Below are 144,179 nucleotides of genomic sequence, written 5' to 3'. Positions count from 1 at the left end.
TAAAACTGTTTGAATGGTGTCTTTGAGTATAACAGAACTCATATGGCAGGCAAAAACCTGAGAAGATTTCATGCAGGAAGTGGCCTGTCTGACAAGGTGTTGTTCTTCTTGCCTCTGTTTATTGAAGACTGAGGATCTTTGCTGTAACGTGACACTTCCTACGGCTCCCATAGGCTCTCAGAGCCCGGGAAAAATCTGAACAATGTCGAGGCAGCCTCTGGCTGAAACACATTATCGCTTTTGACAAGTGGCCGATCAGAGGACAATGGACTTAGGCGCGTGCCCGAGTCGACCCCATGCTTTATTTTCTTTGGTCTGTTTACCTATTTGCAGATTCCCGGTCGGAATATTATCGCTTTTTTACGAGAAAAATGGCATAAAAATTGATTTTAAACAGCGGTTGACATGCTTCAAAGTACGGTAATGAAATTTTTTGAAATCTTTTGTCACGAAATGCGCCATGCTCTTAACCCTTATTTACCATTCGGATAGTGTCTTGAACGCAAGAACAAAACGCCGCTGTTTGAACATAACTAGGGATTATTTGGGACCAAACCAACATTTGTTATTGAAGTAGAAGACCTGGGAGTGCATTCTGACGAAGAACAGGAAAGGTAATCAAACTTTTCTAATAGTAAATCGGAGTTTGGTGAAGGCTAAACTTGCTGGGTGTCTAAATAGCTAGCCCTGTGATGCCGGGCTATCTACTTAGAATATTGCAAAATGTGTTTTCACCAAAAAGCTATTTTAAAATCGGACATATCGAGTGCATAGAGGAGTTCTGTATCTATAATTCTTAAAATAATTGTTATGCTTTTGTGAACGTTTATCGTGAGTAATTTAGTAAATTGTTAGTAAAGTTTGCCGGAAGTTTGCGGTGGGTATGCTAGTTCTGAACGTCACATGCTAATGTAAAAAGCTGGTTTTTGATATAAATATGAACTTCATTGAACAAAACATGCATGTATTGTATAACATAATGTCCTAGGTGTGTCATCTGATGAAGATCATCAAAGGTTAGTGCTGCATTTAGCTGTCTTCTGGGTTTTTGTGACATTATATGCTAGCTTGAAAAATGGGTGTCTGATTATTTCTGGCTGGGTACTCTGCTGACATAATCTAATGTTTTGCTTTCGTTGTAAAGCCTTTTTGAAATCGGACAGTGTGGTTAGATTAACAAGAGTCTTGTCTTTAAAATGCTGTAAAATAGTCATATGTTTGAGAAATTGAAGTAATAGCATTTCTAAGGTATTTGAATAACGCACCACAGGATTCCACTGGCTGTTACGTAGGTGGGACGATTTGGTGCCACCTACCCTAGAGGTTAAGACAATCAGAAATACTATCAGACATCCCCAAATGGGCACATTTTATAGGCCTACATTTGCACACAGGCCAGGAAGACTAGTCCTACTTCTATATGCGTAATTAGGTGTGCGTACTTACTCAACATTGACAGGAGTGTTTCAAACAAAAGACAATTAATTGACAAAACTGGCACATCTTGCGGGGTAAGGTCTGGGTGGTCTGCCAGGGGCCGTTTCATTTAGTATCTGTTTGGGTCGGCATTGAGAATGATTGTATTGTCCCATAGTACCGAAGTTGACCGACTAAAAGGGAGTATAACTTTATGACTATTGTTGGATTCTAAACTTTGAACATATTAAAGACATGATAGATCAGACACAGAGTATATAAAGGAGTGAGATCTGTAGAAAGACAGAGTGGCTGTGGAATGTGCTGGGTGGACGGGAGGAGATCACAGGATTGCTTTAGGGGAAGCGGATGGACATCTGTGGATTAGGCGAGGGAGGGGTTGAGGTCAGGTCAGATCCCCTGAAGGGAGTAATAAGGGTTTAGTATCCTGTTACCCTCTTCCTGTTGAACCAGAAGATGTAAGGATTGGAGAGAAGGAGTGTACAAAGTGGGGAATATATACTTGTGATGGTGAGAACATGTTTTTGTCTGAATTACAGTTGTAACGACCCTTTGGGAAGAATTAAACTTGGTTAAGCTTCTCTAGTGTCCGTGAGTTATTTACTCTGAAAAATTAGAACCTAACACTATAATTACTGTTCCCTGAAGGAGGGAAACGAGGTGCAACACCTGTTTGGCCCCACCCCTTCCTGGGTCGATGAAGAGCGGTATTAAATTTAAGGAATAAATCCGAGCCTCACGCTCATCACCTGTAGAAGGCGGGGCTTCCAGCGACGGGTGAATGAAAATGCACTCGACCTACGTATCATTTAGTGGCTCCTTATGTTACGCTGGAAAAACAGTTTGTGGACACAGAAATACTAAATCATTTCAGAGTTTGCTGTATCCAATGTTTTTTAACTGAGTCATCTTTTAATCCAAGATGGCGTAGCAGTATGACGTGATTGTTGTTGTAAATGTTGTTTTGTTGTCGTCTTTTTTTGTATATATTGCAAAATATTTCAATCTCTTTTTCCATGTTTAAATTAAATTTACCTTCCAGCAATCCGCCTCACCCAATGTGATACGGATCTGCTATTTTTTAGACCTTATAGCTAGAACCTCCATCAGAACCTAACCAGCTAATTAGCTACCAGCTATTTAGTCATTGTTAGCCACTGCTAGCTGCCTTTACCTTTGGCTCAGACACCAGCGGCTTTTAGCCTGGATAATACCTGCCAGTCTGCACAGCGCGATATCAATCCTGAGCATATCGGACTGTTTTTCTCCACTACATCACCGTATTCCTGCCGTAAGCTCTGGACCATTACACCGGATAATCGCAGCTAGCTAGCTGCTACCGAGTGACCCAGCTTCGAAGCTAGCCTTGAGCCAGGCCCATCTCCCGGCCTGCTCAGTGGACCCTATGATCACTCAGCTACACAGCTGATGCCTCCCAGACTATTCACTAAGACGAATAGAAGCCACTACATCACCGGATTCCTGCCGTAAGCTCTGGACCTTTGCACCGGAGTGGCTATAGTGGCTAACGCTCTTGTCCTGAAGCTAGCACCAGTTAGCCTCGAGCCAGGTGCATCTCCCGGCTAGCAAACAAAATTACTCCAGCTACAATACCTCTTTTGCCAATTGGCCTGGACCCTTTGTCGACACGGAGCCCCGCCGATCCATCACGACTGGTCTGCTGACGTAATTCCGTCCGATGTGCCCTCAACTGGCCTTTGCAGGATGTCGGTGATGCCCTTGTCCCGAAGCTAGCACCAGTTAGCCTCGAGCCAGGCGCATCTCCCAGCTAGTGTAGTAACGACTACCTAACTGCTTCCCTGTTTCATATATTCCTGGTCACTGGACCCTATGATCACTTGGCTACATAGCTGATGCCTGCTGGATTTTTCATTAATCACGGGTCTCCATTTTGTTTGTCTGTTGGCCACAGCCTCGAACTCAGGCCCCGTATGTAGTTAACTGACCCTCTCTGCCCATTCATCGCCATTTTACCTGTTATTGTCTTAGCTGATTAACTGTTGTTGTCTTACCCGTTGTTGTCTTAGCTAGCTATCCCAATCAACACCTGTGATTGCTTTATGCCTCGCTTTATGTCTCTCAACTGTAAATATTCCTTGTATACTGTTTCTTAGGGTAGTTATCATTGTTTTATTTTACTGCAGAGCCCCTAGTCCCACTCAACATGCCTCAGAGAACTCTTTTGTCCCACCTCCCACACATGCGGTGACCTCACCTAGCATAACCGGTGCCTCCGGAGATGCAACCTCTCTTATCGTCACTCAATGCCTAGGTTTATCTCCACTGTACCCGCACCCTACCATACCCCTGTCTGTACATTATGCCTTGAATCTATCCTACCACGCCCAGAAATCTGCTCCTTTTATTCTCTGTTCCCAACGCAGTATTCGACCAATTCTGATAGCCTTTAGCCGTACCCTCATCCTACTCCTCTGTTCCTCGGGTGATGTAGAGGTTAACCCAGGCCCTGTGTGATGTCCTGGCTGTGTCTGAATCCTGGCTTAGGAAGGAAACCAGAAAATCTACTGCAGAGATGTCCTGCAAAGTTCTGTCATACTTCCCAAGTCCATACCCAAACAGTTCGAGCTTCTAATTTTAAAAATGAATCTCTCCAGAAATAAGTCTCTCACTGTTGCCGCCTGTTATAGACCCCCCTCAGCTCCCAACTGTGCCCTGGACACCATATGTGAATTGATTGCCCCCTATCTATCTTCAGATTTGGTTCTATTAGGTGACCTAACCTGGGATATGCTTAACACCCCGGCCGTCCTACAATCCAAGCTAGATGCCCTCAATCTCACACAAATTATCAAGGAACCCATCAGGTACAACCCTAAATCCCTAAACATGGGCACCCTCATAGATATTATCCTGACCAACTTGCCCTCCAAATACACCTCTGCTGTTTTCAATCAGGATCTCAGCGATCGTTGCCTGCATCCGTTATGGGTCCGCGGTCAAACGACCACCCCTCATCACCGTCAAACGCTCCCTAAAACACTTCTGCAAGCAGGCCTTTCTAATCGACCTGGCCCTGGTCTCCTGGAAGGATTTTTACCTCATCCAGTCAGTAGAGGATGCCTGGTTGTTCTTTAAAAGTAATTTCCTCACCACCTTAAATAAGCATGCCCCTTTCAAAAAATGTATAACTAAGGACAGATATAGCCCTTGGTTCACTCCAGACCTGACTGCCCTCGACCAGCACAAAAACATCCTATGGCGTACTGCACTAGCATCGAATAGTCCCCGCGATATGCAACTTTTCAGAGAAGTCAGGAACCAATACACACAGTCAGTTAGGAAACCAAAGGCTAGCTTTTTCAAACAGAAATTTGCATCCCGTAGCTCTAACTCCAAAAAGTTTTGGGACACTGTAAAGTCCATGGAGACTAAGAGCACCTCATCCCAGCTGCCCACTGCACTGAGGCTAGGAAACACTGTCACCACCGATAACTCCACGATAATCGAGAATTTCAATAAGCATTTCTCTACGGCTGGGCATGCTTCCTCCTGGCTACCCCAACCCCGGCCAACAGCTCCCCACAGCTACTTCCCTAAGCCTCCCCATCTTCTCCTTCACCCAAATCCAGATAGCTGATGTTCTGAAAGAGTTGCAAAACCTGGACCCGTACAAATCAGCTGGTCTTGACAATCTGGACCCTCTCTTTCTATAATTATCCGCTGCCATTGTGGCAACCCCTATTACTAGTCTGTTCAACCTCTTTCGTATCGTCTGAGATTCCTAAAGATTGGAACGCTTCCGTGGTCATCCCCCTCTTCAAAGGAGGTGACACTCTAGACCCAAACTGTTACAGACCTATATCCATCCTGCCCTGCCATTCTAAAGTCTTCGAAAGTCAAGTTAACAAACAGATCACTGATCATTTTGAATCCCACCGTAAACCTTCTCCGCTGTGCAATCCAGTTTCCGAGCTGGTCACGGGTGCACCTCAGCCACGCTCAAGGTACTAAATGACATCATAACCACCAGCGATAAAAGACAGTACTGTGCAGCCGTCTTCATCGACCTGGCCAAGGCTTTCGACTCTGTCAATCACCGTATTCTTATCGGCAGACTCATCAGCCAAAAAGAACAACCGATCAATCAACAACCGATCGCTGCCTACACCCGCCCGACTAGCATCACTCCTCTGGACGGTTCTGACTTAGAATATGTGGACAGCTACAATACCTAGGTGTCTGGTTAGACTATAAACTCTCCTTCCAGACTAATATTAAAATATTAAGCATCTCCAATCCAAAATAAATCTAGAACCGGCTTCCTATTTCGCAACAAAGCCTCCTTCACTCACGCTGCCAAACATACCCTCGTAAAACTGACTATCCTACCGATCCTTAACTTCGGCGATGTCATTTACAAAATAGCCTCCAACACTCTACTCAGCAAACTGGATGCAGTCTATCACAGTGCCATCCGTTTTGTCACTAAAGCCCCATATACCACCCACCACTGCGACCTGTATGCTCTTGTCGGCTGGCCCTCGCTACATATTCGTCGCCAAACCCGCTGGCTCCAGGTCATCTATAAGTCTTTGCTAGGTAAAGCTCCGCCTTAACTCAGCTCACTGGTCACCATAGCAACACCCACCCGTAGCACGCGCTCCAGGAGGTATATCTCACTGGTCATCCCCAAAGCCAACACCTCCTTTGGCTGCCTTTCCCTCCAGTTGTCTGCTGCCAATGACTGGAACGAATTGCAACAATCGCTGAAGTTGGAGACATATATCTCCCTCACTAACTTTAAGCATCAGCTATCTGAGCAGCTTACCGATCGCTGCAGCTGTACATAGCCCATCTGTAAATAGCACATCCAACTGCCTACCTCATCCCCATGTTTTTATTTACTTTTTCTGCTCTTTTGCACACCAGTCTTTCTACTTGTACATCATCATCTGCACATCTATCTCTCCAGTGTTCATTTGCTAAATTGTAATTACTTCGCTACTATGGCCTATTTATTGCCTTACCTCCATTCTCCATTTGCACACACTGTATATAGATTTTTCTATTGTGTTATTGACTGTTCGTTTGTTTATCCAACGTGTAACTGTTGTTTTTGTCGCACTGCTTTGCTTTATCTTGGCCAGGTTGCAGTTGTAAATGAGAACTTGTTCTTAACTGGCCTACCTGGTTAAATAAAGGTAAAATATATATATATATATAATATATATATATATATATATATATATATATATATATATATATATATATATATATATATATATATATATATATATATATATATATAGTAACTTTATTGACAACACCCAAATGGATACTGTCATTAATGTGGTTCTTCAATATTTACACATAATTCTTAATACTGTAGCTGTTTAGTTCCAGTCACATGTTCAACTATCATCAGCTGATACAGGAAATCATTTTCTGAATGACAGTCACATGACAAACATCACGACATGCAACAACAACCAAAGTGCTTCTTCATTCATTACTCTGGTAAAGACAGTTATGCCGTGCTCCACGTTGGATCCAACATTCCTACTTTGGTCATAATGTGTAGAGAACTGTTCCTTGATGGATAGGCTATTGTACAACACACAGAGCTATTTTCCTATATTTGTTGTTAGGTGACGTTATGGGCCAATTTGGCAAACAAGCAGTGTACAAACCCTCATTGTCAGGCTGATGGAAAAGCCAAAGAGCATTTTACTGGTTGAAGTGTTTTTTAAGTATAAAGTGGTTGATTTGCAACAATAACACAAACATATTAAGCAGGACATTCAAACGAGCCTTACAATTATAATCCAAAGTAGTGTGAAATGCACTCATAAGCAACCTGGTAATGGAGGTTACTCCCCTGAGTTTAACCCCATTCACATTCAGAATACATTGTGAAAAACTAAAATCTTTTCTCACCATTTTGGCTCCAGGCAGATATACTACATCCATAACTAGTGGTTTCCTCATTAGTGGGGAGGAGTTTCTACAACCAAATTGCATGTGCATCACCCTCGTGCCGCAATTTTAGCAAACATAGAAAGGGGCCTATATTGGAGACCAAAAGTTGTCTGGCACACTGCTTAGAGTTTCAACAACATGAATAACTTATTTCTAGCCTACAATCATCGATGTTACTACTAATGTGAAAACAAGACAAAATATGACTATTCTTGCTCATTTTAAGACAAATGTCAAGTAATCATTACATTCATTACAGACGTCAATTGTTGTACAACATCATGGCTACGCTGTTGGCATCACCTTTTACAGTGGATTTTTGCTGTTGTGGGCCATTAACCATCTGTTTGACTTTGTTGTTCACACAGGAGAGAGACGTGACTATCGTGGATCCTCTGGGGAGCCTCAACAACCTCATGATGCTGACAGGGCAGAGAAGAATCTCTCCACATCAGAACACCTCAAGAAACGCCAGCGGAGAACCACAGGGATAAGATCTCACCGCTGCTTTGACTGTGGGAAAAGATGCACCTCATTAGGCATTAAACTACACCGGAGAATTCACACAAGTGATCATTCTCACTGCTGCTCTGATTGTGGGAAATTGTTTAAATCTTCATCAGAACTCAAAATACACCTGAGAAATCACACAAAAGAGAAACCTTACTTCTGCTCTGACTGTGGGAAGAGTTTTCCTCTGTCAACCAGCCTGATATCACACCAGAGAACACACACAAGAGAGAGAACTTACAGTTGTGATCAATGTGGGAAGAGTTTTGCTTCACCTGGCGGCCTGACTCTACACCAGAGAACACACACAGGAGAGAAATCTTTTGGCTGTAATCAATGTGGGAAGAGTTTTACTCTGCTAAGCAGCCTGATATACCACCAGAAAACACACACAGGAGAGAAACCTTATAGCTGTGATCAATGTGGGAAGAGTTTTACTAGATCTGACCATCTGACTTTACACCAGAGAATACACACAGGAAAGAAACCGTATAGCTGTGATGAATGTGGGAAGAGATTTACTAGATCTGACCATCTGACTAGACACCAAAGAACACACACAGGAGAGAAACCTTATAGCTGTAATCAATGTAGGAAGAGATACTCTAGTAAAAGATCTCTGATTAAACATCAGAAAATACATGGAGTTATTTCATGATATCAATGAATTAATGTCACAATGTAGAATGTTTAAACATTGTAGTAGGAGTATTTTAATGATGTCACAATGTAGAACCCTAAACGTTTGTCCCCTGTTCTATTGATTTCAACATGATATGGATATTAACCTCAGGGGGAAAATCCAGGCTCTGAAATGGAAGAGTACTATTTATGTGATTTAACAAAAAGTGAGTAACAAAAAAAGAGTTCTGTTACACTTACTACGTTGGCGACCCACTGGAATCAAAATGCAACGCTTCAAAATGTAGCGAGCTGTTTTCTACAAATTGTCCTCTAACCAGTGATGTACACATTATTCCCAGATTCCGTGTGGTTTTTGAGCTGTTAGTTTTAAAAGGACGTGCAATCTCATCTCCCTCCTCTCACACAATGACAAATAAGTGTTGCATTCCTTTGTTTAGCGACCCCTAAATTTAAATGCATCATTCCAAAATATAGCTGACTGTCTTCTGCAGGTTGTCCTCTAACCAGTGAGGTAAAATATATCTCCCATTTCCATGTGTTTTTTTATTTGTGTTAGTTTCAACAACAGTACAACCTGATTTCCCCCCTGACTATATCAGTGATTTATTGCTACTTGTCAAAAAAATACAAGTAATATGATTATTGTGCCAGATGTTTGTGTATATAGCACATTTTATGTTTAGTTTTTCAATATATCACAAACTGTTTTTGCGTATTTGTTATTGAAAACTGTGTTTTGACATTGGGGCTATCCCATCTAGCAAAATGTCTTTGAAAAGAAGTAGTTGCTGTTACGAGACCGTCATTGTCGATAAGAATTTGTTCATTAAATAAATGAAAAGTGGACGAGAGTTCTAGAAGCTAGTGAGTTTTAGGATTCTATAAAGAATAAAATGAAAAAATAATACGATTGTATATTATTATTTAGTAATACGTGTTTTTTTTCTTGTATTTAATTGTTGACAGCCAGTAGACCCCATGTTTATATTTGTGAAGGTGAAGCATTGTAGTTGATTATAATGTGAAATGGAAGTTGTTTTCTGTTGGTGGTGAGCAAACTTGTCCAACAAAAATATAGGATATATTTGTTGTCTTAAGGGGGAAGGTGTTACAGGCTTTGGTTTTTCCATTTATGTTTTGAGGTTGGACTTTAGCACGTGTAGCTCATTAGCACGTGTAGCTCATTAGCACGTGTAGCTCGTTAGCACGTGTAGCTCGTTAGCACGTCTAGCTCGTTAGCACGTCTAGCTCGTTAGCACGTAGGACGCACTGATTAGTGTCACCTCGTTAGTCAGTATGTGTTACACCTGTGCTGGCTTGTCCATCTCGTTAGTGGGAAGGTGTTTCACCTGAGCTGCTCCAGGTTCTATTTAAGCGTGTCTGGCCCAGTGCTCCAGTTGTCTTGATACATGTGGAGAGTCAACACCTTTAGTTGCTCCACCTTTTTGGTTTACTTCCTGTCTTTAAGTTTGGTGTGGGTTTTTCTTTTATTTGTCTCTTCTTGGGCAGATTTAGTGGGTCTCATGGTGGGTGTCTTTTATGTCCCAGTTGTTGTTACTAGTCAACTTTCAGTGGACACTGAGAGCAAAATTGCAACATTATGTTATAATACTTTTATTGCATCAAATGGTTTGTTTCATTAACAGAATAGAGAGTTCTTAGAACTATTCTGTCTGTGTGTTCTACTGAGGATGGGCCTCTGGGATAAAACACTGACAGGAGATTTACAATGTCTTTTGGGTGATAAAACCTAAAGAGACCACATTCCAGAGCATGAGTTAATGTTTCTGTTCTATATGGTACCAGGGAGAGATGACCCCAGGGCCAGACCCTGGTCTCTACACAAAGAGTACTGTTTTTACAGCAGATACTGTCTGCTGAGAATTATAAGTATCTTTCATACAAATCTTAACCTTGTGACCCGTTCTATACATCTGTTGTTGGTCATGTAGGTTGAAAAGGGTGTATCTTGGCTGTAAAATACCTTTGTACTTTTGTCTCGTTGCTCTCAACGAATCATCTGGGGGTGATTCATCTCTCAACGAATCATCTGGGGGTGATTCGTCGACCAGCCATCATTTATCGTAGAGCACTCAATTGATTCACTTTATATGTGTACGTTGTATTGACCTGCTCCCCTATAAGTGAATAAAGATTGATTTTAAGAATAACTCTGACTTGTGTCATAAGTTTGTCTCCTCATTTGATATTAAAGAAATTAAGAACCACATTTGGCGATGGGAATGTGAATCTTGACTTGGTGACCGCTCCTGACGACCTGGGTAAATGGTGCACGAGGGATCCCTCTAACTTGGGATCTCAGGGAGACCACACTCCTGATGACCTGGGTAAGTGGTGCACGAGGGATCCCTCTAACTTGGTAGACCACACTTCGGGAACGGCGCAGATGGACCCACCTTTGATCTGAGTGGATACCACATCTCGAACGTAGTTTTTAAAAAAGAATGAGGTGAGCGAAACAAAGTGTCGTTTCTAGAAAAGCCTTGTAGGCTCTCAGTGTGTTTTCCTGTGTGAGGGGGGGACCTTGGAGGTGTAAACAGGGCCGAGGCAGTAGGCTCTGAGGCTGAGTCAGCTATCTGTGTGAACTGGATGAAAACTAGAATCTGTGTTTACTAGTTAAGACCATTTATGATATAGTGTAAGGTGCACCTGTAATTGCTTGAAACCTGTAATTGTTTTAAAACTGGACCCCATTTTAGAAGTATTGAAATATGTACATGTATGAGTTACATTATCCTAGGAACTAACCATGAGATAGAAATGTGAAGATATTCCTGCAGGTTAAAATATTGTTGAAAAACAACTAATTGATTAGGTATGTTTGTGAATAGCATTGTGTGACTGTGATATAAGAGTTGTGTGACTGTGATGAGAGTTGTGTGACTGAGTCTTAATCTGATGTTTGGATAGTAAAGTTCCTCCTAGAGATCTATAGTTCCTCCTAGAGATCTATAGTTCCTCACAGAGATCTATAGTTCCTCACAGAGATCTATAGTTCCTCCTAGAGATCTATAGTTCCTCCTAGAGATCTATAGTTTCTCCTAGAGATCTATAGTTCCTCACAGAGATCTATAGTTCCTCACAGAGATCTATAGTTCCTCACATCACAGAGATCTATAGTTCCTCTCAGAGATCTATAGTTCCTCCTAGAGATCTATAGTTCCTCCTAGAGATCTATAGTTCCTCCTAGAGATCTATAGTTCCTCCTGGAGATCTATAGTTCCTCACAGAGATCTATAGTTCCTCCTAGAGATCTATAGTTCCTCCTAGAGATCTATAGTTCCTCTCAGAGATCTGTAGTTCCTCTCAGAGATCTGTAGTTCCTCTCAGAGATCTGTAGTTCCTCTCAGAGATCTATAGTTCCTCTCAGAGATCTATAGAAACTTCCGGGTTTGGAGCGAGTAGTCGTGCTGCACTTCGCTCCGCAGGTAATATTACATTTCACTACATTACAACGGTTTGATTTGTTTGATCTGAGCAATTTTAGCTAGCTACATAGCTGTCCTTGCTGTCTTTGTATCAAAGATAGTGGTGTAGTTTAGAGAAATTATCGAGGTTAGCTAGCCAGCTATTGTCATCCGCCGCGACGCCGTTTTCCAAACCTAGTCATCACCACAGCCACTGCTAGCTAGCCTACTTTACCAATAGCAGCACTGTAGCACTGTAGAAACTAAATACATCACAACGGAACGATTTGATTATTGTAGTGTTAGCTAGCTACATAGTTGTCTTTGCTGTCTTTGTATCAAAGATAATTCTGTAGTTTACCGCCAACTTTAGAGAAATTATCGAGGTTAGCTAGCCAGCTCGCAGCGGCGCCGTTTTCCTAACAGTCAACTCCACAGCCGCCGCTAGTTAGCCAACTTTACCAATAGCAGCACTGTAGCACTGCAGAAACTAATACATTACAACGGAACGATTTGATTAGTGTAGTGTTAGCTAGCTACATAGTTGTCTTTTCTGTCTTTGTGTACTTTAGAGTAATTTTCGAGGTTAGCTAGCCAGCTATTTTCGTCCGCCGCGACGCTGTTTTCTAAACCTAGTCAAACTTAGTCAACACCACTGCTAGCTAGCCAACTTTACCGACTAGCAGCACTGTAGAAACTCAATACATTACAAAGGAACGTCTTGATTAGTGTTATGTTAGCTAGCTACATAGTTGCCTTTGTATCATGATAAAGGTGTAGTACAGATAAACTATCGAGGTTACCTAGCCAACTACACTTTCAAACAAAGTCAACGCAGCCACTGCTAGCTACCCAACTTTACCAGCTAGCAGTACTGTATCATTTTAGTCAATAAGATTTTTTGCAACGTAAGCTTAACTTTCTGAACATTCGAGACGTGTAGTCCACTTGTCATTCCAATCTCCTTTGCATTAGCGTAGCCTCTTCTGTAGCCTGTCTACTATGCGTCTGTCTATCCCTGTTCTCTCCCCTCTGCACAGACCATACAAACGCTTCACACCGCGTGGCTGCTGCCACTCTAACCTGGTGGTCCCTTTGCGCACAACCCACATGGAGTTCCAGGTCTCCGGCAGCCTCTGGAACTGCCGGTCTGCGGCCAACAAGGCAGAGTTCAACTCAGCCTATGCTACCCTCCAGTCCCCCGACTTCTTGGCGCTGACGGAAACATGGATTACCACAGAAAACACTGCTACTCCTACTGCTCTCTCCTCGTCTGACCACGTGTTCTCGCATACCCCGAGAGCATCTGGCCAGCGGGGGGGTGGCACTGGAATCCTCATCTCTCCCAAGTGGACATTCTCTCTTTCTCCCCTGACCCATCTGTCCATCTCCTCCTTTGAATTCCATGCTGTCACAGTTACTAGCCCATTCAAGCTTAACATCCTTATCATTTATCGCCCTCCAGGTTCCCTTGGAGAGTTCATCAATGAGCTTGACGCCTTGATAAGTTCCTTTCCTGAGGATGGCTCACCTCTCACAGTTATGGGTGACTTTAACCTCCCCATGTCTACCTTTGACTCATTCCTCTCTGCCTCCTTCTTTCCACTCCTCTCTTCTTTTGACCTCACCCTCTCACCCTCTCACCCTCCCCCCCTACTCACAAGGCAGGCAATACACTTGACCTCATCTTTACTAGATGCTGTTCTTCCACTAATCTCATTGCAACACCCCTCCAAGTCTCCGACCACTACCTTGTATCCCTTTCCCTCTCGCTCTCCTCCAACACTTCTCACTCTGCCCCTACTCGGGTGGTATTGCGCCGTCGCAACCTTCGCTCTCTCTCTCCCGCTACTCTCTCCTCTTCCATCCTATCATCTCTTCCCTCTGCTCAATCCTTCTCCAACCTATCTCCTGATTCTGCCTCCTCAACCCTCCTATCCTCCCTTTCTGCATCCTTTGACTCTCTATTTCCCCAATCCTCCCGGCCGGCTCGGTCCTCCCCTCCTGCTCCGTGGCTCGACGACTCACTGCGAGCTCACAGAACAGGGCTCCGGGCAGCCGAGCGGAAATGGAGGAAAACTAGCCTCCCTGCGGACCTGGCATCCTTTCACTCCCTCCTCTCTACATTTTCTTCCTCTGTTTCTGCTGCTAAAGCCACTTTCTACCACTCTAAATTCCAAGCATCTGCCTCTAACCCTAGGAAGCTCTTTGCTACCTTCTCCTCCCTCCTGAATCCTCCTCCCCCCTCCCCCCCTCCCTCTCTGCGGATGACTTCGTCAACCATTTTGAAAAGAAGGTTGACGACATCCGCTCCTCGTTTGTTAAGTCAAACGACACCGCTGGTCCTGCTCACATTGCCCTACCCTATGCTTTGACCTCTTTCTCCCCTCTCTCTCCAGATGAAATCTTGCGACTTGTGACGGCCGGCCGCCCAACAACCTGCCCGTTTGACCCTATCCCCCCTCTCTCCTCCAGACCATTCCCGGAGACCTTCTCCCTTACCTCACCTCGTTCATCAACTCATCCTTGACCACTGGATATGTCCCTTCCGTCCTCAAGAGAGCGAGAGTTGCACCCCTTCTCAAAAAACCTACACTCGATCCCTCCGATGTCAACAACTACAGACCAGCATCCCTTCTTTCTTTTCTCTCCAAAACTCTTGAGCGTGCCGTCCTTGGCCAGCTGTCTTGCTATTGCTCTCAGAATGACCTTCTTGATCCAAATCAGTCAACTGAGACTGCTCTTCTCTGTGTCATGGAGGCTCTCCGCACTGCTAAAGCTAACTCTCTCTCCTCTGCTCTCATCCTTTTAGACCTATCTGCTGCCTTTGATACTGTGAACCACCAGATCCTCCTCTCCACCCTCTCCGAGTTGGGCATCTCCGGCGCGGCCCACGCTTGGATTGCGTCCTACCTGACAGGTCGCTCCTACCAGGTGGCGTGGCGAGAATCTGTCTCCGCACCACGTGCTCTCACCACTGGTGTCCCCCAGGGCTCTATTCTAGGCCCTCTCCTATTCTCGCTATACACCAAGTCACTTGGCTCTGTCATATCCTCACATGGTCTCTCCTATCATTGCTATGCAGACGACACACAATTAATCTTCTCCTTTCCCCCTTCTGATAACCAGGTGGCGAATCGCATCTCTGCATGTCTGGCAGACATATCAGTGTGGATGACGGATCACCACCTCAAGCTGAACCTCAGCAAGACGGAGCTGCTCTTCCTCCCGGGGAAGGACTGCCCGTTCCATGATCTCGCCATCACGGTTGACAACTCCATTGTGTCCTCCTCCCAGAGTGCTAAGAACCTTGGCGTGACCCTGGACAACACCCTGTCGTTCTCCGCTAATATCAAGGCGGTGACCCGATCCTGTAGGTTCATGCTCTACAACATTCGCAGAGTACGACCCTGCCTCACACAGGAAGCGGCGCAGGTCCTAATCCGGGCACTTGTCATCTCCCGTCTGGATTACTGCAACTCGCTGTTGGCTGGGCTCCCTGCCTGTGCCATTAAACCCTTACAACTCATCCAGAACGCCGCAGCCCGTCTGGTGTTCAACCTCCCCAAGTTCTCTCACGTCACCCCGCTCCGCCGCTCACTCCACTGGCTTCCAGTTGAAGTTCGCATCCACTACAAAACCATGGTGCTTGCCTACGGAGCTGTGAGGGGAACGGCACCTCCGTACCTTAAGGGTCTGATCAGTCCCTACACCCAAACGAGGGCACTGCGTTCATCCACCTCTGTCCTGCTCGCCTCCCTACCTCTGAGGAAGCACAGTTCCCGCTCAGCCCAGTCAAAACTGTTCGCTGCTCTGGCACCCCAATGGTGGAACAAGCTCCCTCACGACGCCAGGACAGCGGAGTCAATCACCACATTCCGGAGACACCTGAAACCCCACCTCTTTAAGGAATACCTAGGATAGGATAAAGTAATCCTTCTAACCCCCCCCCCCAAAAAAAGATTTAGATGTTCTATTGTAAAGTGGTTGTTCCACTGGATATCATAAGGTGATATCCAGTGGCCTTCCCTGTAGCTGAGTTGGTAGAGCATGGTGTTTGCAACGCCAGGGTTGTGGGTTCGATTCCCATGGGGGGCCAGCACAGAAAAAAAATGTATGAAATTGTATGAAATGTATGCATTCACTACTGTAAGTCGCTCTGGATAAGAGCATCTGCTAAATGACTTAAATGTAAATGTATAGTTCCTCTCAGAGATCTATAGTTCCTCACAGAGATCTGTATCAAATCAAGTCAAATGTATTTATATAGCCCTTCTTACATCAGCTGATATCTCAAAGTGCTGTACAGAAACCCAGCCTAAAACCCCAAACAGCAAGCAATGCAGGTGTAGAAGCACGGTGGCTAGGAAAAACTCCCTAGAAAGGCCAAAATCCAGGAAGAAACCTAGAGAGGAACCAGGCTATGAGGGGTGGCCAGTCCTCTTCTGGCTGTGCCGGGGTGGACATTATAACAGAACATGGCCAAGATGTTCATAAATGACCAGCATGGTCAAATAATAATAATCATAGTAGTTGTCAAGGGTGCAACAAGTCAGCAACTCAAGAGTAAGAGTAAGTGTTATATATTATATGCAACATTTTGCTGCGTGGCAATACTGTGTTGGGATTCTGAAGGGCATTTATACAAAAGAGGTAGTCTAGACACTGTATTAATACCATTATGCATTTGAATCCCATCTACATCTACCATCTAAGATATTAATTTCCCTCCACAAGGGGGCGGACATGTAACGTTTCCAAAATGGGATAGTATTGTACATGTAACGTTTCCAAAATGGGATAGTATTGTACATGTAACGTTTACTAAATGGGATAGTATTGTCCATGTAACGTTTCCAAAATGGGATAGTATTGTACATGTAACGTTATGCCCCCTTGTGAGTTAATAGTATTGCATGCTGTAGCAGGCTATATAAAGAGGAAGACCTCTATTGATGATTCAGTTCGTTGTAACATCTCGTCTGGACAGGTCACCATCCTTAGTTAGTTAGTTAGTTAACGAAGCTAACGTTAACTAGTTCATTATCACAAAAGTGAGAACTGCTTTAGATTGGAAACTTACATTAATGAGTGTAAAGCCATGTTGGCTTTATGAAAACGATATACAATATATGGGAAAGAATATAGTTGAGGAAATAATCCAAACCTAGTTGTGCCTAGTTAGGACATAACGTTAGCTAGCTAGCTAACGGTACTGTACTGTAGCTCATACAACGCCGACGGTCAAACCCGGCTTTCTAATATTTACGTTCATTAACTATAGTAACGTTATGGAAGATATTCACAGAAAACCATCATTGTCTTTGTTATTCATTATTAGTATGTTATATTATTAGAATAAATTATTTCGAGACATATTCAGAGTCAAACATCAACCCAACTTAACCTTTTTAACTGTTGTCGCATCCAAACTTGTCACCATCGTTTTCAGTTGTAATTGCGAAGTTCCCGGAAGAAGTCCAGCAACAACGGAGGTTCCTCGATGAACCCACCTTCTAACAAGTTCTTTGAAGAACCTTTTGGGGCTGTTTTTCATTGACCAAGAACCCTACGGTTCTTAGGGGATCTGAGAACAACTCCGGTTGAACCCTTCATTTCTAGAGTGTAGTCGGCTCTATTTACTCTCAGATTCAAACATGATGATTAGTATCAACGATCAAGTCAGCTGCTGCTGCTCCAATACAGTATGAGGTGAGACGGTGAACTGATGTTAAACGGGGCAGTCAGCTGCTGCTGCTCCAATACAGTATGAGGTGAGACGGTGAACTGATGTTGAACCGGGCAGTCAGCTGCTGCTGCTCCAATACAGTATGAGGTGAGACGGTGAACTGATGTTGAACCGGGCAGTCAGCTGCTGCTGCTCCAATACAGTATGAGGTGAGACGGTGAACTGATGTTGAACCGGGCAGTCAGCTGCTGCTGCTCCAATACAGTATGAGGTGAGACGGTGAACTGATGTTGAACCGGGCAGTCAGCTGCTGCTGCTCCAATACAGTATGAGGTGAGATGGTGAACTGATGTTGAACTGGGCAGTCAGCTGCTGCTGCTCCAATACAGTATGAGGTGAGATGGTAAACTGATGTTGAACCGGGCAGTCAGCTGCTGCTGCTCAAATACAGTATGAGGTGAGACGGTGAACTGATGTTGAATTACACCTCTGTTGCTAGGCAGAACTTTAGTCACATGAGTTCTTCCTCACTTCACTTGACCTGACCTCAGCCTAAATTCCTCACTCCTCCCCACCTCACGGCTGTCCTGTTGACTTGTACCAGACTGTGGCCCTTCTCCTCCCCACCTCACAGCTGTCCTGTTGACTTGTTCCAGACTGTGGCCCTTCTCCTTCCATAGGATCCCTGATGTTTAACAATAACACATTCTGACAGAATGTAAACGTTCTACATTCCCCTCAAACAGTGACATGAATAAGGATATTTCATATTTTCAAGTTCAGAACCCATCACCTGCTATGTAAAAGAGACAGAAGAATGCACAATGGTCAATGCTATCTGGGATCCTTGGAACATCCCTACCCTAAACCCTAACCTTAAACCCTGACCTTAACCATTTTAAAAGTCAACTTCAACGGGCTAGGGACGTCCCAAGGATGTATCTCTACCTGAAATTACATGATCTAAGTGATTGATAGTTGGTATTCAGCAGTCATAAAGCCTTATTTACTTTAATGAACTACTAAAATAGTGATTTTGTCACAGCAGCTCCACACTTTATTGACTGACTGATCCATTCATCCTTCCATCCCTCCTCTGAAGACCCAGTGAGGGTGGAGCTCAGTCAGAGAGCTGTTGAGGAACTGGTTAGGAAGAACACTTCTACAGCCAGAGAGGTGAGAGGTCACACATGGTTTAGATGGTAAATATGTTTGTCCCCTTAGCGGTTCATCACGTAAGCAAAAGGTAATATGTTCCATCCTCCATGTTTATTTACATTAGTGCAAATTGTCCACTGATATTGGTGTAATTTCTCACCCCTTTTGGCTGTATGAAAGTTAATTTCCCCTCAGGCACACACATTTGTTCTTTGATATTATGAAGGTAATTTGTGTAAATGTATTCATTCACCCCATCTCTTTACATTGCTGATGCATATTCGGTGGCCAGACTCAAATTCCGAACACAATGCCCATCCTGGCAGATCTAAACCTAATGCAGCACATTGTGACTTTTGTGCATCCAGACCTAATGCAGCTTAGAGTGATCAGATGACAGAAGTCACATTTAGGTGCCAGGTGTAACTGAGGCCATAGATGCTCCATATCCATTACTTTGAGTGTTTTATTTAACATGATTAAATGTGTTTATTTCTGTGTTGCAGGGGCAGTCAAGAAATGGAACAGCAAGACCACAGAACATGACATAAGCAGAGCTGTGGGAGACCACCTCAAGCCCCTGGTAGAGCCGGGGGTGGTGTTTACCACTCCACCACGCCTTCAGCAGGCTGGAAAAGTGATCGTTTTTCATACTAAGATGGACCAAGAAATGTGTTGCTTTTGCACATATTTGTAAATTGGTTTGGCAAGAGTCTTCTTTTGTCAGTCATTGGGTTCATTTGTTTTACATTATGTTCAAATCAAATCAAGATTTAATTATACAGCACATTTCAGACATGGATGCAAAGCAATGGCTTCACAGGAAAAAAACTATGAAAATAAACAGAAATATTTAGTACACAACAAACATGAGGATAAAAAAACAGAAGACTAACAACTGAAAGACTAATGAGCATTCTAAGGAAAATATTAACAATTGGATTCAACATCCAACCCAAAATATAAGCTTGTTTTACTACATTGTTTGTTGTTACGTTCAAGAAAAATCTAAATTGCTCAAACAGAAGAGGGAACAAACAAAGAGTCACTGACAACAACCACAACTAAACAGGTGGGGTTTTAGGAGGGCCTCTGAAAGTTGAATAGTAACAACAACTCTGACCTAAAAGTCACCCACCATGAGACCCAATAAATCTGCTCAAGAAGAGACAAACAAAAGAAAAACCCACACCAAACTTAAAGACAGGAAGCAAACCACTGTGGAGCTTCTCTCTCTTTTCAGGGTTCACTAGATAGGCATGTTGTTGGAACGGGGCCCAGTCCCCAATGTCATGCTCTAGTACATTTGGGTTGGCACATCTGAGAATGAACCCTGATATTCTAAAAGCAGGGCAACAATGTCAGTTTGTGATATATTGAAAACCTAAACATAAAATGTGCTATGTACACAAACATCTGCCACAATACTCATATTACTTGGATATTTTAAAACAAGCACCTTATAAACTGCACAAGCACCAGAAACACTGTTGTTTTGACAAGTAGCAATAAATCACTGATATCGATTAGGGGGGAAATCAGGTTGTACGTGCTGTTGAAACTAAAAAAAAACACATGGAAATGGGAGATATATTTTATCTCACTGATTAGAGGACAACCAGCAGAAGACAGTCAGCTACATTTTGGAGTGATGCATTTAAATGTAGGGGTCGCTAAACAAAGGAACACAACACTTATTTGTCATCACTCATTGATATCATGTTGAAATCAATTGCGCGAAAAAGGGGGAGATGAGGTTGCACGTCCTGTTAAACTAACAGCTCAAAAACCACACGAAATCTGGGAATAATGTGTACATCACTGGTTAGAGGACAATTTGTAGAAAACAGCTCGCTACATTTTGAAGTGTTGCATTTTGATTCAATTGGGTTGCCAATGCGGTAAGTGTAACACAACTATTTTTCTGTTTGTCACTTTTTGTTAAATCTCATAAATAGTAACTCTTCCAATTCAGAGCCTGGATTTTCCCCCTGAGGCTAATATCCATATCATGTTGAAATCAATAGAACAGGGGACAAACGTTTAGGATTCTACATTGTGACATCATTAAATTACTCCTACAATAAATATTAAAACATTCTACATTGTGAGATCATTAAATACTCCTTCTACAATGTTAAAACATTTGACATTAATTCATTGAGGTATTTTATCAGATTATCTCTGGTCACACTGATCACAGCTGAGGTTTCTCCTGTATGTGTTATATGGTGTGTAGTCCGCTTGCTAGACGTAGTAAAACTCTTCCCACATTGATTACAGCTAAAAGGCTTCTCTCCTGTGTGTTTTCTCTGGTGTTTAGTCAGACAGCTAGACTCAGTAAAGCTCTTCCCACATTGAGCACAGCTATACAGCTTCTCTCCTGTGTGTGTTCTACGGTGTTTAGTCAGACTGTTAGATGTAACAAAACTCTTCCCACATTCATCACAGCTATAAGGTTTCTCTCCTGTGTGTGTTCTCTGGTGTGATATCAGGCCAGTTGACCTAGTAAAACTCTTCCCACATTGAGCACAGTTAAAAGGTTTCTCTCCTGTGTGGTTTCTCTGGTGTGATATCAGGCTGGGTGATTGAGTAAAACTCTTCCCACATTGAGTACAGCTATAAGGTTTCTCTCCTGTGTGTATTCTCTGGTGAAGAGTCAGATTACGCAATGTTGTAAAACTATTCCCACATTCATCACAGCTATAAGGTTTCTCTCCTGTGTGTGTTCTCTGGTGTGATATCAGGCTGTTTGAATGACTAAAGCTCTTCCCACATTGAGTACAGCTATACGGTTTCTCTCCTGTGTGTGTTCTTTGGTGTACAGTAAGATGGCTAGATGTATCAAAACTCTTCCCACATTGACCACAGCTATAAGGTTTCTCTCCTGTGTGGATTCTCTGATGAATTTTCATGCCTGATGAGGTGGTGAATCTTTTCCCACAGTCAGAGCAGCAGTGAGGTTTCTTCCCTGTGGATCTCTGCTGGTGTTTCTTGAGGTGTGCTAATGTGGAGAGACTCTTCTCTGCCTTGTCAGCATCATGAGGTTGTTGAGGCTCCCCAGAGGACCCACGGTAGTCCCGTCTCACTCCTGTGTGAACAACAAAGTCAGACAGATGGTTAAAAGCCAACAACAGCGGTAATCCACTGTAAAAGGTGATGCCAACAGCGTAGCCATGATGTTCTACAACAATTGACGTCTGTAATGAATGTAATGATTATTTGACATTTGTCTTAAAATGAGCAAGAACAGTCATATTTTGTCTTGTTTTCACATTAGTAGTAACATCTAAGACGATAAATAAGTTACTCATGTTGTTGAAACTATAAGCAGTGTGCCAGACGACCTTTGGTCTCCAATATAGGCCCCTTTCTGTGTTTAATAAAATTGCGGCACGAGGGCAATGCACATGCAATTTGGTTGTAGAAACTCCTCCCTGCTAATGAGGAAACCGATAGTTATGGATGTAGTATATCTGCCAGGAGCAAAAATGGTGAGAAAAGATTTTAGTTTTTCACAATGTATTCTGAATGTGAATGGGGGAAAACTCAGGGGAGTAACCTCCATTTCCAGGTTGCTTATGAGTGCATTTCACACTACTTTAGATTATAATTGTAAGGCTCGTTTGAATGTCCTGCTTAATATAATGTTAGTGTCATCATTGCAAATCAACCTCTTTGTATTTAAAAAACACTTCAACCAGTAAAATGCTCTTTGGCTTTTCCATCAGCCTGACAATGAGGGTTTGTACACTGTTTGCCAAATTGGCCCATAACTTCACCTAACAACAAATATACCTATGTAATGAACGAAGAAGCACTTTGGTTGTTGTTGCATGACATACATAGTGTCCTCTAGGATCCATAACAATAACATAAACCTACTGTAGGACCCATAACAATAACATAGACCTACTGTAGGACCCATAACTTCACCTAACAACAACATAGACCTACTGTAGGACCCATAACTTCACCTAACAATAACATAGCCCTACTGTAGGACCCATAACTTCACCTAACAATAACATAGCCCTACTGTAGGACCCATAACTTCACCTAACAACAACATAGACCTACTGTAGGACCTATAACTTCACCTAACAACAACATAGACATACTGTAGGACCCATAACTTCACCTAACAACAAATAAAGGAAAATAGCTCTGTGTGTTGTACAATAGCCTGTCCATCAAGGAACACACTGAACTCTGTCTGAGAAGCAGTTGGTGAACCAGGCGAGTCAGTCATTTGAGAAACCAAGGCTGTTGAGTCTGCCGATAAGAATACGGTGATTGACAGAGTCGAAAGCCTTGGCCAGGTTGATGAAAACGGCTGCACAGTACTGTCTTTTATCGATGGCGGTTATGATATCGTTTAGTACCTTGAGCGTGGCTGAGGTGCACCCGTGATCAGCTCGGAAACCGGATTGCACAGCGGAGAAGATACGGTGGGATTCAAAATGGTCAGTGATCTGTTTGTTAACTTGGCTTTCGAAGACTTTAGAAAGGCAGGACAGGATGGATATAGGTCTGAAACAGTTTGGGTCTAGAGTGTCACCCCCTTTGAAGAGGGGGATGACCGCGGAAGCTTTCCAATCTTTAGGAATCTCGGACAATACGAAAGAGAGGTTGAACAGACTAGTAATACGGGTTGCCACTGGCGGCGGATAACTTTAGAAAGAGAGTGTCCAGATTGTTTAGCCCAGCTGATTTGTAGGGGTCCAGGTTTTGCAACTCATTCAGAACATCAGCTATCTGGATTTGGGTGAAGGAGAAGCTGGGGAGGCTTGGGCAAGTAGCTATGGGGGGTGGGGAGCTGTTGGCCGGGGTTGGGGTAGCCAGGAGGAAAGCATCTCCAGCCGTAGAGAAAAGCTTATTGAAATTCTCCATTATCGTGGATTTATCGGTGGTGACAGTGTTTCCTAGCCTCAGTACAGTGGGCAGCTGGGAGGAGGTGCTCTTATTCTCCATGGTCTTTACAGTGTCCCAAAACGTTTTGGAGTTAGAGCTACAGGATGCAAATTTCTGTTTGAAAAAGCTAGCCTTTGCTTTCCTAACTGACTGTGTGTATTGGTTCCCGACTTATCTGAAAAATTGCATATCGCGGGGACTATTCGATGCTAGTGCAGTACGCCAGAGGATGTTTTTGTAATGGTCGAGGGCAGTCAGGTCTGGAGTGAACCAAGGGCTATATCTGTTCTTAGTTCTACATTTTTTTAAAGGGGCATGCTAATTTAAAAAAATGCTTAGTTAGGAAATTACTTTTAAAGAACAACCAGGCATCCTATACTGATGGGATGAGGTCAATGTCCTTCCAGGATACCCGGGCCAGGTCGATTAGAAAGGCCTGCTCGCAGGAGTGTTTAACAGTGATGAGGGGTGGTCGTTTGACCACGAACACATAACAAATGCAGGCAATGAGGCAGTGATCGCTTAGATCCTGATTGAAAACAGCAGAGGTGTATTTGGAGGGCAAGTTGGTCAGGATAATATCTATGAGGATGCCCATGTTAACGGATTTAGGGTTGTACCTGGTGGGTTCCTTGATAATTTGTGTGAGATTGAGGGCATCTAGCTTGGATTGTAGGACGGCAGGGGTGTTAAGCATATCCCAGTTTAGGTCACCTAACAGAACGAACTCTGAAGATAGATGGGGGGCAATCGATTCACATATGGTGTCCAGGGCACAGCTGGGAGCTGAGGTGGGTCTATAACAGCCGGCAACAGTGAGAGACTTGTTTCTGGAGAGATTCATTTTTAAAATTAGAAGCTCGAACTGTTTGGGCATAGACCTGGAAAGTATGACAGAACTTTGCAAGCTATCTCTGCAGTAGATTGCAACTCCTCCCCCTTTGGCAGTTCTATCTTGACGGAAAATGTTGTAGTTGGGGATGGAAATTTCAGAATTTTTGGTGGCCTTCCAAAGCCAGGATTCAGACACGGCAAGGACATCAAGGTTGGCGGAGTGTGCTAAAGCAGTGAGTCAAACAAACTTAGGGAGGAGGCTTCTGATGTTAACATGCATGAAACCAAGGCTTTTACGGTTACAGAAGTCAACAAATGAGAGCGCCTGGGGACACACAGGGCCTGGGTTAACCTCCACATCACCCAAGGAACAGAGGAGTAGGATGAGGGTATGGCTAAAGGCTATCAGAACTGCTCGTCTAGTGCGTTGTGAACAGAGAATAAAAGGAGCAGATTTCTGGGCGTGGTAGGATAGATTCAAGGCCTAATGTACAGACAGGGGTATGGTAGGGTGCGGGTACAGTGGAGGTAAACCTAGGCGTTGAGTGACGATAAAAGAGGTTGCATCTCTGGAGGCACCAGTTATGCTAGGTGAGGTCACCGCATGTGTGGGAGGTGGGACAAAAGAGTTCTCTGAGGCATGTTGAGTGGGACTAGGGGCTCCGCAGTAAAATAAAACAATGATAACTACCCTAAACAACAGTATACAAGGCATATTGCCATTAGAGAGACATAAAGCGAGGCATAAAGCAATCACAGGTGTTGATTGGGAGAGCTAGCTAAGACAACGGCTAAGACAACAGTTAATCAGCTAAGACAATAACAGGTAAAATGGCGATGAATGGGCAGAAAGGGTCAGTTAACTACACACAGGGCCTGAGTTCGAGGCTGTGGCCGACAGATAAACAAAATAAACAAAATGGAGACCCGTGATTAATGAACAATCCGGCAGGCATCAGCTATGTAGCCAAGTGATCATAGGGTCCAGTGAACAGGAATATACGAAACAGGGAAGCCGGTAGATAGTCGTTACTACGCTAGCTGGGAGATGCGCCTGGCTCGAAGCTAACTGGTGCTAACTTCGGCACAAGGGCGTCACCGACGTCTGGCAAAGGCCGGTGGAGGGCACATCGGACGGAATTACGTCGGCAGACCAGTCGTGATGGATCGGCCGGGAGAAGCACCTGGCTCGAGGCTAACTGGTGCTAGCTTCGGGACAAGGGAATTATCCACTATAGCCAATCTGGTGCAAAGGTCCAGAGCTTACGGCAGGAATCCGGTGATGTAGTGGCTTCTAGTCGTCTTAGTGAAGAGTCTGGGAGGCATCAGCTGTGTAGCTGAGTGATCATAGGGTCCACTGAGCAGGCCGGGAGATGGGCCTGGCTCAAGGCTAGCTTCGAGGCTGGGCCACTCGGTAGCAGCTAGCTAGCTGTGATTATCCAGTGTAATGGTCGGCTTGTCACCAAAAACACTCACAAACTTTTACAGATGCACAATCGAGAGCATCCTGTCGGGCTGTATCAAACGCCTGGTATGGCAGCTGCTCTGCCCATAACCGAAAAAGGCTCTCCAGAGGGCACAACGCATCACCATCACCAGAAACTATAGGAGCATAACATCAGAATTTACGAAGGCAAGCAGCAGCGGGAGGAGTAGGCTAAGGAAGAGGTTTTTTTCTGATGGTTAGGCTCTTGTATCTGAGGGGTGTCATCAATAGCCCATAATGACATAATGACAAAGTTAAAACAAGTAAAAAACAAAAATACCTTATTTACTTAAGTATTCAGACCCTTTGCTATGAGACTCAAAATTGCTTTCATGTGCATCTTGTTTCCATTAATCATCCTTGAGATGTATCTACAACTTGTTCGGAGTCCACCTGTGGTAAATTCAATTGATTGGATATGATTTGGAAAGGCACACACCTGTCTATATAAGGTCCCACAGTTGACAGTGCATGTTAGAGCAAAAACCAAGCCATGAGGTCGAAGGAATTGTCCGTAGAGCTCCGAGACAGGATTGTGTCGAGGCACAGATCTGGGGATGGGTACCAAAAATAATTCTGCAGCATTGAAGGTCCCCAAGAACACAGTGGCCTCCATCATTCATAAATGGAATACTCTTCCTAGAGCTGGTCACCCGGCCAAACTGAGCAATTGGGGGAGAAGGGCCTTGGTCAGGGAGGTGACCAAAAACCTGATGGTCACTCTGACAGAGCTCCAGAGTTCCTCTGTGGAGATGGGAGAACCATCCAGAAGGACAACCATCTCTGCAGCAGTCCACCAATCAGACCTTTATGGTAGAGTGGCCAGACAGAAGCCACTCCTCAGTATAAAGCATATGACAGCCCTCTTGGAGTTTGACAAAAGGCACCTTAAGACTCTAAGACCATGAGAAACAAGATTCTCTGACTTGATGAAACCAAGATTGAACTCATTGGCCTGACTGCCAAGAGTCACATCTGGAGGAAACCTGGCACTATCCCTACGGTGAAGCATGGTGGTGGCAGCATCATGCTGTGGGGATGTTTTTCAGCAGCAGGGGACTGGGAGACTAGTCCGGAAAGTATTATGTGAAATTATTTTGATGTGATATTTAAATATTGTGTGAAATTACTCTGAATTGATATGAAAGTACAGCGATTTATGCTTCTAGAAACGTATCGCAATTGAGAATCGATGGAATATTTGACTATTTTACCTGAACAGAGCCAGTCTACCTCTGAAAATAACATACAGTACTTGGACCTTGAGGAGTAACGGGGGCAGCAATCAGCAGTAGAAACAATAACAAAGCGTACTCCCTGCCCGTTTCGGTAAAAAGCTGAGGGATGGGGCTGGAGAAATGCAACCATCCATGATAATCAACATTCTAGTTTTAACCATGTTTTGAGGATATACAGTGTTTGTTTATATTTACTGACAAACATTGGAGTAAAAGAAGCTTATATTTTGGGTTCTGATGGGGGTTCGACAGTTCAACTAAGCTCATGAGGCATTTATAAGTGATTTATTCAAGAAACAGATGGGTACATATCATTAATGTATAAGTCCCCAAATGGATGTAACAACTGCTGATTGCCCCTTTAAGAGAACATCTTGGGCTAATCTAATCGGAGATATTGAGGACTACAGTATTTCAGGCATTGTCATTGGATGCATTTGATCAATTGTTAACGTTTTGTTGATGGTCCACTCTTGATGTTCTACACGTTACAGTGTAGCTTCAGCCATTCCTACAGAACAACATTAAAGTGTAGAACCCCTTTACTGCATATTGGTTCAACAACTGCAGAGACGGTACTTACTGGTGTTAAACAGATCTCCAACCTCCTCTTCTTCCTCTAATGTGACAGTCATCTCCCCCTCCTCCTCTTTCACTCCAAAAACTGCATCCTCCTCTTTCTCTTCCTCCTCTTCTTTTACTGTAACATCCTCCTCCTCTTTCACTCTGAACGAGTCTTCCTCTTCTTTCACTTTAACGTCTTTCTCTTCTTCTTTCACGGTAACAGCCTCACCCTCTACTTGTTTTTGTATTGTAACATTCTTCTCTTCTTTCACTAGAGCGTCTTTCTCCGTCCAGCAGACCTCCTCTTCTTTAGCAGGAGAGTAGCTTAGTGAAGTCATGGTCGGGGATGTTAGCTAGCTAGCATTAGCGACTAGCTTAGTTCTAAGCTAACTTAGCAAACCAGCTAGCTGACAAACAACGTAAATATATAATTAAATGGGCCAACAAGTACATACGACAGAAGTGTGTTTAATACACAGCGACTAATATACACCAAAACAGTGTAAAGAGCGTGAATGTTGTAGCTATGTTTGCTAGAAAGCTACCGAGGTGTCTGACTAGCTGTTGTTGTTGAAGGAGCGTCCCGTCCACTAGATTATACGTCACACTGGCAGCATCGCCTGAACCTAAAAGACGCACATCGCCATCTGCTGACTGGAGTGGGCAACGCAGTTGAGGAACCAAACGTTTATTTTTCATTTATTTCAGAAAAGTTGATTATTATATTAAATCGGTCAAAGAGAAGCATGTGTTGTTTGATTCGTTTTTAATGAGTGAGAATTTAATACAAACTTTACACCCACTACATATTTTCATTGAACCATACTTCTGACATGGATCATTTTGACCCCAGAGGCATATCTTTGATCATAGCCAAAATGTGGTTCATTCAATTATTCCAATTTTTAATGACTTTGTCAAACAACTTGTTTTTAATATATATAAATCATGGTTTAGTGTTTCTTTATCAAAATTGACTTTTAATTCAAATCCTTTGGAGTCATTTTGACTCCAGCCAAAAGCACCTTTGTTAAATAGGACGTTTATTTCAAATCAAATCACATTTTATTGGTCACATACACATGTTTAGCAGATATTATTGTGGGTGTAGAGAAATGCTTGTGTTTCTAGCTGCGACAGTGCAGTAATATCTATCAAGTAATATCTAACTATTTCACAACATATACCCAATAAACAAACATCTAAGTATTTGAATCTAGGTTTCTCTGTAGACATGATCCATCCCACCAGAGGGTGGAGGGGCTCCTGTATCAGTGGTTTTGACAGATAGACACCTGCAGACACACTGTATAGTGCGTGTACTCTCCATGTACTCTCCTAAGATTGGACTTTTCTATACCACGTATCACATGACTGTGTACAAAACTGCCAGCGGTAGAAAACACTCCCAGCGGTAGAAAACACTGCCAGAGGTAGAAAGCCCTGCCAGTGATATACAGAGCATTCGTTAAGTATTCCGACCCCTTCACTTTTTCAACATTTTGTTACGTTACAGCCTTATTCTAAAATTGTATAATTTTCCCCCCTCATCAATCTACACAAAATACCCCATAATGACAAACCAAAAACAGTTTGACATTTTTGCAAATTGATTAACTTAAGTATTCAGATCCTTTGCAATGAGACTCAAAATTGAGCTCAGATGCATCCTGATTCCATTGATCATCCTTGAGATGTTTCTACAACTTGATTGGAGTCGACTTGTGGTAAATTCAATTGATTAGACATGATTTGGAAAGGCACACACCTGTCTATATAAGGTCCCACAGTTTACAGTGCATGTCAGAGCAAAAACCAAGCCATGAGGTCAAAGGAATTGTCCATAGAGATCTGAGACAGGATAGTGTCGAGGCACAGATCTGGGGAAAGGTAGCAAAAAATGTCTGCAGCATTGAAGGTCCCCAAGAACACAGTGGCCTCCATCATTCTTAAATGGAAGAAGTTTGGAACCACCAAGACTCTTCCTAGAGCTGGCCGCCTGGACAAACTAAGAAATCGGGGGAGAAGGGCCTTGGTCAGGAGGTAAACAAGAACCCGATGTTCACTCTGACAGAGCTCCAGAGTTACTCTCTGGAGAAGGGAGAACCTTTGAGAAGGACAACCATCTCTACAGCACTCCACCAATCAGGCCTTAATGTAGCAATGATTAAATTGTCAAAATGTATTTCAATGGACAATTCAGTGAACTGTTCTGTGAAAGGTGTTGGCTAGAGATGACATGCAGGAGCTTGCAGGGATTTGTTGTCTTGCATGTCATCTACTTTGATGCTAATTAGCATTTTAGAATCAAAGAGTAAAGAGACACAAATATATTGATAAAGTATTTGAATTTATTATGGATCCCCATTAGTTCCTGCCAAGGCAGCAGCTACTCTTCATGGGGTTTATTATGGATCCCCATTAGTTCCTGCCAAGGCAGCAGCTACTCTTCCTGGGGTTTATTATGGATCCCCATTAGTTCCTGCCGAGTATGGTCAGGGAGCGGGCCAGCCTGCCTGAACCACCCCTGAATTAACAGGTATAAATGATGGGTTATGAACTAACAGGTATAAATGATGGGTTATGAACTAACAGGTATAAATGATGGGTTATGAACTAATAGGTATAAATGATGGGTTATGAACTAACAGGTATAAATGATGGGTTATGAATTAACAGGTATAAATGATGGGTTATGAACTAACAGGTATAAATGATGGGTTATGAACTAACAGGTATAAATGATGGGTTATGAACTAACAGGTATAAATGATGGGTTATGAATTAACAGGTATAAATGATGGGTTATGAACTAACAGGTATAAATGATGGGTTATGAATTAACAGGTATAAATGATGGGTTATGAACTAACAGGTATAAATGATGGGTTATGAACTAACAGGTATAAATGATGGGTTATGAACTAACAGGTATAAATGATGGGTTATGAATTAACAGGTATAAATGATGGGTTATGAATTAACAGGTATAAATAATGGGTTATGAACTAACAGGTATAAATGATGGGTTATGAACTAACAGGTATAAATGATGGGTTATGAACTAACAGGTATAAATGATGGGTTATGAATTAACAGGTATAAATGATGGGTTATGAATTAACAGGTATAAATGATGGGTTATGAATTAACAGGTATAAATGATGGGTTATGAACTAACACATCCCCTGCGAGCCCAGACATTTCAATACATTCAGGATTTCTTAGGGTCCATGTGCAATGTATATGGTTATCTCTGTCTCTCTCTCTATCTCTTCTTTAACAAGCAGCCATGTTGTTGTCATTCCACTAGGGACCTGTTTTCAGCATTTTAAGTCTCCAGTCAATAACCGGTGCACTGGAATTATCCCTCAACACCCTTTACACATGTACTGCACTGGAATTATCCTTTTACACATGTACTGCACTGGAATTATCCCTCTACACATGTACTGCACTGGAATTATCCCTCTACACCATTTACACATGTACTGCACTGGAATTATCCTTTTACACATGTACTGTACTGGAATTATCCCTCAACACCCTTTACACATGTACTGTACTGGAATTATCCTTTTACACATGTACTGTAATGGAATTATCCTTCTACACATGTACTGTACTGGAATTATCACATTGGCTGGCAGAAACTTACTGTTTTTTTTATTGGGCCATCAAAGCTGTCTCAGTGAGAGACTAGTTGATTATGGACTAACAGTCTAACAGCTTAAAGGTCGCAACTCCTGTTATTCTGGTTAAACAGTGAGAGACTAGTTGATTATGGACTAACAGTCTAACAGCTTAAAGGACACAACTCCTGTTATTCTGGTTAAACAGAGAGAGACCAGTTGATTAAGGAGTGGGGATTTTTTGACAATTATGAAATAATATGTCATGTTTTACTCGTACCTCAGCCAGCATTGTGAATGGTTAGGAAATAATATGTCATGTTTTACTCGTACCTCAGCCAGCATTGTGAATGGTTAGGAAATAATATGTCATGTTTTACTCGTACCTCAGCCAGCATTGTGAATGGTTAGGAAATAATATGTCATGTTTTACTCATATTCTTCTTCATATTCATTCTACACACCCAGAACAGTTAGAACATCATGGGTTCATTCTACACACCCTGAACAGTTAGAACATCATGGGTTCATTCTACACACCCAGAACAGTTAGAACATCATGGGTTCATTCTACACACCCAGAACAGTTAGAACATCATGGGTTCATTCTACACACCCAGAACAGTGAGAACATCATGGGTTCATTCTACACACCCAGAACAGTTAGAACATCATGGGTTCATTCTACACACCCAGAACAGTTAGAACATCATGGGTTCATTCTACACACCCAGAACAGTGAGAACATCATGGGTTCATTCTACACACCCAGAACAGTTAGAACAGGCCTCTATCAACACACTTTTCTATGTTATAGGAGTTAGGTTCTTGAACAATCTCAAGCCCAATGCCTCGGCTTAAAGAATTATATTTGACTACACCAGCATGAGTAAGGTTTAATAGAAATTTCCCTCACAGTGCTAACGAGCTATACGTGCTAACGAGCTAGACGTGCTAACGAGCTAGACGTGCTAACGAGCTAGACGTGCTAAAGTCCAACCTCACAACATAAATGGAAAAACCAAAGCCTGTAACACCTTCCCCCTTAAGACAACAAATATATCCTATATTTTTGTGAGACAAGTTTGCTCACCACCAACAGAAAACAACTTCCATTTCATATTAAAATCAACTAAAATGCTTCACCTCCTGTCAACAATTAAAAACAAGAAAAACACACTTATTTCAAAATAATAATATACAATTGAAATATTTTTTTTCTCATTTTTCTCTTACTATAGAATGCTAAAACTCACTAGCTTCTAGAACTCTTGTCCCCTTGGAACGAGCCCAAACAAAACTCATCTCTAATACATGCAGTCAAAATAAATTGTGATCCATGGTAACGCACTGGCTAAACACTAAACACATCTTTTTGACTGCCCACCCTTGAGACAATCAGCAACCAAGTTGTCCTTATCATGGACATGTCTGATTTCAAGAGGAAACTCCTGCAATATCCGTAGTAACTTTCCACCTCACTGCAGAGCTTCTCTCTCTTTTCAGGGTTCACTAGATAGGCATGTTGTTGGATCGGGGCCCAGTCCCCAATGTCATGCTCTAGTACATTTGGGTAGGCACATCTGAGAATGAACCCTGATATTCTAAAAGCAGGGCAACAATGTCAATATAATTGTACCCAAAAATTGTCAGTTGGTTGCATAAATAATTATGATTACTAAATGTTACATGAAATGTAAATATGAAATATTTGGTTGCATAGTCCTTTTTTCAAAGTATTTTCAATTAAATGTTGCTAGGTGTGATAGCCAAATGTTAAAACACAGTTTTAACGTGTACAAATCAATAACCAATATGCAGAAACAGTTTTGGATATATTGAAAACCTAAACATAAAATGGGTCATACTATATACACAAACATCTGCCACAATAATCATATTACTTGTATTTTTTTTAAACAAGCACCTTATAAACTGCACAAGCACCAGAAACGCTGTTGTTTTGACAAGTAGCAATAAATCACTGATATCGATTAGGGGGGAAATCAGGCTGTACATGCTGTTGAAACTAACACAACAAAAAAAAACACATGGAAATGGGAGATATATTTTACCTCACTGGTTAGAGGACAACCTGCAGAAGAGTCAGCTACATTTTGGAGTGATGCATTTAAATGTAGGGGTCGCTAAACAAAGGAACACAACACTTATTTGTCATCACTCATCGATATCATGCTAAAATCATTTGTGCGAGAGGAGGGAGATGAGGTTGCACGTCCTGTTAAAACTAACAACTCAAAAACCACACGGAATCTGGGAATAATGTGTACATCACTGGTTAGAGGACAATTTGTAGAAAACAGCTAGCTACATTTTGAAGTGTTGCATTTTGATTCAAGTGTACGTTGGTAAGTGTTACACAACTCTTTTTTTGTTAGTCACTTTTTGTTAAATCACATAAATAGTAACTCTTCCATTTCAGAGCCTGGATTTTCCCCCTGAAGCTAATATCCATATCATGTTGAAATCAATAGAACAGGGGACACACGTTTAGGATTCTACATTGTGACATCACTAAAATACTCCAACTACAATGTTTAAACATTCTACATTGTGACATTAATTCATTGATTGAGGTATTTTATCAGATTATCTCTGGTCACACTGATCACAGCTGAGGTTTCTCCTGTATGTGTTATATGGTGTGTAGTCCGCTTGCTAGACGTAGTAAAACTCTTCCCACATTGATTACAGCTAAAAGGCTTCTCTCCTGTGTGTGTTCTCTGGTGTTTAGTCAGACAGCTAGACTCAGTAAAGCTCTTCCCACATTGAGCACAGCTATAATATTTTTCTCCTGTGTGTGTTCTACGGTGTGATTTCAGACTGTTAGATGTAACATAACTCTTCCCACATTGATTACAGCTAAAAGGCTTCTCTCCTGTGTGTTTTCTCTGGTGTTTAGTCAGACAGCTAGACTCAGTAAAGCTCTTCCCACATTGATTACAGCTAAAAGGCTTCTCTCCTGTGTGTTTTCTCTGGTGTTTAGTCAGACAGCTAGACTCAGTAAAACTCTTCCCACATTGATTACAGCTAAAAGGCTTCTCTCCTGTGTGTTTTCTCTGGTGTTTAGTCAGACAGCTAGACTCAGTAAAGCTCTTCCCACATTGAGCACAGCTATAATATTTTTCTCCTGTGTGTGTTCTACGGTGTGATTTCAGACTGTTAGATGTAACATAACTCTTCCCACATTCATCACAGTTATAAGGTTTCTCCTGTGTGTGTTCTCTGGTGTGATATCAGGCTGGTTGATTGAGTAAAACTCTTCCCACATTGAGTACAGCTAAAACGTTTCTCTCATGTGTGGATTCTCTGATGAATTTTAATGCCTGCTGAAGAAACAAAACTCTTCCCACAGTCAGAGCAGTGGTGAGTTCTCTTCCCTGTGGATCTCTGCTGGTGTTTCTTGAGGTGTTCTGATGTGGAGAGACTCTTCTCTGCCTCGTCAGCATCATGAGGTTTTTGAGGCTCCCCAGAGGACCCACGGTAGTCACGTCTCTCTCCTGCGTGAACAACAAAGTCAGACAGATGGTTAAAGGCCCACAAAATGAACAAGAATAGTCATTTTGTCTTGTTTTCACATTAGTAGTAACATCGATGATTGAGTTATTCAAGTTGTTGAAACCCTAAGCAGTGTGCCAGACAACTTTTGGTCTCCAATATAGGACAATTTCTGTGTTTGCTAAAATTGCGGCACAAGGGCGATGCACACTGTTCGGTCAGTTGTAGAAACTCCTCCCTGCTAATGAGGAAACCGCTAGTTATGGATGTAGTATATCTGCCTGGAGCAAAAATGGTGAGCAAAGATTTTAGTTTTTCACAATGTATTCTGAATGTGAATGGGGGAAAACTCAGGGGAGTAACCTCCATTTCCAGGTTGCTTATAAGAGCATTTCACACTACTTTGGATTATAATTGTAAGGCTCGTTTGAATGTCCTGCTTAATTTAATTTTTCTGTCATCATCGCAAATCAACCGCTTTGTACTTAAAAAACACTTCAACCAGTAAAATGCTCTTTGGCACACAACTTTACCTAACAATAACATAGACCTACTGTAGGACCCATAACTTCACCTAACAACAAATATACCCATGTCGTGATGTTTGCCATTTGACTGTCATTCAGAAAATGATTTCCTGGATCAGCTGATGATAGTTGAACATGTGACTGTAACTAAACAGCTACAGTATTAAGAATTATGTGTAATTATTTAAGAACTGCGTTAATGACAGTATCCATTTGGGTGTTGTCTGTAAAGTTAAGATGACTGTTATTTGTTGTTTTAGGTATTATTATCATCATCATCATCACAGGAGAGGCAGACTGAGCGGCCTACTGGTCAGACTCAGAAGGAGAGCACATCATCCACCGCTTCCGATCAAATTACTCGCCAATGTCCAATCGCTAGACAACAAGGTGGACGAAATTGCTACCAGACAAATTAAACATCTTCTTTGCTCGCTTTGAGGACAATATAGTGCCACCGACACAGCCCGCTACCAAAGACTGTGGGCTTTCCTCCGTGGCCGACGTGAGTAAAACATTTACACATGTTAACCCTCGCAAGGCTGACGGCCCAGACGGCATCCCTCGCCGCGTCCTCATAGCATTCGCAGACCAGCTGGCTGGTGTGTTTACGGACATATTCAATCAATCCCTATCCCCGTCTGCTGTGCCCACATGCTTCAAGAGGGCCGTCATTGTTCCTGTTCCCAAGAAAGCTAAGGTAACTGAACTAAATTACTATCGCCCCATTTCACTCACTTCTGTCATCATGAAGTGCTTTGAGAAACTAGTCAAGAATCATATCACCTCCACGCTACCTGATACCCTAGACCCACTTCAATTTGCTTACTGCCCCAATAGGGCCACAATGCAAATCTCATCTGGACAAAAGGAACACCTATTTAAGAATGCTGTTCATTGACTACAGCTCAGCAATTAACACCATAGTGCCCTCCAAACTCGTCATTAAGCTCGAGACCCCGCCCTGTGCAACTGGGTCCTGGACTTTATGATGGGTCACCTCCAGGCGGTAAAGGTAGGAAATAATATCTCCACCCCGCTGATCCTCAACACTGGGGCCCCGCAAGGGTGCGTTCTCAGCCCTCTCCTGTACTCCCTGTTCACCCATGACTGGGTGGCCATGCACACTTCCAACTGCAGACGACACTACAGTAGTCGGCTTGATTACCAACATCAACGAGACGGGCTACAGGGAAGAGGTGAGGGCCCTCGGAGTGTGGTGTCAGGAAAATAACCTCTCACTCAACATCAACAAAACAAAGGAGATGATCGTGGACTTCAGGAAACAGCAGAGGGAGCACCTCCTATCCACATTGACGGGACAGTAGTGGAGAAGGTGGAACGTTTTAAGTTCCTCGGCATACACATCACGGACAAACTGAAATGGTCCACCCACACAGACAGCGTGGTGAAATAGGCGCAACAGTGCCTCTTCAACCTCAGGAAGTTGAAGAAATTTGGCTTGTCACCGAAAATACTCAAACTTTTACAGATGCACAATCGAGAGTATCCTGTCAGGCTGTATCACCGCCTGGTATGGCAACTGCACCGCCCTCAACCGCAAGGCTCTCCAGAGGGTAGTGAGGTCTACTCAACGCATCAATGGGGGCAAACTACCTGCCCTCCAGGACACCTACAACACCCGATGTCACAGGAAGGCCAAAAAGATCATCAAGGATAACAACCACCCGAGCCACTGCCTGTTCACCCCACTATCATCCAGAAGGTGAGGTCAGTACAGGTGCATCAAAGCTGGGACCGAGAGACTGAAAAACAGCTTCTGTCTCAAGGCCATCAGACTGTTAAACAGCCATCACTAACATTGAGTGGCTGCTGCCATCATACTGACTCAAATCTCTAGCCACTTTAATGATAAAAAATTGGATGTGATAAATGTATCACTAGTCACTTTAAACAATGCCACTTTATATAATGTTTACATATCCTACATTACTCATCTCATATGTATATACTGTACTCTATACCATCTACTGCATCTTGCCTATGCCGTTCGGCCATCGCTCATCCATATATTTATATGTACATATTCGTATTCATTCCTTTACACTTGTGTATATTAGGTAGTTGTTGTAAAATTGTTAGATTACTTGTTAGATATTACTGCATGGTCGGAACTAGAAGCCCAATCATGTCTCTACACTCGCATTAACATCTGCTAACCATGTGTATGTGACCAATAACATTTTATTTGGTACAACTCAGACGAGTGCTCTGAAATCAGAGTAGATAGCCGGAGTCAATTTATAAAAACACCCGAATGTCCATTGAGAAAACACAACGACTGTACCATTTAGCTAAGCTAAGAATGACGGGAATAATCAAGTCAATAAACGTTGGGTAGTTAGTTAAATAGAATATAGAGAATATACTGGCAAGTTTGATGTATAAGTAGCCAACTAACGTTAGGTAGCTAGTTAACACACCGGTACATACTGCTGTAATAACATGCTAGCAAATTGTCAGCCAAAATATCGTGTAAGGTAACTTATTTGAAAAGTAATTATTTTATTACATTGCTCAACATTTTCTTAACATTTGTCATAATTAGTTAAAACAATGAATTTGTATCGGCTCTCGTTGGACTTCGGCTGCATATTTTCCGCCATTTTCTTCAAATCTGAAAACACTGTGAAGCCACGCCCATTTCCTGAAGAATTGCATTATGGGCCCTAACATACTGCGTGTTTACGTCATATTATGGCGAATTTAGTACGGCATCCGGGAACTTTTGGCATACTAACTACATCATACTATGACCAATAAGCATACTATATACTCAGTTAACATCACAAATAGTAGGGTTAGTATGAGTATTCTAACACAGCTAATGACTTATCAACAGCTCTAACAATTTGACCCCCACAGGAAATCTACACTGGCAGTTATAGACAGACCCATTTACTATATAACCATTGATTCTTGAAGAATATAACTTATAAATGCCCCAAATGTTTCAACTTTATTACCCCACCAGAAACCAAAACATAAGCTTGTATAACGCCACTGTTTGTAAACAAGCACTGTATAGCCTTAATCTTGTTTAAAACTATCATTTTGACCTTATGGCCAGCCAGTCCTTGTATTCATAGTGTAGTGAATTCAGGGGGTAGTCCTGAGCTGACCTCAAACCTGGGTCCAGCGACTGTCAAGCCAACACCTTATAACTGTTACGCCAAGATGTCTGAACTTCTTAACGAGGTTGCTATGTGTTGGGTTACGGTTGCTACAATAGCTTTCTCCATGAATTTGAGAGTAGTTACATTTCTCCAGCCCCCATCCCTCAGCTGTTTACCAAACCAAGTCTCTGGGCAGCCATTTTGTTTCTGTTTAAATCCTAGGTTACCCCTATAAAATAGCCGCACATCTATCAACCAATCTGCAGTTCATACAATAACAAAGCTGTCATTCCACCACTAGTTTGGTTATAAGATGATGATGGGGCTGGAGAAATGTAACTACTCTCAAATGCATAGACGGACCTACGGATGCAAGGACTGACCATCCATGACATCAACATTATAGTTTTAACCATGTTGAGTGTTTACAGTGTTTGTTTATCATTTAAATTGTTTCTAAACATTGGAATAAAAAAGCTTATTTGGGGTTCTGATGGGGTACAACAGTTGAACTAAGCTCATGAGGCATGTGTTATATTCTTCAAGAATCAATGGCTATAAATAAATAATTTAAAAAGTCACAATATGGATGTAGCTATTTCATATTTCCCCTTTAACACCAAACATCAGTTAAACAACTGCAGAGTTTGTGCCTCTGTTTTTAAGACAGTACTTACTAGTGTTAATCAGGGTCCGTTTATCGTTAGAACCATTGGATGCCTTAACATGCCTTTGGGAAACCGAGCCCAGATATCCAGTTTCATCCTCCTCCTCCTCCTCTTTCACTCTTTGCGAATATTCCTCTTCTTTAACTGAAACGTCTCTCTTCTTCTTCACGGTAACAGCCTCACCCCTTACTTGTTTTTGTATTGTGACATCCTCTTCCTCCTCTTTCACGACAACGTTCAGCCACAGACCCTCTTCCTCCGTCCAGCAGACCTCTTCTTTAGCAGGAGGAGAGTAGCTTAGTGAACTCATGGTCGGGAATGTTAGCTAGCTAGGCTAATGCTAACTTAACCAGCCCGCTAGCTGACTAATAACAACAACACCGTAAATATGAAATTAAATCGGATAACTAACTAGACGAAAGAAGTGGTTTTAAAACACAGTGGCTAATATACACTAAAGCGTCTAAAGAGCTTTATTGGTTCGGCTATTTTGTCTAGCAAGCTACCGAGGTGGCTGAGTAACTGTTGCTGCTGTTGAAAGAAGCGTTCCGTCCACTAGATTATACGTCACACCAACAGCATCGCCTTAAAGCTCCACATGATGTATTGTTACACCATGTAGGAGCAGTATAGACCTAGTCTGTTCATTATATACATCTACATGATGTATTGTTACACCATGTAGGAGCAGTATAGACCTAGTCTGTTCATTATATACATCTACATGATGTATTGTTACACCATGTAGGAGCAGTATAGACCTAGTCTGTTCATTATATACATCTACATGATGTATTGTTACACCATGCAGCAGCAGTATAGACCTAGTCTGTTCATTATATACATCTACATGATGTATTGTTACACCATGTAGGAGCAGTATAGACCTAGTCTGTTCATTATATACATCTACATGATGTATTGTTACACCATGTAGGAGCAGTATAGACCTAGTCTGTTCATTATATACATCTACATGATGTATTGTTACACCATGTAGGAGCAGTATAGACCTAGTCTGTTCATTATATACATCTACATGATGTATTGTCACACCATGTAGGAGCAGTATAGACCTAGTCTGTTCATTATATACATCTACATGATGTATTGTTACACCATGTAGGAGCAGTATAGACCTAGTCTGTTCATTATATACATCTACATGATGTATTGTTACACCATGTAGGAGCAGTATAGACCTAGTCTGTTCATTATATACATCTACATGATGTATTGTTACACCATGTAGGAGCAGTATAGACCTACAGTAGCTAATTGCTAATTTAGATGTTGTTTGACTTAATGATGGTAGGTTTGGTCGATGTGTTGATGGTATTTGTGGTAGGTAGGTTTGGTAGGTAGGTAGGTTTGGTGGGTGTGGTGATGGTAGGTGTGGTGAGGGTAGGTGTGATAGGTGTGGTGATGGTTGGTGTGGTGAAGGTAGGTAGGTATGGTAGGTTTGGTGATGGTAGGTGTGATGGTAGTTGTGGTAGGTAAGTTTGGTAGGTGTGGTAATGAAATATACAGTAGGAACATGGTGATGGTAGGTGTGGTAGTTGTGGTTTGTAGGTTTGGTGATGGTAGGTTTGGTCGATGTGTTGATGGTAGTTGTGGTAGGTCGGTGTGGTAGGTATGGTAGTTGTGGTAGGTGTGGTAGTTGTGGTAGATAGGGGTGGTAGTTGTGGTATGTAGGTGTGGTAGTTGTGGTAGGTAGGTTTGGTGATGGTTGGTTTTGTAGTTGTGGTGGTGGTGGGTGTGGTGATGGTAGGTGTGGTAGTTGTGGTAGGTAGGTTGGTGTAGTAGTTGTGATAGGTAGGTGTGGTAATTGTGGTAGTTGTGATAGGTAGGTGTGGTAGTTGTGGTAGATAGGGGTGGTAGTTGTGGTACATAGTTGTGGTAGGTGTGGTGATTAGGCTTGGGCTGTATCCAGATTTTCATATAGTCATACCGTCCTTCTCTCATACCAGGATTTAAAGTACTACCAGCATAGCACATAAGGGGATGCTAAAAACACAAGAAAAGCCTATGGGCATCTATTTCCAGAATGCTAACAAATTAGCACAAACTGTTAGCAAATTCACATAGACGCTGTTAGCTAAATGCTAACAACTGAAAACAAACAAACTAATTGCAAAGCAGTGGAGGCTTCCGAGGGGAGGACAGCTCATAATAATTTCTGGAATGAAGTCAATTGAGTGGTATCAAACACATGGAAACCACATCTTTGATGGGTTGATACCACTCCATTGACTCCATTCCAACCATTATTATGAGCTGTCTTCTCCTCAGCAGCTTCCACTGTTGCAAAGAAAGGCAAATCCAGCTCATAAAGTTATGTCAGGGATAATCATTGAGGGACTATGTGTTCTATGGTATATAATGAACACTGTGGAACTGACTTTCCATGGATTTGCATTATTTTCCAGAGAACCATAAAGCCCTGAGTTGATTATCCCTTTTATACCATGGCTATAATTTAACACATTTGCCGGTGGAAATGAGTTCAACATCCACTGAAGTAGCTAGCAAGTTTACTAGATAGCTACAATAGTTGCCTTGGTAACCAAACAAACCTACTTGCTAGTTTAGATAACCAAACCATCAGTCCTAGCTTGCTATTCTAAAAACCTAATTCAACAATACCAATACTGTTTTCAATTTGACTTAATTTGTAATTTCCAAAAGTCCAAACATAATTGCAGTTGATTGAAGGCATGACGTCCCTGAACCAATAACAGTTGGTTGTATTCATGAAAGTCTTATGGGGTGGAAGATATTGACGGTTTTTTAAAGTATTTTTTATGTAAAGTGATTTATTTTACATTTTGTAGATTTTATAGAAGTACATTTTTTTTTAAACTAATTGTATTCGAGAGAAGAGGTCTCTTTACAGTGTCAAATTTATTTTGATCTCTATGCAATGTAGTTGAGAAGGTATTGATATTTTTCATTTACAGGCAATTGTTTGCGTTGCAGTTTTAAGACGGTTCCTTAAATATGCTGTGGTAAACATTTTTTATTCGCACTAATCAATCAGCACATTCAGGTCTTTGTATGTCTCAATATAATAGTATTATTTAATTAAATCCATGTAAAATAATCTTTGTCTGAAAATAAAATCTGATCCTCAACTGCGTTTCCCTCCAGTCAGCAGACGGCGCTGTGCGTCTTTCAGGCGATGCTGCAGCGTGACGTATAATCTAGTGGACGGTTCTTCATAAACAGCTCGTCAACCACCTCGGTAGCTTGCTAGCCAACATAGCCGAAAGATTCAAGCTATTTATACGCTTTCGGTCTATATTAGCTACTGTGTTTTAGACACACTTCTGTCGTATCTACTTGTTAACCTATTTAATTTAATATTACGTTATTGTGTATTAGTCAGCTATAGTAGCTGGCTGGTTAAGTTAGCATTAGCCTAGTCGCTAATGATAGCTAGCTAGCTAACATCCCCGAACATGAGCTCCCTAAACTACTCCCCTCCTGTTAAAGAAGAGGAGGTCTGCTGGACGGAGAAAGAAGCTCTGGGGCTGAACATTGTCGTGAAAGAGGAGAAGGAAGAGGAGGATGTTACAGTTAAACAAGAAGTAGAAGGTGAGGCTGTTACCGTGAAAGAAGAAGAGAAAGACGTTACAGAGAAAGAAGAGGAAGACGCGTTCAGAGTGAAAGAGGAGGAGGATGTTACAGTAAAAGAAGAGGAGGAAGAGAAAGAGGAGGATGCAGTTATTGGAGTGAAGAAGGAAGGAGAGATTACTGTCACATTGGAAGATGAAGAGGAGGAGATAGGAGATCTGATTAACACCAGTAAGTACCGCCTTCAATTAGTTTTTAACTTTGGATATTCGGAGTTGGCTCGTCAATACCTCTTCAACGGAGGGCCCTGGGATGATGACTGATATGTCTAGAATCAGACGACGTAGAGAGCAAGCTACCCCTTGTTTTCTCCGTTCCGTTTCCAAAAAGTGACTTAACATATATATTTGAGAAGGGTCTATCTGCTGACCGCAGACTGGGGGTCACGGCATGTAGTGATTTTAATGTAGTGATGTTTTACTACACACCGTGTCCCCCAATAGAGCCATGTGAGAGTTGGGTTGGCTACACCAAAGATTATGGATATACTGACAAGATGTCTCTCCGTCCTGACAAGGGGAGTCGTTGTCCACAAAGCTGCACTGTGGGTTGTCTATCTCCCACCTATCCTGTCTTTGGATTGGTGGATACATCTTATTATTGTAATCTATTGTTTATATTCTATGAGGGTTGTTGTCGTCAACCGCCTGTATTCAATGGAGAGAGATGCTAAGCTACTAGCATGAAAATGCATAGCGATCTGGAGACAACTCCAATAGTGTTTTTATCAAAGTTGTCGGTATGTCACGTGTCCACATAACAACTTAATCATTACGAAACTTCTGTTAGATCAAGTAAACCTCACGTAGCAAATAAGCCATTCATTTTGTTGTTGACCAAATTCAACACTTTGGGTTGATAATTGTTTCCACTTGGATACAACCTACTGTAACCTACTGGCATGACCTAGAGAGTTACAACCTACTGTAACCTACTGGCATGACCTAGAGAGATACAACCTACTGTAGCCTACTGGCATGACCTAGAGAGATACAAACTACTGTAACCTACTGGCATGACCTAGAGAGATACAAACTACTGTAACCTACTGGCATGACCTAGAGAGGTACAACCTACTGTAGCCTACTGGCATGATCTAGAGAGATACAACCTACTGTAGCCTACTGGCATGACCTAGAGAGATACAACCTACTGTAACCTACTGGCATGACCTAGAGAGATAAAACCTACTGTAACCTACTGGCATGACCTAGAGAGATACAACCTACTGTAACCTACTGGCATGACCTAGAGAGATACAACCTACTGTAACCTACTGGCATGACGTAGAGAGATACAACCTACTGTAACCTACTGGCATGACCTAGAGAGTTACAACCTACTGTAGCCTACTGGCATGACCTAGACAGATACAACCTACTGGCATGACCTAGAGAGATACAACCTACTATAACCTACTGGCATGACCTAGAGAGATACAACCTACTGTAACCTACTGGCATGACCTAGAGAGATACAACCTACTGTAACCTACTGGCATGACCTAGAGAGATACAACCTGCTGTAACCTACTGGCATGACCTAGAGAGATACAACCTACTGGCATGACCTAGAGAGTTACAACCTGCTGTAACCTACTGGCATGACCTAGAGAGATACAACCTACTGTAACCTACTGGCATGACCTAGAGTTACAACCTACTGTAACCTACTGGCATGACCTAGAGACACAACCTACTGGCATGACCTAGAGAGTTACAACCTGCTGTAACCTACTGGCATGACCTAGAGTTACAACCTACTGTAACCTACTGGCATGACCTAGAGAGTTACAACCTACTGTAACCTACTGGCATGACCTAGAGAGATTTAACCTACTGTAGCCTACTGGCATGACCTAGAGAGATGTAGCCTACTGGCATGACCTAGAGAGATACAACCTACTGTAACCTACTGGCATGACCTAGAGAGATACAACCTACTGTAACCTACTGGCATGACCTAGAGAGTTACAACCTACTGTAACCTACTGGCATGACCTAGAGAGATACAACCTGCTGTAGCCTACTGGCATGACCTAGATAGATACAACCTACTGTAGTCTACTGGTATGACCTAGACGAGTACAACCTACTGTAGCCTACTGGTATGACCTAGAGAGATACAACCTACTGTAACCTACTGGCATGACCTAGAGGGATAAAACCTACTGTAACCTACTGGCATGACCTAGAGAGATACAACCTACTGTAACCTACTGGCATGACCTAGAGAGATACAACCTACTGTAACCTACTGGCATGACGTAGTGAGATACAACCTACTGTAACCTACTGGCATGACCTAGAGAGTTACAACCTACTGTAGCCTACTGGCATGACCTAGAGAGATACAACCTACTGTAACCTACTGGCATGACCTAGAGAGATACAACCTACTGTAACCTACTGGCATGACCTTGAGAGATACAACCTACTGGCATGACCTAGAGAGATACAGCCTACTGTAGCCTACTGGCATGACCTAGAGAGTTACAACCTACTGTAACCTACTGGCATGACCTAGAGAGTTACCACCTACTGTAGCCTACTGGCATGACCTAGAGAGATACAACCTACTGTAGCCAACTGGCATGACCTAGAGAGATACAACCTACTGTAGCCTACTGCCATGACCTAGAGAGATACAATCTACTGTAATCTACTGGCATGACCTAGAGAGATACAACCTACTGTAACCTACTGGCATGACCTAGAGAGATACAACCTACTGTAACCTACTGGCATGACCTAGAGAGATACAACCTACTGTAACCTACTGGCATGACCTAGAGAGATAAAACCTACTGTAACCTACTGGCATGACCTAGAGAGATACAACCTACTGTAACCTACTGGCATGACCTAGAGAGATACAACCTACTGTAACCTACTGGCATGACCTAGAGAGATACAACCTACTGTAACCTACTGGCATGACCTAGAGAGTTACAGCCTACTGTAGCCTACTGGCATGACCTAGAGAGATACAACCTACTGTAACCTACTGGCATGACCTAGAGAGATACAACCTACTGTAACCTACTAGCATGACCTAGAGAGATACAACCTACTGGCATGACCTAGAGAGTTACCACCTACTGTAGCCTACTGGCATGACCTAGAGAGATACAACCTACTGTAGCCAACTGGCATGACCTAGAGAGATACCACCTACTGTAGCCTACTGGCATGACCTAGAGAGTTACAACCTACTGTACCCTACTGGCATGACCTAGACAGATACAACCTACTGGCATGACCTAGAGAGATACAACCTACTATAACCTACTGGCATGACCTAGAGAGATACAACCTACTGTAACCTACTGGCATGACCTAGAGAGTTACAACCTGCTGTAACCTACTGGCATGACCTAGAGAGATACAACCTACTGTAACCTACTGGCATGACCTAGAGTTACAACCTACTGTAACCTACTGGCATGACCTAGAGAGTTACAACCTACTGTAACCTACTGGCATGACCTAGAGAGATTTAACCTACTGTAGCCTACTGGCATGACCTAGAGAGATGTAGCCTACTGGCATGACCTAGAGAGATACAACCTACTGTAACCTACTGGCATGACCTAGAGAGATACAACCTACTGTAACCTACTGGCATGACCTAGAGAGTTACAACCTACTGTAACCTACTGGCATGACCTAGAGAGATACAACCTGCTGTAGCCTACTGGCATGACCTAGATAGATACAACCTACTGTAGTCTACTGGTATGACCTAGACGAGTACAACCTACTGTAGCCTACTGGTATGACCTAGAGAGATACAACCTACTGTAACCTACTGGCATGACCTAGAGAGATAAAACCTACTGTAACCTACTGGCATGACCTAGAGAGATACATCCTACTGTAACCTACTGGCATGACCTAGAGAGATACAACCTTCTGTAACCTACTGGCATGACGTAGAGAGATACAACCTACTGTAACCTACTGGCATGACCTAGAGAGTTACAACCTACTGGCATGACCTAGAGAGATACAACCTACTGTAACCTACTGGCATGACCTAGAGAGATACAACCTACTGTAACCTACTGGCATGACCTAGAGAGATACAACCTACTGGCATGACCTAGAGAGATACAGCCTACTGTAGCCTACTGGCATGACCTAGAGAGTTACAACCTACTGTAACCTACTGGCATGACCTAGAGAGTTACCACCTACTGTAGCCTACTGGCATGACCTAGAGAGATACAACCTACTATAACCTACTGGCATGACCTAGAGAGATACAACCTACTGTAACCTACTGGCATGACCTAGAGAGATACAACCTACTGTAACCTACTGGCATGACCTAGAGAGATACAACCTGCTTTAACCTACTGGCATGACCTAGAGAGTTACAACCTGCTGTAACCTACTGGCATGACCTAGAGAGTTACAACCTGCTGTAACCTACTGGCATGACCTAGAGAGTTACAACCTACTGTAACCTACTGGCATGACCTAGAGAGATACAACCTACTGGCATGATCTAGAGAGTTACAACCTACTGTAACCTACTGGCATGACCTAGAGAGATACAACCTACTGGCATGACCTAGAGAGATACAACCTACTGTAACCTACTGGCATGACCTAGAGAGTTACAACCTGCTGTAACCTACTGGCATGACCTAGAGAGATACAACCTACTGTAACCTACTGCCATGACCTAGAGTTACAACCTACTGTAACCTACTGGCATGACCTAGAGAGTTACAACCTACTGTAACCTACTGGCATGACCTAGAGAGATTTAACCTACTGTAGCCTACTGGCATGACCTAGAGAGATGTAGCCTACTGGCATGACCTAGAGAGATACAACCTACTGTAACCTACTGGCATGACCTAGAGAGATACAACCTACTGTAACCTACTGGCATGACCTAGAGAGTTACAACCTACTGTAACCTACTGGCATGACCTAGAGAGATACAACCTGCTGTAGCCTACTGGCATGACCTAGATAGATACAACCTACTGTAGTCTACTGGTATGACCTAGACGAGTACAACCTACTGTAGCCTACTGGTATGACCTAGAGAGATACAACCTACTGTAGCCTACTTGCATGACCTAGACGAGTACAACCTACTGTAACCTACTGGCATGACCTAGAGAGATACAACCTACTGTAACCTACTGGCATGACCTAGAGAGATACAACCTACTGTAACCTACTGGCATTACCTAGAGAGTTACAACCTACTGTAGCTTACTGGCATGACCTAGAGAGATACAACCTACTGGCATAACCTAGAGAGATACAACCTACTGTAACCTACTGGCATGACCTAGAGAGATACAACCTACTGTAACCTACTGGCATGACCTAGAGAGTTACAACCTACTGTAACCTACTGGCATGACCTAGAGAGTTACAACCTACTGTAGCTTACTGGCATGACCTAGAGAGATACAACCTACTCTAGCCTACTGGCATGACCTAGAGAGATACAACCTACTGTAACCTACTGGCATGACCTAGAGAGATACAACCTACTGTAACCTACTGGCATGACCTAGAGAGTTACAACCTACTGTAGCTTACTGGCATGACCTAGAGAGATACAACCTACTGGCATGACCTAGAGAGATACAACCTACTGTAACCTACTGGCATGACCTAGAGAGATACAACCTACTGTAACCTACTGGCATGACCTAGAGAGTTACAACCTACTGTAACCTACTGGCATGACCTAGAGAGTTACAACCTACTGTAGCTTACTGGCATGACCTAGAGAGATACAACCTACTCTAGCCTACTGGCATGACATATATATATATATATATATATATATACAAGCATTTCTAAACTTTTTTTCTCACTTTTATGGGGTATTGTGATGTCTTTATGAGGTATTATCTGAAAATTGATAATTGAAAAAAAAAATGCATTTTTATAATAACCAAATGTGTAAAAAGGGAAGGGGTCTGAATGCATGTATGTTGTATGTTCTAGGGCAGATTAAAAAAAAATAGTATTTTCTTTCTACCAATTGATTGGTTGAAATGTTATGACGTGTATTTTTCCATATGGACACACCCCATGTGTTTAATAAAATCAACTGTATGTGCAGAACTTGAACTGAACTGATGCTTCAAGCATTTGATTAAATAATTAACACAGACAAATGACTTGAGGAAGCCAGAGGTCAATATAACCAGAAGAAAATAACCAATTCCCCACCTGCTGCTGGCCTTCGTTAATTCTGACGTTATGCTCCTGAAGTTTCCGGTAAAATAGGAAAACTTTTTCCATTTCCGTTTGAAGTGCCAATTTATCTTACCATTTCTACCGATCTGCGTGCCAGTTATGAACGAGTTACAACACCTGTTTGGCTCCGCCACTTCCTGGGTCGGTGAAGTGAGGTATTAAATTTAAGGATTAAATCATTTAAGGAATATATCCGAGTCTCACGCTCATCACCTGTGGAAGGCAGGGCTTCCAGCGAGGTGTGGATTTAATAGTATGTTGTACCTAGTTTCCCTCCTTCAGGGAACAGTAGTTATAGTCATAACATGTGGATTTAATAGTATGTTGTACCTAGTTTCCCTCCTTCAGGGAACAGTAGTTATAGTCATAACGTGTGGATTTAATAGTATGTTGTACCTAGTTTCCCTCCTTCAGGGAACAGTAGTTATAGTCATAACGTGTGGATTTAATAGTATGTTGTACCTAGTTTCCCTCCTTCAGGGAACAGTAGTTATAGTCATAACGTGTGGATTTAATAGTATGTTGTACCTAGTTCCCCTCCTTCAGGGAACAGTAGTTATAGTCATAACGTTAAGCTTGTCATATGATGAACTTTAACTTAATTAACTTAAATACTGGATCTTGCTGTCGGACAGTTTTTTGTATTCAGATCTCTGAAATGCTCTCTAAAACAGTTTTCATGGGCACAGAAATCCTAAATCATTTCAGTTTACTAAATCCAATGGTTCTAACCGAGAGTCACCTTAACTTTATTGACAACTCCCAAATGGATACTGTCATTAATGCGGTTCTTAAATAATTACACATAATACATAATACTGTAGCTGTTTAGTTACAGTCACATGTTCAACTATCATCAGCTGATCCAGGAAATCATTTTCTGCATGCCAGCCAAATGTAGTTCTTCATTCATTACACCGGTAAAGACAGTTATGCCGTGCTCCATGTTGGATCCAACATCCCAAACAAATTGATGTTTATAATGTGTTATTGTCTGGTTGATTTACAGTAGGGTCTCGTTAGTCCGTTTGGAAACGGAGATACTTAGCTCATAATGTGTGGAGAACTGTTCCTTGGTGGATAGGCTATTGTACAACACACAGAGCTATTTTCCTTTATTCAGGACATTTAGAATGACAACACATTACAGAGTAGCCTAGTGGGATTATTCACAAAATGATCTGGTGATCAGGTTATGAATTGTCATGACAAAGACATTTTAGTCTCCTTGTTTCACCTAAAATATTAAATGATTTATAGTCCTAAGTCTATGTTGTTGTTAGGTGAAGTTATGGGTCCTACAGTAGGTCTATGTTATTGTTAGGTGAGATTATAGACCATTTTGGCATACACTTAGTGGACAAAATCTCATTGTCAGGCTGATGTCAGGCTGATGGAAAACTGGCCAATGATCATTTTACTGGTTGAAGTCGTTTTTAAATATAAAGTAGTACATTTTCGACAATAACACAAACATTATATTAAATCAGGACATTCAAACGAGCCTTACAATTATAATCCAAAGTAGTGTCAGATGATAATAATAATCATAATCAACCTGTAAATGGAGGCTATTTTTGCTGTCAGCCTATGAGAACTCCCCTGAGTTTCCCCCACGGTGGTGAATTAGTGAATAGACACAGAGCTTAATGTGAGTTTCCTTGAGTAGCACTCCTGATCTAGTGCTGTAATATTCAGAATACATTGTGAAAACTAATCTTTGCTCACCATTTGTTAAATATATATTTTTTTTCACCCCTTTTTTCTCCCCAATTGGTACATAGTCTTGTCTCATTGCTGCAACTCCCATACGGACTCTGGAGAGGCGAAGGTCGAGAGCCATGCGTCCTCCGAAACACAACACAACCCAACCTAGCCGCGATGCTTCTTGACACAATGCCTATCCAACCCGGAAGCCAGCAGCACCAATGTGTCGGAGGAAACACTGTACACCTGGCAACCTGGTCAGCGTGCACTGCGCCCGGCCCGCCACAGGAGTCGCCAGTGCGCGATGAAACAAGGATATCCCTGCCGGCCAAACCCTCCCCTAACCCGGACGACGCTGGGCCAATTGTGCGTCGCCCCATGGGCCTCCCGGTCGCGGCCGGCTGCAACAGAGCTTGGACTCGAACCCAGAATCTCTAATGGCACAGCTTAGGCCACTTGCTAACCATTTTTGCTCCAGGCAGATATACTACATCCATAACTAGCGGTTTCTGCATTAGCAGGGAGGTGTTTCTGCAATCAAATTGTGTGCGCATCGCCCTTGTCGCAATTTTAGCAAACACAGAAAGGTGCCTATATTTGAGAACAAAAGTCGCCTGGCACACTGCTTAGGAGTTCAACACCTTTTACTTATTTCTAGTTACTACTAATGTGAAAACAAGACTAAATATGACTATTGTTGCTCACTTGACTGTCTTAAGACAATTGTCAAGTCATTTTAACATTCATTACAGACGTCAATTGTTGTACAGTATCATGGCTACGCTGTTGGCATCACCTTTTTCAGTGGATTTCTGCTGTTGTGAGCCTTTAACTATCTGTCTGACTTGTTCACACAGGAGAGAGACGTGACTATCATGGATCCTCTGGGGAGCCTCAACATCATGATGCTGACAAGTCAGAGAAGAGTCTGTCCAGATTCTATCACCTCAAGAAACACCAGCAGAGACCCACAGGGAAGAAATCTATCTGCTGCTCTGACTGTGGAAAACATTGCAAATCTTCATCAGAACTTAAAATACACCAGCGAACACACACAGGAGAGAAACCTTATAGCTGTAATCAATGTGGGAAGAGTTTTACTCGGCCAGACAGCCTGATAATACACCAGAGAACACACACAGGAGAGAAACCTTATAGCTGTGATCAATGTGGGAAGACTTATATTTCATCTTGCCATCTGACTAAACACCAGCGAGTACACACAGGAGAGAAACCTTATAGCTGTAATCAATGTGGGAAGAGTTTTACTCGGCCAGACAGCCTGATATTACACCAGAAAACACACACAGGAGAGAAACAATATAGCTGTGGTCAATGTGGGAAGAGTTTTGCTGCATCTGGCTCTCTGACTCTACACCAGAAAACACACACAGGAGAGAAATCTTTCCACTGTTCAGATTGTGGAAAAATATTCTCAACTTCACAGAATATGAAGAAGCACCAGAAAACACACACAGGAGAGAAACCTTATAGCTGTAATCAATGTGGGAAGAGTTTTACTCGGTCAGACGGCCTGATATTACACCAGAGAACACACACAGGAGAGAAACCTTATAGCTGTAACCAATGTGGGAATAGTTTTTCTACATCTAGCTATCTCACTATACACCAGAGAACACACACAGGAGAGAAACCTTTTAGCTGTAACCAATGTGGGAATAGTTTTTCTACATCTAGCTATCTCACTAAACACCAGAGAACTCATACAGGAGAAAAACCATATAGCTGTACTCAATGTGGGAAGAGTTTTTCTACGTCTAGCTATCTCACTATACACCAGAGAACACACACAGGAGAGAAACCATATAGCTGTACTCAATGTGGGAAGAGTTTTTCTACGTCTAGCTATCTCACTATACACCAGAGAACACACACAGGAGAGAAACAATATAGCTGTAGTAGGAGTATTTTAATGATGTCACAATGTAGAACCCTAAATATTTGCCCCCTGTTCTATTGATTTTAGTTTCAGGGGGAAAATCCAGGCTCAGAAATGGAAGAGTACTATTTATGTGATTTAACAAAAAGTGACTAACAAAAAAAGAGCTGTGTTACACTTACCATGTTGGTGACGCACTTGAATCAAAATGCAACACTTCAAAATGTAGCTAGCTGCTTTCTACAAATTGTCCTCTAACCAGGGATGTACACATTATTCCCAGATTCCGTGTGGTTTTTGAGCTGTTAGTTTTAACAGGACGTGCAACTTCATCTCCCTCCTGTCACACAATTGATTTCAACATGATATCGATGAGTGATGACAAATAAGTGTTGCGTTTCTTTGTTTAGCGACCCCTAAATTTAAATGTATCACTCCAAAATGTAGCTGACTGTCTTCTGCAGGTTGTCCTCTAATCAGTGAGGTAAAATATATCTCCCATTTCCATGTGTTTTTTTAGTTGTGTTAGTTTCAACAACACGTACAACCTGATTTCCCCCCTAATCGTTATCATTGATTTATTGCTACTTGTCAAAACAACAGCGTTTCTGGTGCTTGTGCAGTTTATAAGGAGCTTGTTTTAAAAAATACAAGTAATATGATTATTGTGGCAGATGTTTGTGTATATAGCACATTTTATGTTTAGATTTGGATATGTTGAAATTGTGTTTTGACATTGGGGATATCCCACCTCGCAAAATGTCATTGAAAAGATGTTGAAAATAAGACTATGCAATCAAATATTTCATATTTACATTTCATGTAACATTTAGTAATGATAATTATTTAGGCAACAAACTGAAATTTGTTTGGTACAATTATATTGACATTGTTGCCCTGTTTTTAGAATATCAGGGTTCATGGTGAGGACAACTTGGTTTCTGATTGTCTCAAGGGTGGGCAGTCAAACAGTTTTGTGTTTTGCGTTTAGCCAGTGCGTTGCCATGGATCACAGTTTATTTTGACGGCTTTTCCGTATTGGAGATGAGTTTTGTTTGAGGAGAGTTCTAGAAGCTAGTGAGTTTTAGGAAGACGAGAGTTCTAGAAGCTAGTGAGTTTTAGGAAGACGAGAGTTCTAGAAGCTAGTGAGTTTTAGGACGACGAGAGTTCTAGAAGCTAGTGAGTTTTAGGAAGACGAGAGTTCTAGAAGCTAGTGGGTTTTAGGAAGACGAGAGTTCTAGAAGCTAGTGAGTTTTAGGACGACGAGAGTTCTAGAAGCTAGTGAGTTTTAGGAAGACGAGAGTTCTAGAAGCTAGTGAGTTTCAGGATTCTATAGAAAGAAAAAGGTGAAAAAAAGAATACTATTGTATATTATTAGTTAGAAATACGTGTTTTTTTCTTGTTTTTAATTGTTGACAGCCAATAGACACCATGTTTATATTGGTGAAGGTGAAGCATTGTAGTTGATTATAATGTGAAATGGAAGTTGTTTTCTGTTGGTGGTGAGCAAACTTGTCCAACATAAATATAGGATATATTTGTTTCTTAAGGGGGATGGTGTTACAGGCTTTGGTTTTTCCATTTATGTTTTGAGGTTGGACTTTAGCACGTCCAGCTCGTTAGCACGTCTAGCCCGTTAGCACGTCTAGCCCGTTAGCACGTCTAGCTCGTTAGCATGTATAGCCCGTTAGCACGTCTAGCACGTCTAGCTCGTTAGCACGTAGGACGCACTGATTGGTGTCACCTCGTTAGTCAGTATGTGTTACACCTGTGCTGGCTTGTCCATCTCGTTAGTGGGAAGGTGTTTCACCTGAGCTGGTCCAGGTTCTATTTAAGAGTGTCTGGCCCAGTGCTCCAGTTGTCTTGATACATGTGGAGAGTCAACACCTTTAGTTGCTCCACCTTTTTGGTTTACTTCCTGTCTTTAAGTTTGGTGTGGGTTTTTCTTTTGTTTTCCTCTTCTTGGGCAGATTTAGTGGGTCTCATGGTGGGTGTCTTTTAGGTCCCAGTTGTTGTTACTAGTCAACATCCAGTGGACACCCCCATAGTGTCTTTCAGAACCCCTCCTAAAAAACAAGCTATATTTTGGGTTGGATGTTGCATCATATTGTTGATATTTTAATCAATGGCATTTCCTTACAATGCTCATTAGTCTTTCAGTTGTTATTATTGTTTTTTATCCTCATATTTGTGTACTAAATATTTCAGTTTAATTTTCATAGTTTTTTCCTGTGAAGCCATTGTGTTGCATCCATGTCTGACATGTGCTGTATAAATAACTATTGAATGAACCCAATGACTGACCAAGCAACAGACTCTTGGTCCGAAAAACGGTATCAATCCAACTTTTCCAGCCTGCTGAAGGCGTGGTGGAGTGGTAAACACCACCCCCGGCTCTACCAGGGGCTTGAGGTGGTCTCCCATAGCTCTGCTTATGTCATGTTCTGTGGCCTTGCTGTTCCATTTCTGACTGCCCCTTGTCATGACGTTGGCCTCTTTGAGTACAGGGAGGACAGTTGACCCCCTCCCCCCTTACACCATCCCCCAACCTACCTTACCCCACCCAGGCCCTGTGTGAAAGGGTTGTAAAAACTCTGAGGAGAATCTCTTGCCACATGGCCCATAGAGAGACACAGGAAATTCTTCCAACTCACAGAATTGGGGAGCCAAGCGACATTTGTGTTCTGGAGAAGGTATGGAAGATTGGTGAAGAATCCAGCTACGAACTGGTCCGCTTGGTACAATTTTGTGATACTCAGAAGAGACAACATAGCCATATTACCATAAAACTGTTTATATAATAGCCTCAGCGATGAGACTTGCATCCACATGGTTGTATAGAATGTATTAATAAGGATAAAGTTTTTGTAATACATTGAGATGCTATGTACTGATGTTAATGTGATAGAATTGTATTCCTGTACCAAGCTTAACTCAGTCATCGGCACGCCCCCCAGGGACACAGACAGGACCAGGCGTCATGTGACAAGCTGTTCTATGTCACTATAAAACCCACCCTGATTTACTTTTCTCCAGACCAGGCCTCCACTCCATTGCGAGTTGGCCAATAGGTTTGACCATCCAAGTACTCTACTGAAAGTGAACTTTTAGACTATCGAGACCAACAGAATAAGAACAAGTCTTTGATATTAATTATTAGTCTGCAGCTAGAAATTATATCATTGAACGCGAAGACCGACGAAACATCTATTCTATGACGACATTAATGAATGTCGCTTTGAAAGATCCATTCTAACCGAGAGAGAGAGACAAAACTCTCCAACAGAACGACTCTTCAACAAGGATCCCGACGACACAGTGAGCGTAAATATATATTGATTGCAGTTGTTCCCGAATGAGTGAGCGTTCATGTACAAAGGATTAGCATATCAATTGTTAATATTAATGAACTCTGTGTGTCTCCTCAGCTGACCGTTTATGACCCTTTGTTCAACAGGCCGCCAGGCCTGTTTAGACCACTAAAGCACATTACTCTACCAATTCTTTGTGATGATAATTACTGTTTGTATACTTTCTGTGAATTACTTAGTTTAGTAAATAAATGATTTTAAGACAATTGATGTATGGATGATTTTAGTAAAGACTGGGTTCGTGCAGATACAACAATTTACGACGTTTGGAATGAGACTGGACGCGAGGTAAAATACACCATTTAAACCAGAAGATAATCGGCCTATACTATAATATATAATGTTATAATATAGGAAAGTTATAACTTTGTAATCTGAATATTTTCCTTGGTGCCCCGATTTCCTAGTTAATTACAATTAAACGATTAATCAGTTTAATCGCGTGATAATAATTACAGGGAGTTAATTGATAAACATGTCTTCAGTTTAATCGTACCCCAAAGACACGACACCCTGCAACACAAAAACACATTTAGTCATATTATACAAAACACTCAAGTAATGGATATGGAGCATCTATGGCCTCAGTTACACCTGGCACCTAAATGTGACTTCTGTCATCCGATCACTCCAAGCTGCATTAGGTTCAGATCTACCAGGATGGGCCTTTGACACAGTCAGGCCACTGATTATGCATCAGCAATGTAAAGAGATGGGGTGAATGAGGGGAAAAGTACATTTGACACAAATTACCTTCATAATATCAAAGAACAAATGTGTGTGTCTGAGGGGAAAATGAACATATTCCCTTTTGCTGACGTGATGAACCGCTAAGGGGACATAAATATTTACCATCTAAACCATGTGTGACCTCTCACCTCTCTGGCTGTAGAAGTGTTCTTCCTAACCAGTCCCTCAACAGCTCTCTGACTGAGCTCCACCCTCACTGGGTCTTCAGAGGAGAGGAAGGCTGAGGAGCGATGGAAGGATGAATGGATCAGTCAGTCAATAAAGTGTAGAGCTGCTGTCTATGCTGTCTGACAAAATCACTATTTTAGTAGTTCATTAAAGTAAATAAGCCTTTATGACTGCTGAATACCAACTATCAATCACTTAGATCATGTATTTTCAGGTAGAGATACATCCTTGGGACGTCCCTAGCCCATTGAAGTTGACATTTAAAATGGTTAAGGTAGGGGTTTAGGGTAGGGATGTCCCAAGGATCCCAGATAGCATTGACCATTGTGCATTCTTCTCTCTCTTTTACATAGCAGGTGATGGGTTCTGAACTTGAAAATATGAAATATCCTTATTCATGTCAATGTTTGAGGGGAATGTAGAACGTTTACATTCTGTCAGAATGTGTTATTGTTAGACGTCAGGGATCCTATGGAAGAAGAAGGGCCACAGTCTGGAACAAGTCAACAGGACAGCCGTGAGGTGGGGAGGAGAAGGACCACAGTCTGGAACAAGTCAACAGGACAGCCGTGAGGTGGGGAGGAGAAGGGCCACAGTCTGGAACAAGTCAACAGGACAGCCGTGAGGTGGGGAGGAGAAGGGCCACAGTCTGGAACAAGTCAACAGGACAGCCGTGAGGTGGGGAGGAGAAGGACCACAGTCTGGAACAAGTCAACAGGACAGCCGTGAGGTGGGGAGGAGAAGGACCACAGTCTGGAACAAGTCAACAGGACAGCCGTGAGGTGGGGAGGAGAAGGGCCACAGTCTGGAACAAGTCAACAGGACAGCCGTGAGGTGGGGAGGAGAAGGACCACAGTCTGGAACAAGTCAACAGGACAGCCGTGAGGTGGGGAGGAGAAGGGCCACAGTCTGGAACAAGTCAACAGGACAGCCGTGAGGTGGGGAGGAGAAGGACCACAGTCTGGAACAAGTCAACAGGACAGCCGTGAGGTGGGGAGGAGAAGGGCCACAGTCTGGAACAAGTCAACAGGACAGCCGTGAGGTGGGGAGGAGAAGGGCCACAGTCTGGAACAAGTCAACAGGACAGCCGTGAGGTGGGGAGGAGAAGGACCACAGTCTGGAACAAGTCAACAGGACAGCCGTGAGGTGGGGAGGAGAAGGGCCACAGTCTGGAACAAGTCAACAGGACAGCCGTGAGGTGGGGAGGAGAAGGACCACAGTCTGGAACAAGTCAACAGGACAGCCGTGAGGTGGGGAGGAGAAGGACCACAGTCTGGAACAAGTCAACAGGACAGCCGTGAGGTGGGGAGGAGAAGGACCATAGTCTGGAACAAGTCAACAGGACAGCTGTGAGGTGGGGAGGAGTGAGGAATTTAGGCTGAGGTCAGGTCAGGTCAAGTGAGGAAGAACTCATGTGACTAAAGTTCTGCCTAGCAACAGAGGTGTAATTCAACATCAGTTCACCGTCTCAACTCATACTGTATTGGAGCTGCAGCAGCTTCTACTAACGTTAGCTTCGTTAACTAACTAACTAAGGACGGTGACCTGTCCAGACGAGATGTTACAACGAACTGAATCGTCAATAGAGGTCTTCCTCTTTATATAGGCTGCTACAGCATGCAATACTATTAACTCACAAGGGGGCATAATGTGACATGTACAATACTATCCCATTTTGGAAACGTTACATGGATAATACTATCCCATTTTGGAAACGTTACATGTACAATACTATCCCATTTTGGAAACATTACATGTACAATACTATCCCATTTTGGAAACGTTACATGGACAATACTATCCCATTTTGGAAACGTTACATGTACAATACTATCCCATTTTGGAAACATTACATGTACAATACTATCCCATTTTGGAAACGTTACATGTACAACACTATCCCATTTTGGAAACGTTACATGTACAATACTATCCCATTTTGGAAACGTTACATGTACAATACTATCCCATTTTGGAAACGTTACATGTACAATACTATCCCATTTTGGAAACGTTACATGTACAATACTATACCATTTTGGAAACGTTACATGGACAATACTATCCCATTTTGGAAACGTTACATGTACAATACTATCCCATTTTGGAAACGTTACATGTCCGCCCCCTTGTGGAGGGAAATTAATATCTTAGATGGTAGCTGTAGATGGGATTCAAATGCATAATGGTATTAATACAGTGTCTAGACTACCTCTTTTGTATGAATGCCCTTCAGAATCCAAACACAGTATTGCCACGCAGCAAAATGTTGCGTATAATCTTTCAAGTCAGCCTGATAAAATATTGAACAATTTGTGTACAAAGATATCTTGAAATGTGATATTATGCCTGTATGACAGTACTGTTACTGTATGGCAGTACTGTATTGGCTAGTGCTTTCTCCAATATGTTCTTCTATTTTACATTCAATTGTATGTCGATGCCATTTATCTTTAAATATTGATGTAGTACATTTACAATTACGTAATTTAGCAGACGATCTTATCCAGAGCGACTTACAAATTACAAAGTATATATATATAGATATATATATATACATTAATGCTTGTAAGACTATTCTTTGACACATTTTCTCTTCCTTTGAAATTCTTATAGGACAGAAGATGGACACAATGCAATTGGGATCAAGAAGGTACAGATATGTTGTAGGACAGCTGCATTTGAAGTGTACATTTAACCTACATAGCAGTCAATACAAACTGAAATCTATTAGCATACAAATGTGTGCAAATTATCTTCTCAGAAATGAATAAAGTCCATGGAATGGATATAGACAACAAGAGAATAAGGACTAGCAGAGGTAGAGAGTCGAGGCAGGGGTGAGGACATCATCCTGCTATTTTGGCAGTCCAGATCTCTGAGAGGAACTACAGATCTCTGAGAGGAACTATAGATCTCTAGGAGGAACTATAGATCTCTGTGAGGAACTATAGATCTCTAGGAGGAACTATAGATCTCTAGGAGGAACTATAGATCACTGTGAGGAACTATAGATCTCTAGGAGGAACTATAGACCTCTAGGAGGAACTATAGATCTCTAGGAGGAACTATAGACCTCTAGGAGGAACTATAGATCTCTGTGAGGAACTACAGATCTCTAGGAGGAACTATAGATCTCTATGTTATTATCCAAACATCAGATTAAGACTCAGTCACACAACTCTCATATCACAGTCACACAGTGCTATTCACAAACATACCTAATCAATGAGTTGTTTTTCAACAATATTTTAACCTGCAGGAATATTTTCTAATTTGTATCTCATAGTTAGTTCCTAGGATAATGAATCAAATACATTTACATCTTTCAATACTTCTAAAATGGGGTCCAGGTTTAAAACAATTACAGGTGCACCTTACTATCTTATACTATATCATAAATGGTCTTAACTAGTAAACACAGATTCTAGTTTTCATCCAGTTTGCACAGATAGCTGACTCAGCCTCAGATTCTACTGACTGGGCCCTGTTTACACCTCCACACAGGAATACACACTCAGAGCCTACAAGGATTTTCTAAAAACTCCACTTTGCGTCTTTCGCTCACCTCTTCCTTTTTAAACTACGTTGGAGATGTGGTATCCACTCGGCTCACTGCCTCTCAGATCAAAGGTGGGTCCATTTGCTCCGTTCCCGCAGTGTGGTTTCCCTGAGATCCCAAGTTTGAGGGATCCCTTGTGCACCATTTACCCAGGTCGGCAGGAGCGGTCACCAAGTGAAGATTCACATCCCCGTCGCCAAATGTGGTGGTTAATTTCTTTAATATCAATTGAGACAAACTTATCACACAAGTCAGAGTTATTCTTAAACTAAATCTTTATTCACTTATAAGGGAGCAGGTCAATACAACACACATATAAAGTCAATCAATTGGGTGCCCTATGATAATGATGGCTGGTCGAACAATCACCCCCAGATGATTCATTGAGAGATGAATCACCCGCAGATGATTCGTTGAGAGATGAATCACCCCCAGATGATTCATTGAGAGATGAATCACCCCCAGATGATTCGTTGAGAGATGAATCACCCCCAGATGATTCATTGAGAGATGAATCACCCCCAGATTCGTTGAGAGCCCCGAGACAAAAGTACAAAGGTCTTTTACAGCCAAGACACACCCCTTTTAACCTACATGACCAACAACAGATGTATAGAACGGGTCACAAGGTTAAGACTTGTATGAAAGACACATAATTCTCAGCAGAGTGTATCTTCTGTAAAAACAGTACTCTGTGTAGAGACCAGGGTCTGGCCCTGGGGTCATCTCTCCCTGGTACCATATAGAACAGAAACATTAACTCATGTTCTGGAATGCAGTCTCTTTAGGTTTTATCACCCAAAAGACATTGCAAATCTCCTGTCAGTGTTTTCTCCCAGAGGCCCATCCTCAGTAGAACACAGACATAATAGTTATAAGAACCCTCTATTCTGTTGCATAAAACAACCATTTGATTCAATAAAAGTATTATAACATAATCTTGCAGTTTTGCTCACAGTGTCTACTGAAAGTTGACTAGTAACAACAACTGGGACCTAAAAGACACCCACCCATGAGACCCACTAAATCTGCCCAAGAAGAGGAAAACAAAAGAAAAACCCACACCAAACTTAAAGACAGGAAGTAAACCAAAAAGGTGGAGCAACTAAAGGTGTTGACTCTCCACATGTATCAAGACAACTGGAGCACTGGGCCAGACACTCTTAAATAGAACCTGGACCAGCTCAGGTGAAACACCTTCCCACTAACGAGATGGACAAGCCAGCACAGGGGTAACACATACTGACTAACGAGGTGACACCAATCAGTGCGTCCTACGTGCTAACGAGCTAGACGTGCTAACGGAGCTAGACGTGCTGACGAGCTAGACGTGCTAACGAGCTAACGAGCTAGACGGGCTAACGAGCTAGACGGGCTAACGAGCTAGACGTGCTAACGAGCTAAACGTGCTAACGAGCTAGACGGGCTAACGAGCTAGACGTGCTAACGAGCTAGACGTGCTAACGAGCTAAACGAGCTAACGAGCTAGACGGGCTAACGAGCTAGACGTGCTAACGAGCTAAACGTGCTAACGAGCTAGACGGGCTAACGAGCTAGACGTGCTAACGAGCTAGACGTGCTAACGAGCTAGACGTGCTAAAGTCCAACCTCAAAACATAAATGGAAAAACCAAAGCCTGTAACACCTTAAGACAACAAATATATCCTATATTTTTGTTGGAAAAGTTTGAGCACCAACAACAGAAAACAACTTCCATTTCACATTATAATCAACTACAATGCTTCTCCTTCACCAATATAAACATGGGGTCTACTGGCTGTCAACAATTAAAAACAATTATTTAAATAATAATATACAATCGTATTATTTTATTCTCCTTTTTCTTACTATAGAATCCTAAAACTCACTAGCTTCTAGAACTCTCGTCCCCTTGGAAGGAACCCAAAAATAAACTCAAATCAAATTGTATTAGTCACGTGTGCCGAATACAACAGGTGTAGTAGACCTGTAGACCTAACAGTGAAATGCTGACTTACGAGCCCCTAACCAACAGTGCAGTTTCAAAAACCTACAGAAAATAATAAGAGATAAAACTCATCTCCAAAACGGAAAAACGTGTCAAAATAAATTGTGATCCATGGCAACGCACTGGTTAAACGCAAAATACAAATCTTTTTGACTGCCCACCCTTGAGACAATCAGCAACCAAGTTGTCCTTACCACAGACATGTCTGACTTCAAGAGGAAACTCCTGCAATATCCATAGTAACTTTTCACCTCACTGCGGAGCTTCTCTCTCTTTTCAGGGTTCACTAGATAGGCATGTTGTTGGATCGGGGCCCAGTCCCCAATGTCATGCTCTAGTACATTTGGGTTGGCACATCTGAGAATGAACCCTGATATTCTAATAGCAGGGCAACAATGTCAATATAATTGTACCCAAAAAATGAAAATTGGTTGCATTAAAAATAATCATTACTAAATGTTACATGAAATGTAAATATGAAATATTTGGTTGCATAGTCTACTTTCAACAGCTTTTCAATGACATGTTGCTAGGTGGGATATCCCCAATGTCAAAACACAGTTTTAACGTGTCCAAATCAATAACCAATATGCAGAAACAGTTTGTGATAAATTGAAAACCTAAACATAACATGTGCTATATACACAAACATCTGCCACAATAAACACAACACATGGAAATGGGAGATATCTGTTACCTCACTGGTTAGAGGACAACCTGCAGAAGACAGTCAGCTACATTTTGGAGTGATGCATTTAAATGTAGGGGTCACTAAACAAAGGAACACAACACTTATTTGTCATAACTCATCGATATCATGTGGAATTTTTATTTTTATTTTTTTATTTTACCTTTATTTTACCAGGTAAATTGACTGAGAACACATTCTCATTTACAGCAAGAACCTGGGGAATAGTTACAGGGGAGAGGAGGGGGATGAATGAGCCAATTGTAAGCTGGGGATGATTAGATATCCATGATGGTATGAGGGCCAGATTGGGAATTTAGCCAGGACACCGGGGTTAACACCCCTACTCTTACGATAAGCACCATGGGATCTTTAATGACCTCAGAGAGTCAGGACACCCGTTTAACGTCCCATCTGAAAGACGGCACCCTACACTGGGCACTGTCCCCAATCACTGCCCTGGGGAATTTGGATATTGTTTAGACCAGAGGAAAGAGCGCCTCCTACTGGCCCTCCAACACCACTTCCAGCAGCATCTGGTCTCCCATCCAGGGACTGACCAGGACCAACCCTGCTTAGCTTCAGAAGCAAGCAAGCAGTGGGATGCAGGGTGGTATGCTGCTGGCAATCAATTGTGCGAAAGGAGGAAGATGAGTTTACACGTCCTGTTAAAACGAACAGCTCAAAAACCACACGGAATCTGGGAATAATGTGTACATCCCTGGTTAGAGGACAATTTGTAGAAAACAGCTCGCTACATTTTGAAGTGTTGCGTTTTGATTCAAGTGGGTCACCAACATGGTAAGTGTAACACAGCTCTTTTTTTGTTAGTCACTTTTTGTTAAATCACATAAATAGTACTCTTCCATTTCAGAGCCTGGATTTTCCCCCTGAGGCTAATATCCATATCATGCTGAAATCAATAGAACAGGGGACAAACGTTTAGGGTTCTACATTGTGACATCATTAAAATATTCCTACTACAATGTTAAAACATTCTACATTGTGACATCATTAAAATACTCCTACTACAATGTTTAAACATTCTACATTGTGACATTAATTCATTGATATCATGAAACAACTCCTTCATGAATTTTCTGATGTTTGATCAGAGATCTTTTATCAAAGTATCTCTTCACACATTGATCACAGCTATAAGCTTTCTCTCCTGTGTGTGTTTTCTGGTGCATCTTCAAATTCTGTGAAGTTGAGAATCTTTTTCCACAATCTGAACAGTGGAATGGTTTCTCTCCTGTGTGTACTTGCTGGTGTCTTGTCAGATTGCCAGATTCAGCAAAACTCTTTCCACATTGACAACAGCTATAAGGTTTCTCTCCTGTGTGTGTTCTCTGGTGTAATTTGAGCTGGCAAGATTGAACAAAACTCTTCCCACATTGAGTACAGCTATAAGATTTCTCTCCTATGTGTGTTCTCTGGTGCACTGTCAGATGGCCAGATTGACCAAAACTTTTCTCACATTGACCACAGCTATAAGGTTTCTCTCCTGTGTGTGTTCTCTGGTGTAATTTGAGCTGGCCAGATTGAACAAAACTCTTCCCACATTGAGTACAGCTATAAGGTTTCTCTCCTGTGTGTATTCTCTGGTGCACCGTCAGATCTCTAGATTTTAAAAAACTCTTCCCACATTGACCACAGCGATACGGTTTCTCTCCTGTGTGTATTCTCTGGTGTGATATGAGGCTGGTTGACTGAGTAAAACTCACCCCACATTGAGTACAGCTAAAAGATTTATCTCCTGTCTGGATTCTCGGATGAATTTTAATGCCTGATGAGGTGAATCTCTTCCCACAGTCAGAGCAGGAGTGAGATTTCTTCCCTGTGGGTCTCTGCTGGTGTTTATTGAGGTGTTCTGATCTGGAGAGACTCTTCTCTGCCTCGTCAGCATCATGAGGTTGTTGAGGCTCCCCAGAGGATCCACGATAGTCCCATATCTCTCCTGTGTGAACAACAAAGTCAGACAGATGGTTAAATGCCCACAACAGCAGAAATCCACTGTTTATTTGAGGTAAAAGGTGATGCCCAGATCATACCCATGAACTTGTACAACAATTGACTTCTGTTAAATTATTTGACCATTAAGACAGTCAACTTAGCAACAATCATATTTTGTCTTGTTTTCAAATCAGTAGTAACTAGAAATAAGTTATTAAAGTTGTTGTAACTCTAAGCAGTGTGCCAGACAACTATTGGTCTCCAATATAGGTCCCTTTCTGTGTTTGCTAAAATTGCAGCACGAAGGCAATGCGCACACAATTTGATTGCAGAAACTCCTCCCTGCTAATGAGGAAACCGCTAGTTATGGATGTAGTATATCTGGTAATGAGGAAACCACTAGTTATGGATGTAGTGTATCTGGTAATGAGGAAACCACTAGTTATGGATGTAGTATATCTGGTAATGAGGAAACCACTAGTTATGGATGTAGTGTATCTGGTAATGAGGAAACCACTAGTTATGGATGTAGTATATCTGCTAATGAGGAAACCACTAGTTATGGATGTAGTATATTTGGTAATGAGGAAACCACTAGTTATGGATGTAGTATATCTGGTAATGAGGAAACCACTAGTTATGGATGTAGTATATCTGCTAATGAGGAAACCACTAGTTATGGATGTAGTATATCTGGAAATGAGGAAACCACTAGTTATGGATGTAGTATATCTGGTAATGAGGAAACCACTAGTTATGGATGTAGTATATCTGCTAATGAGGAAACCACTAGTTATGGATGTAGTATATCTGGTAATGAGGAAACCACTAGTTATGGATGTAGTATATCTGGTAATGAGGAAACCACTAGTTATGGATGTAGTATATCTGGTAATGAGGAAACCACTAGTTATGGATGTAGTATATCTGGTAATGAGGAAACCACTAGTTATGGATGTAGTATATCTGGTAATGAGGAAACCACTAGTTATGGATGTAGTATATCTGGTAATGAGGAAACCACTAGTTATGGATGTAGTATATCTGCCTGGAGCAAAAATGGTGAGCAAAGATTTTAGTTTTTCACAATGTATTCTGAATGTGAATGGGGGAAATTCAGGGGAGTAACCTCCATTTCCAGGTTGATGATGAGTTCATTTCACACTACTTTGGATTATAATTGTAAGGCTCGTTTGAATGTCCTGCTTAATATAATGTTTGTGTCGTCATCGCAAATCAACCACTTTGTACGTAAAAAACACTTCAACCAGTAAAATGCTCTTTGGCTTTTCCATCAGCCTGACAATGAGGGTTTGTACACTGTTTGCCAAATTGGCCCTTAACTTCACCTAACAACAAACATACCTATGTAATGAACGAAGCACTTTGGTTGTTGTTGCATGACATACATAGTGTCCTCTAGGACCCATAACAATAACATAGACCTACTGTAGGACCCATAACAACAACATAGACCTACTGTAGGACCCATAACTTCACCTAACAACAACATAGACCTACTGTAGGACCCATAACTTCACCTAACAACAACATAGACCTACTGTAGGACCCATAACTTCACCTAACAATAACATAGACCTACTGTAGGACCCATAACTTTACCTAACAATAACATAGACCTACTGTAGGACCCATAACTTCACCTAACAATAACATAGACCTACTGTAGGACCCATAACTTCACCTAACAATAACATAGACCTACTGTAAGACCCATAACTTCACCTAACAACAACATATACCTACTGTAGGACCCATAACAACAAATATAGGAAAATATCTCTGTGTGTTGTACAATAGCCTATCCATCAAGGAACAGTTCTCTACACATGATGAGCTAAGTATCTCTGTGTCCAAACAGACTAACGAGACCCTACAGTAAATCAAGCAGACAATAACACACTATAAACATCAATTTGTTAGGGATGTTGGATCCAACGTGGAGCACGGCATAACTGTCTTTACCAGAGTAATGAATGAAGAAGCACTTTGGTTGTTGTTGCATGTCGTGATGTTTGTCATGTGACTGTCATTCAGAAAATGATTTCCTGGATCAGCTGATGATAGTTGAACATGTGACTGTAACTAAACAGCTACAGTATTATGAATTATGTGTAATTATTGAAGAACCACATTAATGACCGTATCCATTTGGGTGTTGTCAATAAAGTTACTATATATATATATATATTACCTTTATTTAACCAGGTAGGCCAGTTGAGAACAAGTTCTCAAAATGGTTTGTGTCCCTGTTTTATTAGATAGTACTCACTGTATTTACTGGTGTTAATCAGATCAATGTCCCTGTTTTATTAGATAGTACTCACTGTATTTACTGGTGTTAATCAGATCAATGTCCCTGTTTTATAAGATAGTACTCACTGTATTTACTGGTGTTAATCAGATCAATGTCCCTGTTTTATTAGATAGTACTCAATGTATTTACTGGTGTTAATCAGATCAATGTCCCTGTTTTATTAGATAGTACTCACTGTATTTACTGGTGTTAATCAGATCAATGTCCCTGTTTTATTAGATAGTACTCACTGTATTTACTGGTGTTAATCAGATCAATGTCCCTGTTTTATTAGATAGTACTCACTGTATTTACTGGTGTTAATCAGATCAATGTCCCTGTTTTATTAGATAGTACTCACTGTATTTACTGGTGTTAATCAGATCAATGTCCCTGTTTTATTAGATAGTACTCACTGTATTTACTGGTGTTAATCAGTTCTCCAGTCTTCTCTTCTTCGTCCTCCTCTAATGTGACAGTAATCTCCCCCTCTTCAGCCTTAATTCCAAAAACGTCTTCATCTTCTTTCACTTCATCCTCCACTCCAAAAACTGCATCTTCCTCCTCTTCTTTCACAGTAACATCCTCCTCCTCTTTCACGGAAACGTCTTTCTCCTCTTCTTTCACAGTAACATCCTCCTCCTCCTTCACTCTTAACACGTCTTCCTCTTCTTTCACTGTAACGTCTTTCTCTTCTTCTTTCACTGTAACAGCCTCACCCTCTACTTGTTTTTGTATTGTAACAGCCTCCTCTTCCTCCTCCTCTTTCACCAGAGCTTCTTTCTCCGTCCAACAGACATCCTCTTCTTTAACAGGAGGAGAGTAGCTTAGTGAACTCATGGTCGGAGATAATAGCTAGTTAGCATTAGCGACTAGACTAGTGCTAATTTAACCAGCCAGCTAGTTGACTTACAACGTAAATATTAAATTTAATGGGGTAGCTAGTTGTTTCCACATAAGTATGTTTAAAGCAAAATGGCAATTAAACCACGAAATTGTCTAAAGAACTTGATTGTGCCGACTTTGTTGGCTAGCGAGCTACCGAGGTGGCTGCAGTTGTTGAAGAGTTCCGTCCACTAGATTACACGTCACACTAGAAACATCGCCTGAAAGACACATGTCGCCATCTGCTGTCTGGAGGGAGGAAACGCAGTTGGAGGGAAAACTATTTTTATTCTTCATTGAATTATAACATTATAAAGCAGTTTAGGGAAACGTTTTTTTCCTCTCCATTAAATATGAATATTATATCAACACGTACAAAGAGCAACAAGTGTTGTTTGATTAGTTCAGATTTTTTATGAGAATTTAAAACAAACTCTACATCTACTCCACATCTGTATTTCTGATTCAGTCAAATAACTAGATATCAAAATAAGCACCTAGTTATTGATACCCTTGATAAAGATGAGCTAAAATTACTGTATAAAATAAATAAACTTTACCCACAACCAGGATATTTTAGCCGAAAATCATTTCACATTCAAATATGTCATTTTAAATGGCGCAATTCAATCCAGCTGGGCCTTTTTAACACAGACAGTTGTTTCTGCTGTAGATGTTATGCCTTTGTACAGATCTAGGATCAGTTCTCCTCCACAATGCATATTCAGTACCGGTCAATTGTTTGGACACACCTCCAAATTCAATGTTTTTTCTTTATTTTAACTATTGTCTATGTTGTAGAATAATAGTGGAGACATCAAAACTATGAAATAACTCATATGGAATCATGTAGTAACCAAAAAAAAGTGTTAAACAAATCAAAATATATTCTATATTTTATATTCTCCAAGTTTATCATTTTAAAAGGCTAATTGATCATTAGAAAACCCTTTTGCAATTATGTTAGCACAGCTGAAAACTGTTGTTCTGATTAATGAAGCAATAAAACTGGCCTTCTTTAGACTAGTTGAGTATCTGGAGCATCAGCATTTGTGAGTTCGATTACAGGCTCAAAATGGCCAGAAACAAATCATTTTCTTCTGAAAATTGTTAGTCTATTCTATTTCTGAGAAATGAAGGCTATTCCATGCGAAAAATTGCCAAGAAACTGAAGATCTCGTACAATGCTGTGTACTACTCCCTACACAGAACAGCGCAAACTGGCCTAACCAGAATGGAAGGAGACCCCAGTGCACAACTGAGCAAGAGGACAAGTACATTAGTGTCTAATTTGAGAAACAGACGCCTCACAAGTTTTCAACTAGGTGCTTAATCAAATTGTACCTGCAAAACACCAGTCTAAACGTCAACAGTGAAGAGGCGACTCCGGGATGTTGGCTTTCTAGGCAGAGTTGCAAAGAAAAATCCATATCTCAGACCGTTTTAAAAAAAAGCAAAAGATTAAGATGGGCAAACTAACACAGACATTGGGAAGAGGAAGATTGGAAAAAAGTGTTATGGACAGACGAATCTAAGTTTGAGGTGTTCGGATCACAAACAACAACATTCGTGAGTTCCAGAAAAAATGAAAAGATGCTGGAGGAGTGCTTGACTCCTTCTGTCAAGCATGGTGGAGGCAATGTGATGGTCTGGGGGTGCTTTGGTGGTGGTAAAGTGGGAGATTTATACAGGGTAAAAGGGATCTTGAAGAAGGAAGGCTATCACTCCATTTTGCAAAGCCATGCCATACCCTGTGGACGGCGCTTAATTGGAGCCAACTTCCTCCTACACCAGGACAATGACCCAAAGCACAGCTCCATTTAGGGAAGAAGCATTCAGCTGGTATTCTGTCTATAATGGAGTGGTCAGCACAGTCACTGGATCTCAACCCTATTGAGCTGTTGTGGGAGCAGCTTGACCGTATGATACGTAAGAAGTGCCCATCAAGCCAATCCAATTTGTGGGAGGTGCTTCAGGAAACATGGGGTGAAATCTCTTTAGATTACCTCAACAAATTGACAACTAGAATGCCAAAGATCTGCAAGGCTGTAATCGCTGCAAATGGAGGATTCAAAGTCTGAAGGACACAATTATTACTCCAATTAAAAATCATTATTTAAAACCTTGTCAAAGTCTTGACTATATTTCCTATTCATTATGCAACTCATTTCATGAATGTTTTCATGGAAAACAAGGACATTTCTAATTGACTCCAAACTTTTGAACGGCAATGTAGGTTCAACAGGTTTGAGCACCGAATCGCATGCGCAGTGTGGCCTTTTTGTCATCTACTAAACCACTGGCCGTGTTCGAGAGCATCAAATCCATGCTGCATTGTGGGTAAATGGTCACTGGCTGACTGATTTATAAATAATAATGAGTAGTTATTTATGATGTAAGGTGATGTGTAGATCAGTCAGTTGGCAGTCGCCTGCAGTGTCGAACAAGCCCAATACCAAACCAATCAGGTGGTTGTTTGATGTAATGAAGCTTCAGACGCCATTGATGACGTGCTGCTGATAAAGTGATACAGGCATCGGTACACTGCTTTGAAGTTTACTGCTTAGCGATTTGGACGCAGGCCTCGTAGCTCCGGTATCAAACATAACATCCCTAATGAAAAGTTGTCAAAACAAAAAGTAGCAAGCAGGTTGATTTCCTCTGTCGATTTGAGCCCACAGCAAGAAGGCACCAGAGCCTACCGTGCTAACGGGTTCCCTCTAGATAACCCAATCACACAGTACATGGAAAGGTGTGGTTAACGTTTGTAAGCTTGAGCAATATATCAACCTAGTGTGACCTTCCTGTTCCCATCTCTCAAGTCAGTGAGTCAACACAGGAAGGAGCAATGAATGGATAGTTCATTTATTTCCAAAGCTGCAATGATGGGACACACACAGTGTGGATGAATGATCAGTAGTGACGGGATATAAATAGCACTCCTACAGCAATTCTCCATAAATCTGCCCTATAATATACTAACAAAAAACTATCAAGATGTCTGTCAAAGTTATTATGATCATATAGTGGATTTAACAGTTCCTAATAATTCCTAATTTACTATAATAAAATAAATACATTGTTTCCATGTGTAATCTCATATTCACAACATCAGAATAAACTGTCATCCATTTTAGTATCAAAATATATCAAATTAACCTGAAATATTACTCAATGTCCCCCTCTGGTGGTGAAGAAGTATAATCCACCTAAACTAACAGAACCGGGCTGATAAACTGGCTGGTGTTCATGAGTTTATAAAACACATACTTTATACATGTCATAAATTACCTGCATTGATGAGACACACAGTGTGGATGAATGATCAGTAATGACAGGATATAAATAGCACTCCTATAGAAGATGCAGTGAGGATGAATGATCAGGATATAAATAGCACTCCTAAAGAAGATGCAGTGTGGATGAATGATCAGAATATAAATAGCACTCCTATAGAAGATGCAGTGTGGATGAATGATCAGGATATAAATAGCACTCCTAAAGAAGATGCAGTGTGGATGAATGATCAGAATATAAATAGCACTCCTAAAGAAGATGCAGTGTGGATGAATGATCAGTAGTGACAGGATATAAATAGCACTCCTAAAGAAGTTGCAGTGTGGATGAATGATCAGGATATAAATAGCACTCCTAAAGAAGATGCAGTGTGGATGAATGATCAGAATATAAATAGCACTCCTAAAGAAGATGCAGTGTGGATGAATGATCAGGATATAAATAGCACTCCTAAAGAAGATGCAGTGTGGATGAATGATCAGGATATAAATAGCACTCCTAAAGAAGATGCAGTGTGGATGAATGATCAGGATATAAATAGCACTCCTATAGATGATGCAGTGTGGATGAATGATCAGAATATAAATAGCACTCCTAAAGAAGATGCAGTGTGGATGAATGATCAGTAGTGACAGGATATAAATAGCTCTCCTAAAGAAGATGCAGTGTGGATGAATGATCAGGATATAAATAGCACTCCTAAAGAAGATGCAGTGTGGATGAATGATCAGAATATAAATAGCACTCCTAAAGAAGATGCAGTGTGGATGAATGATCAGTAGTGACAGGATATAAATAGCACTCCTAAAGAAGTTGCAGTGTGGATGAATGATCAGGATATAAATAGCACTCCTAAAGAAGATGCAGTGTGGATGAATGATCAGAATATAAATAGCACTCCTAAAGAAGATGCAGTGTGGATGAATGATCAGGATATAAATAGCACTCCTAAAGAAGATGCAGTGTGGATGAATGATCAGGATATAAATAGCACTCCTAAAGAAGATGCAGTGTGGATGAATGATCAGGATATAAATATCACTCCTAAAGAAGATGCAGTGTGGATGAATGATCAGTAGTCAACAGGATATAAATAGCACTCCTAAAGAAGATGCAGTGTGGATGAATGATCAGGATATAAATAGCACTCCTAAAGAAGATGCAGTGTGGATGAATGATCAGTAGTGACAGGATATAAATACCACTCCTAAAGGAGATGCAGTGTGGATGAATGATCAGGATATAAATAGCACTCCTAAAGAAGATGCAGTGTGGATGAATGATCAGGATATAAATAGCACTCCTAAAGAAGATGCAGTGTGGATGAATGATCAGGATATAAATATCACTCCTAAAGAAGATGCAGTGTGGATGAATGATCAGTAGTCAACAGGATATAAATAGCACTCCTAAAGAAGATGCAGTGTGGATGAATGATCAGGATATAAATAGCACTCCTAAAGATGATGCAGTGTGGATGAATGATCAGTAGTGACAGGATATAAATAGCACTCCTAAAGAAGTTGCAGTGTGGATGAATGATCAGGATATAAATAGCACTCCTAAAGAAGATGCAGTGTGGATGAATGATCAGAATATAAATAGCACTCCTAAAGAAGATGCAGTGTGGATGAATGATCAGGATATAAATAGCACTCCTAAAGAAGATGCAGTGTGGATGAATGATCAGGATATAAATAGCACTCCTAAAGAAGATGCAGTGTGGATGAATGATCAGGATATAAATATCACTCCTAAAGAAGATGCAGTGTGGATGAATGATCAGGATATAAATAGCACTCCTAAAGAAGATGCAGTGTGGATGAATGATCAGGATATAAATATCACTCCTAAAGATGATGCAGTGTGGATGAATGATCAGGATATAAATAGCACTCCTAAAGAAGATGCAGTGTGGATGAATGATCAGTAGTGACAGGATATAAATACCACTCCTAAAGGAGATGCAGTGTGGATGAATGATCAGGATATAAATAGCACTCCTAAAGGAGATGCAGTGTGGATGAATGATCAGTAGTGACAGGATATAAATAGCACTCCTATAGAAGATGCAGTGAGGATGAATGATCAGGATATAAATAGCACTCCTAAAGGAGATGCAGTGTGGATGAATGATCAGTAGTGACAGGATAAAAATAGCACTCCTATAGAAGATGCAGTGTGGATGAATGATCAGGATATAAATAGCACTCCTAAAGAAGATGCAGTGTGGATGAATGATCAGGATATAAATAGCACTCCTAAAGAAGATGCAGTGTGGATGAATGATCAGGATATAAATAGCACTCCTATAGAAGATGCAGTGTGGATGAATGATCAGGATATAAATAGCACTCCTAAAGAAGATGCAGTGTGGATGAATGATCAGGATATAAATAGCACTCCTAAAGAAGATGCAGTGGGGATGAATGATCAGGATATAAATAGCACTCATAAAGAAGATGCAGTGTGGATGAATGATCAGTAGTGACAGGATATAAATAGCAGCCCTAAAGGAGATGCAGTGTGGATGAATGATCAGGATATAAATAGCACTCATAAAGAAGATGCAGTGTGGATGAATGATCAGTAGTGACAGGATATAAATAGCACTCCTATAGAAGATGCAGTGTGGATGAATGATCAGGATATAAATAGCACTCCTATAGAAGATGCAGTGTGGATGAATGATCAGTAATGACAGGATATAAATAGCACTCCTATAGAAGATGCAGTGAGGATGAATGATCAGGATATAAATAGCACTCCTAAAGAAGATGCAGTGTGGATGAATGATCAGAATATAAATAGCACTCCTATAGAAGATGCAGTGTGGATGAATGATCAGGATATAAATAGCACTCCTAAAGAAGATGCAGTGTGGATGAATGATCAGAATATAAATAGCACTCCTAAAGAAGATGCAGTGTGGATGAATGATCAGTAGTGACAGGATATAAATAGCACTCCTAAAGAAGTTGCAGTGTGGATGAATGATCAGGATATAAATAGCACTCCTAAAGAAGATGCAGTGTGGATGAATGATCAGAATATAAATAGCACTCCTAAAGAAGATGCAGTGTGGATGAATGATCAGGATATAAATAGCACTCCTAAAGAAGATGCAGTGTGGATGAATGATCAGGATATAAATAGCACTCCTAAAGATGATGCAGTGTGGATGAATGATCAGTAGTGACAGGATATAAATAGCACTCCTAAAGAAGTTGCAGTGTGGATGAATGATCAGGATATAAATAGCACTCCTAAAGAAGATGCAGTGTGGATGAATGATCAGTAGTGACAGGATATAAATAGCTCTCCTAAAGAAGATGCAGTGTGGATGAATGATCAGGATATAAATAGCACTCCTAAAGAAGATGCAGTGTGGATGAATGATCAGAATATAAATAGCACTCCTAAAGAAGATGCAGTGTGGATGAATGATCAGTAGTGACAGGATATAAATAGCACTCCTAAAGAAGTTGCAGTGTGGATGAATGATCAGGATATAAATAGCACTCCTAAAGAAGATGCAGTGTGGATGAATGATCAGAATATAAATAGCACTCCTAAAGAAGATGCAGTGTGGATGAATGATCAGGATATAAATAGCACTCCTAAAGAAGATGCAGTGTGGATGAATGATCAGGATATAAATAGCACTCCTAAAGAAGATGCAGTGTGGATGAATGATCAGGATATAAATATCACTCCTAAAGAAGATGCAGTGTGGATGAATGATCAGTAGTCAACAGGATATAAATAGCACTCCTAAAGAAGATGCAGTGTGGATGAATGATCAGGATATAAATAGCACTCCTAAAGATGATGCAGTGTGGATGAATGATCAGTAGTGACAGGATATAAATAGCACTCCTAAAGAAGTTGCAGTGTGGATGAATGATCAGGATATAAATAGCACTCCTAAAGAAGATGCAGTGTGGATGAATGATCAGAATATAAATAGCACTCCTAAAGAAGATGCAGTGTGGATGAATGATCAGGATATAAATAGCACTCCTAAAGAAGATGCAGTGTGGATGAATGATCAGGATATAAATAGCACTCCTAAAGAAGATGCAGTGTGGATGAATGATCAGGATATAAATATCACTCCTAAAGAAGATGCAGTGTGGATGAATGATCAGGATATAAATAGCACTCCTAAAGAAGATGCAGTGTGGATGAATGATCAGGATATAAATATCACTCCTAAAGATGATGCAGTGTGGATGAATGATCAGGATATAAATAGCACTCCTAAAGAAGATGCAGTGTGGATGAATGATCAGTAGTGACAGGATATAAATACCACTCCTAAAGGAGATGCAGTGTGGATGAATGATCAGGATATAAATAGCACTCCTAAAGGAGATGCAGTGTGGATGAATGATCAGTAGTGACAGGATATAAATAGCACTCCTATAGAAGATGCAGTGAGGATGAATGATCAGGATATAAATAGCACTCCTAAAGGAGATGCAGTGTGGATGAATGATCAGTAGTGACAGGATAAAAATAGCACTCCTATAGAAGATGCAGTGTGGATGAATGATCAGGATATAAATAGCACTCATAAAGAAGATGCAGTGTGGATGAATGATCAGGATATAAATAGCACTCCTAAAGAAGATGCAGTGTGGATGAATGATCAGGATATAAATAGCACTCCTATAGAAGATGCAGTGTGGATGAATGATCAGGATATAAATAGCACTCCTAAAGAAGATGCAGTGTGGATGAATGATCAGGATATAAATAGCACTCCTAAAGAAGATGCAGTGGGGATGAATGATCAGGATATAAATAGCACTCATAAAGAAGATGCAGTGTGGATGAATGATCAGTAGTGACAGGATATAAATAGCAGCCCTAAAGGAGATGCAGTGTGGATGAATGATCAGGATATAAATAGCACTCATAAAGAAGATGCAGTGTGGATGAATGATCAGTAGTGACAGGATATAAATAGCACTCCTATAGAAGATGCAGTGTGGATGAATGATCAGGATATAAATAGCACTCCTATAGAAGATGCAGTGTGGATGAATGATCAGGATATAAATAGCACTCCTATAGAAGATGCAGTGTGGATGAATGATCAGGATATAAATAGCACTCCTAAAGAAGATGCAGTGTGGATGAATGATCAGGATATAAATAGCACTCCTATAGAAGATGCAGTGTGGATGAATGATCAGGATATAAATAGCACTCCTAAAGAAGATGCAGTGTGGATGAATGATCAGGATATAAATAGCACTCCTAAAGAAGATGCAGTGGGGATGAATGATCAGGATATAAATAGCACTCATAAAGAAGATGCAGTGTGGATGAATGATCAGTAGTGACAGGATATAAATAGCAGCCCTAAAGGAGATGCAGTGTGGATGAATGATCAGGATATAAATAGCACTCATAAAGAAGATGCAGTGTGGATGAATGATCAGTAGTGACAGGATATAAATAGCACTCCTAAAGAAGATGCAGTGTGGATGAATGATCAGTAGTGACAGGATATAAATAGCACTCCTAAAGAAGATGCAGTGTGGATGAATGATCAGGATATAAATAGCACTCCTATAGAAGATGCAGTGTGGATGAATGATCAGGATATAAATAGCACTCCTAAAGAAGATGCAGTGTGGATGAATGATCAGGATATAAATAGCACTCCTAAAGAAGATGCAGTGGGGATGAATGATCAGGATATAAATAGCACTCATAAAGAAGATGCAGTGTGGATGAATGATCAGTAGTGACAGGATATAAATAGCAGCCCTAAAGGAGATGCAGTGTGGATGAATGATCAGGATATAAATAGCACTCATAAAGAAGATGCAGTGTGGATGAATGATCAGTAGTGACAGGATATAAATAGCACTCCTATAGAAGATGCAGTGTGGATGAATGATCAGGATATAAATAGCACTCCTATAGAAGATGCAGTGTGGATGAATGATCAGGATATAAATAGCACTCCTATAGAAGATGCAGTGTGGATGAATGATCAGGATATAAATAGCACTCCTAAAGAAGATGCAGTGTGGATGAATGATCAGGATATAAATAGCACTCCTATAGAAGATGCAGTGTGGATGAATGATCAGGATATAAATAGCACTCCTAAAGAAGATGCAGTGTGGATGAATGATCAGGATATAAATAGCACTCCTAAAGAAGATGCAGTGGGGATGAATGATCAGGATATAAATAGCACTCATAAAGAAGATGCAGTGTGGATGAATGATCAGTAGTGACAGGATATAAATAGCAGCCCTAAAGGAGATGCAGTGTGGATGAATGATCAGGATATAAATAGCACTCATAAAGAAGATGCAGTGTGGATGAATGATCAGTAGTGACAGGATATAAATAGCACTCCTATAGAAGATGCAGTGTGGATGAATGATCAGGATATAAATAGCACTCCTATAGAAGATGCAGTGTGGATGAATGATCAGGATATAAATAGCACTCCTATAGAAGATGCAGTGTGGATGAATGATCAGGATATAAATAGCACTCCTATAGAAGATGCAGTGTGGATGAATGATCAGTAGTCAACAGGATATAAATAGCACTCCTAAAGAAGATGCAGTGTGGATGAATGATCAGTAGTGACAGGATATAAATAGCACTCCTAAAGAAGATGCAGTGTGGATGAATGATCAGGATATAAATAGCACTCCTAAAGAAGATGCAGTGTGGATGAATGATCAGGATATAAATAGCACTCCTAAAGAAGATGCAGTGTGGATGAATGATCAGGATATAAATAGCACTCCTAAAGAAGATGCAGTGTGGATGAATGATCAGTAATGGCAGGTTATAAATAGCACTCCTAAAGAAGATGCAGTGTGGATGAATGATCAGGATATAAATAGCACTCCTAAAGAAGATGCAGTGTGGATGAATGATCAGTAGTCGACAGGATATAAATAGCACTCCTAAAGAAGATGCAGTGTGGATGAATGATCAGGATATAAATAGCACTCCTAAAGATGATGCAGTGTGGATGAATGATCAGGATATAAATAGCACTCCTAAAGAAGATGCAGTGTGGATGAATGATCAGGATATAAATAGCACTCCTAAAGAAGATGCAGTGTGGATGAATGTTCAGGATATAAATAGCACTCCTATAGAAGATGCATTTTCCAGTTTGCTACCAACTTGAAAGAGGGAACTTTAGCATAAAACCCACATGGAAAACTGAGATTCGGCAAATAACATATAAAGAGAGGCCAAACCAACAACAGAAGTTACTAAAACATAAATTGCTAATTTATGATGTAAAAGGTGGATGGTTTATGATCTAATGTCAACTTCATACATTTCTATCCCAGGACCACTCAATTTCTAAATTCTCCATAAATCTGCTTTGTATTACCCAGAATCCCATACCTTTATCACTGACTGTAATGTAAAGACACGAGCAGCAGTCTAAGGTCCTGCATCTCAGTGCTAGAGGCGTCACCACAGACCCTGGTTCAAAACTAGGCTGTATCATAACAGGCCGGGATAGGGAGTCCCATAGGGCAGCGCACAGTGGCCCAGCATCGTCTGGGTTAGGGTTTGGCAGGGGTAGGTCGGTCATTGTAAATAATAATTTGTTCTTAGCTGGCTTGCCTGGTTAAATAATGGTTAAATACATTTTTTAAATGTAACTTCATTACACCGTTACACTGGCATACAAACTCGGTAGCATAGAGTTGATAATACATATGACGTTGGGAAATAGTGCATTGTGGGTAGTTTAGAAGATTTCCCGAAATAAGTTCATACATTTGTAATAATGCAAAAACATAGCTGTTTGTACTTATAGGTAACCATATCGTGTCTACAACTAGCTTAGTAAGTCTTTAACCACACTGTGTTGTTACGCTGGTGAGTAAAAACTCATGCTTCCTACACTTTAACTTTTTGTCTGACAATAAAATAAACATTTTACTCAACTGCGTTACCCTATCCAGTCAGCAGATGGCGGTGTGGGAATTTAAGGTAATGCTGTTGGTGTGACGTATAATCTAGTGGACGGAACGCTTCTTTCAACAGTAGCAACAGTTATTCAGCGACCTCTGTAGCTTGCTAGACAAAATAGCCGAACCAATAAAGCTCTTTGGGCGCTTTAGTGTATATTAGCAACTGTGTTTTAAAGACACTTTTGTCGTCTAGTTAGTTATCCGATTTAATTTCATATTTACGGTGTTGTTGTTATTAGTCAGCTAGCGGGCTGGTTAAGTTAGCATTAGCCTAGCTAGCTAACATCTCCGACCATGCGCTCACAAAGCTACTCTCCTCCTGTTAAAGAAGATGTCTGCTGGACGGAGAAAGAAGCTCTCGTCAAAGAGGAGGAGGAAGAGGAGGCTGTTTCAATACAAAAACAAGTAGAGGGTGAGGCTGTTACCGTGAAAGAAGAAGAGAAAGACATTACAGTGAAAGAAGAGGAAGACGTGTTCAGAGTGAAAGAGGAGGAGGATGTTACAGTAAAAGAAGAGGAAGACACGTTCAGAGTGAAGGAGGAGGAGGATGCAGTTTTTGGAGTGAAAGAGGAGGAGGAGATGACTGTCACATCGAAGAAGGAAGAAGAGGAAGAAACTGGATATCTGGTCCCGGTTTCCCAAAGGCATGTTAAGGCATCCAATGGTTCTAACGATGAACGGGCCCTGATTAACACTAGTAAGTACTGTTTTAAAAACAGAGGCACAAACTCTACACGTGTTAAACTGAGGTGTTAAAGGGGAAATCTGTAATTGCTACATCCATTTTTTTTTTCTTTAAAATTATTTAATTATAGCCATTGGTTCTTGAAGAATATAACACATGCCTCATGAGCTTAGTTCAACTGTTGTACCCCATCAGAACCCCAAATAAGCTTTTTTTACTCCAATGTTTAGAAACAATGTAAACCAACACTGTATAGCCTCAACATGGTTAAAACTATAATGTTGATATCATGGATGGTCAGTCCTTGCATCCATCGGTCTGTCTATGAATTTGAGAGTAGTTACATTTCTCCAACCCCATAATCATCTTATTACCAAAACAGTGGTGGAAGTACAGCTTTGTTATTGTTTGGACTGCAGATTGGTTGATTGATTGTGTGGCTTTTTTAAAGGGGCAACCTAGTTTTAAAACAGAAACAAAATGGCTGCCCAGAGACTTGAGCTGTGTTCGAATACTCATACTAACCATACTATATATTATGCTTATTTGTCATAGTATGGATATAGTTAGTATGCCAAAAGTTCCCGGGTGTGGTACTACAGTCGCCAAAATACGAAGTATATATGCAGAGGACACTATTTCTGTGCTTTTAGGGCCCATAATGCAATTCTTCAGGAAATGGGCGGGGCTTCAACTATTTTACCAGATTTGAAAAAAATTGTGGAAAATATGCAGCCGAAGTCCGACGAGAGAGTGGATACAAATGAACTGCTTTAACTAATTATGACAAATGTTAAGAGAATGTTGAGCAATGTAACGATATGTTGGCTACGTTATCCTTACAAACCGCATAGCATATCTTTACAGCAGTATGTACCAGTATGTTAGCTAGCTACGCTGTCCTTATGAACCACACAGCATATCTTTACAGCAGTATGTACCAGTATGTTAGCAAGCTACGCTGTCCTTATGAACCACATAGCATATCTTTACAGCAGTATGTACCAGTATGTCAGCTACAGTTGAAGTCAGAAGTTTACATACACTTAGGTTGGAGTCATCAAAACTTGTTTTTCAACCACTCCACAAATTGTTTGATAACAAACTATAGTTTTGACAAGTCGGTTAGGACATCTACTTTGTGCATGACACAAGTAGTTTTTCCAACAATTGTTTACAGATTATTTCACTTATAATTCACTGTATCACAATTCCAGTGGGTCAGAAGTTTACATACACTAAGTTGACTGTGCCTTTAATGTTGGGGATAGGGGACAGTATTGAGAATTTAAAAAAAAATATGTGCCCATTTTTAACTGCCTCCTACACCAACTCAGAAGCTAGGATATGCATATTATTGTTCAGGTTTGGATAGAAAACACTCTGAATTTTCTAAAACTGTTTGAATGGTGTCTGTAAGTATAACAGAACTCATATGGCAGTCAAAACCCTGAGACAAATTCTGACAGGAAGTGGATACCTGATGTGTTGAATTACTTTTAAGCCTATGCCATTGAAACATACAGGGGCTTATTAATCATTGAGCACTTCCTATGGCTTCCGCTAGATGTCACCAGTCTTTACAAAGTGGTTTGAGTCTTCTACTATGAAAACTGACCGAACAAGAGACTTGGAACGTTGGTCATAAGCGGATGGCCGATACTACTCTGGCGCGCGAGTGCATGTTGGGTACCCTCGTTCCAATACGTTTTAAAAGAGAATGCAATCGTCCGCCTTGAATATTATTGAAGTTCTGATTGAAAAAGGCCCTAACATTTTATGCTATACAACGTTTGACATGTTTGAACGAACGTACATAATTTTTTTCTCCCTTTTTGGTGAAGACATGTCCGGCGGGCGACGTTCATGTTTTTGAGTAGCCTACACGACGCGCTAACAACACGGAGCTTTTTGGGCATAAATTATGAGCTTTTTCGAACAAAACTACATTTGTTATGGACCTGGGATACCGCACCTGCTCGCCCGTCCAGCATCACTACTCTGGACGGTTCTGACTTAGAATATGTGGACAACTACAAATACCTAGGTGTCTGGCTAGACTGTAAACTCTCCTTCCAGACTAATATTAAGCATTTCCAATCCAAAATTAAATCTAGCATCGGCTTCCTATTTCGCAACAAAGCCTCCTTCACTCACGCTGCCAAACATACCCTCGTAAAACTGGCTATCCTACCGATCCTTGACTTCGGCGATGTCATTTTCAAAATAGCCTCCAACACTCTACTCATCAAACTGGATGCAGTCTTATCACAGTGCCATCCGTTTTGTCACCAAAGTCCCATATACCACCCACCACTGCACCCTGTATGCTCTCGTCGGCTGGCCCTCGCTACATATTCGTCGCCAAACCCATTGGCTCCAGGTCATCTACAAGTCTTTGCTAGGCCGCCTTAACTCAGCTCACTGGTCACCATAGCAACACCCACCCATAGCACGCGCTCCAGGAGGTATATCTCACTGGTCATCCCCAAAGCCAACACCTACTTTGGCCGCATTTCCTTCCAGTTCTCTGCTGCCAATCACTGGAACGAATTGCAAAAATCGCTTAACTTGGAGACTTATATCTCCCTCACTAACTCCAAGCATCAGCTATCTGAGCAGCTTACCGATCGCTGCAGCTGTACACAGCCCATCTGTAAATAGCCCATCCAACTGCCTACCTCATCCCCATGTTTTTATTTACGTTTTTTTGCTCTTTTGCACACCAGTATTTCTACTTGAACATCTATCACTCCAGTGTTAAATTGTAATTACTTCACTACTATGGTCTATTTATTGCCTTGCCTCCGTACTCCATTTGCACACACTGTATATAGATTTTTCTATTGTGTTATTGACTGTTCGTTTGTTTATCCCACGTGTAACTGTTGTTTGTGTCGCACTGCTTTGCTTTATCTTGGCCAGGTCACAGTTGTAAATGAGAACTTGTTCTCAACTAGCCTACCTGGTTAAATAAAGGTGAAATACATTTTTTAATTTTTTTATCTTAGCTTTATTGACAACACTCAAATGGATACTGTCATTAACGCAGTTCTTCAATAATTACACATAATACTTAATACTGTAGCTGTTTAGTTACAGTCACATGATCAACTATCAGAAGATCCAGGAAATACTTTTCTGAATGACAGTCAAATTACAAACATCACGACATGCAACAACAACCAAAGTGCTTCTTCATTCATTACTCTGGTAAAGACAGTTATGCCGTGCTCCACGTTGGATCCAACATCCCTAACAAATTGATGTTTATAAAGTGTTATTGTCTGCTTGATTTACAGTAGGGTCTCGTTAGTCCGTTTGGAAACGGAGATACTTAGCTCATAATGTGTAGAGAACTGTTCCTTGATGGATAGGCTATTGTTCAACACACAGAGCTATTTTCCTATATTTGTTGTTAGGTGTAGTTATGGGTCCTACAGTAGGTCTATGTTATTGTTATGTGAAGTTATGGGTCCTACAGTAGGTCTATGTTATTGTTAGGTGAAGTTATGGGTCCTACAGTAGGTCTATGTTATTGTTAGGTGAAGTTATGGGTCCTACAGTAGGTCTATGTTATTGTTAGGCGAAGTTATGGGTCCTACAGTAGGTCTATGTTATTGTTAGGTGAAGTTATGGGTCCAACAGTAGGTCTATATTTGTTGTTAGGTGAAGTTATGGGCCAATTTGGCAAACAGTGTACAAACCCTCATTGTCAGGCTGATGGAAAAGCCAAAGAGCATTTTACTGGTTGAAGTGTTTTTTAAGTACAAAGCGGTTGATTTGCGACGACGACACAAACATATTAAGCAGGAGATTCAAGCGAGCCTGACAATTATAATCCAAAGTAGTGTGAAATGAACTCATAAGCAACCTGGTAATGGAGGTTACTCCCCTGAGCAAAAATCTTTTCTCACCAGCAAACATAGAAAAGGGCCTCCAATCTTAGATGTTACTACTAATGTGAAAACAAGACAAAATATGACTATTGTTGCTCATTTTAAGACAAATGTCAAGTAATCATTACATTCATTACAGATGTCAATTGTTGTACAACATCATGGCTACGCTGTTGGCATGACCTTTTACAGTGGATTTCTGCTGTTGTGGGCCTTTAACCATCTGTATGACTTTGTCATTCACACAGGAGAGAGACGGGACTATCGTGGATCCTCTGGGGAGCCTCAACAACCTCATGATGCTGATGAGGCAGAGAAGAGTCTCTCCAGATCAGAACTCCTCAAGAAACACCAGCAGAGACCCACAGGGAAGATAATTAACCTCTCTGACTGTGGGAAGAGATTCACCTCATCAGGCATTAAAATTCATCGGAGAAGCCACACAGTAGAGAAAGCTTATTGCTGTACTCAATGTGGGAAGAGTTTTGATACATCTAGCCATCTTATTGTACACCAAAGAACACACACAGGAGAGAAACCATATAGCTGTGATGAATGTGGGAAGAGTTTTACTCAGCTAGGCAACCTGATAACACACCAGAGAACACACACAGGAGAGAAACCATATAGCTGTGATGAATGTGGGAAGAGTTTTACTCAGCTAGGCAACCTGATAACACACCAGAGAATACACACAGGAGAGAAACCTTTTAGCTGTGATCAATGTGAGAAGAGTTTTACTCATCGAAGCAGCCTGATATCACACCAGAGAATACACACAGGAGAGAAACTTTCTAGCTGTGATGAATGTGGGAAGAGTTTTACTTGCTTGCGCAATCTGACTCTTCACCAGAGAACACACACAGGAGAGAAATCCTATAGCTGTACTCGATGTGGGAAGTTTTTTTAAAAAATCTAACCATCTGACGATACACCAAAGAAGACACACAGGAGAGAAACCCTATAGCTGTACTCAATGTGGGAAGAGTTTTGTTCAATCTGGAGAACTGAAGATGCACCAGAGAAGACACACAGGAGAGAAACCTTATAGCTGTACTCGATGTGGCAAGAGTTTTGTTCAATCTGGCGAACTGAAGATACACCAGAGAACACACACAGGAGAGAAACCTTATAGCTGTGATCAATGTGGGAAGCGTTTTGGTCAATCTGGCCAGCTGACATCACACCAGAGAACACACACAGGAGAAAAACCTTATAGCTGTGGTCAATGTGACAAGAGATACTCCGATAAAAGACATCTGATCAAACATCAGAAAATACATGAAGGAGTTGTTTCATGATATCAATGAATTAATGTCACAATGTAGAATGTTTTAACATTGTAGAAGGAGTATTTTAATGATGTCACAATGTAGAACCCTAAACGTTTGTCCCCTGTTCTATTGATTTCAGCATGATATGGATATTAGCCTCAGGGGGAAAATCCAGGCTCTGAAATGGAAGAGTTACTATTTATGTGATTTAACAAAAAGTGACTAACACAAAAAGAGTTGTGTTACACTTACCACGTTGGTGACGCACTTCAATCAAAATGTATCTGGCTGTTTTCTACAAATTGTCCTCTAACCAGGGATGTACACATTATTCCCAGATTCTGTGTGGTTTTTGAGCTGTTAGTTTTAACAGGACGTGCAACCTCATCTCCCTCCTCTCGCACAAATGATTTCAACATGATATCGATGAGTTATGACAAATAAGTGTTGTGTTCCTTTGTTTAGCGACCCCTAAATTTAAATGCATCACTCCAAAATGTAGCTGACTGTCTTCTGCAGGTTGTCCTCTAACCAGTGAGGTAAAATATATCTCCATTTCCATGTGTTTTTTGTTTTGTTGTGTTAGTTTCAAGAGCAGATTCAACCTGATTTCCCCCCAAATGGATATAAGATTTGTGTTTTGCATTTAGGCAGTGCATTGCCATGGATCAGAATTTATTTTGACTGCACGTTTTTCCGTATTGGAGATGAGTTTTGTTTGGGCTCGTTCCAAGGGGACGAGAGTTCTAGAAGCTAGTGAGTTTTAGGAAGAGGAGAGTTCTAGAAGCTAGTGAGTTTTAGGAAGACGAGAGTTCTAGAAGCTAGTGAGTTTTAGGAAGACGAGAGTTCTAGAAGCTAGTGAGTTTTAGGAAGACGAGAGTTCTAGAATCTAGTGAGTTTTAGGAAGAGGAGAGTTCTAGAAGCTAGTGGGATTTAGGAAGACGAGAGTTCTAGAAGCTAGTGAGTTTTAGGAAGACGAGAGTTCTAGAAGCTAGTGAGTTTTAGGAAGACGAGAGTTCTAGAAGCTAGTGGGATTTAGGATTCTATAGAAAGAAAAAGGAGAAACAAATAATACTATTGTATATTATTATTTAGAAATAAGGTTTTTTTTCTTGTTTTTAATTGTTGACATCCAGTAGACACCATGTTTATATTGGTGAAGGTGAAGCATTGTAGTTGATTATAATGTGAAATGGAAGTTGTTTTCTGTTGGTGGTGCTCAAACTTTTCCAACAAAAATATAGGATATATTTGTTGTCTTAAGGTGTTACAGGCTTTGGTTTTTCCATTTATGTTTTGAGGTTGGACTTTAGCACGTCTAGCTCGTTAGCACGTCTAGCTCGTTAGCACGTCTAGCTCGTTAGCCCGTCTAGCTCGTTAGCCCGTCTAGCTCGTCTAGCTCGTTAGCACGTCTAGCTCGTTAGCACGTCTAGCCCGTTAGCACGTAGGACGCACTGATTGGTGTCACCTCGTTAGTCAGTATGTGTTACACCTGTGCTGGCTTGTCCATCTCGTTAGTGGGAAGGTGTTTCACCTGAGCTGGTCCAGGTTCTATTTAAGAGTGTCTGGCCCAGTGCTCCAGTTGTCTTGATACATGTGGAGAGTCAACACCTTTAGTTGCTCCACCTTTTTGGTTTACTTCCTGTCTTTAAGTTTGGTGTGGGTTTTTCTTTTGTTTTCCTCTTCTTGGGCAGATTTAGTGGGTCTCATGGTGGGTGTCTTTTAGGTCCCAGTTGTTGTTACTAGTCAACTTCCAGTGGACACCCCCATAGTGTCTTTCAGAGCCCCTCCTAAAAAACAAGCTTATATTTTGGGTTGGATGTTGCATCCAATTAATATTTTAATCAATGGATTTTCCTTAGAATGTTCATTAGTCTTTCAGTTGTTAATCTTATGTTTGTTGTGGTAAATATTTCTGTTTATTTTCATTGTTTTATTTTTTTTCCTGTGAAGCATCCATGTCTGAAATGTGCTGTATAAATAAAGCTTGATTTGATTTGAACATATTGCAAAACTAATGAACCCAATGACTGACCAATCAACAAACTATTGGTCCACCTTAGTATGAAAAACTGTATCAATCCCACGTTTCCAGCCTGCTGAAGGCGTGGTGGAGTGGTAAACACCACCCCCGGCTCTACCAGGGGCTTGAGGTGGTCTCCCACAGCTCTGCTTATGTCATGTTCTGTGGCCTTGCTGTTCCATTTCTGACTGCCCCTGCAACACAGAAACACATTTAGTCATATTATATAAAACACTCAAAGTAATGGATATGGAGCATCTATGGCCTCAGTTACACCTGGCACCTAAATGTGACTTCTGTCATCTGATCACTCCAAGCTGCATTAGGTTCAGATCTACCAGGATGGGCCTTTGACATAGTCTGGACGCAGTCCGGCCATTGAATATGCATAAGCAATGTAAAGAGGTGGGGTGAATGAGGGGAAAAGTACATTTTACACAAATGACCTTCATAATAAATCAAATGTTGTTGGTCACATACAGGTGTTCAGCAGATGTTATTGCAGGTGTAGTGAAATGCTTGTCCTTCTAGTTCCCACAGTGCAGTAATATCTAACAATTAATATCTAACAATTTCACAACAAATACCTAATACACACAAATCTAAGTAAAGGAATGGAATTAGGAATATATAAATATATGGATAAACAATGTCAGAGCAGCATAGACTGAGATACAGTTTATACATATGAGATGAGAAATGATATGTAAACATTATTAAAGTGACTAGTGTTCCATTTATTAAAGTGGCCAATGATGTCAAGTCTATATGTAGGCTGCAGCCTCTCTGTGCTATTTAACAGTCTGATGGCCTTGAGATAGAAGCTGTTTTTCAGTCTTTCGGTCTCAGCTTTGATGCACCTGTACTGATCTCGCCTTCTGAATGATAGCGGGGTGAACAGGCAGTGGCTCGGGTAATAACAAAGAACATGTATGTATGCCTGGGGGGAAATTCACTTTCATACAGCAATACCAGTGGACAATTTGCACTAAATAAACATAAATGGAACATATTCCCTTTTGCTGACGTGATGAACCACTAAGGGGACATAAATATTTAATCCCAAAACTTTCCCTTTGGTTTAACTGTTTTAAGACGGTCCCCTTTTCTAATAGAGGCCGGAATGTGATCAATACCCACAGCTTGTAGGTGTAACCGATGTGAAATGGCTAGTTAGTTAGCGGTGGTGCGCGCTAATAGCATTTCAATCGGTGACGTCACTCGCTCTGAGACTTGAAGTAGGGTTTCCCCTTGCGTTGCAAGTGCCGCGGCTTTTGTGGCGCGATGGGTAACGTTGCTTCGTGGGGTGTCAGTTGTTGATGTGTGCAAGGGTCCCTGGTTTGAGCCCGGGTTGGGGCGAAGAGAGGGAGGCAGGGTTGCCTTGGTGTAAGGACTTATAGTGCCTTGCCATGGGGTAGTCGTCATTGCCTACCCGTATGGCATATTTGTGTTCCGCTAGGCGGTCTTGAAGGCGTCTCTTTGTCCGTCCAATGTAGAACACCTTGCACTGTGGACATTCCAATCTATAGATGACATGAGTGGTTTTGCAGTTAATGAAATGCTTGACGTAATACTCCATTTTGGAAGCTGTATCAACAAAATACTTTTTCTGTGCAATATTTCTGCAGTGGTTATATTTAAAAGAGCCCTTGGGTTTGTGGTCAAGCCAAGTTTTTTGAGAGTCACCCGGAAGATAACTGTGTACTAATTTATCATTTAGGGTAGGACATCTTTTAAAGCTTATGACTGGTGGCACAGGAAAGACTTGGCGTAGTAGAGTATCACTTTGGATAATTCCCCAATTATTTTTATTGATTATTTTAATGTTCTCTGCTTCAGTACTGTATTTTGTGGGTATTGATCATATCCCGGCCTCTATTAGATATACCCTGGTTTACATGAAGATATGGATTTACAAACTACAGGCCACTAAATACCCAGGTTTACATGAAGATATGGATTTACAAACTACAAGCCACTAAATACCCTGGTTTACATGAAGATATGGATTTACAAACTACAGGCCACTAAATACCCAGGTTTACATGAAGATATGGATTTCTCACCATTCTTGTAGGGTTGTGATAGGTCCATTCCTGTAGGGTTGTGATAGGTCCATTCCTGTAGGGTTGTGATAGGTCCATTCCTGTAGGGTTGTGATAGGTCCATTTGCTATCATCTAGTGGTCTTTCTTCTCAATTGCCCTCAGCTATGTTTAGACTGTTGTTCATGTTTTGTTGGGTTCAAGTGTACTAGGGAATAGATTGCTTTCTTGTTCTTGACTTCTCTCCCAGACATGTTTAGGGTTGGAACTACCTTGCTGGGTGTTCTAGTGCCTCTAGCTTGGAGTTGTATTACCTTTCCTTTTTTGTGATGACACAGCCACAGTGTTTCACTTTTTAATGTGTATAGTATTGCTTACTAGGTGTGTCCAATCAATTTTGTAACCACTCCCTCTCCAATTAGGGCTGATTTGAAAAGCTGTTAAAAAGAGGACATTGTATTATTTCTTTGTACTCCCTGACGAAGGCCATGCAGCCGAAACGCGTTGGATTTTTTTTTAAACATTGTTTCTATTGAACATGCCATACTAATAAAGGCATTTTAATCAATTATATGAAGAGTGCCTTGGTCCTCCTTTCTATTTGATGACCAACTCACCCCCTTTACCAAAGAGCACCTTCTGTCTACCAACATTTACTATTGTGTACCTTAGTAGCGCTTCCCTTCCTCATTTTTCTACTAGTTGAAAATAACTTCTATTTCACATTATAATCAACTACAATGCTTCACCTTCACCAATATAAACATGGTGTCTACTGGCTGTCAACAATTATAAACAAGAAAAAATATATATATTCTCCCCACTAGCTTCTAGAACTCTCATCTTCCTAAAACTCACTAGCTTCTAGAACTCTCGTCTTCCTAAAACTCACTAGATTCTAGAACTCTCGTCTTCCTAAAACTCACTAGCTTCTAGAACTCTCGTCCCCTTGGAACGAGCCCAAACAAAACTCATCTCCGACACGGAAAAACGTGCAGTCAAAATAAATTGTGATCTATAGCAACGCACTAGCTAAACGCAAAAAAACTAATCTTCTTGACTGCCCACCCTTGAGACAATCAGAAACCAAGTTGTCCTTACCACAGACATGTCTGATTTCAAGAGGAAACTCCTGCAAACATCCGTAGTAACTTTCCACCTCACTGCGGAGCTTCTCTCTCTATTCAGGGTTCACTAGATAGGCATGTTGTTGGAACGGGGCCCAGTCCCCAATGTCATGCTCTAGTACATTTGTGTTGGCACATCTGAGAATGAACCCTGATATTCTAAAAGCAGGGCAACAATGTCATTATAATTGTACCAAAAAAATTGTCAGTTGGTTGCATAAATAATTATCACTACAAAATGTTACATGAAATGTAAATATTTGATTGCATAGTCATATTTTCAACGTCATTTTGCTAGATGGGATATCCCCAATGTCAAAACAGTTTTAACGTGTCCAAAATCAATAACCAATATGCAGAAACAGTTTGTAATAAATTGAAAACCTAAACATAACATGTGCTATATACACAAACATCTGCCACAATAATTATATTACTTGTATTATTTAAAACAAGCACCTTATAAAACTGTACAAGCACCAGAAACACTGTTGGTTTGACAAGTAGCAATAAATCACTGATATTGATTAGGGGGGAAATCAGGTTGTACGTGATGTTGAAACTAACACAACTAAAAAAACACATGGAAATGGGAGATATATTTCACCTCACTGATTAGAGGACAACCTGCAGAAGACAGTCAGCTACATTTTGGAGTGATGCATTTAAATTTAGGGGTCCCTAAACAAAGGAACACAACACTTATTTGTCATAACTCATCGATATCATGTGGATTTTTTTTTCTTTTTACCGTTGTTTTACCAGTTAAGTTGACTGAGAACACATTCTCATTTACAGCAACAACCTGGGGAATAGTTACAGGGGAGAGGAGGGGAATGAACGAGCCAATTGTAAGCTGGGGATGATTAGGTGGCCGTGATGGTATGAGGGCCAGATTGGGAATTTAGCCAGGACACCGGGGTTAACACCCCTACAATAAGTAACTCTTACGATAAGTGCAATGGGATCTTTAATGACCTCAGAGAGTCAGGACACCCGTTTAACGTCCCATCCGAAAGACTGCACCCTACACTGGGCAGTCACTGCCCTGGGGCATTGGGATATTGTTTAGACCAGAGGAAAGAGTTCCTCCGACTGGCCCTCCAGCAGCATATGGTCTCCCATCCAGGGACTGACCAGGACCAACCCTGCTTAGCTTCAGAAGCAAGCAAGCAGTGGGATGCAGGGTGGTATGCTGCTGGCAACAATTGTGCGAAAGGAGGAAGATGAGTTTACACGTCCTGTTAAAACGAACAGCTCAAAAACCACACGGAATCTGGGAATAATGTGTACATCACTGGTTAGAGGACAATTTGTAGAAAACAGCTCGCTACATTTTGAAGTGTTGCATTTTGATTCAAGTGGGTCACCAACATGGTAAGTGTAACACAACTCTTTTTGTGTTAGTCACTTTTTGTTAAATCACATAAATAGTAACTCTTACATTTCAGAGCCTGGAATCTCTTGTCACACTGATCACAGCTATAAGGTTTCTCTCCTGTGTGTGTTCTCTGGTGTTGAGTCAGAGTGCTAGATGTAGTAAAACTCTTCCCACATTGACCACAGCTATAAGGTTTCTCTCCTGTGTGTGTTCTCTGGTGTTTAGTCAGAGTGCTAGATGTAGTAAAACTCTTCCCACATTGACCACAGCTATAAGGTTTCTCTCCTGTGTGTGTTCTCTGGTGTAAAGTCAGATATCTAGATGTAGTAAAACTCTTCCCACATTGACCACAGCTATAAAGTTTCTCTCCTGTGTGTATTCTCTGGTGTGATACCAGATTGACCAAAACTCTTCCCACATTGACCACAGCTATAAAGTTTCTCTCCTGTGTGTATTCTCTGGTGTGATACCAGATTGACCAAAACTCTTCCCACATTGATCACAGCTATAAGATTTCTCTCCTGTGTGTGTTCTCTGGTGTAGAGTCAGAGTGAAAGATGCCGCAAACCTCTTCCCACATTGACCACAGATATAAGGTTTATCTCCTGTGTGTGTTCTCTGGTGCACTGTCAGCTGTCCAGATTGACAAAAACTCTTCCCACATTGACCACAGCTATAAGGTTTCTCTCCTGTGTGGATTCTCTGATGAATTTTAATGCCTGCTGGGGAGGTGCATCTCTTCCCACAGTCAGAGCAGCAGTGAGTTCTCTTCCTTGTGGATCTCTGCAGGTGTTTATTGAGGTGTTCTGATCTGGAGAGACTCTTCTCTGCCTCTTCAGCATCATGACGTTGTTGAGGCTCCCCAGAGGATCCACGATAGTCACGTCTCTCTCCTGTGTGAACAACAAAGTCAGACAGATGATTAAAGGCCCACAACAGCGGTAATCCACTGTAAAAGGTGATGCCAACAGCGGAGCCATGATGTTGGACAACAATTGACGTCTGTAATGAATGTTACAATTATTTGAAATTTGCCTTAAAATGAGCAAGAATAGTCATATTTTTGTCTTGTTTTCACATTAGTAGTAACATCGATGATTGTAGGCTAGAAATAAGTTATTCATGTTGTTGAACCTCTAAGCAGTGTGCCAGACGACTTTTGGTCTCCAATATAGGCCCCTTTCTGTGTTTAATAAAATTGCGGCACGAGGGCAATTTGATTGTAGAAACTCCTCCCTGCTAATGAGGAAACCGCTAGTTATGTATGTACTATATCTGGTAATGAGGAAACGACTAGTTATGGATGTAGTATATCTGGTAATGAGGAAACCACTAGTTATGGATGTAGTATATCTGGTAATGAGGAAACCACTAGTTATGGATGTAGTATATCTGGTAATGAGGAAACCACTAGTTATGGATGTAGTATATCTGGTAATGAGGAAACCACTAGTTATGGATGTAGTATATCTGGTAATGAGGAAACCACTAGTTATGGATGTAGTATATCTGGTAATGAGGAAACCACTAGTTATGGATGTAGTATATCTGGTAATGAGGAAACCACTAGTTATGGATGTAGTATATCTGCTAATAAGGAAACCACTAGTTATGGATGTAGTATATCTGGTAATGAGGAAACCACTAGTTATGGATGTAGTATATCTGGTAATGAGGAAACCACTAGTTATGGATGTAGTATATCTGGTAATGAGGAAACCACTAGTTATGGATGTAGTATATCTGGTAATGAGGAAACCACTAGTTATGGATGTAGTATATCTGGTAATGAGGAAACCACTAGTTATGGATGTAGTATATCTGGTAATGAGGAAACCACTAGTTATGGATGTAGTATATCTGGTAATGAGGAAACCACTAGTTATGGATGTAGTATATCTGGTAATGAGGAAACCACTAGTTATGGATGTAGAATATCTGGTAATGAGGAAACCACTAGTTATGGATGTAGTATATCTGGTAATGAGGAAACCACTAGTTATGGATGTAGTATATCTGGTAATGAGGAAACCACTAGTTATGGATGTAGTATATCTGGTAATGAGGAAACCACTAGTTATGGATGTAGTATATCTGGTAATGAGGAAACCACTAGTTATGGATGTAGTATATCTGCTAATAAGGAAACCACTAGTTATGGATGTAGTATATCTGGTAATGAGGAAACCACTAGTTATGGATGTAGTATATCTGGTAATGAGGAAACCACTAGTTATGGATGTAGTATATCTGCTAATGAGGAAACCACTAGTTATGGATGTAGTATATCTGGTAATGAGGAAACCACTAGTTATGGATGTAGTATATCTGGTAATGAGGAAACCACTAGTTATGGATGTAGTATATCTGGTAATGAGGAAACCACTAGTTATGGATGTAGTATATCTGGTAATGAGGAAACCACTAGTTATGGATGTAGTATATCTGGTAATGAGGAAACCACTAGTTATGGATGTAGTATATCTGGTAATGAGGAAACCACTAGTTATGGATGTAGTATATCTGGTAATGAGGAACCCACTAGTTATGGATGTAGTATATCTGGTAATGAGGAAACCGCTAGTTATGGATGTAGTATATCTGGTAATGAGGAAACCACTAGTTATGGATGTAGTATATCTGGTAAACCAAAAATGGTGAGCGAAGATTTAAGTTTTCCACAACGTTTTCTGAATATTACAGCTCAATGTCAGGACAAGATCAGGAGTGCTACTCAAGGAAACTCACATTAAGCTCTGTGTCTATTCACTAATTCACCACCGTGGGGGAAAACTCAGGGGAGTTCTCATAGGTTGACAGCAAATATAGCCTCCATTTCCAGGTTGCTTATGAATGCATTTCACACTACTTTGGATTATAACTGTAGGACCCATAACTTCACCTAACAATAACATAGACCTACTGTAGGACCCATAACTTCACCTAACAACAACATAGACCTACTGTAGGACCCATAACTTCACCTAACAATAACATAGACCTACTGTAGGACCCATTACTTCACCTAACAACAACATAGACCTACTGTAGGACCCATAACTTCTAACAACAACATAGACCTACTGTAGGACCCATAACTTCACACAACAATAACATAGACCTACTGTAGGACCCATAACTTCTAACAACAACATAGACCTACTTCACCTAACAACAACATAGACCTACTGTAGGACCCATAACTTCACGTAACAATAACATAGATAAAGTTATGGGTCCTACAGTAGGTCTAACAACAACATAGACGTAGGACTATAAATCATTCAATATTTCAGGTGAAACATGGAAACTAAAATGTCTTTGTCATGACATTTCATAACCTGATCACCAGATAGTTTTGTGAATAATCCCACTAGGCTACTCTGTGATGTGTTGTCATTCTAAATGTCCTGAATATAGGAAAATAGCTCTGTGTGTTGTACAGTAGCCTATCCATCAAGGAACAGTTCTCTACACATTATGAGCTAAGTATCTCTGTGTCCAGACAGACTAACGAGACCCTACAGTACATCGACCAGACAATAGCACATTATAAACATGAATTTGTTAGGGATGTTGGATCCAACGTGGAGAACGGCATAACTGTCTTTACCAGAGTAATGAATGAAGAAGCACTTTGGTTGTTGTTGCATGTCGTGATGTTTGTCATGTGACTGTCATTCAGAAAATGATTTCCTGGATCAGCTGATGATAGTTGAACATGTAACTGTAACTAAACAGCTACAGAATTATGTGTAATTATTGAAGAACGACGTTAATGACAGTATCTATTTGGGTGTTGTCAATAAAGTTAAGGTGACTCTCGGTTAGAACCATTGGATTTGCAAACTCTGAAATTATTTAGGATTTCTGTGCCCATGAAAACTGTTTCCCCAGCGTAACATAAGGAGACACTAAATGTTACGTAGGTAGAGAGCATTTCAGAGATCTGAATACAAAAAAACGTCCTAACAGGACAATAACCTAAACCACAAGGCCAAATCTACACTGGAGGAGCTTACCAAGATGACATTGAATGTTCCTGAGTGGCCTAGTTACAGTTTGGACTTAAATCGTCTTGAAAGTCTATGGCAAGACTTGAAAACGGCTTTCTAGCAATGATCAACAACCAACTTGACAGAACATGAAGGATTTTAAAAAGAATAATGAATATTCACATGAAGATCAGTCTCCTATTGGATGACATCACGACTTCCCATCAAGCCAACTCCTTGGAGACCTTACTATGACATCACTCACTCCTTCTAGTTTGCAGTTGTTAAAAAAGCACTATTTTGCTCAAAACATTTATTTGTTTCCCATTAGTGTGTTTATACTTTACTGTATTTATATCACTTTTCAACAGGAAAAGTGAACAATTCATACAGTACAAAAACATATGAGTATAGAATGCAACTGCAGAGTTTGTGTCCCTGTTTTATAAGATAGTACTCACTGTATTTACTGGTGTTAACCAGAACAATGTCCCTGTTTTATAAGATAGTACTCACAGTATTTACTGGTGTTAATCAGATCAATGTCCCTGTTTTATAAGATAGTACTCACTGTATTTACTGGTGTTAACCAGATCAATGTCCCTGTTTTATTAGATAGTACTCACTGTATTTACTGGTGTTAATCAGATCAATGTCCCTGTTTTATTAGATAGTACTCACTGTATTTACTGGTGTTAATCAGATCAATGTCCCTGTTTTATAAGATAGTACTCACTGTATTTACTGGTGTTAATCAGATCAATGTCCCTGTTTTATTAGATAGTACTCACTGTATTTACTGGTGTTAATCAGATCAATGTCCCTGTTTTATTAGATAGTACTCACTGTATTTACTGGTGTTAATCAGATCAATGTCCCTGTTTGATAAGATAGTACTCACTGTATTTACTGGTGTTAATCAGATCAATGTCCCTGTTTTATAAGATAGTACTCACTGTATTTACTGGTGTTAACCAGATCAATGTCCCTGTTTTATTAGATAGTACTCACTGTATTTACTGGTAATAATCAGATCAATGTCCCTGTTTTATTAGATAGTACTCACTGTATTTACTGGTGTTAACCAGAACAATGTCCCTGTTTTATTAGATAGTACTCACTGTATTTACTGGTGTTAATCAGTTCTCCAGTCTTCTCTTCTTCGTCCTCCTCTAATGTGACAGTAATCTCCCCCTCTTCATCCTTCATTCCAAAAACGTCTTCATCTTCTTTCACTTCATCCTCCACTCCAAAAACTGCATCTTCCTCCTCTTCTTTCACAGTAACATCCTCATCCTCTTTCACTCTGAACGCGTCTTCCTCTTCTTTAACTGAAACGTCTTTCTCTTCTTCTTTCACGGTAACAGCCTCACCCTCTACTTGTTTTTGTATTGAAACAGCCTCCTCTTCCACGAGAGTGTCTTTTTCCGTCCAGCAGACCTCTTCTTTAACAGGAGAGTAGCTTAGTGAACTCATGGTCGGGGATAATAGCTAGTTAGCATTAGCGACTAGACTAGTGCTAACTTAACCAGCCAGCTAGTTGACTTACAACGTAAATATTACATAAAATGGAGTACTATGTTTAAATCACAGTGGCAATTAAACCACGAAATTGTCTTAAGAACTTGAATGTTCAGACTTTGTCGGCTAGCGAGCTACCGAGGTGGCTGCAGTTGTTGAAGAGTTCCGTCCACTAGATTATACGTCACACTAGAAACATCGCCTGAAAGACACATATCGCCATCTGCTGTCTGGAGGGAGGAAACGCAGTTGAGGAGGGAAAACTATTTTTATTCTTCATTGAATTATAATATTATAAAGCAGTTTAGGGAAACGTTTTTTTCTCTCCATTAAATATGAATATTATATCAACACGTACAAAGAGCAACAAGTGTTGTTTGATTAGTTCAGATTTTTATGAGAATTTAAAACAAACTCTACATCTACTCCACATCTGTATTTCTGATTCAGTCAAATAACTAGATATCAAAATAAGCACCTAGTTATTGATACCCTTGATAAAGACGAGCAAAAATTACTGTATAAAATAAATAAATAAACTTTACCCACTACCAGGATATTTTAGCCCAAAACCTGGTTACCTCTCTGCTAGGAGGCTGAAACTTGGCCATAAGTGGATCTTCCAGCAAGACACATCAACATCCATGAAGAAATGGTTAATTGGGCACAAAATCAACATTTTCAATGGCCATCTCAGTCTTCGGACTTGAACTCCATTGAAAACCTGTGGTTTGAATTGAACAGGGCAGTCCACAAGACAGACTAAATAAATCAAAGACCTGGAGAGATTCTGTTTGGAGGAATGGTCTAAGATCCCACCCAATGTGTTCTCTAATCTCATTAAACATTTCAGTGTCATTATCCTCCCAAGGGGAGGGTGCTGGAGTATTGAAAACATGGGTGGCAATAATTCAGACCCCAACCTTTTGAGAATTACATTTTAAACTAAATCTCTTTCTCTGAGCAATTGTATTAGTATAAAATAATATAATTTCCTTTTTTTGTGTTGGTGTAACAATACATCATGTAGATGTATATAATGAACAGACTAGGTCTATACTGCTCCTACATGGTGTAACAATACATCATGTAGATGTATATAATGAACAGACTAGGTCTATACTGCTCCTACATGGTGTAACAATACATCATGTAGAAGTATATAATGAACAGACTAGGTTCTATCCTATTCTACTGTATCTGTCTATGTATTACTCATCACATATGTATATACTGTATTCTATCCTATTCTACTGTATCTCTCTATGCATTACTCATCTCATATGTATATACTGTATTCTATCCTATTCTACTGTATCTGTCTATGTATTACTCATCTCATATGTATATACTGTATTCTATCCTATTCTACTGTATCTCTCTATGCATTACTCATCTCATATGTATATACTGTATTCTATCCTATTCTACTGTATCTGTCTATGTATTACTCATCTCATATGTATATACTGTATTCTATCCTATTCTACTGTATCTTAGTCTATGTATTACTCATCTCATATGTATATACTGTATTCTATCCTATTCTACTGTATCTGTCTATGTATTACTCATCTCATATGTATATACTGTATTCTATACTATTCTACTGTATTTTAGTCTATGCCACTCTGACATTGCTCATCCAAATATTTATATATTCTTAATTCCATTCCTTTACTTTAGATGTGTGTATTTGTTGTGAAGTTGTTACATATTATTGCACTGTTGTCCTTGAGTGGTCCAGCCAGAGCCCGGACTTGAACCCGATCAAACATCTCTGGAGAGACCTGAAAATAGTTGTGCAGCGATGCTCCCCATCCAACCTGACAGAGCTTGAGAGGATCTGCAGAGAAGAATGGAAGAAACTACCCAAATACAGATGTGCCAAGCTTCTAGTGTCATACCCAAGAAGACTCAAGGCTGTAATCGCTGCCAAAGGTGTTTCAACAAAGTACTGAGTTAAGGGTCTGAACACTTATGTAAATGTAGGATTGGGCCGTTGTCATCAAACGGCCCAAGGGTAGATTTATAGGACTATTGTTTTTATGATTCATACATACTTTCCTAACCCTAAAATGTACCTAAATAATCTATAAGATCAGAGTATTTTTAAATCTACCAGTTGGTGTTGAAACAGAGACGAATGATGACTTTCTTGAATTGATCCCTAGTTTCTGACTCCGTGTATTCTATTGAGTCCATCAACAAAATTAGAATGAAAAGGTATTTAAAGGCACAACATTCTAATTAAAGGTATTACCGTATTTAAAAGAATGGCTTAAGATGAAATGGACTCTAAACCCTATTGAATGAAAACTCCATGACAAAATCTGTTGGCCAACAACTGTGAGGGTTTTCAGCCAGGTATCAACACATGCAGAGTGTGAGTAAGCAAGACATACATTCCTAAATGGGGATCGGCCCCAGTCTCCTGGTAAAACACCAGAACCCTCCCCCTACAGCATTTATGTTCATTTTGAGAAAGTAGCACTACAGTCTCCAGGTAAAAAACTACTTTTGGGTAAAAATAGACGCGACACCTGTCTATGAATTTGAGAGGTTACATTGATGCTCCAGATACTCAACTAGTCTAAAGCAGACCAGTTTTATTGCTTCTTTAATCATAACAACAGTTTTCAGCTGTGCTAACATAATTGCAAAAGGGTTTTCTAATGATCAATTAGCCTTTTAAAATGATAAACTTGGATTAACTAACACAACGTGCCATAGGAACACAGGAGTGATGGTTGCTGATAATGGGCCTCTGTACGCCTATGTAGATATTCCATTAATAATCATCTGTTTCCAGCTACAATAGTCATTTACAACATTAACAATGTCTACACTGTATTTCAGATCAATTTGATGTTATTTTAATGGACAAAAAATTGCTTTCTTTTAAAAACAAGGTTATTTCTAAGTGACCCCAAACTGTTGAACGGTAGTGTACATCTACATCCTCCCATGTTGCTGAACCACTGATCAATAACTCCCTATTACAGGAAAAAACACTATTTCCATTGGTTGTTAGTACTGTACTGACCTCTCGTCCTCTGTCTCTCTCGTACTCTGCCTTGTGTATTTATCTTCAAAATATTCTTATAGTCCCAACATAGAACCAAATAGACTTCCCAAAAACAATATGGCATTTACTTTATTTCACATTTATTTAATCAGATATGTCAATTGAGAACCAATACGCATTTACAATGACAATCTGAATGAAGAAATACTAATATCAATCTATTTAATAATTAACATGTTTGAAATATCCCAATGATATAGTGAACAACATTTAGGGGTTTACACTTGCATTCAATCAATCTTAAGTTCATAATCAAAACATTTTTTTTTACTCTTTTAATCCGATTTTTTCGACATGATCATGTCTTGAGCTGGAAAAAACATGTAGACCTATTTTTCAGTATGATTTCATTCATACAATATTATTTAATGTAGAATGAACAAAAACACAATTTCTCAATCAAAAACATAAGTCAGAACACAGCCTCTCTATTCTCTCGTGTGATTTCAGGTCCTCTGACTGGGAAAATGTATTTTCACAATGAGAGCAGTGGTATGTCTTCTCCTCCTGTGTATTAGTATGTTGGAAAGGCTTTTCTCCTGTGTGTGTTCTCTCATGCTTTTTCAAGCTCCCTAACCGGGTAAAACTCTTTTCACATCGGGAACATTTGTAAGGCTTTTCTCCTGAGTGTATTCTCTCATGCGCTTTCAGGCTCCCTCGATGGGTAAAACTCTTTTCACAATTGGAACAGTGGTAAGGCTTTTCTCCTGTGTGTATTCTCTCATGCTCCTTCAGGCTCGCATACCACCTAAAATTCCTTCCACAGTGGGAACAGTGATAAGGCTTCTCTCCATTGTGTCCCCTCTCATGTGGTTTCAGGCTCCCTAACTGAGTAAAACTCTTTACACAGTGGGAACAGTGGTACGGCTTCTCTCCAGAGTGTCTTCTCATATGTATTTTCAGGTTCCCTAACCCAGTAAATATCTTTCCACACTGAGAGCAGTGGTAGGTCTTCCTATCTTCTGTGTGTATTTCTTCATGTTGTTTCAGGTACCGTAACTGGGTAAACCTCTTTCCACACTGGGAACATTGGAAACTCTTTTCTCTTGTGTGTGTCCTCTCATGCTCTTTTAGGTTCCCTAACTTGGTAAAACTCTTTCCACAGTGGGAGCATTCGTAAGGGTTTTCTCCTGTATGCGTTCTCTCATGTACTTTCAGGTTCCTTAACCACTTAAAACGCTTTCCACACTGGGAACAGTGGTGTTGTCTCGCTGGTTTGGGCGTCTCTGGGTCTGGTTCCCCTAAAGGAGTCTCCCTGCTGTCAGAGTGAGAGTCTGGTCCCTCTCCTACCAAAGACAAACAGAGTTTTTAGTTAAATATTAAACAGAGAACTGAATTAAACCTCCATAAAATAAAACTGTCTTCCTGTGAGGCTAGATTCCTCAAAAACCTGAAGTCAGTTTTCAGAACATTACATAATTTAATAAAAACTTGGTGGCCGCCCTAATAATAATAATAATGTAGAACATAAAATCTAATCTTTCTCACATGTTTATAGGCTGAGCAGAGCTCTACAATAGGGAAAGGGGGATACCTAGTCAACTGAATGGATTCAACTGAAATGTGTGTCCCGTATTTAACCCAACCCCTCTGAATCAGAGAGGTGTGCGGGGCTGCCTTAATAGACATCCACGTCATCGGCAGCCAGGGAACAGTGGGTTAACTTCCTTGCTCAGGGGCAGAATGACAGCGTTTTTACCTTGTCAGCTCGGGGATTTGATCCAGCAACCTTTCGGTTACTGGCTCCTACCTGCCAGGCTACATAATGTCGTATTTTAGGCTGAGCAGAGCTCTATAATAATAGATAATGTCATGTTTATAGGCTGAGCAGAGCTGTATAATAATAGATCATGTTTATAGGCTGAGCAGAGCTGTATAATAATAGATAATGTCATGTCTATAGGCTGAGCAGAGCTCTATAATAATAGATAATGTCATGTTTATAGGCTGAACAGAGCTCTATAATAATAAATAATGTAATGTTTACAGGCTGAGCACAGCTCTATAATAATAGATAATGTCATGTTTACAGGCTGAGCAGAGCTCTATAATAATAGATAATGTCATGTTTATAGGCTGAGCAGAGCTCTATAATAATAGATCATGTTTATAGGCTGAGCAGAGCTCTATAATAATAGATCATGTTTATAGGCTGAGCACAGCGCTATAATAATAGATAATGTCATGTTTATAGGCTGAACAGAGCTCTATAATAATAGATAATGTTTATAGGCTGATCAGAGCTCTATAATAATAGATAATGTCATGTTTATAGGCTGAACAGAGCTCTATAATAATAGATAATGTCATGTTTATAGGCTGAGCAGAGCTCTATAATAATAGATAATGTCATGTTTATAGGCTGAACAGAGCTCTATAATAATAGATAATGTCATGTTTATAGGCTGATCAGAGCTCTATAATAATAGATAATGTCATGTCTTCAGGCTGATCAGAGCTCTATAATAATAGATAATGTCATGTTTATAGGCTGAGCAGAGCTCTATAATAATAGATAATGTCATGTTTACAGGCTGATCAGAGCTCTATAATAATAGATAATGTCATGTTTACAGGCTGATCAGAGCTCTATAATAATAGATAATGTCATGTTTCCAGGCTGATCAGAGCTCTATAATAATAGATAATGTCATGTTTACAGGCTGATCAGAGCTCTATAATAATAGATAATGTCATGTTTACAGGCTGAGCAGAGCTCTATAATAATAGATAATGTCATGTTTATAGGCTGAACAGAGCTCTATAATAATAGATAATGTCATGTTTATAGGCTGAACAGAGCTCTATAATAATAGATCATGTCATGTTTATAGGCTGAACAGAGCTCTATAATAATAGATAATGTCATGTTTATAGGCTGATTAGAGCTCTATAATAATAGATCATGTTTATAGGCTGAGCAGAACTCTATAATAATAGATAATGTCATGTGTATAGGCTGATCAGAGCTCTATAATAATAGATAATGTCATGTTTATAGGCTGAACAGAGCTCTATAATAATAGATAATGTCATGTTTATAGGCTGATCAGAGCTCTATAATAATAGATAATGTCATGTTATAGGCTGATCAGAGCTCTATAATAATAGATAATGTCATGTTATAGGCTGATCAGAGCTCTATAATAATAGATAATGTTATAGGCTGATCAGAGCTCTATAATAATAGATCATGTCATGTTTATAGGCTGATCAGAGCTCTATAATAATAGATAATGTCATGTTTATAGGCTGATCAGAGCTCTATAATAATAGATAATGTCATGTTATAGGCTGATCAGAGCTCTATAATAATAGATAATGTCATGTTTATAGGCTGATCAGAGCTCTATAATAATAGATAATGTCATGTTATAGGCTGAACAGAGCTCTATAATAATAGATAATGTTATAGGCTGATCAGAGCTCTATAATAATAGATAATGTCATGTTTATAGGCTGATCAGAGCTCTATAATAATAGATAATGTCATGTTATAGGCTGATCAGAGCTCTATAATAATAGATAATGTCATGTTTATAGGCTGATCAGAGCTCTATAATAATAGATAATGTCATGTTATAGGCTGAACAGAGCTCTATAATAATAGATAATGTTATAGGCTGATCAGAGCTCTATAATAATAGATAATGTTATAGGCTGATCAGAGCTCTATAATAATAGATAATGTCATGTTATAGGCTGAACAGAGCTCTATAATAATAGATAATGTCATGTTATAGGCTGAACAGAGCTCTATAATAATAGATAATGTTATAGGCTGATCAGAGCTCTATAATAATAGATAATGTTATAGGCTGATCAGAGCTCTATAATAATAGATAATGTCATGTTATAGGCTGATCAGAGCTCTATAATAATAGATAATGTCATGTTATAGGCTGATCAGAGCTCTATAATAATAGATAATGTCATGTTATAGGCTGATCAGAGCTCTATAATAATAGATAATGTCATGTTATAGGCTGATCAGAGCTCTATAATAATAGATAATGTCATGTTATAGGCTGTATTTGATCCAATGTAAATAACATTTTGTTGGTGTCCCACTTCATCTCTAAAGTAATAATTACCATACTTTCTAAATGATAATTCTTTAGTTCAGCCTTTCCTTGAAATGGCTATTTTATTTTATGTTTTTTTGTAGACTTACAAACGTTTGCTAATATGTTCAGTCTCCCCAAAACGCTTGTCCTTTTGCTAATATGTTCAGTCTCCCCATAACACATGTCCATTTCATGTCAATAATGCATCTTATTTTATGTATTTCTCCAACATTATTTAGAAATCTGCTTTTTGTTGGTATACACACTCCACACAAGGCCTACAATAGACACACATCAAAAGTTTCATTTATAACTTGTTTGCCATTCTGTGAGACAATTAAGTTGTGATTTTGTGGTGGGAGGGACTCTGATGGTATACACATGTTACAGTTAAGCAATAAGACCAGAGGAAGTGTGGTATATGGCCAATATAGCACGGTTAAAGACTGTCCTTATGCACGACGCAACACAGAGTGCCTGGATACAGCCCTTAGCCGTGGTATATTGGCCATCTATCACTGAGGTGTCTTATTGCTATTATAAACTGGTTACCAACGTAATCAGAACAGTAAAAATACATGTTGTCATACCCATGGTATACGGCCTGATATACCACGGCTGTCAGCCAATCAGCATTCAGGGATTTAAAATGTAGCTTCAACATTATATTATAACATAAATTCCTATAGTACAGAACAACATTTTCAAGTATAGAATTTCAGTAGCATGCTGCTTTAAAACAACACATTCGTTCAAAACCTTTGCAGTTAGAGCCCGTTTTTAAGACAGTACTTACTGGTGGTAATCAGATCTCCTGACTCCTCTGTCAATATGACAGTTCTCTCTCCCTGTTTCCCCTCCTTCACTTCAAAAACTACATCCTCCTCTTTCACCTCTTCCTCTTCTTTTACTGTAACATCCTCCTCCTCTTTCACTCTGAACGCATCTTCTTCTTTCACTGAAACGTCTTTCTCTTCTTCTTTCACGGTAACAGCCTCACCCTCTACTTCTTGTTTTACTGTGACATCCTCCTCTTCCTTCTCCTCTTTCACGACAATGTTCAGCCCCAGAGCTTCTTTCTCCGTCCAGCAGACCTCCTCTTCTTTAACAGGAGGGGAGTAGTTTAGGGAGCTCATGTTCGGGGATGTTAGCTAGCTAGCTAGTTAGCATGAGCGACTAGTTTAGTGCTAGGCTAATTTATCAAGCCAGCTAGTTGACTAACAATGTACCTATAACATTTAAATGGGGGAAATTAACTAGATGTCAGAAGTATATTTAAAAAACAGAGGCAAATATGCACAGAAACAGTCTAAATGTTTCGGCTGTTGGCTACCGAGGTGGCTGACTAGATGTTGTTGAAGAAGTGTTCCGTACACTAGATTATACGTCACGCTGCAGCATCGCCTGAAAGACGCACATCGCCGTCTGCTGACTGGAGGGAAACGCAGTTGTTGTTGCACACAAATGTATTTTTCATTCCTTTCATTAAATAATAATATTATATTGAGACGTTCAAAAAGAGCAGTGCATATTTTGAGTGAGAATTTAAAACATACTGTCCTTCACATCTGTATTTAAGGCAGTTTCATATTCATTCATTTAAAGAAACCCACTGGTCACACTGGTTGAATTATCTGTCAAAATAGGAACTCTGCAGCCTAGTTGAACAGTGATCTATGTTCTATTAACGCTGCTGGGAGCAAACTGGAGAGTAGCTAGAGGAAAACAAACCTAACTGCATGTCCAGGCCCTGGTATATCACCAGACTGTACAAACCTAACGGCATCCTCAGTCCCTGGTATATCATCAGACTGTACAAACCTAACTACATCCCCAGTCCCTGGTATATCACCAGACTGTACAAACCTAACTGCATCCCCAGTCCCTGGTATATCACCAGACTGCATACAAACCTAACTACATCCCCAGTCCCTGGTATATCATCAGACTGTACAAACCTAACTACATCCCCAGTCCCTGGTATATCATCAGACTGTACAAACCTAACTACATCCCCAGTCCCTGGTATATCACCAGACTGTACAAACCTAACTGCATCCCCAGTCCCTGGTATATCACCAGACTGTACAAACCTAACTGCATCCCAGTCCCTGGTATATCACCAGACTGTACAAACCTAAGTGCATCCCCAGTCCCTGGTATATCACCAGACTGTACAAACCTAACTACATCCCCAGTCCCTGGTATATCACCAGACTGCATACAAACCTAACTGCATCCCCAGTCCCTGGTATATCACCAGACTGTACAAACCTAACTGCATCCCCAGTCCCTGGTATATCACCAGACTGCATACAAACCTAACTGCATCCCCAGTCCCTGGTATATCATCAGACTGCATACAAACCTAACTGCATCCCCAGTCCCTGGTATATCATCAGACTGCATACAAACCTAACTGCATCCCCAGTCCCTGGTATATCATCAGACTGCATACAAACCTAACTGCATCCCCAGTCCCTGGTATATCACCAGACTGTACAAACCTAACTGCATCCCCAGTCCCTGGTATATCATCAGACTGTACAAACCTAACTACATCCCCAGTCCCTGGTATATCATCAGACTGCATACAAACCTAACTGCATCCCCAGTCCCTGGTATATCACCAGACTGTACAAACCTAACTGCATCCCCAGTCCCTGGTATATCATCAGACTGTACAAACCTAACTGCATCCCCAGTCCCTGGTATATCATCAGACTGCATACAAACCTAACTACATCCCCAGTCCCTGGTATATCACCAGACTGCATACAAACCTAACTGCATCCCCAGTCCCTGGTATATCACCAGACTGTACAAACCTAACTACATCCCCAGTCCCTGGTATATCATCAGACTGCATACAAACCTAACTGCATCCCCAGTCCCTGGTATATCATCAGACTGCATACAAACCTAACTGCATCCCCAGTCCCTGGTATATCATCAGACTGTATACAAACCTAACTGCATCCCCAGTCCCTGGTATATCACCAGACTGTACAAACCTAACTGCATCCCCAGTCCCTGGTATATCACCAGACTATACAAACCTAACTACATCCCCAGTCCCTGGTATATCACCAGACTGTACAAACCTAACTGCATCCCCAGTCCCTGGTATATCATCAGACTGTACAAACCTAACTACATCCCCAGTCCCTGGTATATCACCAGACTGTACAAACCTAACTGCATCCCCAGTCCCTGGTATATCATCAGACTGTACAAACCTAACTGCATCCCCAGTCCCTGGTATATCACCAGACTATACAAACCTAACTGCATCCCCAGTCCCTGGTATATCACCAGACTGCATACAAACCTAACTACATCCCCAGTCCCTGGTATATCATCAGACTGTACAAACCTAACTGCATCCCCAGTCCCTGGTATATCACCAGACTGCATACAAACCTAACTACATCCCCAGTCCCTGGTATATCACCAGACTGTACAAACCTAACTGCATCCCCAGTCCCTGGTATATCATCAGACTGTATACAAACCTAACTGCATCCCCAGTCCCTGGTATATCACCAGACTGTATACAAACCTAACTACATCCCCAGTCCCTGGTATATCACCAGACTGTACAAACCTAACTGCATCCCCAGTCCCTGGTATATCATCAGACTGTATACAAACCTAACTGCATCCCCAGTCCCTGGTATATCACCAGACTGTATACAAACCTAACTGCATCCCCAGTCCCTGGTATATCATCAGACTGTATACAAACCTAACTGCATCCCCAGTCCCTGGTATATCATCAGACTGCATACAAACCTAACTACATCCCCAGTCCCTGGTATATCATCAGACTGTATACAAACCTAACTGCATCCCCAGTCCCTGGTATATCACCAGACTGTATACAAACCTAACTGCATCCCCAGTCCCTGGTATATCATCAGACTGCATACAAACCTAACTGCATCCCCAGTCCCTGGTATATCATCAGACTGCATACAAACCTAACTGCATCCCCAGTCCCTGGTATATCACCAGACTGTATACAAACCTAACTACATCCCCAGTCCCTGGTATATCACCAGACTGTACAAACCTAACTGCATCCCCAGTCCCTGGTATATCACCAGACTGCATACAAACCTAACTGCATCCCCAGTCCCTGGTATATCATCAGACTGTACAAACCTAACTACATCCCCAGGCCATGGTATATCACCAGACTGTACAAACCTAACTACATCCCCAGTCCCTGGTATATCACCAGACTGCATACAAACCTAACTGCATCCCCAGTCCCTGGTATATCACCAGACTGCTGTGACCCTCCCACTCTGTCTGCTGAATTCTTTCTCTTTGCTCTTCCTTAATAGGATGTCGGTGGGCGGAGCCGGGAGGGTCGTCAGTGAAATGGGACACACCTGGGCTGGGGGGGGCGCTGGAAGATGGCGGCGAGTGTAGACGAGATTTCAGCTTGCTCCGAGTAACCTTAACTTTTATCCCCCTCAAACTTAAATGTAACGGAACTTGGCTTATAGTAAACACAATAGAGAACAACACTTAGTTGACCGATAATTTGATTCATAACTTTGAGAAATGGAAGGAAAAAATGTGCGAAAGAGCAAAGGGAGGAGAAGGCAGTTGCTAGCTGAGCACTCATATGTTGGAGAAAAACCGCCACCTGACTCATCAGGAGAAGAAATGGAGGATTCTGGACATTCGGTTGATTCTGAAAATGCAGTCAATAGTCCTGCACCCAAAAAGACACAGAAAGAATTATCTTTGCGCGAATTACAGGTCAACATAATCGATGCTGTCTCTGCAAAGATAAACGAAAGAGCCGATGGTCTGGAGAAAATGATACGCGAAAACACATCAAAAATAGTTGACCTCGAGACCTCTGCATTCTGACTGTACACCAGAGAAGACACACAGGAGAGAAACCTTATATATGTGGTCAATGTGGGAAGAGTTTTACTACATCTGATAATCTGACAGTACACCAGAGAATACACACAGTAGAGAAACCTTATAGCTGTGGTAAATGTTGGAAGAGTTTTGGTCAATCTGGACATCTGACAGTGCACCAGAGAACAAACACAGGAGAGAAACCTTATAGCTGTGGTAAATGTGGAAAGAGTTTTGGTCAATCTGGAGATCTGACTCAACACAAGAGAACACACACAGGAGAGAAATCTTTTGGCTGTGGTCAATGTGACCAGAGATACTCTGATAAAAGATCTCTGATTAAACATCAGAAAATACATGGAGTTGTTTCGTGATATCAATGAAATGATGTCACAATGTAGAATGTTTTTAACATTGTAGAAGGAGTATTTTAATGATGTCACAATGTAGAACCCTAAACGTTTGTCCCCTGTTCTATTGATTTCAACATGATATGGATATTAGTCTCAGGGGGAAAATCCAGGCTCTGAATTGGAAGAGTTACTATTTATGTGATTTAACAAAAAGTGACTAACACAAAAAGAGCTCTGTTACACTTACCACGTTGGTGACCCACTTGAATCAAAATGCAACACTTCAAAATGTAGCTAGCTGTTTTCTACAAGTTGTCCTCTAACCGGGGATGTACACATTATTCCCAGATTCCGTGTGGTTTTTGAGCTGTTAGTTTTAACAGGACGTGCAACTTCATCTCCCTCCTCTCGCACAATTGATTTTAGCGATGAGTTATGACAAATAAGTGTTGTGTTCCTTTGTTTAGCGACCCCTAAATTTAAATGTATCACTCCAAAATGTAGCTGACTGTCTTCTGCAGGTTGTCCTCTAACCAGTGAGGTAAAATATATCTCCCATTTCCATATGTTTATTTTTTAGTTGTGTTAGTTTCAACATCATGTACAACCTGATTTCCCCCCTAATCGATATCAGTGATTTATAGCTACTTGTCAAAACAACAGCGTTTTTGGTGCTTGTGCATTTTATAAGGTGCTTGTTTTAAAAAATACAAGTAATATGATTATTGTGGCAGATGTTTGTGTATGTAGCACATTTTATGTTTTCAATTTATCACAAACTGTTTCCGCATATTGGTTAATGATTTGGACACGTTTAAACTGTGTTTTGACATTGGGGATATCCCACCTAGCAACATGTCATTGAAAATAAGACAATCAAATATTTCATATTTACATGTAACATTTAGTACTGATAATTATTTATGCAACCAACTGACAATTTTGGGGTTTTTGGTACAATTATATTGACATTGTTGCCCTGCTTTTAGAATATCAGGGTTCATTCTCAGATGTGCCAACCCAAATGTACTAGAGCATGACATTGGGGACTGGGCCCCGATCCAACAACATGCCTATCTAGTGAACCCTGAAAAGAGAGAGAAGCTCTGCAGTGAGGTGGAAAGTTACTATGGATATTGCAGGAGTTTCCTCTTGAAATCAGACATGTCTGTGATAAGGACGACTTGGTTTCTGATTGTCTCAAGGGTGGGCAGTCAAAAAGATTTGTGTTTTCCTCTTTTGGACGACTTGGTTCCTGATTGGGGTGATGAGAGTTCTAGAAGCTAGTGAGTTTTCAAAAAATAAGGTTGTAGAAAAATATATATTTAGAAATATGTTTATAGGGGGGGGGGGGTCATAAACCTCTATATTTAACACAGTCTATTCAGGTCCTTCAGTAGATTCAGAGAGGGGAAGAGAGAAAGGTATTTATGGGGGGGGGTCATAAACCTTACCCACAGGCCAACGTCATGACAGTGTTGTGTGTGGGTATTATCAAACCCTAAAGTAAAAACAAACAAAATATGTCCAGGCCTTTTCCATTTAGGTAGTTTACAGCCTCAATCTCACTCACCCAAGATTATAGTCCCAGGAAACATTCCAAAGAGAGACAATGAAATCCCCATTTTCCCAAAGACAAACACAAAACACTTCGTTAGCATTCATTATACAACTGATTCAGAAACCCAAAAGTTAACTACAAACAAAACCTAATGATAATTCCACTGTACTCCCTCATCATTAATTATTAGTTTTAATCTGCATCAATTGTATATGCATGCTTAATTGACCCTTAGACACAATTATCCTGGTATCATTACTAGACCAATGTCCAACAAATATGTGATAGCTTTTTCACCTTTGGATTGTTCAGCAATATTTAATCCCAGGCATTTAATAAAATGTAGTTTGAGACGTGTTCTCTCATGTCGCCTTTAACATACATACTTCAGTTGACTTTCATCCGTCCTGGAGGAAAGAATCCTACTCAAACACATCAGATAATACAATGTTTAATTAAGTGAAAACAACACCAAAAATAAACAGTAAACAATAAACAAACCCATAACCTCTTTCCAGCAATCAAATCATTTCAACCTGTTGCATAAATTTAGTACAACAATCCTTGTTTAACAAATCTAAAACCTTTCAAAAAATGTGTGCTGTCTCATCAGCGTAAGAATCAAAACAAACTTTTTTCCATTCATAATATACAATGTTTTAATTCCCCAAAGGTCAATACTGTTCAGCTCATACATGAATGATCTTCCTTCTGTCTGTACAGGGTCTGAAGTTCCAATGTATGCAGATGATACAGTGATAAATGCATGCAATTAACAAACAACCTACACAAAAAACTCACTACTGTAATGGTTCAGATGACAAAGTTGCTAAGAGACTCATGTTTGCATCTCAATAAAATTAAAAAACACCAAACACAGTCTGCATGTTCCTTACAAGGAAAACAACTGATGCCCCTGAGACAGAAGTCTATTGTATCAGGGGAAAAGTTTCACGTGATATCTGATTTTAAGTTCCACGGCATCATACTTGATTCCAACCTCTCTTTTAAAAGCAAATGAAAAAAAATTCTTCAAATAACCATATGCAACCTAGCTAATTTCCAAAACATATGAAATTGTTTTACTACAGAAGTAACAAAACTATGCTTCAAGGTCTCAGAGCGAGTAACGGTATTAGCGCGCACCACCGCTAACTAACTAGCCATTTCACATCGGTTACACTCACCCCCTCACAAAGCTCGTCCTCGCGCTATCTTACGTCTTACAGGAACGCGCATACCGGCCAAGCACACGCACAACTGTGATGAATTTGCCCTGTCCCTGTAAAATAAAACTAACTCAACCTGCAATCCACTGTACTGTCCTGACATTTTTCCACGTAATGGAAACAGAGTATAATGTTTAAATACATAAACTTCCTTTTCTAATTCACTGGTGTTACCTAAACGTTCAAACCAAGAATCAATAACCAGCTTCACATCACAAAATGCTTCCTTCCAGCCAAACATAGCCCAAGCATAGCTCAGCGCACATAACCAATTCTCTTCTCATCTTTTGTTTTACCCGTAAGCAAAAATATAACCCACTACTCAACCAACGTTCTGCCTTACCTCTATAGTAAGATTAAAACCCAACTTCACAACTTCCTCTTCTCTTTCAGCTTCACACTTATGAAATATCCAAGACTTTAAAAGTAACATGTAAATCGCCATACTTATAAAATACTTCATTCAACTCTTTCTCTGTATGTCAGTTCCAGCAACAGACAACGTATCATATCAACATTCCCTCGCTATTATTTTCTAATTAGTTAGCCTTTCAATTTAAACTAATCAAGCTATCAAAACGTTACAAAACGCACGCTAGCGTCCCACATAGCCCCAAGAGGTTAACCTGTTATGGCTAGGGGGCAGTATTTTCACGGACGGATAAAAAACGTACCCGATTTAATCTGATTATTACTCCTGCCCAGAAACTAGAATATGCATATAATTATTAGCTTTGGATAGAAAACACTCCAAAGTTTCTAAAACTGTTTGAATGGTGTCTGTGAGTATAACAGAACTCATTTGGCAGGCCAAAACCTGAGAAGATTCTGTACAGGAAGTACCCTGTCTGACCATTTCTTGCCCTTCTTGATTATCTCTATCCATTACAGGGGATCTCTGCTGTTACGTGACACTTCCTACGGCTCCCATGGGATCTCAGAAGGCGGCAAAAAGCTGAATCGTGGCTTTGCAGGCTCTGGCTGAAAAACATTAGCGCGTTTGGATAGTGGCCAGTAACAGTACTATGAGACTCAGGCTCGTGCACGAGGGGATCCCATGCTTTTATTTTCTCTCTCTTTGTATGTATACACGCTTTCCCGGTCGGAATGTTATCGCTTTTTTACGAGAAAAATTGCATAAAAATAGATTTTAAACAGTGGTTGACATGCTTCGAAGTACGGTAATGAAATATTTAGAAATCTTTTGTCACGAAATGCGCCATGCTCGTGACCCTTATTTACACTTCGGATAGTGTCTTGAACGCACGAACAAAACGCCGCTTTTTGGATATAACTATGGATTATTTTGGACCAAACCAACATTTGTTATTGAAGTAGAAGTCCTGGGAGTGCATTCTGATGAAGAACACCAAAGATAATCAAACTTTTCTAATAGTAAATCGGAGTTTGGTGAAGGCTAAACTTGCTGGGTGTCTAAATAGCTAGCCCTGTGATGCCGGGCTATCTACTGAGAATATTGCAAAATGTGCTTTCACCGAAAAGCTATTTTAAAATCGGACATATCGAGTGCATAGAGGAGTTCTGTATCTATAATTCTTAAAATAATTGTTATGTTTTTTGTGAACGTTTATCGTGAGTAATTTAGTAAATTCACCGGAGGTTTGCGGGGGGTATGCTAGTTCTGAACGTCACATGCTAATGTAAAAAAGCTGGTTTTTGATATAAATATGAACTTGATTGAACAAAACATGCATGCATTGTATAACATAATGTCCTAGGGTTGTCATCTGATGAAGATCATCAAAGGTTAGTGCTACATTTAGCTGTGGTTTTGTTTTTTGTGACATTATATGCTAGCTTGAAAAATGGGTGTCTGATTATTTCTGGCTGGGTACTCTGCTGACATAATCTAATGTTTTGCTTTCGCTGTAAAGCCTTTTTGAAATCGGACAGTGTGGTTAGATTAATGAGAGTCTTGTCTTTAAAATGCTGTAAAATAGTAATATGTTTGAAAAATTGACGTTTTTGCATTTTAGAGGAGTTTATATTTCGCGCCACGCCCATCATTGGATATTGGAGCAGGTGTTCCGCTAGCGGAACGTCTAGATGTAAGAGGGGATCACCCACACAGGATTGGCCCGATACTCACACAGAACATCAGAACATAATTGAAAGGTTACTCATACAGAGGAAACCTACTCACGCTCACACAGAACGCTCCTACAAAGATTACCTAGTGGTAACTTTAACAAAATACTCACACAGAGTAACCCAGGGCATACCTGGCTAGCACATTTAAAATAATTGGAATTCACCACCTCTGAGGGTCACTTAGACAGTCACACAGACATTCTCAGAACTAGGTCCTTATTCCAATAGGGCTTCACCAAGTACCATGTGTCACACAGAACACACAGTAACCCTGGCCCCTCACCCCCACAAACCGCACCAATCCCCACTGTGATCAATTCAGTGTCAGGACGGCTCTAGGTCGCCCACAACAGACCAGTGGCAGAGTATCATTGAGTCTGCAAACTCTCAGATTGCTCTCCTCTGACTCGGCCCTGTTTACGCCTCCAAGGTGCCCCCCTCACAAAGGAATACACACTCAGAGCTCACGTAACAGAGGCTAATTTCTAAAAACTCGACTTCAAGTGTGTTTTGCTCACCTCTTTCTTTAAAAAAAAATAAGTTCGAAATGTGGTATCCACTCGGCTCGCTGCCTCTCAGATCAAAGGTGGGTCCATCTGCTAAGTTCCTGAAGTGTGGTCTCCCTGAGATCCCAAGTTAGAGGGATCCCTCGTGCACGATTTACTTGGGTCGTCAGGAGCGATCACCAAGTGAAGATTCACATCCCATCCTCGTCGCCAAATGTGGTGGCTAATTTCCGCATTACCAAATGAGGAGTTACTTAGAACTCCTTAGAACCGTCCCTCCCTGGTACGATATTGAACAGAACTATTTCATCCAATGGCATATATCAATTGTCAACTCTAGATACTCCCATCTCAAGCAAACCCCCTCTTGACCCCACTCCTGGACAGGCTCACTGGAGGGAGTGAGCCTCTAGGCCATATATTATCACAGGATAAGGGTGAGATCTAAGAGACCATGGTCCCAGACACTGCCATAAACCTCCCCACAATAAGGAAAAGGAGGGTGTGACTTGCTCACAGACATTGTGGAGACAAGTCATTGGTTTCCCAGTAATCACGCCATCCCTTCACGTGGTTTAAGCATAGGTAAAGAGACATTCACATATGAAGACAATATTTCATTCTGTCCTCCTCTCTTGCTGATATTCTGCAGAGCAACAGAGACAAGTAAAAGACAAGTCTGACCTCTCCCCTATCCCAGGTATTCCTTAAAAAGGTGGGATTTCAGGTGTCTACGGAAGGTGGTGATTGACTCCGCTGTCCTGGTGTCGTGAGGGAGCTTGTTCCACCATAGGGGTGCCAGAGCAGCGAACAGTTTTGACTGGGCTGAGCGGGAACTGTGCTTCCTCAGAGGTAGGGGGGCCAGCAGGCCAGAGGTGGATGAGCGCAGTGCCCTCGTTTGGGTGTAGGGACTGATCAGAGCCTGAAGGTACGGAGGTGCCGTTCCCCTCACGGCTCCGTAGGCAAGCACCATGGTCTTGTAGCGGATGCGAGCTTCAACTGGAAGCCAGTGGAGAGAGCGGAGGAGCGGGGTGACGTGAGAGAACTTGGGAAGGTTGAACACCAGACGGGCTGCGGCGTTCTGGATGAGTTGTAAGGGTTTAATGGCACAGGCAGGGAGCCCAGCCAACAGCGAGTTGCAGTAATCCAGACGGGAGATGACAAGTGCCTGGATTAGGACCTGCGCCGCTTCCTGTGTGAGGCAGGGTCGTACTCTGCGAATGTTGTAGAGCATGAACCTACAGGATCGGGTCACCGCCTTGATGTCAGTGGAGAACGACAGGGTGTTGTCCAGGGTCACTCCAAGGTTCTTAGCACTCTGGGAGGAGGACACAATGGAGTTACCACACTCCTACTGTTTTATTAAGGTATCTGATAAACAGATGCATATCTGTATTCCCAGTCATGTGAAATCCATAGATTAGGGCCTAATGAATGCATTTCAACTAACTGATTTTCTTATATGAACTGTAACTCAGTAAAATCTTTGAAATTGTTGCATGTTGGGTTTATTGTTTTGTTCAGTATAATAAAAATATCAGTTGTAAATGTTTTATGTTTGATACGATGTTAGTAACACTAAGTCCCACTACTGGCTTGCTTCTGAAGCTAAGCAGGGTTGGTCCTGGTCAGTCCCTGGATGGGAGACCAGATCCTGCTGGAAGTGGTGTTGGAGGGCCAGTAGGAGGCACTCTTTCCTCTGGTCTAAAAAATATCCCAATGCCCCAGGGCAGTGATTGGGGACATTGCCTTGTGTAGGGTGCCGTCTTTCGGATGGGACGTTAAACGGGTGTCCTGACTCTCTGAGGTCATTAAAGATCCCATTGCACTTATCGTAAGAGTAGGGGTGTTAACCCCGGTGTCCTGGCTAAATTCCCAATCTGGCCCTCATACCATCACGGCCACCTAATCATCCCCAGCTTACAATTGGCTCATTCATCCCCCTCCTCTGCCCTGTAACTATTCCCCAGGTCGTTGCTGTAAATGAGAACGTGTTCTCAGTCAACTTACCTGGTAAAATAAAGGTAAAATAAAAATACAAAAAATAAAAGTAATTCCATCCTTTCACTAAATGGTAGTAACACTAAGTCATTCCATCCTTTCACTAAATCTCTAAAGTAACTTTTAATTGACAGACTCATTTAAATGTTGTGGATGTTGATGTTGTGGATGTTGATGAAAGAAAATCCCATATAGCCTACTGGACAGGACTGTTATGGCATCTTCTGTTTGGGAGTCTCAGGTCAGGTCTGAGCCATGATCAGAATGTGTCTCTGTCTATTTCCAGCCCTGCCATTTCTACCTGTCCTGATCTAGTGTTTGACCCCTGACCTCCTCACACAGTCTCACTGTCCATGTCTGATTTTAGCGCCCACATCTACGTCACTGTGTTATAATGGACCTTATGCTTGTTATGTCACCTCTGTAACCAGCTATCAAACATATTGACCTTTCTGACCCTATCCCACCTCTAGTTCACTGTGTTATAATGGACCTTATGCTTGTTATGTCACCTCTGTAACCAGCTATCAAACATACTGACCTTTCTGACCCTATTCCATGGCCCTACTTTCTAGAACTAAACATTTAAAGTCCTCTGAGTTTTGCTAAGCGTCCATTTACTTATTTATTATGTATTTGCTGTGTATTGGAATTGTGCCGCAGAGCACAGAGGGTGTCACGTCCGTTAGAATGATCGGACCAAGGTGCAGCGTGAGTAGCGTTCCACATAATTTATTATAAAGTGAAACGTAATGCAAATACACAACAAATAAAGAATAGACGAACCGTGACTACAATGCAACTAAACATAAACAATATCCCATAACCCCCAAGTGAAAAACAAGCTACTTAAGTATGATCCCCAATTAGAGACAACGATTACCAGCTGCCTCTAATTGGGAATCACACCAATCACCAAACATAGAAAAACTAAACTAGAACCCCACATAGAAAATAACAACTAGAAAACCCTGACCTACTCTACCATAGAAAATAAAAGCTTTCTATGGTCAGGACGTGACAGAGGGTTTGTATATGTTGAGATGATCACGTTCCAGATAAATGGTTGAACTGATTCCTGTCTCCCGTCTCATCATTATTGAATTGTTATACAGACGTGGTTATGAAACCCACCAGACATAACAACAGATTGGTGATGGGTAATTCTGAACCTACAAGAACTATTCTGTCTGGAAGAAGTATGTTTTTACAACTATTTAAAATGGTTATTTTCTGTGGTACAGTCCAGGCTAATGTTACCACAGTGTACTGCTAGCAAAGGCAAGTGCATAGCGGAGCTAGCAAAGAGAGAGAGTTAGCATAGACGGCTGAAAAGAACCCGAGACGGATGCCAGGTCTGGAAAACAACTTGATTTAAAAAGAAGGAATATACACTGCTCAAAAAAATAAAGGGAACACTAAAATAACACATCCTAGATCTGAATGAATTAAATAATCTTATTAAATACTTTTTTCTTTACATAGTTGAATGTGCTGACAACAAAATCACACAAAAATAATCAATGGAAATCCAATCTATCAACCCATGGAGGTCTGGATTTGGAGTCACACTCAAATTTAAAGTGGAAAACCACACTACAGGCTGATCCAACTTTGATGTAATGTCCTTAAAACAAGTCAAAATGAGGCTCAGTAGTGTTTGTGGCCTCCACGTGCCTGTATGACCTCCCTACAACGCCTGGGCATGCTCCTGATGAGGTGGCGGATGATCTCCTGAGGGATCTCCTCCCAGACCTGGACTAAAGCATCCGCCAACTCCTGAACAGTCTGTGGTGCAACGTGGCGTTGGTGGATGGAGCGAGACATGATGTCCCAGATGTGCTCAATTGGATTCAGGTCTGGGGATCGGGCGGGCCAGTCCATAGCATCAATGCCTTCCTCTTGCAGGAACTGCTGACACACTCCAGCCACATGAGGTCTAGCATTGTCTTGCATTAGGAGGAATCCAGGGCCAACCGCACCAGCATATGGTCTCACAAGGGGTCTGAGGATCTCATCTCGGTACCTAATGGCAGTCAGGCTACCTCTGGCGAGTACATGGAGGGCTGTGCGGCCCCCCAAAGAAATGCCACCCCACACCATGACTGACCCACCGCCAAACCGGTCATGCTGGAGGATGTTGCAGGCAGCAGAACGTTCTCCACGGCGTCTCCAGACTGTCACGTCTGTCACGTGCTCAGTGTGAACCTGCTTTCATCTGTGAAGAGCACAGGGCGCCAGTGGCGAATTTGCCAATCTTGGTGTTCTCTGGCAAATGCCAAACGTCCTGCACGGTGTTGGGCTGTAAGCACAACCCCCACCTGTGGATGTCGGGCCCTCATACCACCCTCATGGAGTCTGTTTCTGACCGTTTGAGCAGACACATGCACATTTGTGGCCTGCTGGAGGTCATTTTGCAGGGCTCTGGCAGTGCTCCTCCTGCTCCTCCTTGCACAAAGGCGGAGGCAGCGGTCCTGCTGCTGGGTTGTTTCCCTCCTACGGCCTCCTCCATGTCTCCGGATGTACTGGCCTGTCTCCTGGTAGCGCCTTCATGCTCTGGACACTACGCTGACAGACTCAGCAAACCTTCTTGCCACAGCTCGCATTGATGTGCCATCCTGGATGAGCTGCACTACCTGAGCCACTTGTGTGGGTTGTAGACTCCGTCTCATGCTACCACTAGAGTGAAAGCACCGCCAGCATTCAAAAGTGACCAAAACATCAGCCAGGAAGCATAGGAACTGAGAAGTGGTCTGTGGTTACCACCTGCAGAACCACTCCTTTATTGGGGGTGTCTTGCTAATTGCCTATAATTTCCACCTGTTGTCTATTCCATTTGCACAACAGCATGTGAAATTTATTGACAATCAGTGTTGCTTCTTAAGTGGACAGTTTGATTTCACAGAAGTGTGATTGACTTGGAGTTACATTGTGTTGTTTAAGTGTTCCCTTTATTTTTTTGAGCAGTGTATATTGATTAAAGAAAAGGACATTTATTCAACTGTGAAGATGAACTTTGGAATTAAAAACTGCTAAATAAGCAAACTTGAGGAGGAAACGTCAGTGAGTCAAGTGAAGGATGATCATGTGACTGAGGAAAATATTGCTGTGGTTGAGGACAATACTGAAGTGAGTGACAATCATGAGCCTATTGAGAAATGAAAAATGTCTGAATTGTTGGAAACCATGGACAGTTTGATGAAAGTATTGAGTGGAGCTCATATACAGAACGGTTTGAATATTTTGTTCTTGCAAATTACATTGATGATGACAACACTGTGCTTACAGTTGTTAGTGTAATAGGACCAAATACATTTAATTTACTAGTCAGCCTGCTACAGCCAGACAGAACAGGTAATAAGATGTATGGGGATATTGTGGAGATACTTAAAGGACATTTTTCACCAGAATGACTAGTTAATGCTGAAAGGTTCAGGTTCCACATGTCACGGTTCCTCCTCTGCAGTGCAGGGGCGGTTCCTCCTGCAGGCAGAGGAGGGTCGTTAGTGATTGGAGCTGGTGTGATTGGAGCCACCTGGGCTCAGGGTATTTAACAAACTGCTCCACCAACCTCTCTCGCTGGGCTTGCTCTCCCTCTCTCTGCTCCTCCAGGTATGGTCCTGTCATGTTTGTTCCTTTGTTGGTTTATTTAGTTTCCACTCAGTCATGTTCACACACACATATTCATGCATCCATGCACCCTACATACACCCTACTTTATGACATTTCCACACCTCATTCTTTTTTCTTTGTTTAGAATTAATAGTTTTGTTTTATAATAAATAACTTTTTGAATTGGCCTATACCGGTTGTTGATGTCCTCTCATTTTTGCCACAGGCTATGAGCTGGCCTGTGACACACAGGAGACATCAGGAAGAGGGAGAATCAGTACCAATGTTTGCTTTTGCATTAAATAAACTATCAGAACACTGAGTTCAATGGTGTTGTAAATGACATCATTAGAGACAGACTAGTATGTGGGCTACGGAGTGAAGCTACACAGAAGAGACTGTTGACTGAAAGTCATCTGACCTTGGTGAAGGACATTGAAATCAGTGTGTCCATGGAACTAGCTGCTAAAGAGGCTCACCAGTTTAGTTCATCAGGAACTTAGTGGATTCATCTAACAATCCTAATCACCAGCTGATACATTGTAATCTCATACACAGGGTTCACCTTCCACGTAGAAAACATCTTTTAATGAAAATCAGGACCTCTCCTCTGTGTGATCTATGTAATGAAGACCTTCACACCTAGAAAACATCATGTAATGAAAATCAGAACCTCTCCTCTGTGTGATCTATGTAATCAAGGTGCCTTGGGCTCCTTTAATCAGATGTACCGGGAGTGACCAGAGGACATGTTTTGGAAAGAGGTACCCTCTGTCTTATCTGCTGTAGTGGATATCATCATACCTTGTTCCCCCAAGCTGTTATCACTTAATGATCATTCACCACTATCATTACAGAAAGATGTTTAATGTTGTCAGGTTTGACAGCAGCTAAACAGATGTTGGACCTAAGATGTCTACCACCACACCTCATTGGATCAGCACTTTATACATATAATTTATTATCAACTATCCACTGTTAGGATCCATGGGGCTACCACCACACCTCATTGAATCAGCACTTTATACATATAATTTATTATCAACTATCCACTGCTAGGATCCATGGGGCTACCACCACACCTCATTGGATCAGCACTTTTATAGATATAATTTATAAAACAATTGACAGCTGGTTATCTGCAGCTGAAACTATACAAGTTTGTTTTTTACCCAACTGATTGACGTTCATTATAATTTTAGTGCAAATGTGGCCTTACTGATTTTTTACTGATTTTGTATTTTATTTCATAGCGATCAGGTTGGGTGGGTTGGGGTGGTCCCAGGAGGGGTTGGAGGGTGGGTTGGGGTGGTCCCAGGAAGGGTTGGAGGGTGGGTTGGGGTGGTCCCAGGAGGGGTTGGAGGGTGGGTTGGGGTGGGGTGGTCCCAGGAGGGGATGGAGGGTGGGTTGGGGTGGTCCCTGGAGGGGTTGGAGGGGTCCCAGGAGGGGATGGAGGGTGGGTTGGGGTGGTCCCAGGAGGGGTTGGAGGGTGGGTTGGGGTGGTCCCAGGAGGGGTTGGGGTGGTCCAGGAGGGGATGGAGGGTGGGTTGGGGTGTATGTGGTTAATTATAATTGTTTTTACCTGCAATACCTGATTTACATAATATACATATATATTTTAACAGTATTGTGTCTCTAGCTGTATGACCATTCCTGCTGCTATTTGTTCTGATATATATTTTAACAGTATTGTCTTTAGCTGTTGTGGCAGACCAGGGGGTTTGGTCAAGACGTTTACACAGATCAGAAACGGACAGAGTAGGATTAGCTCGGTGTCACGGGTGTTTATTTAAATAATGAATCAAAAAGAAAAGGATAGGTCTCCCCCATGAGACCCTCTCCAGGATACCATCTTCTGGGCTCTGAGTCTTGCTGTATCCTGTTGGGCACAAAAACTGAACTCCCTCCTGATACCTCTGCAACCGTCCTCAACTATACGAGAGTCCTTTCTTCCCCCCAATCTCTCTGTGTGCTGCCCTTCTGGCAGCTTTATGGGCCTTGCACAACTGGTGAGCAATCAGCCCTTGATTACTCACAAACTCCTAATCAGCCCCAATCATTCCTGGTCGGAGAGTCCGTCGAGACCTGGCACGTCCAGCAGATGGAGCCATCGCCTCGTGATGTATACACCGTCTGTCACCAGGCCTCGACGACCTGCTGTACACCACATTGTATGACCATTCCTGCTGCTATTTGTTCTGATATATATTTTAACAGTATTGTGTCTCTAGCTGTATAACCATTCCTGCTGCTATTTGTTCTGATATATATTTTAACAGTAAAGAGATCTACCTTCCTAGAGAAGGCTAAGCTAGCAGATGTTGTTAACCTGTTATGGCTAGGGGGCAGTATTTTCACGGCTGGATAAAAAACATACCCGATTTAATCTGGTTACCACTCCTACCCAGTAACTAGAATATGCATATACTTATTACATATGGATAGAAAACACTCCAAAGTTTCTAAAACTGTTTGAATGGTGTCTGTGAGTATAACAGAACTCATTTGGCAGGCAAAAACCTGACAAGGTTTCAGGCAGGAAGTGGCCTGTCTGACAAGGTGTCGTTCTTCTTGTCTCTGTTTATTGAAGAGTGAGGATCTTAGCTGTCCCGTGACACTTCCTACGGCTGCCATAGGGTCTCAGAAGGCGGTAAAAAGCTGAATCGTGGCTTTGCAGGCTCTGGCTGAAAAAAAGTAGCGCGTTTGGGTAGTGGCTGGTTACAGTGCTGTGAGACTCAGGCTCGTGCCCGCGTCGACCGAAAGCTTTGTTTTCATTCCTCTGTTTAGCTAAATGGACATTCCCGGTCGGAATATTATCGCTTTTTTACGAGAAAAATGGTATAAAAATGGATTTTAAACAGCGGTTGACATGCTTCGAAGTACGGTAATGGAATATTTAGATTTTTTTTGTCATGAATTGCGCCATGCGCGCGACCCTGATTTACCATTTCAGATAGTGTCTGGGACGCACGAACAAAACGCCGCTATTCGGATATAACGATGGATTATTTTGGACCAAACCAACATTTGTTATTGAAGTAGCAGTCCTGGGAGTGCATTCTGACGAAGACAACAAATGGTAATGAAACTTTTATAATAGTAAAGCTGATATTGGTGAGTGCTAAACTTGCCGGGTGTCTAAATAGCTAGCCCGTGATGCCTGGGCTATGTACTTAGAATATTGAAAAATGTGCTTTCACCAAAAAGCTATTTTAAAATCGGACATATCGAGTGCATAGAGGAGGTCTGTATCTATAATTGTTATGCTTTTTGTGAACGTTTATCGTGAGTAATTTAGTAAAATGTTAGCGAATTCCCCGGAAGTTTGCGGGGGGTATGCTAGTTCTGAACGTCACATGCTAATGTAAAAAGCTGGTTTTTGATATAAATATGAACTTGATTGAACAAAACATGCATGTATTGTATAACATAATGTCCTAGGGTTGTCATCTGATGAAGATCATCAAAGGTTAGTGTTGCATTTAGCTGTCTTCTGGGTTTTTGTGACATTATATGCTAGCTTGAAAAATGGGTGTCTGATTATTTCTGGCTTGGTACTCTGCTGACATAATCTAATGATTTGCTTTCGTTGTAAAGCCTTTTTGAAATCGGACAGTGTGGTTAGATAAAGGAGAGTCTTATCTTTAAAATGCTGTGAAATAGTCATATGTTTGAAAAATTGAAGTTTTTGTATTTTAGAGGAGTTTGTATTTCGCGCCACGCCCATCATTGGATATTGGAGCAGGTGTTCCACTAGCGGAACGTCTAGATGTAAGAGGTTAACACTGTACATCGCCTCGGCACGAGAAGGCAGGGTGACTCCAAGCCCAGAGGTGTCCTTCTCCAGTTCACATCACGGATCTACAAGGAAAACCACTTTGAAAGCAGCAAAGAGCTCTACCTTCCTACGTGACAACAACCTGCGGTTTGCTGAAGACCTCCAGAAAGCAGAATAGAGAAAGGAGAGAAAAACTGTGGCCAGATGTGGAAAAAAAGGAGAAAGCAGCTGTCACGTCTACTCCCACTCCTCCCCTCCGGGGTTCAACGTCGCTGGTTTACTAACCACCGGTCCTGGCAACCATCATTACGCACACCTGGCATCAATGATTACACGCACCTGCACTTCATCATGAGGCACACCTGGACTCCATTACCTCACTCATTACCTCTCCTTCATCTGGCACTCCCTTAGGTTCATTCCCCAGGCAGTATTGACTATGTTTCATGTCTGTAGGTTACGCTTGGGTCCTGTATTGGGGCATATTCCATTTATTATTAAACTCACCACTTGCTTCCAGACTCCCAGTGTCTACGTTACAGCGGCTTACTTCATCGGAGGGCGTGCTTTCATCAACGGATCTGAAATCAGCCTTCCTCCTTGACTACTGCCATAGACTGTGACTGATGGTCAACATAGGCTACCTAGATATCTACCTCTGATGGGAGCAGATCTCACTCCCGGCTCTGAGGTGATTTAACTTTAGTGATACCTGATTGGAGAGGGTGTATTCTATCTAACTGTACAGGACTACTGGAGTGTTGGATATTTATTATTACATTTTTTTTCTCTCTCTTTTTGCTATTTTTACCTGCAGTAAAGGCAGTGAGCTCTTTGTTTCTTGGTCTGGCAGTTATCTTTGAGTGAGAATAGTGTCAGCATAACAATCATTTAAATCAATATGCTGTCCAGCTCTGGTTTCTTCTCAGTTTTACTGGAGTTTGTAATTGTTGTTTATCTCGTAGTACTTCCTGTTCTATATTCCACTTTGTCATTGTCTATAGTTTCACTCAATGCCGGGGGGGTTAAGAAATCATATATAGCGCAATGCCTTATTTTTATATTGCCAAACAGCTTAAAACAGATTTACGTCAACTTCTACAGATCTCAGTGGTGAAATGATTTCTGTCATTCATGGTTCTGAACTCTCTGCTGGAGTTACCACTCTAATTAATCCTTTCAATGGAAGTATTTTGCAGTCAGACTGGGACCCTATTGGTCACTTTCTTTGTCTTGTCATCAACTGTAGCAACATCATTATTACCAACATTTATTGGTTCAATTCCAAACTTGAAAATGATCAGTCACTTGAATCTTTGGAAAAGCGTATTCTCCATTGGCTAACCAAGTTCCCTAATGCTTTACTTATAGTAGGTGGGGATTTTATTTATTTGAGGCAGTTTATGGAAAGGTTTGATATGATAGATAATTGGAGAGTAAAGTTTCCTAATGACTTGTCTTTCACTTGGAGTAATAAGACCCGGTCCAGACAATCACCACAGATCTTTGGTTGGTGTCTCAATGTTTTGATAAACAGGCTATTTCTGTTAACACCCTGGTCACTCCCCTTACTGATCATAGAGCTGTTTATATTGACATTACACTGTTTTATCTCTGATAATGGCCCTTACTGACCATAGAGCTGTTTATATTGACATTACACTGTTTATCTCTGATAATGGCCCTGGCAGAGCATCCTATTGGAAGCTTAATAGCTCTATTAAAACATGAGTTGGTCCAGATGGAGATAAACAATGTAATTACACACTTCTGGAACAAAGCTCTAAATAACAATTCATACAGTAATAACTGGGAGCTTTTTAACGTTGGAAAATATGCAAGAAAACATGGGAGTATTGTTGCCAAGACGAGGAGAGCTGAAGAAGGTGTAATTGCAAAGATCACCTGTCTTGTTCAAAAGCCTGTTGAAAGTCTTTCAGAGGAGGATAAATCTGTTCTGTTTGATCTACAACACCAGTTGGATGATATTTATAGACTGAAAGCAGAGGGAATCTTTGTCAGATGTAGGAAGAAATGGCTAGAGGAGGGTGGACAAAATTCAGGTTTTAAAAATACCACTCTAAAAATAATACAATTCAGTAATGAAATATGACTGGTCTCATCACAGATCCCACATTAATCTCCATCTTTACTTCAACTTCTACAGTATTGTGAGGTGTCCTCAACTCTTTGTTTTGATTGTCTGGGGGATGTGAAATCAGTTGGTGAGGCTGACAGGGAACAGTGTGACGACCCTATTATAGTTGAACACATCATTTATTCTATTGAACAACTTAAAAATAATACGTCTCCTGGGACTGATGGTGTATCTGCTGAGTTTAACAGAACACTTTGGTGCAGGACGTTTGGAGCGGGTAGTCGCACTTCGCTTCGCTCCACAGGTAATATCACATTTCATTACATTACAACGGTTTGATTTGTTTGATCTGAGCAATTTTTTCTTAGCTAGCTACATAGCCGTCTTTGTATCAAAGATAATTGTGTAGTTTAGAGTAATTATCGAGGTTAGCTAGCCAGCCAGCTGTTTTCGTCCTCGTAACTTAGTCAACACTGCTAGCTAGCCAACTAGCCAACTTCTACCGACTAGCAGCACTGTAGAAACTATTACATTACAACGGAACGACTTGATTAGTGTAGTGCTAGCTAGCTACATAGCTGTCTTTGCCATCTTTGTATCTAAGATAATTGTGTAGTTTAGAGTAATTATCGAGGTTAGCTAGCCAGCCGCGACGCCGTTGTCCAGACTCCAGACTTAGTCAACACACCTAGTCATCATCAAACCCACTGCTAGCTAGCCAACCTTTACTGACTAGCAGCACTGTAGAAACTATTACATTACAACGGAATGACTTGACTAGTGCAGTGTTAGTTGACTTTGTCATAGTTTGATAATTGTGAAGTTTGGAGTAATTATCGAGGTTAGCTAGCCAGCTATTTTCGTCCCCCGCGACGAAAATAGGTTACCTAGCCAGCTACACGTTCGAACAAAGTCAACAATGCAGCCACTGCTAGCTAGCCTACTTCACCAGCCAGCAGTACTGTATCATCTTCGTCATTTTAGTCAATAACATTTTTGCAACGTAAGCTTAACTTTCTGAACATTCGAGACGTGTAGTCCACTTGTCATTCCAATCTCCTTTGCATTAGCGTAGCCTCTTCTGTAGCCTGTCAACTATGTGTCTGTCTATCCCTGTTCTCTCCCCTCTGCACAGGCCACACAAACGCTTCACACCGTGTGGCCGCTGCCACTCTAACCTGGTGGTCCCAGCGCGCACGACCCACGTGGAGTTCCAGGTCTCTGGCAGCCTCTGGAACTGCCGGTCTGCGGCCAACAAGGCAGAGTTCATCTCAGCCTATGCTACCCTCCAGTCCCTAGACTTCCTGGCGCTGACGGAAACATGGATTACCACAGATAACACTGCTACTCCTACTGCTCTCTCCTCGTCTGCCCACGTGTTCTCGCATACCGCGAGAGCATCTGGCCAGCGGGGTGGTGGCACTGGAATCCTCATCTCTCCCAAGTGGACATTCTCTCTTTCTCCCCTGACCCATCTGTCTATCTCCTCATTTGAATTCCATGCTGTCACAGTTACCAGCCCTTTCAAGCTTAACATCCTTATCATTTATCGCCCTCCAGGTTCCCTTGGAGAGTTCATCAATGAGCTTGACGCCTTGATAAGTTCCTTTCCTGAGGATGGCTCACCTCTCACAGTTCTGGGTGACTTTAACCTCCCCATGTCTACCTTTGACTCATTCCTCTCTGCCTCCTTCTTTCCACTCCTCTCCTCTTTTGACCTCACCCTCTCACCTTCCCCCCCTACTCACAAGGCAGGCAATACGCTTGACCTCATCTTTACTAGATGCTGTTCGTCCACTAATCTCATTGCAACTCCCCTCCAAGTCTCCGACCACTACCTTGTATCCTTTTCCCTCTCGCTCTCATCCAACACTTCTCACTCTGCCCCTACTCGGATGGTATTGCGCCGTCCCAACCTTCACTCTCTCTCTCTCCCGCTACTCTCTCCTCTTCCATCCTATCATCTCTTCCCTCTGCTCAAACCTTCTCCAACTTATCTCCTGATTCTGCCTCCTCAACCCTCCTCTCCTCCCTTTCTGCATCCTTTGACTCTCTATGTCCCCTATCCTCCAGGCCGGCTCGGTCCTCCCCTCCTGCTCCGTGGCTCGACGACTCATTGCGAGCTCACAGAACAGGGCTCCGGGCAGCCGAGCGGAAATGGAGGAAAACTCGCCTCCCTGCGGACCTGGCATCCTTTCACTCCCTCCTCTCTACATTTTCCTCTTCTGTCTCTGCTGCTAAAGCCACTTTCTACCACTCTAAATTCCAAGCATCTGCCTCTAACCCTAGGAAGCTCTTTGCCACCTTCTCCTCCCTCCTGAATCCTCCTTCCCCCCCCCTCCTCCCTCTCTGCGGATGATTTCGTCAACCATTTTGAAAAGAAGGTTGACGACATCCGATCCTCGTTTGCTAAGTCAAACGACACCGCTGGTCCTGCTCACACTGCCCTACCCTGTGCTTTGACCTCTTTCTCCCCTCTCTCTCCAGATGAAATCTCGCGTCTTGTGACGGGCGGCCGCCCAACAACCTGCCCGCTTGACCCTATCCCCTCCTCTCTTCTCCAGACCATTTCCTGAGACCTTCTCCCTTACCTCACCTCACTCATCAACTCATCCTTGACCGCTGGCTACGTCCCTTCCGTCTTCAGGAGAGCGAGAGTTGCACCCCTTCTGAAAAAACCTACACTCGATCCCTCCGAAGTCAACAACTACAGACCAGTATCCCTTTCTTTTCTCTCCAAAACTCTTGAACGTGCCGTCCTTGGCCAGCTCTCCTGCAATCTCTCTCAGAATGACCTTCTTGAACCAAATCAGTCAGGTTTCAAGACTGGTCATTCAACTGAGACTGCTCTTCTCTGTGTCACGGAGGCTCTCTGCACTGCTAAAGCTAACTCTCTCTCCTCTGCTCTCATCCTCCTACACCTATCTGCTGCCTTTGATACGGTGAACCATCAGATCCTCCTCTCCACCCTCTCCGAGTTGGGCATCTCCGGCGTGGCCCACGCTTGGATTGCGTCCTACCTGACAGGTCGCTCCTACCAGGTGGCGTGGCGAGAATCTGTCTCCGCACCACGTGCTCTCACCACTGGTGTCCCCCAGGGCTCTGTTCTAGGCCCTCTCCTATTCTCGCTATACACCAAGTCACTTGGCTCTGTCATATCCTCACATGGTCTCTCCTATCATTGCTATGCAGACGACACACAATTAATCTTCTCCTTTCCCCCTTCTGATAACCAGGTGGCGAATCGCATCTCTGTATGTCTGGCAGACATATCAGTGTGGATGAAGGATCACCACCTCAAGCTGAACCTCGGCAAGACGGAGCTGCTCTTCCTCCCGGGGAAGGACTGCCCGTTCCATGATCTCGCCATCACTGTTGACAACTCCATTGTGTCCTCCTCCCAGAGTGCTAAGAACCTTGGCGTGACCCTGGACAACACCCTGTCGTTCTCTACTAACATCAAGGCGGTGACCCGATCCTGTAGGTTCATGCTCTACAACATTCGCAAAGTACGACCCTGCCTCACACAGGAAGCGGCGCAGGTCCTAATCCAGGCACTTGTCATCTCCCGTCTGGATTACAGCAACTCGCTGTTGGCTGGGCTCCCTGCCTGTGCCATTAAACCCCTACAACTCATCCAGAACGCCGCAGCCCGTCCGGTGTTCAACCTTCCCAAGTTCTCTCACGTCACCCCGCTCCTCCGCTCTCTCCACTGGCTTCCTGTTGAAGCTCGCATCCGCTACAAGACCATGGTGCTTGCCTACGGAGCTGTGAGGGGAACGGCACCTCCGTACCTTCAGGCTCTGATCAGGCCCTACACCCAAACAAGGGCACTGCGTTCATCCACCTCTGGCCTGCTCGCCTCCCTACCTCTGAGGAAGCACAGTTCCCGCTCAGCCCAGTCAAAACTGTTCGCTGCTCTGGCACCCCAATAGTGGAACAAGCTCCCTCACGACGCCAGGACAGCGGAGTCAATCACCACCTTCCGGAGACACCTGAAACCCCACCTCTTTAACCTCTCTAGGCGGGACGAATTCGTCCCACCTACGTAACAGCCACTGCTATCCTGTGGCGCGATTTTCAAAACCTTAAAAATCCTATTACTTCAATTTCTCAAACATATGACTATTTTACAGCCATTTAAAGACAAGACTCTCGTTAATCTAACCACACTGTCCGATTTCAAAAAGGCTTTACAACGAAAGCAAAACATTAGATTATGTCAGCAGAGTACCAAGCCAGAAATAATCAGACACCCATTTTTCAAGCCAGCATATAATGTCACCAAAACCCAGAAGACAGCTAAATGCAGCACTCACCTTTGATGATCTTCATCAGATGACAACCCTAGGACATTATGTTATACAATACATGCATGTTTTGTTCAATCAAGTTCATATTTATATCAAAAACCAGCTTTTTACATTAGCATGTGACATTCAGAACTAGCATACCCCCCGCAAACTTCCGGGGAATTCGCTAACATTTTACTAAATTACTCACGATAAACGTTCACAAAAAGCATAACAATTATTTTAAGAATTATAGATACAGACCTCCTCTATGCACTCGATATGTCCGATTTTAAAATAGCTTTTTGGTGAAAGCACATTTTGCAATATTCTAAGTACATAGCCCAGGCATCACGGGCTCGCTATTTAGACACTCGGCAAGTTTAGCACTCACCATAATCATATTTACTATTATAAAAGTTTGATTACCTTTTGTTGTCTTCGTCAGAATACACACCCAGGACTGCTACTTCAATAACAAATGTTGGTTTGGTCCAAAATAATCCATCGTTATATCCGAATAGCGGCGTTTTGTTCATGCGTTCCAGACACTATCCGAAATAGTAAAGAAGTGTCGCGCGCATGGCGCAATTCGTGACAATAAAATTCTAAGTATTCCATTACCGTACTTCGAAGCATGTCAACCGCTGTTTAAAATCAATTTTTACGACATTTTTCTCGTAGAAAAGCGATAATATTCCGACAGGGAATCTCCTTTTCGGCAAACAGAGGAAAAAATCCCAAAGGCGGGGGCGGTCGGGGTCACGCGCATAAGCTAGTGTCTCTTGATGGGCCACTTGAGAAAGGCGATAATGTGTTTCAGCCTGGGGCTGGAATGACGACATTCTCTTTTTTCCCGGGCTATGAGAGCCTATGGAAGACGTGGGAAGTGTCACGTTAGAGTAGAGATCCTTAGTAAATGATAGAGATGGCAAAGAAGTTCCAGAAATGGTCAGACAGGCCACTTCCTGTAAAGGAATCTCTCAGGTTTTGACCTGCCATTTGAGTTCTGTTATACTCACAGACACCATTCAAACAGTTTTAGAAAATTTAGGGTGTTTTCTATCCATATGTAATAAGTATATGCATATTCTAGTTACTGAGTAGGAGTGGTAACCAGATTAAATCGGGTATGTTTTTTATCCAGCCGTGTCAATGCTGCCCCCTAGCCCTAACAGGTTAATGAAGTATAATTTCAAAACATGAGCATAAAAACAGGTAATAATAAACATGAATCATCATTATATTACTTCACAGTAATCTGCTAAATGCTTTTTCAGTCTCTTGCGTTAGCAGTGTGTAAAGGGACAGAAAGAAGCGCGGGGAGTGGTGGTGTATCCAGGGAGAAAACTAAACTAATCTTCTGAAATGTCATTTGTGGTCTTATGCTCCCATCTATTGGAATTATATAGCAACTGCAGTAGTACTGAATAATGTGTAATTCTTTACTAAAGTAGAAATTACTCAGAATTGCAAAATATAACATTTTCTAGTTCCTTTTACCACTTATAATAAAATAAAATGTTTATAGCATAACAAACAATTAAAATGACATAAAACAAAAACACCATACATTTAATTAATTATATATATAACAACTATTTATTTAGATGGGTAACATTATCTGCCAAAGTAACAGCCCTGTAGACAAAGAAGAGCTCTCCAGTAGGTACCAAAACATTCAAAGGACATTTTCCCAAAAGTGAGGTTACAAGTTGATCAACTTTGAAAGCAGAATTACTTTCCCATTGTTCCTCAACTGTAGTGTATAGCATTATACCATATACCATTTTGTAGCTCTGAGTCTCTACTTTTATCCAACGTAAAAAACACCATTTTATATTTTCTACATATGACCGAATTGAAACGGTCGGTCACAGTTGAGAGTGAGGCAGATATATAGCATTTGGTAAAAAAATATTATTTGTCTCTCTGAAATGAAGTGATAGATTTTAAACAAATACATGTCTGTCATTGAACATGTCATGATTAGATAGTGAAAAAACACACCAATCTCTTTAATAATTTCTTTAAACAATAAAAGCTAATTTACCAACATTTCTGAAAATGGATATGTAGCGTTTTGGAATTAAACTCTTCTTATGTTTCCCATCTGAGCTCTGTCTGTCTGTCTGTCTGTCTGTCTGTCTGTCTGTCTGTCTGTCTGTCTGTCTGTCTGTCTGTCTGTCTGTCTGTCTGTCTGTCTGTCTGTCTGTCTGTCTGTCTGTCTGTCTGTCTGTCTGTCTGTCTGTCTGTCTGTCTGTCTGTCTGATCCAGAGCTCTTCTTATGTTTCCCATCTGAGCTCAGAGTAGATGAGAGATGTAATGTTTGTCTCTGTTGTGTTGAAGTCCAATCAAGCAGGAGAGACCAGCCTCCCCTGTTCCCAGCTGTGTGTCCATGAAGAGTGACTGGTCTATGGATACACCTATACGGTTTAGAGAGGGAGACTTTTCTACTGAACAAAGGTAAGAAGAACTCATGGGTCATGGTCAGTGAGTTAAACAACACTGTCTCTAGTCATTTCTCCTCTCTCATTTTCACATTTCTTTTTGTTGTTTTCATAATCCATAGGCTAATACTTTTGTCCATTTATATAGTCCTAAAACAATATTAAACAAACACAACATTCCCTCCCAGTGTGTGTGTCTCTCTGTCTGTCTATCTGTCTGTCTGTCTCTTTGCCTGTCTCTCTGTCTGTGTGTATTTCGCTGTCTGTCTCTGTCTGTCTGTGTGTCTTTCTCTGTCTGTATGTCTGTTTCTGTCTGTGTGTCTGTCTCTGTCTGTCTCTGTCTGTCTCTGTCTGTCTGTCTGTGTGTGTCTCTCTGTCTCTGTCTGTCTGTGTCTCTCTCTGTGTCTGTCTCTCTCTGTCTGTCTCTGTGTCTGTCTCTGTCTGTCTCTGTGTCTGTCTCTCTGTCTGTCTGTGTGTCTCTCTGTCTCTGTCTGTCTGTGTCTGCGTCTTTCTGTCTGTCTGTCTCTGTATGTGTCTGTCTGTGTCTGTATGTGTCTGTCTGTGTCTGTCTCTGACTATCTGTCCCGCTTTCTGTCTGTCTGTCTCTCTCTGTCTGTATGTGTCTGTCTGTCTGTGTCTGTCTCTGTCTGTCTTTGCCTGTCTCTGACTGTCTGTCCCGCTTTCTGTCTGTCTGTCTCTCTCTGTCTGTATGTGTCTGTCTGTCTGTGTCTGTCTCTGTCTGTCTTTGCCTGTCTCTGACTGTCTGTCCCGCTTTCTGTCTGTGTCTCTGTTTGTCTGTCTGTCTGTCTGTGTCTCTGTCTGTCTCTATCTGTCTGTCTGTCCCGCTTTCTGTCTGTGTCTCTGTCTGTCTGTCTGTCTGTCTGTCTGTCTGTCTGTCTGTCTGTCTGTCTGTCTCTTTGCCTGTCTCTCTGTCTGTGTGTGTTTCGCTGTCTGTCTGTCTCTGTCTGTCTGTGTCTGTCTGTCTGTCTGTCTGTCTGTCTGTCTGTCTGTCTGTCTGTCTGTCTGATCCAGAGCTCTTCTTATGTTTCCCATCTGAGCTCAGAGTAGATGAGAGATGTAATGTTTGTCTCTGTTGTGTTGAAGTCCAATCAAGCAGGAGAGACCAGCCTCCCGTGTCCCCAGCTGTGTGTCCATGAAGAGTGACCAGTCTATGAAGCCTCCTATATTCTTTAGAGAGGGAGACTTTTCTACTGAACAAAGGTAAGAAGAACTCATGGGTCATGGTCAGTGAGTTAAACAACACTGTCTCTAGTCATTTCTCCTCTCCCATTTTCACATTTATTTTGGTTGTTTTCATAATCCATAGGCTAATACTTTTGTCCATTTTCATAGTCCTAAAACAATATTAATTAAACAAACACAATATTCCCTCCCTGTGTGGGTGTCTCTCTGTCTGTCTATCTGTCTCTCTGTCTCTTTGCCTGTCTCTCTGTCTGTGTGTATTTCGCTGTCTGTCTCTGTCTGTCTCTGTCTGTCTGTCTCTGTCTGTCTGTCTCTGTCTGTCTGTCTGTCTGTCTGTCTGTCTGTCTGTCTGTCTGTCTGTCTGTCTGTCTGTCTGTCTGTCTGTCTGTCTGTCTGTCTGTCTTTCTAATTTCTGTCTTTCTCTGTCTGTATGTGTCTGTCTGTCTGTCTCTGTCTCTGTCTGTCTCTTTCTGTCTGTCTGTCTCTGACTGTCTGTCCCGCTTTCTGTCTATGTCTGTCTGTTTGTCTGTCCGTACTCACTCACTCCCTGGATGAGGAGATGTAATCTCATGTTTTGTCCACAGAAACCAACAGGAGAGATCAGAGTCAGAGATTCTCAGTGGTCAGTCTTCCCAGAGTCATCAAACAGACCTGGACTCTATATTCAGTGTATGTGGTCCTGTTATGTACATTTGTTTTTGTTGACCTCAAGTAAAGTTGATCTGTCAATTATTCATTAATGTGTTAATTAGAAAGCATTTATTCTCTTGCTTAACTTATTTACTTGATTTATTTCAGTTGCTTGAAGAGAAAATTATGACATTTGTGAAGAACGAGCTGAAGATGTTCAAGAGGATTCTTAGTCCAGAACTCCCAGAAGGCTTTGAGAGTCAGAAGCAGGATGAGGAAGTGGTGGATGCTGAAGATGAGAGGCAGGAGAGCAGTGCCAGAGAGGGGGCTCTGAAGATCACACTGCACGTCCTGAGGAAAATGAACCAGAAGGAGCTTGCTGAGACACTGGAGAAATGTAAGATCTGTCTGCCTCATGTTGAATGCTGTTTTATAACATTTAAAAGCTGTAGCTAAAGTACAGCTAAAGTAGCTGTGTAACTCAATGATAATGTAGCAGCCTTAACACAACACCTAGTGACCTCATCAAGTAGCAGAAGGGATGTGTTGTGTTGATTAATTTAGAGAGACAGAGAGAGACAACATTAATAATACCATCAATAATACCAATAATAATATAATCAGTCACACCAGTCTGTAATGCATTATGAAAACATTTACACATTTATACAGTCAGTTAAGATAATAAATGATTATAATTTAAAATGTTATAACAGTCCTACAATACTGTAGGCATTAAAACAGACGTAATATTAATATCCTCTGTGTTATTTCTTCATTCAGATGAGCTTGCTGTGATTTGCCAACGTGAACTCAAATCTAATCTAAAGAAGAAGTTTCAATGTGTATTTGAGGGGATCGCTAAACAAGGAAACCCAACACTTCTCAATAAGATCTACACAGAGCTCTACATCACAGAGGGAGGAACAGGAGAGGTCAATAATGAACATGAGCTGAGACAGATTGAGACAACAACCAGGAAACAAGCAAGACCAGAGACTGCAATCAAATGTAACGACATCTTCAAACTCTTAACTGGACAAGACAAACGTATTAGAACTGTGCTGACAAAGGGAGTCGCTGGCATTGGAAAAACAGTCTCTGTGCAGAAGTTCATTCTGGACTGGGCTGAAGGAAAAGCCAATCAGGATGTTCAATTTGTGTTTTCATTCCCTTTTCGGGAGCTGAATTTGATGAAAGGGGACAAACACACTTTGATTGAACTTGTCAATCACTTCTCAATGGAAACCAAACAATCAAGAATCTCCAACTACGACAAGTACAAAGTTGTGTTCATCTTTGATGGTCTGGATGAGTGCCGACTGCCCCTAGACTTCCAGAATAACAAGATCTGTTGTGACGTCACAGAGTCAACCTCAGTGGATGTTCTGCTGACAAATCTCATCAAGGGAAATCTGCTTCCCTGTGCTCTCCTCTGGATAACTACCCGACCTGCAGCAGCCAATAAGATCCCTTCAGGGTGTGTTGACCAGGTGACAGAGGTACGAGGGTTCAATGACCCACAGAAGGAGGAGTACTTCAGAAAAAGATTCAGTGATGAGGAGCTGGCCAGCAGAATCATCTCACACATAAAGACATCAAGGAGCCTCCACATCATGTGCCACATTCCAGTCTTCTGTTGGATTTCTGCAACAGTCCTCGAACACATGCTGAAACATAAGAGAGAAGAGATGCCCAAGACTCTGACTGAGATGTACACACACCTTGTGGTGTTTCATACCAAACAGAAGAATGAAAAGTATCTTGGGAAAGAAGAGACAGGTCCCCACTGGAATAAAGAGAGCATTCTGTCACTGGGAAAACTGGCTTTTCAACAGCTTGTGAAGGGCAATCTGATTTTCTATGAAAAAGACCTGAAAGAGGCTGGCATTGATGTCAATGAAGCCTCTGTGTACTCAGGATTGTGCACACAGATCTTTAAAGAGGAATGTGTTCTGTACCAAGACAAGGTGTACTGCTTTGTTCATCTGAGCATTCAGGAGTTTCTGGCTGCTGTATATGTGTTCCTCTCATTCATCAACAACAATGAGAATCTAATGGCCGAACCGCAATCAACGTCCAGGAACCTTTCTGTGCTGTTCAGAGACAAGTCTGAAGTTTCTTTCTACAAGAGTGCTGTGGATAAAGCCTTACACAGTGAGATGGGAAACCTGGACCTTTTCCTCCGCTTCCTTCTGGGACTCTCACTGGAGTCCAATCAGAAGCACTTACGAGATCTACTGACAAAGACAAGAAGCAGCTCAAAGACCCATGAAAAAACAGTCAAGTACATCAAGGAGAAGATCAGGGAGAATCCCTCTCCAGAGAGGTGCATCAATCTGTTCCACTGTCTGAATGAACTGAATGACCATTCTCTAGTGGAGGAGATCCAAAGCTACCTGAGCTCAGGAAGTGTCTCAAAACCCAACCTGTCACCTGCACAGTGGTCAGCTCTGGTCTTTGTGTTGCTGACTTCAGAAAAGGAGCTGGATGTGTTTGACCTGAAGAAATACTCCAGATCAGAGGAAGGTCTTCTGAGGCTGCTGCCAGTGGTCAAAGCCTCCAGAGCTGTTCTGTGAGTACATAAAATGACATATAAGAAGTATTCATCAGGAAGAAATATTCAGGTTAAAGAAAAATATGCATTATAATATGTGTATAATATTATATTGAAAACATTGAATAAATGCATTGATTTTCACATTAGTATAGTATAACAATATGACCATACAATTCTAGGAGACAGAAGAAGAATCTATATGTTGTTTGGGAGAATTAACCAAATGCATCTGCCATTGTCCTTCTACACTAAATTAACAATGTGTTTGAAGTAATGATCTCTTTGTCTCCAAAGAATAGCAGTGTGGTTTTAATATGATTAGACTCTTTGCAGGCTGTCAGGCTGTGGAGTCACAGAGGAAGGCTGTGATTCTCTGGTCTCAGCTCTGAGGTCAAACCCCTCACACCTGAGAGAGCTGGACCTGAGTAACAATGACCTAAAGGATTCAGGAGTGAAGCTGCTCTCTGCTGTACTGGGGAATCCCCACTGTAAACTGGAGACTCTGAGGTCAGTATTATCAGATATGAAAGTACTTTATGCATGTAGTTCTCCCATTTGAAAAAGTCGTAATTATTCGGACATATTACTTATAGTGTATTAAAGTAGTCATAAGTTTAGCATGTTGTCCCATATTCCATGCCTGCTGTCATGTTTCTCTAAGACAGAACCCAGAAGCAGACCAGGACAAGGTGAGTAAAATGAAGGTGAGTATTTATTGGTAGTCTTGATGTGTAATTTGAGTGATCCAGGAGACGAAGCGGCAGCGGAGGTGAGTTGATGAGAGTAGATGGGTGGATTCAATGACGTCACTGAAACCACCGACGGCCAGGTAAGGGAGTTGAATGTTCCGGGAGGATGACTGTAGACAGAGTAAACGGGGAGTGAGTAACCAGTAACAAGAACAAAACAACAAGACTAGCTCAGGAAACATGAGGCTGTTCGTTGCTAACGATCCAGCAGGGAATAGATGTCAGCTCAGGGCTTATGAAGAGGTGATGATCAGGACCAGGTGTGCAGAAGGTTGATGAGATGCAGGTGTAGGGTAATCACTAGATCTCCCGCCTAACTTCGTCGCCTGGCAACCAGACAGGGTAATAATATCACTAGATCTCCCGCCTAACTTCGTTGCCTAGCAACCAGATAGGTTTCTGAACGCACCCTTAGACACCAAACAAAAAACAGTCAGCTCAGGCAGAAACAGACTCAGGAAGCGGGATTCCTGACACCTGCAGTGAGGCTTGTGATTCTACTAACAAAGATCAAACCCCCTCTGTTATTGGTAATGGTGAGAGGTTAGCATGTTTTGTTGTAGCCTCTGTTATTGGTAATGGTGAGAGGTTAGCATGTTTTGTTGTAGCCTCTGTTATTGGTAATGGTGAGAGGTTAGCATGTTTTGTTGTATCCTCTGTTATTGGTAATGGTGAGAGGTTAGCATGTTTTGTTGTAGCCTCTGTTATTGGTAATGGTGAGAGGTTAGCATGTTTTGTTGTAGCCTCTGTTATTGGTAATGGTGAGAGGTTAGCATGTTTTGTTGTAGCCTCTGTTATTGGTAATGGTGAGAGGTTAGCATGTTTTGTTGTAGCCTCTGTTATTGGTAATGGTGAGAGGTTAGCATGTTTTGTTGTAGCCTCTGTTATTGGTAATGGTGAGAGGTTAGCATGTTTTGTTGTAGCCTCTGTTATTGGTAATGGTGAGAGGTTAGCATGTTTTGTTGTAGTCTCTGTTATTGGTAATGGTGAGAGGTTAGCATGTTTTGTTGTATCCTCTGTTATTGGTAATGGTGAGAGGTTAGCATGTTTTGTTGTAGCCTCTGTTATTGGTAATGGTTAGAGGTTAGCATGTTTTGTTGTATCCTCTGTTATTGGTAATGGTGAGAGGTTAGCATGTTTTGTTGTAGCCTCTGTTATTGGTAATGGTGAGAGGTTAGCATGTTTTGTTGTAGCCTCTGTTATTGGTAATGGTGAGAGGTTAGCATGTTTTGTTGTAGCCTCTGTTATTGGTAGTGGTGAGAGGTTAGCATGTTTTGTTGTAGTCTCTGTTATTGGTAATGGTGAGAGGTTAGCATGTTTTGTTGTAGCCTCTGTTATTGGTAGTGGTGAGAGGTTAGCATGTTTTGTTGTATCCTCTGTTATTGCTAATGGTGAGAGGTTAGCATGTTTTGTTGTAGCCTCTGTTATTGGTAATGGTGAGAGGTTAGCATGTTTTGTTGTAGCCTCTGCTATTGGTAATGGTGAGAGGTTAGCATGTTTTGTTGTAGCCTCTGCTATTGGTAATGGTGAGAGGTTAGCATGTTTTGTTGTAGCCTCTGTTATTGGTAATGGTGAGAGGTTAGCATGTTTTGTTGTAGTCTCTGTTATTGGTAATGGTGAGAGGTTAGCATGTTTTGTTGTATCCTCTGTTATTGGTAATGGTGAGAGGTTAGCATGTTTTGTTGTAGCCTCTGTTATTGGTAATGGTGAGAGGTTAGCATGTTTTGTTTTAGCCTCTTAACTTTCTCACTCATTCAGATTCATGATTTATTCATGATTTTTCTTAATCATGGCATCATCAGAATTTAATTTTTAATCGTCAATCACATACAGTTGAAGTCGGAAGTGTACATACACTTAGGTTGGAGTCATTAAAACGTGTTTTTGAACCTCTCCACAAATTTCTTGTTAACAAACTATATAGTTTTGGAAAGTTGGTTAGGACATCTACTTTGTGCATGACACAAGTAATTTTTGAAACAATTGATTACAGACAGATTATTTCACTTATAATTCACTGTATCACAATTCCAGTGGGTCAGAAGTTTACATAGACTAAGTTGACTGTGCCTTTAAACAGCTTGGAAAATTCCAGAAAATTATGTCATGGCTTTAGAAGCATCTGATAGACTAATTGACATAATTTGGATGTATTTCAAGGCCTACCTTCAAACTCAGTGCCTCTTTGCTTGACATCATGGGAAAATGAAAACGAATCAGCCAAAATCTCAGAAAAAAAAATTGTAGACCTCCACAAGTCTGCTTCATCCTTGGGAGCAATTTCCAAACGCCTGAAGGTAATACGTTCAATCAATAGTATGCAAGTCTAAACACCATGGGACCACACAGCCATCATACCATCCCAACTGTGAAGCACGGCGGTGGCAGCATCATGTTGTGGGGGTGCTTTGCTGCAGGAGGGACTGGTGCACTTCACAAAATAGATGGCATCATGAGGGAGGAAAATTGTGGAAATATTGAAGCAACATCTCGAGACATCAGTCAGGAAGTTAAAGCTTGGTCACAAATGGGTCTTCCAAATGGACAATGACCCCAAGCATACTTCCAAAGTTGTGGCAAAATGAATTAAGGACAACAAAGTCAAGGTATTGGAGTGGCCATCACAAAACCTTGACCTCAATCCTATAGAAAATTTGTGGGCAGAACTGAAAAAGCGTGTGCGAGCAAGAGGCCTACAAACCTGACTCAGTTACACCAGCTCTGTCAGGAGGAATGGGCCAAAATTCACCCAACTTATTGTGGGAAGCTTGTGGAAGGCTACCCGAAACGTTTAACCCAAGTTAAACCATTTAAAGGCAATGCTACCAAATACTAATTGAGTGTATGTAAACTTCTGACCCACTGGGAATGTGATGAAAGAAATAAAAGCTGAAATTAATCATTTTCTCTACTATTATTCTGACATTTCACATTCTTAAAAGAAAGTGGTGATCCTAACTGACCTAAGACAGGGGACTTTTACTAGGATTAAATGTCAGGAATTGTAAAAATTGAGTTTAAATGCATTTGGCTAAGGTATATGTAAACTTCTGACTTCAACTGTATGTATTAAAATATCCTCAAATAAAAGGTGACATTATATACTATCACCTCATATGAAACATTTGATGTGAAATCCAAAATGTTGGAGTTTAGAGCCACATTTAAAATGTTATCTTCACTGTCAAAATAGATATGTGTGGACTATATACTCAATACAATCTAAATCTGATACCTCACTGTCTGTCTTTTGACTGATACTGCTTTTAAACTGGTCTGGTCAGTCTACTCAAATATTTGTATTATACATGTTTCTATCTGCAGGCAAAACTTTGATAATTTGTCATTTTTAATGATGATACATTCATTTACGAATAGATATGAAAGGTTTCAGGACACTGATATCTGAATATGTTGAAAAATGATACTGCCACTATTTTCACCACCAAAGCATAGCAGTGTGATTTTAATATGATTTGACTCTTTGCAGGCTGTCAGGCTGTGGAGTCACAGAGGAAGGCTGTGATTCTCTGGTCTCAGCTCTGAGGTCAAACCCCTCACACCTGAGAGAGCTAGACCTGAGTAACAATGACCTGAAGGATTCAGGAGTGAAGCTGCTCTCTGCTGGACTGGGGAATCCCCACTGTAAACTGGAGACTCTGAGGTCAGTATTCCTGTAGTTGGTCAACAAGTGATAACTGTTCACCAGATCCACATGTGTTTACCAGACACACATAGTCCACACCATATGTGTTTGGACAGTGAAGCTTACAGTTTTACATTTGGTGCTATGCTCCAGCATTTTGGATTTGAGATAGAATGTTGGATATTAGGTGACAGTACAGAACGTCACCTTTTGTTTAAAGGTGTTCATACATATACAGTCGTGGCCACAAGTTTTGAGAATGACACAAATATTAATTTTCACAAAGTCTGCTGCTTCAGTGTCTTTAGATATTTTTGTCAGATGTTACTATGGAATACTGAAGTATAATTACAAGCATTTCATAAGTGTCAAAGGCTTTTATTGACAATCATATGAAGTTGAAGCAATGAGTCAATATTTGCAGTGCTGACCATTCTTTTCCAAGACCTCTGCAATCTGCCCTGGCATGCTGTCAATTAACCTCTGGGCCACATCCTGACTGATGGCAGCCCATTCTTGCATAATCAATGCTTGGAGTTTGTCGGAATTTGTGGGTTTTTGTTTGTCCACCTGCCTCTTGAGGATTGACCACAAGTTCTCAATGGGATTAAGGTCTGGGGAGTTTCCTGGCCATGGACCCAAAATATCAATGTTTTGTTCCCAGAGCCACTTAGTTATCACTTTTGCCTTATGGCAAAGTGCTCCATCATGCTGGAAAAGGCATTGTTCGTCACCAAACTGTTCCTGACTGGTTGGGAGAAGTTGCTCTCGGAGGATGTGTTGGTACCATTCTTTATTCATGCTGTGTTCTTTGGCAAAATTGTGAGTGAGCCCACTCCCTTGGCTGAGAAGCAACCCCACACATGAATGGTCTCAGGATGCTTTACTGTTGGCATGACACAGGACTGATGGTAGCTCTCACCTTGCCTTCTCCAGACAAGCTTTTTTCCGGATGCCTCACAAACAATCAGAAAGGGGATTCATCAGAAAAAATGACTTACCCCAGTCCTCAGCAATCCAATCCCTGTACCTTTTGCAGAATATCAGTCTGTCCCTGATGTTTTTCCTGGAGAGAAGTTGCTTCTTTGCTGCCCTTCTTGACACCAGGCCATCCTCCGAAAGTCTTCGCCTCACTGTGCGTGCAGATGCACTCACACCTGCCTGCTGCCATTCTTGAGCAAGCTCTGTACTGGTGGTGCCCCGATCCCGCAGCTGAATCAACTTTAGGAGACGGTCCTGGCGTTTGCTGGACTTTCTTGGGCGCCCTGAAGCCTTCTTCACAACAATTGAACCGCTCTCCTTGAAGTTCTTGATGATCCGATAAATGGTTGATTTAGGTGCAATCTTACTGGCAGCAATATCCTTGCCTGTGAAGCCCTTTGTGTGCAAAGCAATGATGATGACACGTGTTTCCTTGCAGGTAACCATGTTGACAGAGGAAGAACAATGATTCCAAGCACCACCCTCCTTTTGAAGCTTCCAGTCTGTTATGCAAACACAATCAGCATGACAGAGTGATCTCCAGCCTTGTCCTCGTCAACACTCACACCTGTGTTACCGAGAGAATCACTGACATGATGTCAGCTGGTCCTTTTGTGGCAGGGCTG

At 41.4% G+C, this 144,179-nt stretch overlaps 5 protein-coding genes and 3 pseudogenes across 5 annotated transcripts; 4 read left to right on the top strand and 4 right to left on the bottom strand.

Moving 5' to 3' along the window:
- Nucleotides 1-19,619: 19,619 nt before the first annotated feature.
- Nucleotides 19,620-22,142, bottom strand: LOC123732907 (uncharacterized). Its single transcript, XM_082972433.1, has 2 exons — nucleotides 22,139-22,142; nucleotides 19,620-21,919 (listed from the first exon to the last, which is right to left on the bottom strand). Exons 1-2 carry the CDS (start codon nucleotides 22,140-22,142, stop codon nucleotides 20,958-20,960), a joined length of 966 nt encoding a protein of 321 aa, XP_082828559.1. The 3' UTR covers nucleotides 19,620-20,957.
- A 10,127-nt stretch (nucleotides 22,143-32,269) lies between these two features.
- Nucleotides 32,270-39,069, bottom strand: LOC145877143 (uncharacterized; annotated as a pseudogene).
- A 1,664-nt stretch (nucleotides 39,070-40,733) lies between these two features.
- On the top strand, nucleotides 40,734-52,913 carry LOC145877142 (uncharacterized). Its single transcript, XM_082972432.1, has 2 exons — nucleotides 40,734-40,794; nucleotides 51,790-52,913. The coding sequence occupies exons 1-2, from the start codon at nucleotides 40,734-40,736 to the stop codon at nucleotides 52,911-52,913; spliced, it is 1,185 nt and encodes a 394-aa protein (XP_082828558.1).
- Nucleotides 52,914-62,938: 10,025 nt separating this feature from the next.
- On the bottom strand, nucleotides 62,939-68,700 carry LOC145877183 (uncharacterized). The gene is made up of 2 exons (XM_082972474.1): nucleotides 68,048-68,700; nucleotides 62,939-65,318 (listed from the first exon to the last, which is right to left on the bottom strand). Exons 1-2 carry the CDS (start codon nucleotides 68,469-68,471, stop codon nucleotides 64,432-64,434), a joined length of 1,311 nt encoding a protein of 436 aa, XP_082828600.1. The 5' UTR covers nucleotides 68,472-68,700; the 3' UTR covers nucleotides 62,939-64,431.
- Nucleotides 68,701-84,563: 15,863 nt separating this feature from the next.
- On the top strand, nucleotides 84,564-86,465 carry LOC145877141 (uncharacterized; annotated as a pseudogene).
- Nucleotides 86,466-100,889: 14,424 nt separating this feature from the next.
- Nucleotides 100,890-106,270, bottom strand: LOC145877184 (uncharacterized). The gene is made up of 2 exons (XM_082972476.1): nucleotides 105,702-106,270; nucleotides 100,890-102,124 (listed from the first exon to the last, which is right to left on the bottom strand). The coding sequence occupies exons 1-2, from the start codon at nucleotides 106,039-106,041 to the stop codon at nucleotides 101,238-101,240; spliced, it is 1,227 nt and encodes a 408-aa protein (XP_082828602.1). The 5' UTR covers nucleotides 106,042-106,270; the 3' UTR covers nucleotides 100,890-101,237.
- A 29,043-nt stretch (nucleotides 106,271-135,313) lies between these two features.
- Nucleotides 135,314-138,211, top strand: LOC145877168 (NLR family CARD domain-containing protein 3-like). The gene is made up of 2 exons (XM_082972459.1): nucleotides 135,314-136,014; nucleotides 136,401-138,211. Exons 1-2 carry the CDS (start codon nucleotides 135,804-135,806, stop codon nucleotides 138,194-138,196), a joined length of 2,007 nt encoding a protein of 668 aa, XP_082828585.1. The 5' UTR covers nucleotides 135,314-135,803; the 3' UTR covers nucleotides 138,197-138,211.
- Nucleotides 138,212-138,436: 225 nt separating this feature from the next.
- LOC145877140 (stonustoxin subunit beta pseudogene) overlaps nucleotides 138,437-144,179 on the top strand; it is a 48,286-nt pseudogene continuing 42,543 nt past the window's right edge.

This window comes from Salmo salar, unplaced genomic scaffold (assembly GCF_965601325.2).
Source record: "Salmo salar unplaced genomic scaffold, fSalSal1 ptg000691l, whole genome shotgun sequence".
In the NCBI taxonomy this organism is placed as follows: domain Eukaryota; kingdom Metazoa; phylum Chordata; class Actinopteri; order Salmoniformes; family Salmonidae; genus Salmo; species Salmo salar.
Note: the sequence above shows the minus strand (reverse complement) of the source record. Positions and strands in the feature narration are given on the sequence as shown.

What these genes read in the sequence shown, in the direction of transcription:
- LOC145877168 (XM_082972459.1), top strand. Translation starts at nt 135,804, where the DNA reads ATGACATTTGTGAAGAACGAGCTGAAGATGTTCAAGAGGATTCTTAGT. An exon ending in TGCTGAGACACTGGAGAAAT is followed by an intron (nt 136,015 to 136,400) that starts GTAAGATCTGTC and finishes TTCTTCATTCAG; the next exon opens with ATGAGCTTGCTGTGATTTGC.
- LOC145877142 (XM_082972432.1), top strand. Translation starts at nt 40,734, where the DNA reads ATGGTAGGTGTGGTGAGGGTAGGTGTGATAGGTGTGGTGATGGTTGGT. An exon ending in GGTTGGTGTGGTGAAGGTAG is followed by an intron (nt 40,795 to 51,789) that starts GTAGGTATGGTA and finishes TTGTTCACACAG; the next exon opens with GAGAGAGACGTGACTATCAT.
- LOC145877183 (XM_082972474.1), bottom strand. Translation starts at nt 68,471, where the DNA reads ATGAGTTCACTAAGCTACTCTCCTCCTGTTAAAGAAGAGGATGTCTGT. An exon ending in GATTAACACCAGTAAATACA is followed by an intron (nt 65,319 to 68,047) that starts GTGAGTACTATC and finishes TTGTTCACACAG; the next exon opens with GAGAGATATGGGACTATCGT.
- LOC145877184 (XM_082972476.1), bottom strand. Translation starts at nt 106,041, where the DNA reads ATGAGCTCCCTAAACTACTCCCCTCCTGTTAAAGAAGAGGAGGTCTGC. An exon ending in AGGAGATCTGATTACCACCA is followed by an intron (nt 102,125 to 105,701) that starts GTAAGTACTGTC and finishes TGTCTTTGGTAG; the next exon opens with GAGAGGGACCAGACTCTCAC.